Genomic DNA, 144,179 nt, shown 5'->3' on the forward strand with positions numbered 1-144,179 from the left:
ACAGTTTTTGTTTCTTTACTCCTAAATCCATAACAGTATATGAATTCTGCTCTCAAGAAATAACAAACAAACAAACAAGCCAAAAATTAGAATATTTGATCCCCCAAAGAAGTTCAAAACCTATCTCAGTGGATGGAGTTGCATCATAGACAGGGTCCTCACCAAGGCCACTCAGAAAGAGAAGTTCACCTCAGCATCCTACTCCTGGAAGGAGATGTTTGAGGAGAAGAGCAAAGGTATGTCATCCCCCTTCACTTCTGGGCAGGCAGCAGTTCCATCAGTGCAGCGCAGACATCAGAGTTGCATTGCTACTTTTTTCTCATTGGCATGTAATTCCCATCTCCAGAGGTCTGGAGGGGTTGACGAGAGGTAGTGAAACAGGCCCTTGGCCAGAGAACCTGGCTGGGCACACCTTTCCCATGGCAGTGAGGAGCTCTCACTGCACACAGCACTGCAGCCCTTATGCTGCAGGTGGCTCGGCCATTACTCAGCTCAGCTCTGCTGGCCAGAAAGAGAACAGAAACAGAAACACCTGTGATTTTTCTAGTGTAACAACTCCTCCAAAGGCCTCTAATTCTTGTTTTCCTGATAGTCATCTCCAGTTGCACTGTGCTTACAAAGCCCATTGAGTTTGGAGTAATGCTGTAATGACTCACAGGCATTAAGTTAAAAATTGGCTGTGGTTGTACACCGTACTCATCACCATAACCACATGGTGACACTATCCCAAATCACAGTCTATTCTCACACTTTGGCCAAGCATCACTATATATATATATACTATATATATATATATATAGTGACACTATATATAGCATTCAGACCTTGTTCATTGCCACTTAACACATTTCTGAAGGTATCATTCTGATGTTCCCCCAATTTCTGTAAGAACTCTTTAGGTTCAAGTAGCATTTGTATATTTAATTATGTCACACATCCTTGGTGCTTTTAGATTCAAAACTAATTAGACAACATATTTCACCAGGGTGTCTTTCCTCTAACATACAAAATTCTGCTAATAAAACGCATCAGCTTGGGAACCCAGGAATGGAAAAATTGTTCTGGATTGAGTTTCTAACTTTTTTTCACTTGAGAAATGTTAGCAAAATACCAGGTGAAGGATGGATTTGAAGCATAGAAAAACTGACACAGCGGCCATCCTAGTTTATTTACTATTTTCAGCTCTGTTATGAAGGAGTCAAAAATAACAGTGCTGCTGTGTAAATGCAAAGTGTTGCAAGCCAGGTGAAGACAGAGCATTTCTGTTTCCAAAAAGCTTAATTTTATAAGACATTTTGCTCTTCCAAGTATTCTTTGGTCACTGGCAAGAAACAAAAATGCTGCACCTCTTGCATAGCATAATAGTGAAGCCAAAAACTTTGTGTGTAGGGCAGTGTGCCCTGAAATAGTTTGAAAGGTTAGCTCTGATACCTCCTGGAGACAATTGAATCTGGGGGAGGAAAGGCAGGGCACTCTCAAGTTTACAACTTAAAAAATTGGAATTCTGGAATTTTTTTCCTGAAGTAATGCTTCAAATAAACTGCTTACATTAAATGACTGTAATACTGCAGGAGTTTTCACTGGTAGAGGAATGTGTTTGAGACACCCTGGCATACAAAATAATTCAGCTTTTATTTCAATTATTACGTGCTAAAAGAGAGAAAAAGGGGCAAGCTTCCTGCTTTTTGAGGATAAATATGTACAAGAAAGAAAAACATCACCATGGAAACCAAAGTATTGCCATAGTTTTCATACAGAAAAATGTTACAGTGGAAACTTATGTTCATTGCAAAAACAAACAGCTTTAAACTAAGTTGAAGGTACTATTACAGCATTGTCAACCTCGTCAGCTTGGGCTCCTTTGCAGTTCATTTTCTTTTATCCATCTTCTTGTGTTTCCCATCTGGATTACAATTACAGTGTCATACTTCAACCTGCTGTCTAAGGTGAAAAGTTTAATACTTTTCCAGTTCAATAAAAGAAAAACTTTAATAAAGATGAAAGGAAGATAAGTATCCAAAAATGGTTCTCTTCACCTGTGTTTAATCATAATGACAAAAACTACTTAAATCAATTTTAAATATTAAACAAACAACAAAAAAAATTAAATTAAGTCACTAATCCTACAGGCACCATTCTTCATGGGCTTAAACTTATAACTTTACTGTTGTGATTAGTGTCTTTGTAATCAGTGAGATGCTTGTGCGACTGTTTATTAACAAGATCAGGACTTTGATGAATGAAAACAGAAAATACACAGAAGCTCAGAGATGCCATTAAATCATGCAATATATCAGGAAGGAGAAAATAGGAGAAAGCGGAATATTAATCTACGGAAACTGCATCCCCAAATGCTGTCAAAGACTATAACCTTCTGTTTGCTATATTTTCCCCACTGAAGACAGTCTCTTTGGTAAACAGAGATGATCAAGCATGTGCTTATTTGGAAGCAGTGTAAATGCCTTTCAGCATGTCTCATTTGCCAAGACTATAAGTCAATTTGCCAAAACACTTTACCACAGCTGGGCAGCACAATGTTGCTAAATCTTAATTTCTTGGAGTCAAATCAAGAACCCGTTACCCACAGGCAAGTAATGCTATTCTCCCAAGGAGTCCCTTTGGTTTTAATAGGACTCATTGTGTGAATGAATAATCACAGAGGAATGTGAGCAGGAGGCTAAAAATCTGGCTGTTGAATCTCCTCTTTGCAAGCCAAGTGGACAGCCCAGGTAGGAGCAAGCTGTGGTTTTCCATGGCATTGTTCCCCGACCTGTGAACCCACAGACCACGGGGCTTTTTAAATATCTTTATGATAACTTTAGCTGACTTCCTATTAGGAACTATTCTATTTCTTCTGTACAGCATTAGATTCTTTGAATTACTATGGGCTATTATTTAAATGCATATTTAAATTCCTGTCGACAGGAAAATTTTAACCCCAATAGACTACAACTGCTCCATTAAATCAGTTTCAGAATTTCATGTCTATTTGGCTGCTGCACATACAGAACAATCTGTGAGCAGTTATGAAATATATTATTTTTAAAATTAGGTTGTGGGTGTACCTGTGTATAAATGACCAGCTGAAAAAACTGTGAGTTATCTGGCATTTTCACAGTAGCTCTTAAAAGTTCTCTGCCTTTAAAAAACTAATGACCTGCAAAATTTAATTTTTTTTGTTTGTTTCATAAACTAAAAAAGGTATCTTATATAACACCATTCCCATATCTTTCATTTATGCAACATCATAACAACTGAAACAATTTGCTTCCATTTTTTCCTTTAGATCAGCTGCATTCAAACTCTAGATCCTATAGTTTCATCCCAGAGAAAACTCCAGCTTTGGACTTTTACAATACATCTGACATTAATTCCATGAACCGAGTTGTCCTATTGCAGTTAGCCTGTCTAATGGAACAGAGAAGGTCACAGTAGTGTATTCATGCTTAACTTTACTATAAGGATAAGGCTGAGCACTCACGCACATGTATAAGGTTTTTTTCCAGTACTTGGGTCTAAGTCTTTTTTACAGGACTGGACTTCTAACGGTTTAATCGTAAAAATCTGAAACAAGGAGTTATAAATGAAAAATATGACATAAATGTACCCAGAGTGGTACAAATGGCATCATCATAGCAATCACACTAGGTATTTTCAGGGAGCAAAACAACATAACATAATTCAAATCTTTCTAGTGAGGAAAGAAAAAAGAGTTAACTGAATAAAGTACTTCAGAGGATTGTAACCCACTTATGTTTTCATTTAAATACACATTAAGATTTTTCTAAAAAGGCCAAAGACAGTTTTTGTAACACCACATATGGATGTCAGCAGCGTATGCAAAATGGGAAGAGAACAGTTCATTCTCATTATGTTTAGTGCCATATTTTCCTAGGTAAGATCAGCTGTAATAGTGGTATTTCATTGTGATTTTGAGCCATTAATTTTTCTCAATAAAAAGTGCTAGATTTTTAATAAATGGAAACCTCAGAATGCATGCATGTTCATGGTCAAGTGCCAAGCGTTATTTAAAGGAGTCTATTGTAAGTCTACTTTTATTGTTCTTCATAGACCACCAGGATCAGATAGTGTGTGGCCTACAGAGCAATTAGAGATTTACAAAGGATTGTCTGCTGGAACACCATACTCAGAAACAAAAGAAAACCTGATTTGTAAACAGCAAATACTCAAGGCAGGAATCTGTGCTAAAGTTCTGTCTCTTTATAGTCCACAAAAATAGATAAAAAATTATCATATGAAAATGAGAGTGGTTATTGAAATTTTCTTCAGGTCACATAGCACTGGAAATTGTTTTCTTGATCACAGTATTTTGTCTAGTGATGAATGCCTGGTCCTTGTGCAGCTGATCACAGCAGCAAAGTTTCATCTCATTTCCTCCCACTTCTCTCCAAGCTCTAACATCAGGCAAACCAATGTGAAGCCAAAATGCTGCTTTCCTCTGGCTGACCTGAATGGCTGTGCCGAGAAATACATGTTGCTTCTCCAAAGGCTGAGCTAGGATATATCATTGACCCTGTTATCCCTTAACGTGATCATCTTGGCTCTCCCTCTTCAGCATCTGATGCACAGCCAGAACATGCACCATGGATGTCTCCTGTCCATTTTTATCTGCACAGCTTTCCCAGTGGCTGCTCCATAGCCTGCCAGCATTGCTGCATCTCTGGGAGAACCATCCCTGCCTGAAGAGAGGGCCATATTATTCTGGCAGCAAATTAAGCCTTTAACACAGACTCTAAAGGGCCATCAGAAACTTCTGTAGACACACTTTGTCTCATGCACTGCTGTTAATTGCACACTTAGTCTTTACCACCAGCCTCCAGCATTGCTAAAGAAATAATCTCATGTCACTGGAGGTATTTCCCTATTAAGTATTCCCAGCAACAGCAACAGAAGTGTCTCCAGGTAAATCCATACACAAAAGCCTAATCAGGGAGAGTGCTTAAGGTGACATCAGAGGGCTGTACAGAGAGGAATGTGAGCAGCCCATGCTTCCTATTACTCTCAGTTAAATAAACGGATTTTAGTGTTTCTTGTAAACAAAGACCTGGGAATACAAATTAAAGTAACTGCAATTCAAATCAAATATCCAATCTATACAGCTGAGAATCTACTCCAGTGTACATATTGTTTAAAGGCTATACCCACCCACAGATTAAAGGACTGTTAGGATCAGAATATATAGGCAACAATCTGATGAATGGAATCAAGCTGAAAAATACATGTGGCTTTTAACTATTTGTTTATATTCCTCTGAATTTAAGTGAAAATAAAAACTTTACAGGCAGAATTATAGCTAAAATATACAGCTTCACTGATTTACATCAACTGGGATATTGTATTGTCAAGGAAAACACTTTGCTTGTGTGTATACTTGATTACTTATACCAAATGTATTTTTTATAATATCAAAACAAATTCCTCTCCTCTCCTCTCCTCTCCTCTCCTCTCCTCTCCTCTCCTCTCCTCTCCTCTCCTCTCCTCTCCTCTCCTCTCCTCTCCTCTCCTCTCCTCTCCTCTCCTCTCCTCTCCTCTCCTCTCCTCTCCTCTCCTCTCCTCTCCTCTCCTCTCCTCTCCTCTCCTCTCCTCTCCTCTCCTCTCCTCTCCTCTCCTCTCCTCTCCTCTCCTCTCCTCTCCTCTCCTCTCCTCTCCTCTCCTCTCCTCTCCTCTCCTCTCCTCTCCTCTCCTCTCCTCTCCTCTCCTCTGTTAAAAATTCCCAGAAACACAAAATGCAACTTGTAAATAATTTTTGTCTTGGCAAGCTCTCATGCACTAACGGTTTACATATTGTTCTGATTAAGCAAGCTAAACATGGTACTAAGTATGCAGACGTGTTTCAACTCATGATGACAGCTTGTGTATGATTTACAGCACTGGCTGCTAAAGGCAATTGTTCTGGTTCAATATTCCTATTTATTTATGCCAGCATTTTTGCTGTAAACAAAGCCATTTATGTATCAGATGGCTACTGACAAAGAGTTTTTTGAAAGCTCAGTGCCAAGAAATGTGCAGACATATATCCACAGTTTAAATAAGTATTCTGGCATTCTTTATACATTTTTGGATTGAAATGAAACTAAAGAGAGATGGTTCTATATCAATTCGGCAGTTCATTTTGTCTGATTCTCTTTTCTTCTTAAATTTATCTTTAAATATAAATCTAATATCAACCCAACAGGCTGATAATATCCCAAACATGAAAACAATACAAATGTAATGGGTAAAGAGTCTCCATAGTACAATTCATACAGGGAAATAAGCCATCTCCAAATACTTCCTTTAAGTCAGAATTAATATCATGAGAATTTTGTTTCCTTGTATTCAGTGGATCTCAGTTGCAATATTATTCTCTTACTATCTCTTCAGACCTATACACAAACTGACTGATAGTTTGTGTTAACATCCTTGTGAAGCAGAGTTATAAAGTTCAAAATCCTTCTAATCTGCTGCAAAACCCTAACTGTCTGACCAGAAGGCAATATTCTGCTTTGCAGAGACAGAATGGGTAGCTTCCACTAACAACGAATGTCAATGACAAAATCTACTTTTTTTTATGTGAAAATTTGTAATACTTTCAGCAAATGGGATGAAGGTGGACTCTGTCTCGAGCTCTCCATAGGTGTTGGATCCTGGACCTCTGGTGGTTACACATGGACTATTACCTGTAGTATTTCCCAGGCAAAGTAGTTTCTATGCACATAGAATTTTCTCTTTTCTAAGCTGGTAGTTGTAAAGCTTAACCCATACTTCAGTAAGAAAGTCACTGATGAATACCTAACCTGATCCTGCCAAACCAATGTCAAAAGAAGTCCATACAACAGTGAGTAAGCCACCGATATGGATCCGAAAGCACTGAGCTCTACTAAAGAACATTTAGCCTCTGGAACCGATTCCTCTGCAACAAAACACTAGTAAGTTTTTCCCTACCCAGTGCCATTCTCATTTGAGCTTTTTAATTGCAAATTTCTCTCTCCTTTTTTTATTTTACAAAATGCAGACATGTCTCCAGACCACACATATTCTCCACAGCGTCTGGAGAGAAGGCCTACCTTCTACTCTGGGTAAAGTGAACTTATTGTAATACGTGATGGCTTTCTTCTCAAAAGCCATCCTTGAACATTGACAGTCTTTCCCAGAAATCTCCACCAAAGTCATTGGGGGTCTAACATTCCGAGAAACACCCTCCTGAAGAAATCAAAGAATCAGGTTCATTGAAAGCTGTAGCTACTACTGATAGCAGGTGAGGGGGTCTGAAGAACAAGGACACTTCCAGAGATAATACAATCCTTTCTTATTTTCTTAATTTATAGTAATAGCCAAGGCAGAGTCCAGGAAAAGATGAACTAAAAATATTGAGGTCATGGGTCTATTTAATGCAGCAGTTAACAGCAATGGATTTATGAGACAAAATAAGGGGCACATACTCTGGGTCACAAGCTGAAGAAAACGCTGCTATGTGTGCATGGAAACTGTGTCCAGCTCCAGCTAAAGACGTGGCAGCCCTTCCTCATCATTTACAAGGCTGGGATGTTTCCCCACACAGGGAAGGATTGAGCTCTAGGCCCCTGCCGTCACTTGGCAGTCCCTGCTCCAAAGCAGTAGTGGTTCTGCTCTGCCCCAGGAGATGGGCTGGAGCTACACAGCCAATTGGGCAGACACTTGTACTTAATGTATTTCATATCCCTGATGCATGCCAAAGGCAGCCTAGCCCAGTGGACACACTGTGAATGGGGAAAACCGGGTTCTGTGTATGACCACTCTGTCTCTCTGGATTCATTTTCTCTCCCTTCAGTACAAATGAATAATGAATTTGGTCTTTCTTTCCCCTTCTGTAAGCCCTAGCAGTAATGATAGCCCTCAGGCTACAATGATCCGTGTGGAGCTACTGTAAATGATGGTGAAATTAACTGCATTGAATGTCTACCAGGATTTCAAAACAAAAATGACCTCCTCATGCAGAAGGAGAAGATGAAGAAGGTTTCTTAACACTACCTTCCTCCTACATAATGGAAAGACACTTGCAGCCACTAGGCTCAGAGAACTATGAAAACTTCCTAGTCTCACATGATTTCTGTTACTCAGGGAAGGAGGGATTTACCTCTCTGCACTGGGTCAAGAAGATGCTCAGTGCAGGAAAACTCCAAGTTCAGTGATCATGCTCTTTTACAAGCTAGTGGTTTTACTCTCAGTGTTGTCTTCTCTGATTTCAAAAATCTACTTCTTGTTTCACTTGAACACCTAAATTTAAACACACAAGTTGGCAGCTGCATAACTCAGTTCCACTCTCCAGTGATGAAACAACAGTGTCTCACCAGGTGCCAGCAGTTTCAATAACGTAGGCCAACAGCCTCACAATATGTATCAGCCTACCAGAGTGTCTGGCTCTGCAAAAGCCTTGCAGTGGGAGTATCGTGGTCCAGGTTTTGGTCTATTAAAGATTTGAACACCACAAGTATACTAAGAATTATGAGGGCATGATTTTCTACTGCTTAGCACCTGCACAGTTTTATGTGCTTAGACAAACAGAATGCCACGAGGCAAAATTGGCCTGTAGAAAGTATTCTACACTCAGTCTGGAAATTTGGGAACAGTGAGGGAGATGGAGCTGGAAATTGAAAATAAAGCCCTTTAAGAGATCTTTAGTCTTGGAGAGAAGTATTTTTTTGTCATCACTGAACAAGCAATTGAGAATCATAAAAGGAATACTGAGAACCTCTTTGCTTTTCAGAATCCTGAGTGTGATCTCAAAGGACTGTAAATAAGTAGTAACTCCAGTGAGATTTCCCGCTGCACAACAGTGAAAGCAGTATAAGTGAAATCAGAATCCAGACCTACACTAAGGTTTTAACAATTCCAATAAGATATTGTGGGGAGTATGTACTCACCCTGTAACTCCACCTATCAGTTTGTTGGTAGGAAATAGACCTCACCTTGAATTCTTTCAGCATAGCCTCAATGGTATGATTATGGCCCCATAACATTTCCTTACAGTGCTTTCCTACTCTGTTCACAGTATTTTTTGATACACTATTCTGGCTTCTTTTTGTCTCCCAGTTTTGGCCAGGTCATATCATCCTGCTACTGCTAATTCAAACCCCTTTTTATGTCCCCCCCCACCACTGCAGAGTGTCTTCTTCTCTGTTTAACAGGAATCTCCTCCCTTACTCTGACTTCCCTCAGCATGTTACTGTCAATGATTTGTTGCAGTATATTCTTCTTTACCTCCCACATTCTCCACCCTGTGCTAAGAAGATTCTCTCCACCTGTCTTCTTCTAGTTTCCTTGGAAATCGGGAAATTCTTTCTATCCCATGGATCTTTATATTCCCTTACAGCTGACATCAATTTGGTTTGCTGTGCTTTCTTTAAATACGGTTTGCGTTTTTCAGGGGGATGGGGTTGTGTTTGTATTTTGTTCAGTTTGCTTCATGCCCTTTGTTTTTATTAACATACCATTATGTGACTTGGCTAGTGTTGTGCCTTATCTGTGTAGGAAGTATTAGGAAAGCAACATCATACAAGCATTGAAAGCAGTAAGAACATGGTAAACAAAGAAGTTTGATAGGGCTTTTATTTCATAATAAGGTTGTAATAAAAAAGATGACTACCATAGTTAATATCACAATTTTTATTAAAAGAAAAAATGCAAGAGAAAGTGGAAGTAGTTATACACTAGAACTTACACTGTCAACATGCAGCGAAAAATATGCCTTTTTTTTTTTTTCCCCAAAACAAAGGAATAGAAAGAACTGTAAAAGGGTTTACATTTGCAATTATGGATCTAAGTATATACCAGGTATCCTCATGAGGGTCTTCATGTTGCCTTTCTCTCAATAGTAAGGCCCTTTTTTACCAGGGCATATTGTCTTATCCGTCCTATCAAATTTTCAACCTTTTGGAGGCCAAGGCGAAAGTCAAACTTCTCTGCTAAAGTATATCCATTGCACATTAAAATATCCGGGATGATTCATTCAGTCAACCCAACAACTACTCATCAGCAGGAGAACAAGCTAAGGAGGCACTATATCTTTCCCTAGCACGCCGCTTAAAACGAGGCATTCCGATCGAAAAGGCAGAATTGTTCCTTTGAGTAAAATAATTAACGCCGAGGAGCGGCAAAGCTGGGCCGAGAGCGACCTCTAGCGGCGGGAGCTCCCTCTGTCCCGCACCGGTCTGCATGGCTCCAACCGAACCGAACCGGTCTGCATGGCTCCAACCGAACCGAACCGGTCTGCATGGCTCCAACCGAACCGCACCGGTCTGCATGGCTCCAACCGAACCGCACCGGTCTGCATGGCTTCAACCGAACCGGTCTGCATGGCTCCAACCGAACCGCACCAGTCTGCATGGCTCCAACCGAACCGAACCGAACCGAACCGGTTTGCATGGCTCCAACCGAACCGAACCGGTTTGCATGGCTACAACCGAACCGAACCGCACCTGTCCACACGGCTCGAACTGAACCGAACCGCACCGACCTGCACCGCTCCAACCGCACCGCGTAGCACCGCACCACTTGAACCGCACCGCATCGCCGCGCACGCACCGACCGGCACCGCTCGAACCGAACCGCACGGCCCCGCACGGAAATGCACCGCTCGAACCGAACCGAACCGCACGGCCCCGCACTCCCGCACCCCACTGCTTGCTGCCCCGTGCCCGCAGCACTCCCTGGGATGGACCCCCGCCCTGCCCCGAGCCAGAACCGCCGGGCTCCGCGCAGCGCACCGCGGCCGCAGCACCCCCGCAGCTCTCCCCCGTGCGGAGCGCAGGCTGCCGGGCGAGGGGCTGCCCTCCTCTGCGGGAATGACCGACCACCGGCACCCCGAGGCTGCCACAGGCTAAAGGGACAAAAGTGCCTTTCTCTCCGTTTCAGGCTTTAATTTATCACCTTATGCAGGACATGACATTAGAAATTAAAGTTGCCATAAATCCCATGAGACTTTTTTTTTTAATATTAAATATTTCAAGTCAGAGAAAATTTGGGTTGATTTAGTGCTCCTGTTTTTGAGATCCCTGACCTACTTAAGTGAGGAATTTGGAAAAATGCAGGGCTTAATGATGCAGCTTAGGTTACCAACAAGAAAGTGCTGTCACACCTTAATAATTCCATATATTTATATCCTGTTGCTTTACTTGTTTATGGGAGGTATCTTGTTTATTTTTTCAATTTCTTTTTTTGTCTTAGCAGCCCAAATGACAACTATTTGTCTCAAGGCATTTGCACCTACAGTCACTATTGAAAGTCTCATCTCACAAAGTCTTTCTTTCTGGCTGCTGCCATAAAATAACTAAGTAAAATGAATAACTTCTTTCTTTCATGCTGCTGCCATGTCTGTAAGCACAGTGTTGTGTCCATGGGACAGCTCAACCATCATGCCCAATGCAAAGAGTTGGCACAATTAGGCCCGAAGTGTGTGAAATCTAGCAAAATGCTAATAATAATAATAAACAGAGCAATTTTTTGTTTTAATAAGCACATTCAAAATAATGCAAGGGCAGAGAGAGAGGGGACATGCACTGTGTATTAAGTGCAGGTTATCAAAAAGAAACTTGTCTCTGGATTATGTACAGTTTCACTTGACTGAAGCTTCATGGAAGATTAAGCTTCTTTTGTTCTCTGTGCTGTTTCACATAGATCAGTTGATGATGTGCAGAATAATTTTAACCACATATTAAACACTGCTTAATCTAAGATAAGGAGATGAGCAAATATGAATAGTGAATAGTGTTTTTAGTGTTAATGCTAATTAGAGAAGGAGCAAGCAGTTAATCAGAAATTTAAACTCTTTGTGCAGGGTTCTCAAAAATATAGGTATAAAGAGAAGGCCTGTTTACTATCACAGTGTTTACCAGCCAGTCTGCCCTGTGATACATGTAATTTATAAAGGAATCAATCACTCCTCTCTGATTTATGGAGAATAATAACTCTGAAAGGACTGGTTTCTGGAACTGCTGCAGACATGGAAAATACAATAGGCAGAAAGTGTTAAAATCCAGGGCACTGTGTCAAAGAGTTTTGAGCATTAAGCTATTTGGGTAGCATTTTTAAAAGGAAAAGGAGGTGGAGCTGTGGAGTTCTGCAGCATATAAAAATAACACATTGTATTCTCCTTAATTTATGGTATTTCCAAAATATTACACTTCAGATTTTTGCTGGCTTCACAGGAGACCTCTTCAGTGCCTTTTCTCTTGTAAAGATTTAATTGATCTCTTTTGAGGCTAGGAGAGATCTAACATTTTGCAGATCTATTTTTATTTTCAGCTTTTGCCTTAATCCCCTTCATACACCTTTAATTTCTTCATTTGAATTAATTAAGCTGTCCTCAGATATGTGAAGATGATGAGATTTCTCGACCCCATTCATCACACAGGTTATTCACAGTTCTTTCAAGAATTTTACCAACAGTTCTGAGCAATTTGCCTAAAAAACCCACTTGTTACTAGTGTGTAGGTATTTCAGCAAGCCCAACTGGCTCTTTGCAGTTTGCAAAGAGACCATTTATCTTTTCAATACATTCCATTTTAATAACATAAAATTTATTCATATAGCTTTGTTTTCTAGTTGACAGTAGTATGCCACTGAGGAAACAAGTATATAGTGGATTGGGTTAGCAAGGACACTAAAAAAAAGAATGAAACCTCGATTTTTTTTTTTTTTTTTTTTTTTTACATTCTGGTTTCCCTTTCCTTTTGGAAGACAAAAGACAAGTTAATGGTATGGTTCATATGCTGTATTAACTCCTCTCAGCCACCTGTTTTTGTGTTCTGATCACATTTACTCTTACATGGTATATCTTCAATTTTCATTTTTCATCCTTCAAATGTTTATTGCATGAAAACTAGTCTTATCAATCAGTTCCTTGAATATATTGCTTATGGCAGAAGAACTACGGAGTCTAGTGAATAACTTCATCATCTTTGCCTCATCATCTCTGATCAGATAGGTGTCTGGGCTACTTTTTCCCTGTAGGTGGACTCCTCTCTAAATATTATTTAGAGTATTGCTGGAGGTGGTCTAGTGCAGAAATTTATTTGGCACTGCAATCTTTGTGCATAAAATATGTGCTGATCTTTTAAACATGAAAAGATTCATTGCTAGTCCTGCAAAAATGTTTTAAAATTGAGAAAAGACACCATATTGGGGATGAGCAGGAAGAAAATGGTTAACCTAGTGTAATTTACCAACCATTGCAACAAAGAGGCACATGGTTTCAATTTACTTACTGAAATTGAATTAGTGGTTTAAAACAGGTTGGCAGAGTAAAACCATTTCATATGGAGCTCCCTCCCTTTCTTTTTAATTTCCAATTTCATGTGGTGAGTTCAGAGATTCTTTTCTGGAATTAAGGAATCTCAAACCAAAGGATTATCTCACTGTGGTATTTTTTCACACTTTTATTTTTCATTTTCTGATAATTCAAATGGATAAAAATTTGTGAACTTAAAATATCAGAGAATTGTTTCCTTACTTCATGAGTACATTTTTCTTAAACATCTATAAAGGCAAACACTCTGCTCTTAGGTCCCTCAAATGAGAGGAATAGGCAAGGGAGTATACTTTTTGGGAAATAGGTTAACCATGTACATAATCATTATTTGAATTGTCAGGAAAAACATCTAGAAAATATTCTACCAAAATGGTGAGAAATCTGCTTGCAAGGTGGCTGTTTCTGAGGCTGTTGCTTCTCACTTTCATTACAGCCTCTAAGAGCTTCACTCAAGTGAACCTGTTTTTCCTTGCATGTGAGTCCACTGTTGGATTTCTTGCTAAGAAGCCTGAGGAGTGACAACCAACATCTGAAGTGTGGCTTCATCTCAAATTCCTGTAGCTATTTTACAAACAAGTTTATGCCAACACACAGTTTCCTTTCATGATCATACACATCCCTACCAAATGCATGGTGGTCCTCAGACACTCAGAGCACTTGTCAAAATCCATGTCCTCCTCCTCTTGGCATTGTTGGTTTAGCTATGGCTTGCAATAAATTATGTGGAGAGGCAAGCTGGAAGGTCCCAGACAAGAAAAGAAAGAACGTGCGGTGAGAATGAACAAATAGTGACAGCTGAGAAAAGACCTCCCAGCTGAATCAACAGAATCACAGAACCACCAAATAAGCTGAGTTGGAATGATGATCATTGAATCCAACTTTTGGCCTGCACACAACATCCCCAAGAGTCACACCACAAGCCATAAAAAGAAAAGATAGGACAAAGTCATTATTGCACAGGCTCTATTCCCTTACCTCCCTGACTCATTGTAACAGGTGACATCACAGAGATGGTGTCTGAGCTTCAGAATACAAAATCAGACTTTTTGATGAAAATAAACAAAATAGAGCTCAGAGAAAAATAAGATCATGGCTCACAAACAATAGATTGAAAGCTGAAGAATTATTTTTCAAATTGATTTATTAATGCTATTCCTTAATATTTATGAATAAGTTTTTCTTCATAAATTACAGAGTGACTGACTAATAATTTTCACTAATTCAGTCTGGGAGCAGGAATCATTATGTCTTGGCAAACCATTGTTGGCATGAAAGAAAACTGTACAGGGGAGGTAAAACATGTGGGAGCAGACAATTGGCTCAAATATGTTTTGATAATCCATATAAAACTTTGGAATTACAAATCCCACTGTAGAAACCAGGACTGTGAACTAATTCCCAAATGTACAAAAGCTAGGAACACATTTGTGACCAATTAATCTATGTTATTTTTTCTAACATATATTATTATTTACCCAGGTAGATTTAACAATATGAAATAATGAACAAAATTACTTTCATAATAACATACATCCTTAACCTGATGGATAACATTTCTTATTTACTTCAACTAATACTTCATTAATTCAATGAATGCTTCCAAGTTCCAAAAATTAATACTTCCTAGGCTTAGAGTCTTTTAGACAAAGGACCTGAGAACAAAAGCGAGCAAGTACATTGAAACCAAGAGAGAAAATCAAAGAGAATGGTCATGAGTAGAAGCTATAATGCAGGTTGCTCTCCTACAGTTGGTTCCTTGAGCTATTGCTGTCACCCTAATGTTTTATCTGACTTGGGTTTGTCTCCTCTTAATTTTTTTTTAGTATTAGAAAGTAATTTTTGCCTCAGGTAGAAGACTGCATTTCTAGGTAATCCTGACAACAACTGTTATTTCTGAAGATTTTTTTAGACTTTGTTCAGACTTTAGTTATATAAAAATTATAGTGTATTTTAGTGAAATTCAGAAACCTTAGTTGTATATATATACTTTCAAAACCCTGAAGAGGAGATTCTCCATACAGGTGGAATGAGTATTTCTTTTTTAACAAAATGTATTTTCAGCAGCACTTTCTACATCTAAATGCACTCTGTAATCAATTTGAGCTGTGATGTGTGTAAATGTAAATAGAACTTCATCTCACAAAAAACTGTGCTTGGTTCATGAAAAGTCCTGTTCGTGAGTGAGAAGATACAGATAAATGAAATGTTGAATTGGAAGCATGAGCAATTCAAAATCTGCTTTCCAGACTGACCCACAGACACAAAGTTCTGCTCTGAGACCCTTAGAGAAATTTGCCACTTTTTATATTACAATCATGAGTATTCCTTATTTTTCAGCTTTGACTGTACATGTTGAAGATACTCATGAGCTGTTTTGGCAGATACTTATTGATGCAGCTTAAGTCTTCTGTTAGCTATAGACTTTAGTCATTTTAGTACACTGAGAACTAATCTCCAAGTCTGTCAGTCCCATTTTGCATTACAAATCATTTGTAGTTTTATAACTGTCATTTCCAAGGACATCTGGAAAAGATGGATTTATGAAAGGTTATCGTGCATTCTAAGGAGGCCAGGAATTAGCATGACTTTGTAAAGGTTCTTGTAAATTGAGCAGCAGCCATCACTGACAATAAGCTGTTTTCTGCTCCAGTCAAGTATCTTTATTTAAATATTAAGGAAGAGGTGTGACCTTTGGCCTTAAAGATGACTATGATACAGCAATAGCACAATCTATTAGCTGTCAATGAAGTATTATGGCCCTGGCTCTCTCAAGACACCTATTTGTGGACAGTGTTATAATAACCCTTCCATTAGGCATCCCCAAGGCAAATAACCTTGGCTTTAACAGAGTCAGTTTAAAATTCCTTGGAGTAACATTAAGAGAATATCTGGTTTGTGTCAGTTTAGGATCAACTACCAGCATTAGTCCCATTCTGTAAATTGTAAGTAGCTGTGGATTTATTAGAATTTTTTTATACATGCCCACAGGTAAATATTAAATACAAAGAATGTGAAAACTCATATTGCTTTCTACTTCCTACATGGAATATATATAGATTAATGGACATCTGGCAGGTTGGAGCATTTTAAAACACGATCCATTTTCTAATGTATACATTTAATTTCTATTGTTGATGAAAATTACACAGTGCCACCAGAATTAAATTGCACTGGGAAAAAAAAAAGAAATAAAACAGTAAAAGCAATAAAAAGTAGCCTAGATAATATACTTATGAATTGATATGTTCTGCTATATAAATTGTTAGGTACAATATGATTAGAGTACTATCTAAAAAGCCAAGAAATTTTCACATGCCATGTCTTGTTTGCCTCTGCTGCATTTCGATTTCAAGGTGTCAGTATATTTTAACACTCAAAGTTCAGGCCAAGACAAAGTATTTTTAAACTTACATGGGATGTTCAGAACAAGTCTTTTCTTTGTGTCTCCCTTGTTGCTTAGACAAAATAAATCTGATTTATCCCCTCCAATATCAGCTGAACACCCTTGAAAACTACAAGATTTTTCTTCCATATATAAAATCTGCTAAGGTTTTGTTTTGCACATTGTGCAAAGGAATGTCTCTAAATTTGCCTTTCTTCGGAGGTAACAATCAAGGTCAAACTCCATTTAAATATTTTGAAAAATTTACGCAAATAGTAAAAATAACCCACTAAAAATCCCATTTACATTTCAAATATTTTGACCAGTATCCTGGCTATCGTATTTCTTCTTAATTCAGCTTTAATATCTTATACAAATGGCTTTTGTTGTTGAAACACAAACAGTTGAATGTGCTTGCAGTTCTGAAATCAGAAGCTTGTCTGGTTCTGCAAGTATAGCTTCTATAAAACTTCATTTTCTGTTGATTTTTAGTGGTGGAATATAACTCCTTAGACAGGAATAAAAGCACTCATGTGGTGGGGAACCACATGAGCTGTCCCCCAGCAAGGTTCAGTGCCTTCACGTCACCTCCCTGTCCCCAGAAGAGCTTTGATGGAGCCAAGACAGTAATGGATCCCCTCCAGCCACAACCCCCAGGAGTCCTCTGCTCAAGGAAGGTTTACACATTGCAGTAGAAGAAAGCACCTGAATTAAAATAACTCAGTGCTAAATTGGCCAGTTCTCTCTGCTAGTTTTGAAGAGTCCCCTCACCACCTGCAGTTCTTGACCTCCTTAGAGGGTTTTTAGAGGAGGAAGACGAATAAAGGGAAAAAAAAAACTTGTGGAGGCAATAGCCTACCATGCTGTGATCCATCTTCTAATGGGTGCATTGGGATTTATCCCCTTGCCTAACAAAGGCAGACAAGACAACTTGTACTTGTACGTGGGTCAAGACTGGAAATACTCAAAACTGTCAGTGCAGATTCATGCTACAGTCAAGAATATTTGGCTCTTTTACAAGTGCCATCACTACTCTGGGCAACATGGCCTTCAGGATTAATATTTTCAGGCTGAGAGCTCTGCTTCCCCCTAGCAGGTCATGGCATGGTAGGCAGTCCCTGCAAGACACAGAAGATCCTGAATAAGACTGGACAATTCAAAAATGTTCACGAGGTATTTTGACCCTGACATTCTCTGAGTTATAAGCTGTGGGTCCAAAAAGTACAGCACAGTGAAAGATGCACTCACCTTTCTTGTGACTCTGACAAGCTTATCGCAAACCAGTGTTAGGGAGCTCCACATAGTTACAAAGCAAACAGTTAAGTTGAGGATTACAGCAGTTGTTTTCAAGTGTCCAGTTCTCACGTATTGCACACCATGAAGGCAATTTTCACTCTCAATAAAGGGCACTTGACTTTTGGTTCATTCTCCCTTTAGCACTCCTCTAACACTGATATTGAATACAAAACCATTTTCTTTCATAGGGCAATACATGGCAGAATCTCAGATGTAATTTAAGGGGCTCTATTGATATCATAAATTACAAGAAGTCTGCTGAAGCAGTTTATGAATGGCTGTAAAAACCTGAAACTGAACTACATCATTAGAACCATCCATTGCATACATGTATTATTATTTATAATACAGACCTAAGTATCCCTGCATTTTATAGACAAAGGAGATAATGCAGGACCTTGCACTAAATGGGAACAGGGCTTTCACAGCCTTCTTGACAGCAGATGTGCTCTAATAATGGAATAGAAATGTGATGTTTATGAAGTTACTTCATGAAGGAGGAAAGAAACAAGTCTTGGAAAGTGTGATACTGCTGCAGTGCTTTTTATAAGATCAGTTCCTCGTGCTGCTCTCTGAGTAACATCTTAGCTCCACATACCAGCAGACTGAACTTGCAGAGGACACTTAGGACCTTAATTATTTCTGTACACAAAATCTGCGTCCATATTTCTGAGTGCATACAGAAGTCCGATTTGTCTGTAAATCACGTCACTGTCTCTGTTTCTACTTTTAGCTTCTTTGGCTGCTACTGGCATCTAGCAAAAATGCTTTAAGGAAATAAAGAAAGAAAATAAAAAAGCTACCATCTCACTGAAACAGTCTATGGATAGTCCTGAACCACTTTCTCTCAGTTTGCATAAGAACTTAGATCTCCAAAACAAAGTAATTCATAGCCTGTATTCATATTTCAAACATCTGCTTCAGGAAATGGGCTTTGAAAAGTCCAAATAGGGAAATTTTTGCAAATATTTTCGTGTGAAATATACTTAATTCTCTGCATTACTTCACTATTCAAAACAGGTCATGAGGCTCATGGTTGCAGTAATAACTGTATTTTTCTTAACTATCCAAAAAATAATTTTGAAAGTGCAAGCATGAACTCTTATGTAGAAGGTAATCTTCAGTCAATATGCTCTTGATGCAAAATCTGGTCCCACCAGCAAGGTTACCAACAAACCCTGTTAACCCCGTAGCAACAATAAGAGTGCCTGAAGCCAACAACCATCCATTTTGGGACTTCAGGGGTCTGAGAGAACCAAGTATCTATTTCTTACAGGATTTCAGTACTCTGAACATCAAAATTAAATTAGCTCTTCTGAAGCAGCAGGGCTTAAAAGGTAAGCATGTTTATTTTATTTCCCTGATTGGTAACTTTTAAGATCAAGATATGTAAAAACCCATTCTGGCCTTTAAAATAATCACATAAATACTTGTTACCAGTAATGCATTGCCACTGTTCCAGAGCTACCAACCTGTTAAACCACTGGCTGGTCTGACAGGTTCACCTGGAGCTGCAGCTGGTCCTTGAGAAGAAGGAGGAGCTGATGCTCTTCATGCTTCCACCTCTTAAGGAGGAAGAGCAGTGAAGAAGGGAGGGGAGAATTTATTTTGTCTCCTTTAGAATTACGCATGGCTTGAAGAGGGAGAGAATAATGTGAGAAGTGGGCAAGAAGTGGTGCTTATAACTTACCCTACTGGAAGCTGCAAATACCCTGAAATAACCTCCCTTTTCCTCTGGGAAGGGACAGGTTCTGCCAGAGCCTAGCCTAGTACTCCTCTGCCTGCTTCTCAGACTTATATTTGCCCTTAAGCAGAGATGTTCCTTTGGGTGTACCAAATCCCATTTGTGACATTTTGGGATCAAGAATTTACCTTCTTTTGTTTTCCATGCTCCTTGACTTCAGTTGTCTCATGATTTGCTTTCACTTGCCCAAAGAATTCTCTGCCCAGTGCAAAAGAGTAAGTAAAATTTAATGTAATTTGGAGTGTAAATTTCCAAGTGGAAACACTGCCCCTTGGGTGCTTATTGCAGGAGTCAGTTCTCTGGCCCATGCTTAAAATTGACCATGCTTACTTTACTTTGCAGTAAGACTAAATTGCTTTGTGTCAGTTTGTTTTCATAGCAAGCCAGCTGTGTATATTAACTGCTCTACAGTAGAAACTATTTTCTAGAGGAAATGATGGAATGGTATTTCTGCAATTACTTTTGTTATTCCCTTTACTTTCCAAGTGGCTCTGTAGAAATACAATTTTTTTTGTTGAGATTCCCTAATGATGACAGGAGGTGCACATGTCACAAAAAAACTAATTGATGAAAAGATACTATATTAAGAAATTTTAAGGTTTCCACATTATGTTTTAAAAATAAACATTTCCTTTAACTCATACTCCTGGAAGAGTATGTAAAATACTTCAGCTAACAGATTTTTGTCAAATTCTGGGTATTAAACTTAAACAGTTTTGGATCTTTGGAAACTGAAGACAGGTCCATTACAAGTAAATACAATGTACAAACGTGGTTTTCAGTAAAACACTTAAAAATAAAAACCAACCAAAACTCCTGTTAACCACCATTAACAAAATTAATGTTCTCAGCAGGTTTGTAGGAGGGAGTGCTCTTGGTCTGAGATTTTGGCTGCCCTCTTGTTCAAATCTTCTTGGGCTCAGAAGTCTGGGAGGTCTGCAGAAGAGCTCAGGTTTGTTGCCAAATCCTGGCTTGCTTTCATGGGCCAATACCAGATTGCAGAATGTCAGATATACTTACAAATGCTTACAGATTTTGAACCTGTTGGATATCAGCAGGGTTGAAAAGTGACCCAGCTCTGCATTTGAGGCAGGATGATTAGGAGCCCTGCGACCAGCCATCTTAAGAAGAAATCCAGATGGAAAGTGAGACTGGGAAGAGGTACCCTTCCCCGAAGAGATGGGACCATGGGGCTCACCACCAGAGGCTTGGTTCATTTGAATCTCCTGGCAGTGGGACTGGCTGCAGAATGGAGCGATTGCTGTCACTGCTGCCTCAGTTTCACAGACACGTGGTCCTGAAACATCCCAGTGGTATCACTGGGTGGTGATTCAGGCCACATGAATGTCATATTCTAGAATTCCAGAAGCCTGAAAGTAAATTTCTGATCCAAGGAGTATGTTTTAAAAATTCAAAAGCACTTTGGGGAGCCACAACTTTTTGAACGGTTACTCTTTTGCAAGCACACTATCCATATAGGAATATTTTTGCATTGATTCCAGAAAATTGATAGATATCACTTGAATCAAGGCCCTTCACAGAAAACACTGTTTATTGCTTCCTTTCACACAGAGGAAAGTTTCCTACAGCAATGTATCTGCTAATCACAGCAATCTGTGGTGTGTAACTTTCTTGACAACCTAGCATCAAAAGAAAAAAAAAAAAACCTCAAAGTTTCAATAACTGAAAATTAACATCTTAAGTCCCACCTGAAAATCGAAGGGAAAAAGGTGTCAAGTCTAGGTCTAGATGCTAATGCAAGGACACATAGGCTTTTCAAGGAGGCAGGATAATTAAGATAATTTCCCAGTGAAATATTTTGAGATTCAACCCTGATGTATAGTGCTGTAAAACAGGAAAGTAAATACCAGTCAAGAAATTTTCTGAGGAAACTTAATGGCAAGTAAGGATGCCAACATCTTAAATTGCATGAATTAAATGAGTGTATTTAATACAACCTTAGCTATTTAGTACATATGCTTAGATATAGGGATTTATTTGGGCAGGAAAATGCAGTTTGGAAAGACTGAGATTGTATATCTCAGTGACATTTGAAAAAAACTCACTGGTTATTTCTATTATTTGAGGCATTTCTGCTTCTTATACAAAGTATTGTCTTGAACTCATAAGCATATGAATCTCTTTGACTATGCTACTGTTCAATCTGCCTGTTCATAACTCAGCCTCTTATTCCATTATAGTGCTTGAATGATTCACATGCAATGTTTCCAATCCACTTTTCCTATCTTGTGAAACTTTTTAACAAAATGTTAGCATTTGCAGGCACCAGATGTTTTGACATAAGGAGAAGCAATATGTAAATTTTAATCCATGGTAGGAACAATAGCCTGGAGGCATCTTCTTCTTATTACATGAATCATATACTTAACCACAATGTGGTGGATTATATCAAAATCATCACCACCCTGAATATAGAACACTTGTCTTGTGGTTTCCAGTTAATGAAACTGATATATATTTAACTTGATGGGTACCAGTGATTTAACCAATAAGCCTTAGCATACTTCACTGCTGCAGTCTCCTTTATAATTAGACTTTTGATCTGATTATTACCACAACTTCATACATTTTCCCCTAATCTCCCATTGGTTGTCACCACAAATGATGCTGACATTAAATCTGTTTGTCTGTCAGTTGAAAACCTCACTACTTTTATTCAAGAAGTGTTTCACATAGGGCTTTTATAATCTCTGAAATAACTTCTGATTCTATTTTCTGATGTTGTTTATTCAATCATTAAGTGTCTGAGTCCTAAACAGGATAAGCACTGGCTTTCTACAAAGCAAAGGGGGGATCTCAGTCCCTTCACAAAGGAGCTGAGTACCTTTTATGGTCAAATCCTAAGTACATAATAAATATGTAAAAAAGCAAAGCTTCTTTCCATAGATAATCACTGAACTTTAAATAATATTTATAATAATATTCAATTTTAATACTGATGGGGTGTCTTAATTATTTGACAAAATAAAGAGACTGAAGAAAACTTTAGTACAAATAAAATGTTTATCTGATGTACACAAACAATGAGCACTATTTTACATTAAATGATAAACTATTACAAAACTATAGTTTAAATTTATATTACTACTCAACAACTTTTACATCATTTCATGCACAGAAAGTACCAAATATCTTCTAAAGAAGGCAGCACTTTTGATATTAGGAATTCAAAATGAAATCCGAATCCTTACTTACTTCTTTAAGTGAGTATCTTTTAGTGCCAAATGCTACCTAATTATCAGCTTTAAAAAATGTTTTACATCTTAAAATACAATATTCTGTTTATCCTAGATTGTCTGGGGAACATCTAGTACATTAAAAGGTTTTTGTAGAGCTTCTTAGTGATTTAACTGATATCATCATGCCTGCTAGCAATTTTGCAACATTCTGAAACACTTTCCATAAATCAAAGCCTTAGCAGCAGGAATAAGCAGATGGCAGGAGACCATATTAAAGAATGTATCAATTATTTTTATTAATGGGATGCTACTGGATCATGATGTATCATAATGGACTAAATGTTTAGCAGTTGTGAAGTGTTTTGTCTGTTAGGTATCTCAGATGTTATTGGATGTTACTATATTGCCTTTTGGTGGCATTTTTGAGGGTCTGGACAGTGAAGTTCCACAAGGGACATATAAAAAAGATGTTTTCAGTCTTTTAATCATATTCATACAATAAACAATAAATGCCAGCAAGTATAAAATGTAATTTTAAAAAATTGCATATATAGTGTGTAATAAAGTACATTCTGTCTCCATACAACGACTTTAGAAAACAAGATACTATATGGTTAACAATGAAAAATAGCAATTATTATAAAAATATTCTACAGTCTCATAGTAGCAATGTAAATGCCTTTACTTATCTAAGAAACTTAACATAATTTTAAATTACAATAATTTTACATCCTCCATTTATATATACAGTTCTATTAAATTCAGGAAGTATTATAATATCAATGTTCTTATTAAGATTAAGCAACTGAATTATATTTAGTTATTTTATTGTATAAAGCAACTGTTCCTGTTTGTTAAAACTGTTTGCACTTATGGTAGCTATTCACACTATTCATGCTATGCACAATGAAATAATTTAGTTTTCTTGCCTTAGTATAGCATCTATGTCCATGAATTAAACAGGATGTTAATATTTCAACTCCCTTTCCTTTTGTGTAATTGCTGTTTTGTGGATTCTGGAGGAATATGTCCACCAGCTTTGAACAGCTGCTACTGAAAACAAGCTGTAACTCCTCAATTAATGCATCTTGACAAAAATAGCCAGTTCTTCTACCCCCTGCCCTGCTTGAGGTCAAGATCTGTAAGACTTCAAACTCTTTTCTAGGCTCAGAGCCACAGGCATATTATGGATCTCTTTCATAAGATTTCACTAAATAGTTCTCCGCTAGAAAAAGCTAAAAAGTGTATTTTGCTTGCACTACAACTCAACCAATAAAGCTTGCATAGACAGCAAAGAAATTCTGCCCAACAGAAAATGTCAGAATTTGTCCCTGTAGCTGTGAAATCCCTTTCCTCTGCAGAAGCTGGTAGGACTGGGCTTGCCTCTGCCCTAGAAGTCCTATCAGCTTCACAGCACCATTTCCAAGACTGTGGCGGGAGAGGGAGTGTTTATTCCAGAAAGTTTGGGACGTGACTGCCAGCACATGCATCTCCTAAATACCTTCAATAGCACCTATTAATCCCCAGAATGTCCTAGTCTGGTTTTGTAGTCTGTACCACCATTAAATTTCAAGGGTGAACCTGTAATCCGGGCCATAATTATTAACTGAAATACTAACTGTGATGACTTCCTATTATCAAAAATGCAATGTTGGTGAAATACCAGAAAGATTGATGCATTTATTGTTTTGGGAAAGGGAGTCAGAGGTTTTGTGTGAAGGAGAACAACTTGTGTATTTTTAATGATAGATACAATACAGTGCCTTGCAAAAAGAGCTTTGACTATCTTAAGTTTCTCATGCAAGAAGAGAGAAAAAATCTGGTGTTTTAGACTGAAGAAATTGTCAGAAGAATGAAAATCAACTTTAAAAAAATAATGGATGCACTATAATGCTTTTTTAGAACAGTGCTTATAAAAGTGATTAAATTCAGGATTTTATTTAAAGTCAGTATAGTTCGGAAGTATGGTCTAACTCACATGTAAAAGTTCAATGGGAAAATCATGTAATACATTCATATTTAATTTCTTTTTCTCCATTATGAGCAATCCACACTGGTGTATTTAAAACTAATGTAGTAGAAACTGCAGTACAAGGACAAATGGCATTTGATATCAACCAAATAACCCTTCCTTTCATCAGCTGAAATGGACAATATTCATACTATGCTGGACATAATATGCGCATAAAAGTTACTTTTAATTTATCATGTTTTGTATTCAATGTCAATATTAGCAACTGTCTTTGACAAAACTATGACAAAGTGTTTCCACTTTTAATTAATCCAATTAAAATGGCGGTCAGTCCTATATCCAGTTATCTTTGGTTAACACTTCTTTGCCTTATTGATATGCTACAAAATCAGAAAATCCCCAACCAACCAAAAAAAAACCCCCAAAAAACCCTAAACAAAAAAAAAAAACAAACAAACAAACAAAACCACCAAAACAAAACAAAATTACCAGAACCCTGTCTGTTGTAATTTTTTCATACATGAAGTGTGAGTGTATCAAAGCCTATTCTAATGGTCAGGCCTGTGCTACAGGTCACCTTACATCCAAGTAGTCTGCACAAACTCATAGAAAACCTTGAGATTCCTAAAATTATAAATATTCTTGTGAAATTGGACACACCATCATATTACATAGCCATCTGGGTGTGATTTATTATCCAGCTCCTAATTTTCCAATTATGAAACTGTTGTGACACTGCCAAGGCTGGTCAGGCATGTGCTATGGCCTGGTAGGAGCACAAACCTCACAATGACTGTAAGGAGGCCCCAGGTACCAATAACAAAAGAGGCAATAATAAGAAACAATTGCTCTGGTTTTGGATAGTATGTTTTTAAAAACTTAAAATGTTCATGCAAGATGTAATCCACTTTAATGTCTTCTTACTGTTTCCAAACCTGTGACACTTCTGGAGTGAGGCAGGCTCAGTGACAGAAAAATAAATATGCACTTTTGAAACACATTTTGAATCATTACAGAACTCCTATGGTAGCTTCAGCTGGGGTAGAGTTAATTTTCTTGACAGTTGCTAGTAGGAGACTGTGTTTTGGATTTGTGCTGAACACAGTGTTGATAATAGCTGTTTTTGTTGTTGCTGATCTGGGCTTTCACAGAGCCAAGGCCTTTTCTGCATTCATACTGGCACACTGGCAGTGGAGCATGGGAGGTTGGGAGGAGACACAGCCAGAACAGGTATCCCAAACTGACCAAGGGATATTCCACACCACATCAAATCATGCTCAATATATAAAGTGGAGGGAAGAAGGAGGAAGAGGGGACACTTGGAGTGATGGCATTTGACTTTCCAAGTTACCTTTACATGTGATGGGGCTCTGCTCTTTTGGACATGGCTGAACAGCTGCCTGCCCCTGGGAAGCAGTGACTTAATGCCTTGTTTTGCTTCACTTCTGTGCACAGCTTTTGCCTTCCTTATTAAACTGTCTTTATCTCAACCCAAGAGCCTTCCAGATTTTATCCTTCCAATTCTCTCCCTAATCACTCTGGCTAGGCAGCGACCAAATGGCTGAGTGAGGCTTGGTTTCTGCATGGGGTTAAACCATAACAATCCCCTAATGTGATTTTTGGTTTTGATTGAGGAAGAGTTATGAAGAACCTGTTACAGTTTATTTTCACGTGTTTTAATATTACAGTTGGAATTATTGCATTTAATGTTCTTCAGGAACGTACATCACTGTCCAGAATTTCACTGTGTATAGGAGTGAATTTTCTGAATGCCCCCTCCTAGCAAGCTGGTTATGAGAGGTAGTGCATCACATCAGTGTTTCTGAATATTCCCTTCAGTTCAACGAATCTTCCTTTCCAGCTTTTCTTCAGGGAATCCAAAGTCAAATATGAAATTAAATTCTGTTGTTTATGGTCTATGCAATGGGAATCTTGTCATTTTCTTCTGCTTCCAAATGGTTCAAAAGCACATGAATGGATAGAGTCCCTTTGGAAAAACCTCAATGTGCTGTCAAAGAACACTGAAAGTGTCACCCAACAGCCCAGTGTTGTATCTGAATTCTAATTTCTTCCACATAAAAAAGGACACAGTTTGAATATTCTTGGAATAAGTAGCTGACATAACACTGTCACAACTAGCGCTTGTTTTAAATTGTGCTAACTTTAACATGGAGTGTCTATACTGTCTTGTATATCCACACAGACTTTCTGCTGCAATGCTGTCTTTTTCTGTCTGAGTTCATTTGAATCACTATCGTTATGTTAGTTTCCATAAAAAAATGTTCTTTTTCTACAAATGAAATCAGAAAAACTAATGGAATTCCATGGAAAGCTTAATGGACTTTCTCCTTTTAAAAAGTAGACCATACAGTTTAAACTTCATGCTTACTTGTGTGAGAGCATTACCATTTGACTTTTTTAGATTTTAAAACCTGTAACAACTCCAGAGTTTCCAGCTTAAATAGTTCTCTGTTGCTTCACATTTTGTAGAATTTTTAGTTACAAAAAAAATAAAGAAATTAACAAATTACTAAAACTCATATTTGTAGCAGAGAAAAGTATAAGAAGATTGAAAAGAGTTTGAATACAGTTTTGCAAAATGGATATACCTTTTGTGGTAATGATTTTCATAGTACTATAAAAAGTCACAAAGTGATAGTAAAAATATTCCCAGTGAAGAGAGATTTATGCAAACATCAGCTGTGAACAGAGGGTGAATTTGGGGCAGAGTGATATGAGTTCATGTCCATCTTATTTTCTTGTGAAGTAAGGGCTGATTGAAACCCTTGTCATGTAGTAATTGATTTTTACAGTGTGTCTCCTTATAGGTATTTAGAATAAGAGCAAACACCATGCTTATGTTCAACTCAGTCTTTTAACATATGGTTTAGAGAAGTATGAGACCCTTTCTGCTTTTATAAATCATCTCCATCATCTGTGCTAAAGCTGCTTCTTCTGCTGCTCTCTTTTGATGCAGCTGGAGATGTGGAGGACAAGAGTGGGTCTGTTCCAAATGGTGACACTGTGTCATCCAATAAAATTTCCTCTAGTCGTTGCTCTTCTTTTAAAGCTGCACTGAAGGACAGATCTGTGAAGTGTGAAAGTGGATCAGAAAAGGCTGTGGATCCATCACAAACATCAGAATTTTGTCCATGTACCAGAGGCATTGGTTGAGAGTAGTCTACAGAGTTCTCCTCTGGGTAAGACTGTTGCTTGATGACCTGTGCAGCTAAATCGACAGCACTGAGCGAAGACATGACTGGAAGGCCATGTGCACGTGCCTGGATCTCCAGTTCCTAACATTTCAAACAAAAATAATTAGACAACAATTCTAAAAGAGAAAACAGTCTCTTCAGAACAACTGCAGAAATATTCAAATCATGTATGAAAATTTATTATACCTGTAGCCCACTTGTGAGATTAAATTTTTAAATATTAATTTTTTACCTAAGAAAATTTGTCACTCAAGTGTTTTTGTATCCCTTTCTGTCATTAAGCAGCTATTCTACAAGAACAGGAGGGGTAGGACAGCCTCTCTAAAACCACTGCATACTGAATCCAATGAAGGTAGCACAAGAATGCTGCAACTTGATAGTTCGTTATAAAGCTGCTATTCAACAAAAAAGAAGATGCTTTACTTGATAATGCTTATATTATGCAGATATATGAGTAAATCAACATATATAAGACGATCAGTTTTATGTCTACCTACCTATCTACCCATCCCATTTCCATAGGTGTATGTCAATACTAGAATCTTATTTTTCAAACAATGAAGGGTTATATTCTGCCTCTGTGTCAAAAGCAGATACAACATAAGACACTCTTACTGGGGAGTGTAATGCATTAAATAGTTTGAAAGGGAAAATTAAAATATTGAAGGGAACTTTGTGTCCAGTATTGATTTTTTGGCTGCAGGAATATACTTATTTCCTTATTATTTTTGTCTTTGTTTCTAACACATGCATCATTAAACAGTTAGTACAAACACTTTATTACTTTTCCACTAGTTACCTTATGTAAGGTATAATTATCAAAGAAATTTCCTAGAAATCTAAAGAATACCCCCTCACCAATATATACAGAAATAAATGGGCAAAGTCAATTTATTTTTAATAAAGGTCATTTGACAAAAAATTATATAGATGAACAAATTTTGATGGGGGATAAGTACTGAGAAAGCTTTGTAGTTCATGGCAACACTTATACAAACCTGAATTCGGAGTAGAAGTCTTCTGTTAGCATGCTCTAATTTCTTCTGCCTGTGTTCTAATTCTCTGGCTCTCTGTTGTTCTTTTTGTAGCCACTTGATGTACTCTACCGATGCTTTTAAAATAGTTCCTTTGTTCCAGCGCATATCACTGCAGAATGTAGAGATAACCTTTTCACAATTGTGCATGTCAGCAGAATTCATAAGAACTTACAAAATCTTTTACATTAATATGAAATAATGATTTACATGACTATTATTCACTCTTAGATATTATTGCTTCTGAATGGAAATTTTAATAGAATAGTTAAGAAGCCCTTATATAGTAAAATTAATCCCAGAATGAAAATAAGTGTCAAAAGAAAGTAATAAAGTGACTTTTTGTGGGAGAGCTAAATGCAATATCATGATTCTACCATTACAGTTTTTATATTTTTAGTGAAAATTGCTTTTATTATTAACTCTAAGATTAAAATCTATGTGCAGTATTTCTGCATTAATGAACTAGGAAATATACATTACTGAGGACTTAAGCCTAAATTTTTAAAGATCATTTTGAATATACTACTCCTTTTACCTGACTTACTAATGAGGTTGCTTTTATGCTTGTACAGAAAAAAATGATCTGTGCTGAATGCCACTCCTCATTGATGACAGACCAGAAAAATCATGCTTTTATAATCATAATGACTAGGGAATGACAAAAATCATGTTCAAAAATCTTGAAACAATATAAAAAAAACAAGTTAAAATCTACAGCTACATGCAGACCCCAACTCAAAAAAAAAAAGCTTCGCAAAGAAATGAGATTAAACCTGCCTATAATTCAGGGAATCATTGTTTGACTTCCAGTTTACAAACAGCCTTACTAGCAGCAAAACACTTGTTCAGATGCAATTGTCCGAAGACTTTCCATGTATCCATTTATCAAATTTTCATGCATTCCTTTAAGTAAGGTCTTGGAACAAGAAACAATATTACTGAAAATGTTTTATTTCTAATAAATTTCAGTATTATATGATACAGGATGGGTTCACTGTGTTAAATATACAGATATATGGGCTTTATCCAAACTATTTACTTCACTGCAAGATTGGTTAGGCTGAGTGGGTGGTTAGCCAAGCTCCTGGTCCCAAACACAACTGTGAGAAAGAAAATCTGTTAAAACAAGAATCTGATGTTGGGAGAAACAAGCATATTTTCAATACCTATTCCAAAGACATATATTTACATGCTATTATTTATGGAGTGAAAAAAAAATATAAATTATATGCCCAACTATTATCACTTTCCCTTATTCATAGAATCATAGAACATGCTGAGTTGGAAAGCACCCATCACAATTAGTGAGTCCAACTCCTGGCCTTGTACAGGACAACTCAAGGATCACACCATGTGGCTGGGAGCATTGTCCAAACAGTCCTTGAGCTCTGCTAGGCATGGTGCTATGACCACTGCTCTGGAGAACCTGTTTCCAGGGCTCAGCTACCCACTGGGTGAAAACCTTTTCCTCATATCCAGCCTAAAGCTCCCCTGACTCAGCCTCATGTCATTTCCTTGAGTCCTGTTGCTGGTCACCAGAGTGAAGAGATTGGTACTTGTCCCTCCATTTCTCCTCATTAGGCTAAGCACACTTAGAGATTTCTTTTTCTTCTGAATGTATAGTGCAAAAGCGATGCAGGTACAGGATTTAGAGATCCAGACCACCCAGATTTCCTGCTGCTGTAATAGGGATAAAATCATATGGAGCTGATAACTTTAAGACACTAAGAAGAATACACAAAATTATTTTTTATAAAGCATCACAGTGTTTAACCATACCATAGAATTTAGATAATTTGCTAGAGATTTGGGAGTAACATTTTTTTGATTCAAGAGTGTTCAAATTCAGATATCAGCTCTTGCTGGACAGCACACAAACTGTGAGGCTCCAGTATACTGGGACCTCCCTTCCTCTCAGTGCTGCAGGCCAGAAATGCACAGCTTTTGGGATTAGAAGGTAAGGAGGTCACAGAGAAATTAATTGTTATCTACAAGCCTGCTGTCTACAAAGCCAAAACATCTTTGGGTATGTATTCTGATTTAGACACTGCCTGGTTAAAAAAGCTAGAGCAGAGGTGTGACTAGGAACTAAGAGCAGAATAAATCTCCCCCACGATGGCTGAACCATCTATTGGCAGTTCCTCTGCCTTCTCCTTCCTGTACCTCTAGAGCAGGTGGGAGGACAGAATTTCTTGCCAGCATTCCATGGGCGGGCACCCTCCTAGGAGAGGACTTTGTTCTCTCAGATGGCTTACCTATGTTCAAATTGTAATGGGTAAGGAAGCTCTTAGTACAAGTATTTTCTGGACAAATCTTTGACTGCCATCACCATGCCACAATTTCATTTTTGTCACACCTCTTTGGAAAGTCAGGTAAAATACTGAGAGGTCCCTGTTTATGACTAAATTGCGGTGGAGTTTGAAAGACAGTGAAGTTTCTGTCTGCCTATGCCAGACCACTCATGAATAAAGAAGCTAAATAAATAAATAAAGTTAGCAGGACAAGAATTTTCAAACTGGGACTCTCCACTGCCATCTCAGATATGAGCTTTGTATGCTATATGGAGAAACACAGTCTACCTTGACAAGAAAGTTAGTCTCTAATAAGTACTAAAAACAAAACGAAGACAGCTTTGATCTGATGGTCTGAATCTAAAGATATAGTACTATGAAATTAAAACCAAAACCATAACTTGAAAATAGAAATAAGTGAGGAAATGTAACAGCAGCAGAAAAATTTCACTATATCATGTATTTAGAAAATATTTCATAGTGTTTTCACCAAAAAAAATCATGTCAGTTATGATGTTTTACTAATTCAAATTCATAAAAAAAAAAAAATTGGTTGATTTTTCTGATTGACATATGAATAAGTCATATATTCATGACTGTATTTGAAATATTTTTTTATTAAATTCATTCCTGTTACACTTAATTGTTACACTGAATATCACCTTGTGATATGGCTTTCTTTAAGTTCATGTTTCCTAGATACTTTTAATTTTTATTTCTATGGTAATGATTTTTTTTTCTTAGTTTTAAATAAATCTTCACTGAAAGACTAATTCCTATATTCAAACTGCTGGAGAGATGGACCTGGTCAGCTTTTGCATGAGATACATATTGATAGATATCTCTTATGGTAATATTTACAGATCTGAGGGGCAAAACTCTAATGGAAAGCTAGGACAAAAAGGCAGTGGTTACTCTTGTTTTTTAAGAGACTGCTCTTTAACCTGTGTACATGTATGTGTGTGTCTGTGCATGTGTGTGTATCCCACATATGGCTTCTACATCACTTCTCATATGTACATATACTGGTTGGTGTCTTATTAAACAAGGAATATTGAAGTTAAACCTTCCCATGCCTGAAGGCAACACAGCAAAGGAACAGCTGATGGCCTTAAAAGTCAACGTGTGTTTCACTTTGTGTCTCTCTTTCCCAGGATCTAACCAAAACACTGGGGGTGTCTGTGCTGATTCTGCATCCCCAGCACTCTCCATTCATTGTAGCCCAGAGCAGCACACAGCAGCCACAGGACAGTGCTGCAGAGAAACCCTGCTCTGTGCAGATGCACGGGGCCGGAAGAGCAACACTGGTGAGGATGAAGGCAAATTTGGGCTGGTGAAGGTGAGATTCCTGCATACCAACTGGCTGAAGTGCATCTAGCTCTACATATCAGGCAGGCAAGCAGATTAATCTATGATGGGAAGGAAAAAACAACTCGGCATTTGAAAATTGATTAACTCAAAGCACAAGAAGCACATAAGAATTCAGAAATTCTCTGATCAGTTATTTTGTTTCTGTTATTTCTCTGAAAACAATAAATTCTAGATAAAACAACCTGAAAAGTTATAAAAATATCACCAGGAAATTGTAGTTTTCACTTTTTAGAGATTTGTGGATTGTGCTTAGAAATAAAAACTGAAATGAAAAGGCCTACAATTACATTTTTAGAAACTTTAAAAACTGAGGAATCACTAGCACTTGTTCATCATTTAACTTGAAGCTTCTGTATAAAAACAGACAAAATACTTGCGCCCTTAACTGTTTTGATCCTAAAAATTTAGATATAGACCTACTGATGTTCAGATATGGCAGGAATTCTCTTCTTCATTTTGATCTTTCAATTCTATTAATTTTCTTTGTTTTTGTTTTTTTTTAATATATTTTTATTTTGCTTTTGTTTTTCTTAGTCTTTATTTTTATTAAATGCATGCATGGCCCCAGCCTGTAAATACTGAAATACATGGGAAATTCTACATCCAAGCCAAGTAATTTGAGAGTGGTAAGATGTTTGTAGGTCTGTTCATCAGAAATGGCCTCTGCAAAGGAGGATTTCTTCTTTTTTTCCTGTGAGTCCATGTGATGGATAAATTAGAAGTTTCTAGCAAGCTACAGATGTGTTAGTGAGTTTAATTAACAGAGGTTTAACAAAAATTACAAGATTTGTATGGAAAATAAAAAAAAAAAGTAAAAAACACATTAGTCTCTGAATCTTGTCTCCTCCTAACTTTAACATCTGATTCTGTCTACAAAACTCAAATGCCCAGAACAAAGCATGTAACTCTCACCAAGCAGAGCTTCCCACTTTGGAGAAACAAAAAATAGAAAAGAAACTTCAGCTCATTTCCATTAATTTAACTTTGTTGAAGTCAAAGAAGCTTCATTAGCTTACAGAAGTCGAACTCCTGTAGGAAGGATGGGAGCATCTGATCAGCTAAGGTTAGAACTAATTAATAAAAGCAGTGTTTGAAAGAATGTGATAGTTACAGAGTTTGCAAGACACAGATCAGTTACCAATAACAAATACATTTGTAAAGTTAAAACTGTGTTTGCAGAACATTTCTTTCCCTATTTCTGAGAAATTAGCTTTAAACTAAAGAAATTTGCTCAAAGAAGTACTTGGAAGGACTTTGTTTTGAGGATTTGCACCATTGCCAAGTGTATTATTCTGAAAGAGGCAGCAAGTTTTCACTCTATACCAGCATGAGTGTACACAATTTTTCCTTTGCAAGAAGTGTGTCTGTGCTGGCTGCTAGAGGGTCTGTCCACAGAGGTCAGGCACAGATAGATGCAGAGAGTAGAAAGGAGAGAGTGAGAGCAACCCACTGCTTCTGCCAAAATCCTCAGCAGTTCTCTTAACATTCCAGTTCTGTAAAACTACTAGAATTCTTGAAGGAAAGGGCTTTATCTCGCTTAGCTTTCTGGCAATTTAAGCCCAACTACCATTAAACTGTTCTTGTGTAGGCATTGCCAGACTCCATCACAATAAGAAATCCTGTTAGCCACCTAAAAGGCGGATTCTGAAAGGTTGAACACAAATGGAAAGGCGGGTATAATTAAAGGAGCAGGTTATGAGTTTTTCAGCAGAAAGGACTGAGTATTTCTGGCATTTTTAAAATTCTATTTTTGAATTATTCTGTAAAACTGATTTGCATTTCTGAATCATCTAGCACTTGGATATATAAGCATTGAAAATTAAACAAAAGAGTCATAGTTCTTTGTAACTTATCTTCATTTTCTAATGCTGATGAAGTGAACTTAAAACACCCATTCATTTATGTAATGTAATCCACACTTTTCATCATTAAATTAGAAAAAAAAAATAAAAAATGGAAAGAATAGGGGTTTAATCCAGTCAAAAGAAAGACCCTGCAGAAGCTCTGCAGGAGCCAAACAAGTTCACTATATAACCAACAAAACAAAAGTGAAATAAAAACCCCACACAGCTCTTCTAAGAAATATAAATCACAAAAGGTTTTCAAGTGGCATAAAAAATGTCCTTTTTCTTTTTCTTATTCTGAATGTAATCTTTTTGAAGCAAGCCATCTGGGACAGGCATGCTAACCACAATGGCTTAGTTATAGTAGTATTTGCTCTTCAATGCAGAGGCTGATTTTCTTCACTGTCATTAGACTAAGTATCAGGAAGCTTTCTCCTTTTACAACCAAGTTTCCACTATAAGAAGAATCTTCTAACATCAATATGAGGCAAAAATGCTATGTGTGATAAAAATGTTACAGATAAAGTATTGTAAGCCATGATAAATCTCTTTCTTTCAAAGAAGAGGGGGCAGACTGGGGGCACAGTAAGGTGTTATGAAGTAAAAAGCAGGAACTGAAAGAAAGAATAAGGATGCTGAGTTATGATTTGTCAAAACAAGACCACACCAAAAGATAATAACAATTTTGATCTCCTCAGCCAACAAAACAATACATTCAAATTATATTTTCCACCTAAAAATACAATTTTTTTTAAAAAAGTGCTTACACTTCTTTGAATTAATTTATCTTTTCACTAAGCTATACCTCAATTATGTTGCAACCTGGTTTTTCAAAAGCCCTGCATGTGTTGATGCCTTTTTTTCCTTAGCACCAACTTAAAAGCTTTTCAGTAGGCCTGCTTTCCAAAGGAGTACTGATTATCAGCCTTTTGAAGACAGCAGTCTTCAGAATGTGAGGTACTTAAGTTCACCTTGTTCTTTTGTAAACATAAACCACTCCGGGTCTGGTCACACGGCTGAACTCAGTCACGGGTTTGCAAACTAAAACAAGATAAGGCAGTGATTTCAGAATCTATACCTGAAACATTTTCATCAGGCAACACCAAAAAACTGAGGGTGAAGTCTGTCATCCACTTACTGGAGCAGAGCTGCATGTTCAGGTAAATCATTTTAAGAACAGCTTAAATGATTACTCTAGGGACTAATATTTTGATAGAGTTCACAAAGTCAATCTGAATCCAGACCAAAACATGTAAGTGAAACACCTTTATAGACAATCAAAAAGTGCAGCTGGAATTTGTACCCCATGCTCGTCTCTAATTGCAGCATAACCAGTTCCTATTTTTGCTTTATAGCTGCAAACCAACAGTGCCATCCACTGTTTTTCTGAGAAATCTTTCAATTACTTGCCCAAATGGCATGAATACTGAAAGATGCACAACAAAATTAAAACACTTCTATCAGTTTCTGCTTGCAATGGATCACATGTCTAAAACTTTATTTAGGTCCTTAAAGCACTTTTTTTTCCATATTCAGCTTTAACACCTAATTTCTTATTAATAATAAAAAACATGCCCATTTATCCAATCTCTGGCAGATGCTACAGAAGGAACTGAGTTTGTGAATTCTCTAAAATGGATGCAGTATGTTAACTTTCTGGCCTCACTTCAGGTAAAGCCAACCTTCTACTTGCGTAATTCTCACACAGCTTTTTATTGTTGCAGAAATCCTTAAAGTAATCAAAAGTTTCTTAGTCCTAAGGTTAAAAAAGCTGAAATATCAATAGATGTTTTAATTTGAAGTATCATGCACATTTGTATTGACATGCAAATGATAAAGACAGAATCTTTATAATCAATTTTATGCAAGTCACAATCATGCTGGTGCATTGTATTAAGTCTTCCCTAAGTGACAAGAGAAATCCAAGGCTAAAGTTCTGCACTAAAAATCACTCTGAATTGTTATTGTTAATCTTGCAATGGGCTTTTCTACAAGGCAGCTTTTTTCCTGTTGATGACAAATATAAGCTTTAAGGGAATGCACATATAGTTCAAGCAATATGCATTTTTTGTTTCTGTAAGTATATGCATTAGTATAAAATGATATTATTATAGCAATTATAGCAATTATTACTTTTATCCATGCATTCTAGGACTGGTGCTTTCCCTGCACTAAATTGAATACTTTTGAAAAATGCTCAGTCTACAGACTCTTAAACTGATTGTATTTTTATCTTCATCAAAGGGCAGACAGTGACAACGCAAACTTCATGTTATCCCACTAGAGGGCCATGGCAAGAGCTGAAAGCATCACTACTTCCTTCTCCAGAGACACCACACAATTGTGCTCAGAGACAGAGAGATGGACTTTCTGTTGTTTGGCTTGTCTTCTTTTTTTCTTTTTTTTTTTTTTTTTTTTTTTTTTTTTTTGTTTGTTTATTTGTTTGTTTGTTTTCCCTTGACGTGGAAGTCTCTCTTAAACATCCTGAAATTTCTTTCATATTATTATGCTTTCACATAGGATTTTCCAGCAGGCACGAAAAACCTGTCAAGAGTTTTTTACTTCACCAGCCTGATCTGAGCCAGTGACCTGGCATGGAAGTTTGTATCCCATTACTCAATCCTATAGCCAGTATACACAACTGTCTCTTTTTTCCTGTATTAATACTATAAACATTATTATTATTATTAGAAAGACAGTTGAACTCACGGATCATTAGACTTGGGGATGAGTGTGCCAAGCTCCTTGATTCGGTAATTAATATTATACCTTCTTCTTCTCTCAACTGTTAAAAAGAAACAGTTACTATTTTTATGGTGAAATATTTTTGGAGAAATTCAACATAAAACGTTTTAATTAATTAAAAGCATGTTAGTCAATATACAGAAAAAAATCTTCCTCAAATAGCAGTCCCAACACGAGCTCCTATCTGTCTCTGATTTGCTCTCAGGACAAACTCTATCATTAGTACTGTCCGTTATCTTACCTTAACTATAGGGTTTTCCTCCATTTACAATTAGATTTCTAGAGAATTAAATAGTCATATATTGTCTAAATGTGAGCTAACATTTTTTTTGTAGTGATGTTTATATATTCTTTCTCCACCGTGCTCCCACAGAACAGAGATTTCAGCTTAGTGGAGTCTTGATGGTGACTTCAACAGGGAGATAAGACAATTCATCCAACAATTGGTATTTTGGCAGAACTCCTGTTGCAGATCACAAAGTAACAGCTTCACTATCCCTTATTTACAATCACCAGCATTTAAACCCAAAGAGCAACCACAACCATATTCCCTCAGTGAAACAGAGCAAGATTATGTCCCAAATGCACTTCATCCCCCTGGATGTCTGTTTCTTTTGGTGATGGACAGCACAAAAAATATTTATGGTAATTTTTAAAACAGAGAAAATGGAAAAAACTCAGCATGGCTTAAACAATCAAATATATTTTTGGATTTAAATTTATGGTTATCCTAGGACAAGCTATGTAGGGTGTCTTGGTTCACTTTGTAGTTTAGTTAGAAGGAAAAAAGAGAAAATAAACCTCTTAAAATTAGTACCCTCTCTATGTGCTCTCAGTTCACTTTATCAGCATTGTACTGATATACAGGCTGATGTATGTCAGAAACTTCACACTTTTCTAGTGGATAGGTACAGAGGATATCTCATTTCTTTGGAGAATTACTTGTATATAATTTTGACCCAGAAAGTGTATTCAGTGAGACTGTAGTCCCATTAGGGTACTGCTGGGTGTCAGAAAACAGCAATCTCTACTGGTGTTCTTCTGGTGTGAGCTCACAATTTGTTCGCTGCCTCCACTTTAATTCAATCCAAATCTCACTGAATAAGCAGGATTCAGACTTTCTCCATCACTAAAATCACACTGAGCTCTGTCTCTTGTCCTCTGCACTTTGGAAGACCTTACCTTGGGCTCAACATGCTCATGCCACTGTACTGTTAGACCAGCCCTGGCCAGCCTAGAACATGAGCAGAATGAATGTATGTTCTGTGTTTGGAGATGTTCACTTAAAGTCTAATGGCCCAGTTTTGAATATAAATACAAAAAGCCCAGTAGAGCTAAGTTATAAGTGTCCAGCCAATCCTTGTGAGTCTTCCAAGACTGACTTCAATCTTCTCATAGTCATATGAGCATGCCACTTCCAGTCTCAGCCCCACAACCTGGATGATTTTTAGTGCTCTTCTTCCTGTACATAAAATGGTTTGCTTCCTCTCGGTGTGAGGCTCCTAGGTTTGTGCAGCAGTCAGTTATTTCCTCCCTAGCAGATTCAAGCTCCAGGAACAACCTGAGTGTTACTATTTACTCTGATAAAGTACTCTACCTTGGTGGGTTATATTACCTTGTCTTGCTCTCTATAGAAACAGGAATTTCACTTAACAGATTAAAGCATCTCAGGTTTTTTGGTGATGAGTCACATGTTCAGAAGACAGTGTTATAATCCTCCTGAGTGTACTGTTTAGTGAACCCCGACATCACATTGGAATGAATGTGCTGGATCTTGTAGGAGAGCCCAGTGTACAAAGACACGTAACAACTGAAAAATTTCAAAAATATATTTCAGTTGTGTTGGAAAAATACCAATGCAAACAAAATTGAAGAATATGCTTTAATTATAGTGCTATGGTGTAATAGCTGTTGCTCAATTAATATTTACACTGTGGAAAACTCTGTAAGATATTCATCAAAAAGTAGTCAACTGATCATTAGCTATAAAACAGTGCAAAGAAAAAATGATCCTTACAAGTTAACACTTACAGAATTCTTTTTTTTTTATATTTTTGCATTTTTTCCTGCAAAGAAATTGCCAGTGGTTATGTCAATGAGATTGGGGGGGAGATTTTTAAGCTTGGAAACATGTTGCAATAAAACTTTCCTGATGTATGCCTGTAACCTTTCCAGACATATCCTGAGTTATCAGTAATATTTCAAGCATCAAATTTTACATAAGCCAAATCAGAAAATTATTTTTCAAAATGCATGGACAGGATTATGATCAAAAAACTCCAAAGTCAAAAAACATTAAATAATGTTTTAAACTGTCTGTTGCATGAAGGGATTCCACTTCTTAAATCTAAATCCCTTTTCATGGTTTCATTCAATATACAGTCTTTCAAAAAGAACTTTTTTCCAGTGCCTATACTACTCCTTGTTATTAGAATGCACAAGAACATTCTCATGAAATGTAAACCTTAGTTCAATCTGAAAATTCAAAGTTTGTATAATTCCAATCAACTTTCAAAAACTGATTTTTCAGACCATCACTAAGAAACCTGATCCTCATAAGAGTAAATCACACTGATAAAGCCTTTATATTTGATTCATTATTATGTCCAAGCCTTTAGATAGTAGAGCTATGTCCAGAGAGCCTTTGAGCTCTGTAGCATACACCTGGAGCCAAGCCAAAACAGATGCTGCCTGTCTGCAGTGGTATCTTCACGTCCTTCAGTTTAGTTGCCAGGGGTGAGAGAAAGTTCTCAGGTATTTCTTCTGTGATCACAAAGGACAAGCCAAAGCAAGCAATGGAGGCAATAGTAAGACCAGGCATCCCTAATGCATCTATGATGAGCCTCTCTTTCCCCATGCAGCTCCAAATAACTAGTACCACCCCCTTTCTTAGTCCAGCAAAACTCCCCATTTCTGCCCTACCAAGACAGATAGCAGCTGAATTGGCATTCCAGAGATCATGTGCTAAAAACATGTCTAAAAATTTCATGGTCTGTCTGTAATCCACAAAAAAATTACAGACAGATATAAGGATGCCTTCTGGAAATTCTAAGTAGCAGAAGATTGTCCACAGTGATTGCTAGCAGACTGTGCCAGTGGATGTATACTTTCAGGTAAGTCAGTTCATGCAAGTAAAGCTATAAATACCTCTGATTATTGGAATAGCCAGACAAATAAGATAGAAGTAAGAGAATAAAGATATAAAAAGTGGCTATTAACTAATTACCAATTTAGGTTTAAATTCATAGAATCATAGAATAATATCTCAAGTTGGAAGTGATTCATAATGATCATTGAATCTAACTCCCATAGTATTTTTGCTGGAAGAACTGGAAAGGAGAACTAGAAAATTGTAACTACTTTATTCAGCACTTTCCAAAGAGTCCTGCAGGCTTTTTGTTTCAAATTATGCTTTAGAGGAAAAATTGTGTAATTTTATAGGCAATTTTCTCCCAGTAATGAAACTTATTTTTTTGTATTCTCTTCTATATAAACTAAAATGTTTTTTTATTTTTGTAATTCTAATACTTGGACACTTAACTATGAATTTCACTGTGCTCTAATACTGTTAATCCAGGACAAACATGCCTCTCATCTGTACATAGCTGCACTCTTGTCCATAAAGGGAACAATTATGGCAGGGGTTATGGGGCTTGTGTGACAGAGTCAGAACACTGGTGAGTCTCACATAGTCCTGCACTGATCTCCTTTCAATAAGGAGCATAATTTCAAAACTTTCAATAACTTTAAGAGGTTAGAAACCTCACTCAGAAGTTGTCTGATATCCTATGCAAATTTTTTTCTTCCCCTTCACCCATAAGGAGATATAGACTCTTGCTTTGGTGCTTCAGTAAATAATGTGTGAAGACTGGACTTTCACATGGTTGTTTTTCTTATAATCTGCCTCTTTTCTTGTCTGCTTTGCACTGTAATTCTTAGAGAAATCATCAAGTTGCTACCATGAAAAAATAATAGCAGGAGATTATATAGAAATAAATTAATTGCAATATGCAAAGTATTTTGAAAGACAAAAGTCAGAAATTAATTTCAAGAAGGAAAGCTTTATGGTTGTATGTTTGCAGTCTGAGTTCAATTTGATTAACCTGCTGAGATGCTGGTCTAGAAGAAGAGCAGAGATGTGGTAGCTAATGTATAATGGTTTTGCATTCTCCATACATACTATTTAATGAGATGGAAGATGAACATATACTTACTGAGATTGTGGTTATCCTTTTTTTGTCTCTCCTTTGCCATTGCTCTTGTATCTGCTTCTGACAGAAAGTAACATTTATTAAAATATTCCTTAAGATACAATTCCAGTACTTCTTTCATCTTTTGAAAATGGCCTCTTGTCACAAAGACCAGACTTCCAGTCCTTTTACTGCATTACTATTTTTATTATTAAAACAGATCATAGGCAAATCTTTATTCCACCAGTACTAAACTCTGAGCAAGTCTGGCAGGTTGTTTAACATTTTTTTTATGGCACTTTTTTAAATTTAAGAATGTAGAAATGCTGTAGAGGGGTATTTTTCTCCAATTTCCTATATTTTATATCAGGATAAAACTTACAACACACTAAGGTGAATATGGATTTTCTATATCCCATAATGCAAGAGTTAATCAGATTTGTAAGATATTGAATAAACTCACTGTTTCTTCTGAGTGACATTAATAAACTGTACATGATTTTTAGCATTCTTTGGATTAATTGAATGTAACTTTTAAAGTTCTTAATCCACTAATATAGCTTTACCTTGAATAGCCTTATTGTAAGGTTTTAAAAGAACTATTTGTTCTACCCTGGAACAAATTCAATAGATGATAATTTATTTATGTTGTTGGTCAGGAGCCGACAAGTGGAAGAATATATTGTTTTCTAAAATGTTACATTTTTTTCAGAAGCATGATGTTCATAAAAAGAGGGGGCAAATATGGTTTCTGAATTGCTAAAAAGAACAGAAAGAAAACATTTCTCCTTGATCTTTGTTCTTTTCCTTAAATTAAACCAAAAACTGAAAATTCTCAGGAATTTAATTACGTATATCTTTTTCATGGATAAGATCTATTCAACTTTTAAGACACACACCATCACTTATGCAGTTATATACTAAAATCTGAGAGTTCTTTTACCTGTGAGCTCCCTTTTTACTGGTAGATTAGCTGGGCAAGAAGCATTTGTGAGACCCATATTAGCTGGTGCCATTCCCTGGTCACTGTTATATATATCCAAAATGCTGCTAGATAGCTTGAGGGGTAGGGAAGGAAAGAAGAATAAGGGAAAAAAATATAAAATAAGTAACAGGCTTAAAAGATTAAAAAAAAAGAAAAAAAAGAAAAACCAAAAAACACCATCATGCATGCAACAAGCAAATATCTTTGGATATGAGTCTGAGTCTGGTTTTCTTTAGAAGGAGAGTATGCTCATAAACATAAGGGGAAGGTTTTCTGTTACACAATATTAACTAAAATTGAAAGAAAAGCAAAGGGTCACTGAAATGGGCCTGCTATTTTTCTACAGGTGCCATTTGTGTGGGCTTCAGATCTACAGTGATGACCAGATATGAGCCACAGTGCCTCTTTCTCAATTGCTTCTACATTATATTTTCTAAATCCAGGGTTTCCATGACTGCACTTCAAATATGCATTAGGTTGAAAGTCAACTTTACTGTGCTGATTTTGACCATACTCCCCTGTATGATTTTTTAACCACAACTCTAAACTCTGAATTGGTACCTCATATAGGGTCTGGTCCAGCAATATAGAGACTCAGGGACCTAGTTATATGTAGCAGTTAAAATTAGAGTGGATAGAACATCAGAGAACATGCTTTGAAGAACTGTACTGTTGTCATGATAGAGCAGATAATCTAATGGCTTTAACATGCATAATGTATACCAATATCCTTATTCCCTTAAAAATATAATAAAATATTATTTAAATAAGCCAAAGAATGCACTCTAAGAAAAGTAAGGCTAAAGTATGTGGATTTCAGGTAACTGCACAATTACCTTTACGTGTATAACTATACACCTATGAAAGAACTGTAAAATATGTAAAAGTTTACTGAAGAAATGTGTTGTTACAGATTTCCGCAGCACCTATGGATCCTGAATCAACCTGAATTTTCCAGGCAGGTCATCAAGACACCAACCATAGGTCTGCTGGGAACCAGCTTTTTTCGGACTCTTACAATTTCTCTCCCTCGTAGAAACTGAGAACTTCACCTCAAGTTACTTTGAATGGAAACAATTTTCCCAATTACTTGCTCAGTGTGAACTTGTTCCATGGTAGTGCTTCCTATATTTTATGTTAAAACTAAAATTTTAAATTATTTTATTTTATATTTTATTTTAAATAATAATTTTATTAAATTAACTAATAATTTTACTGTTATTAGTTAATTCTAGATGACCTAGTTAATTAGAATTAGTTAACTCAGGATGACCTGAGAATCTAGTTTCAGTGAAATTCTCCCAGTTCTATTACATCCAATGAAATGAAACAATCAGAATTCTTACTGAGCACTCATAAATAACATGCTCATTTTTAAACTAGAGCTTCATTACTTAGGAAAACTGAAAATTCTTGAATACCATTGGAAATCATAACACCAAGTCAGTTTTGAAAATCTGCTTATATATTTGATCTCTCAATGAAAATACTTTTTAAAAGAACGTTTGGAATTCAGATGAGTATTACTCAGAACAAGCTATGTTTAATATGCAGGATTTGAATGCTAAGAGCATTCTCACGTTAAGTACCTTTGTTTCATTTGAGGGGTAAACTGACAAGTATTACAGAATTTACTGCAGTTTTACCTTTGCATTTTCTTTATTCCAGTGATAGGATAACTACATTACAAGAGTGAACTCATATCAGGTCTAGTCATATTTAATTACTTCTTACATTCATGTAAATGAATTTAGTTTATTCAAATGATATGAAAACAGAATGACATAAAAAATTGAGAATCAATGTGACTCCTACTCTCCTACACGTCCAGGTTCTAGTGCACTTTGGCAAGAATATTATGTGATAGAGGCTACATTTTGTGAAGTGCTAGGAAATAGCAACCACTGAAAATAATATAAACTAATAAATAATCTATCAAATGAGTAATACATATCTGTCATTCATTACATATTTCACACTGCTGTGTATATAAGTTCAATAATTTACATGAAACTGGTGGCAATCTTTAATTTAGTAGATTGTCAATGCCATTAGTGAAAAAAACAAGCTTTACAAGCTTTTTTGGCTGTGTACACCACAATTCGACACGAACATGAGATACTTAGTTGATTACTTCTAATTCTAAACAGAAATTCAAATTTTTCCTTGAAAGAAAGTTAAATTTCTATAGTCCATTCACAAAGGTGTGAATTTAAATTACAATCTCCAAATCAAAGAGAAAGGTTTATGAATGGCCAATTCAGCAGGCAAGGAAAAAATAATACCAACACACATAAAAGTTCAAAATTATGTGATGGTTCAAAAGAGCATGAGTAAATTCAATTTGACATGCTTGGCCCTCCTGGCTGCCAGGGCACTGCTGGCTCAGATTCAGCTTGCCACTGACCAAGACCCTCAGGGCCCTTCCTGTGGCACTGCTTTTCAGCATCTCATTCCTCACTCACTATATACATGCAAGGTTGCCCCATTCCAGGTGAAGAATCCAAGCCTTGTCTTTGTTAAACTTCATTCAGTGACTGTCCAGCCCAGTAATTTGTCTAATTCTCTTCACAGAGCATCTCTGCCAAATGCCCCATATCATCTTTGTTTCATGCAGATGCTCTCCAGCATTCTGCCGCTAGTCATTTCACCATTTTTATCAGCCATTGGGAAAATAGAATCACCACTCCATATGTAGATGATGAAAATGAAGCCCAAACCTAAGTCATCCAGCTACTGATGACTAGAATCCTATCAACTCACTCTCAAATAGGGGGTACATAAGTGTTACTCCCAAAGGGATGGGCAGGGAAGAAGAGACAGTGGGGCAGCTCTGCATTTTTGGGAGTGTTTCGATCATCTAGAGCTTAATGATGAGATGATAAGGTTGAATGTTTATGGGTAAGAATCAGAGGGAAGGCCAGCAAGGCAGTTTTCCTAGTTGGACTTTGTTATAGACCACCCAACCAGGATGAAGAGGCAAATGAAGTACTCTATAAGCAGCTGAGAGAAGTCTTGCATTGCTGGCCCTTGTTCCTGAGGGGAACTTCAACTTACCAGATGTCTGGAAGTACAACAGCCTAGAGGAAACAGTGCAGAAGATCCCTGGGTGTGTGACAGCTAACTTCCTGACAGCTGGTGAGAAAACCAACTAGGGAAGGTGACCGATGGATCTGCTGTTTGTGAACAGACAAGCAGTGCAGAGACGTGACCGTTGGTGGCCACCTTGGGCACTGCTATCATGAATAATTAAAGTTTTTGATTCTTGGGGATGTGAGGAGAGGGGTCATCAAGACTTGGATTTTCAGAGGGCAGATTTTGGCCTGTTTAGGAGGCTATTGAAAGACTCCCTTGGGAGGCAGTTCTGAAGGGGAAAGGAGTCCAGGAAGTCTGAACCATGAAGATGCAGGAGCAAAAAATGTTCATGTGCGAAAAGATGAGCCAGTGAGGAAGACTAGCCTGGCTGAACAGAGAGCTTTGGCTGGAACTGAGGGGGAAAAAAGCATAGTGGAGGTAAATGCAGGCAACGCAGGAAGACAGCAACAATGTTGGGAGGTTATGCAGGGAGAAAATTAGAAGGTCCAAAACCTAATTAGAACTTAATCTGGCCACTGCTCTAAAAGACAAGTATAAATATTTCTATAAACAAATCAGCAACAAAAAGAGGGGTAAGGAGAATCTCCATGTTTGTATTGGATGCTGAAGAAAACACAGTGACAAAGGATGAGGAAAAGGCTAAAGTACTCAATGCCTTCTTTGCTTCAGTCTTTAATACTACTGGTTCCTTGGGTACCCAGCCATCTGACCTGGGAGACAGAGCAGAATGAAGACATCACAATCCAAGGGAAATGGTCAGTGACCTGCTATACCACTTAGACACACACAGGTTCATGAGGCCAGACAGAATACACCTGAGTGCCCTGGGGGAGCTGGCACAAGAGCTCAGAGAGCCATCTTTAGTCATTTACCAGAAGTCCTGACTAACTGAGGAGGCTGCAGCTACTGGAGCAAATGCGATGCCCATCTACAAGGTGGAACAAGAGGAGGATGGAAGAACTACAGGCCTGTCATCTTAACCAAGATGACAGGAAATGTTATGGAAAGTTAGTGCCAATTGCACTATCAACTGTGAATTTAGTAGAAATTCTTCTGTGAATTTAGAAGAAATCTCAATTCTATTGTAATGGCCACTATGACAGATAAGCGGCTTTGTGGATACGGTCACTGGTGTCCTTTGGCACACTGTCTTCATTCACAGTTAGCACAAAATATCTACTATGAATTAGGGTGCAAAGAAGAATTCTCAGTGTCAGGATTCAGGATCAGGAGAAGAAATGGAGAGTGATTAATGTGATTTGTTTTGGACACTTGAATGTGTCCAAATGAACTGAATGATCTCTGTCTCTTATTCTTGACTCTGAAGGAAGTTTGGGGTGAATGTTGCAGGCCTCCCATGTGTACCTTCTGAGGAAACCTCACTGGGCTCCTAACGTGAACATTTCCAAAAAAACTCTTATTTTAAAAATCACATTAGAACGATTTCCTTTAAAATTAATCATTTTTCTGATTGCCAGAGACTTTTATAAAATAGTCAAATAATGTGTCAAAGTATTTTGTTGAAACTCTCTATCTGAATTTGCTCTGCATTGATATCAAGCACAGAAAATGCCAAGGAATTTATTTGCAAATGATACTGAGAGCAATCTTATAGTAGAAATTGGCTGATTTTGATACAACATGAGGAAACATACTTTTTGTCTGACAAAACAGGAAGTTCTTTTAGAAATGCAGACATCTGTAAACAACTAATTTTCAAATTATAAAATCAAAATATATAGCACAATATATTATAGAAATAGTGAGTCAAAATACATCTGGCTGTTTGGATGTGTACCAAAATTTCATACATCGTAACAGAATTTATTGCTTATCATGTCATTTAAGCAGGGAAAGTTTTTGCAGTACTGAGGGTTCAAATAGCTTCCAGGCCTACATCAAAAGATACATATATATATATATATATATATATATATATGTACAAACCATTTAAAATAGCACAATTATACAATATGTGTACAATGATGATCTTAAAATTCTGTAGCACTGTGAAACCTGATGAATCCCAAAATGCTTTAAAAATCCAGCTGATTCCACCATATTAAAAGCATGTTCTAGTTTTCAGTTTAGATGTGGAAACACAGACATTTGGGTATGAAAATTCCTCAGTACCAGCAAATCATTTATCTTGCAGGTGTCATATTGGTTCGCACCTTTGTTGTTCTGGGAAATCCTTGTAAGTCACATAATTTCCAAACCTTGCATTCATGATACTTATATTTATGTATATGTATCTAGGAATTTAGATGCAAGTGTCTCATAAGGAATGAGAACATAAATATTAAAAATAGCAGAATATAATACACTATCTTTCCCAGTTCTGAAATACAGCCAGCTTTGGACAAAAGATCAACAACCTTGAGCACAACAAATGGTTAACTGTGAACAACCAGTGACAATGTAGTACAGGAAGAGAATAATACAATTTCTAATTAAAACTGCAAGGAGCATTAAAGAAAGAAGACTGTAATTAACGAAGTTAGCATTTGGCAAGGACATTAGGGTTAACATTCTTCCTTTTGTATAAAGTGTCATGGGATCTTCAATGCCTGTGTGCAAAGACTGGAACATGAGAATTTCCATTCATGGGGCTCAGTCCTAAAAGATACTCAACTTTGAAGCTTAGACCAATTATAAAAGCCATCTTCAGCTGGACTACCTGAGTGAATACACCTCACAGGCGCCTGTGACCTTGTGCTTGCTGACAGTGTCCAAGGGAAGTGCTGTGGAGGTCTCATCAAGAGAAGACTGTTATGTTCAATAACTTGGGTCTGAACTGCTGTGCAGACAGGATTGTGTAGCAAATACTAAGGGTTTATTAACAGCATGGATGACTAGCAATGGACAACTGTGATCACAATTTGCACTCTCTAATACCAAGTTTGAGGAGTTTTATAAAGGAAAACATTACATGAAAGGCATTGCCTTATTAAAGGAAATTATGTGGTATTCCAAATCTTATAGCATGACAGCTGTTGGCAAATATCATGTAATTCTAAGGAAGACTTAAACCAAAAACATTTCCATATCTTCCAAGAGAAGGATTCTGAATGCAGACATAAAAATGTATGAATATAGGTTGTCTGTGTTTATTCACTTGTAGTCCTGAAACAGGTCTATATCACAATAGTATTCACTTGCATGATCACATATTATTTAAGTATTTTTTTCCATTTTGGCAAATCTCTGCATGATGCGTTTGCCTTATAGTAACATTCAAGTCTGTAAGGATCACAGTTGTATCACAATCAGTGTTGCACAGCTAGAAAATATCGGCCCAGCCATTTTCCAAATTCAGCTAGAATTTTCTTAATTTAAGAATTCTGCTGACAATGGTAAGGCCCAGTCTGGACTAGAAAACATTTCCTGAACATTGAGGTCACTTAACATATTACATAATCTAGTTCATGAGCCAATAATACTCTGTTAAAAATCATTAGGTTTCATATTCCAAATATTTTTATTTAGAGTATGTAAAAAATGCTGAATGATTGCAAATTGTTGTCAAAAAGCTTATATTATATTTTCATTTGTAGATAAATTTTATTTTGCTTTGTGTCTCTTTAATGCATATGTCATTGTTTAAGATCCCTGGTGACTATTGGGAGTGAACATGACTCCCTTAAGACTGTGCTTTGCTAAATTGGACAGGCCATGATTCTTTAGATAGACTTCCCATGTAGTGATACGTTCTAACAAGAGCCTCTCTTTCCTGCTTTGAATTAGTTTTTCTGAAGGGAGGACACCCTTTTTTTGCCTATAGCATTCAAGGAGTTTTGTGCCCAGTGAATCCCACACTGGATATTTCCTCATGTCTCTTGGAAAACAGTCTCATGATGGATACTAAGATCATATTTGTCTCCTTTATGCAGTCCCATCATTTTGATGGCTTATAGTTATCCACTGAACAACTAATGTAACCAGATCTTTTTCTGTCATCTCCAGTTAATGAGCTCTCAGCTTACTGAAGACATTCCTGTTATTAGTATTTAAATGAATGACCTTCCACTCAGTACTATTACATTCCTTCCATTTAGACCATTCTGTCATCACAGTCATATAATTCTTCCTCCATGCTATCCTCATCCTTCTTTGTATTGGCAGTACTTTTTACTTTTGCTACCTCCATAAATTCCATCAGCATAAATGTATTTTCTGTACCAAGATCACTAATGAAAATATAAGTAAACTGAGATCAGGGATTGGTTATTGGTACACTACATTAATATCTTCTTATTTTAAATAAAAACCTTTATTGTCTCTATAGCTTGCTCCTTAGCCTGAAAGGAATTCTGTCAGTTACTTTCTAAAGAACATGTACTGCATTTTATTAAAATGTGTTCATACACAGTTCTCACCAGCAAACCTTGGATATGCAGGACTAGCTAAAAAAAATTAATTCCAGTAGGAAACAGATCTCCATACACCCAAAGGATGCCACTAACAAGGATGATAAAGGGTGTGTCTATCTCTAAAGAGCAGGCACCTGACATATTCTAGTTGTCTAAAATGGCTAAACCCAAGAATATCAAGAGCTCCTCATCAAAGGTATCCGGAGTGTCCTGACAGGTCAGAACAGTTCATCAGCGAGCCTGCTTTCCCTTGGGGAACCTGTAAACAGACAACAGGATAGACTGTCCTGTTATCCAGCTGACATTTCTCCAAGGGGCTTTCTTCCTTACAGGCACACTCACAAGCCCAAGTGCGATTAGAAAGGGCAAGATGTCCACAGAGAAGACAGAGGTCAGCATCACGCAAATTCATTCTTCCTGGACAGAAGTGCTCATGAAAAGAGGCAAGTGGGAAGCAAGTTGAAGGAATAGTCCTGCTAGCAGAAACTTCCTTTGCTACCCTTTTTTCCAGGGTTAATAACTGCAGACAAACAACCCACCAAGTGTGCCTGTTTCCTGCAGTAACGATGTATGGCATGTTTCCACAGCAGCTGCTGTGCCCTACAGACCACTCTGAGCATTGCTGACCCTATTACACAAGGTCAGATCGCCTGTACCGCACCTGCAGACTCGGCAAACTTAACAGGGAGCCACAACACATGCGGCTTGACTTGTCACAAGAAGAGAGAGACTATGCAGCTGCCTAACCTGAAAGGCTGAGTACTGTGTCTGCAAGAGAAAATTTGTTTTGGTTCCTGGTAAAAACTGGTACTTGCTCAGACTGCATCTAAAACAAAAGATTAGTGCAGTATTTTATCATTTCCCACTCCTAAATATTAAACATAAATCACATTTTCACAAGCTTAATTTATAACAACACTTCAAAGAACAGTTTTGTAAAATGAGGCTACTTCTCCTTCTTAGCCACAAAAAATTTAAGCACCCATCTATTTCAAAGTGTTTCTTGCTTATTCATTTTAATTAAAGAAAAAAAGAGAAAAAAATAAAAATGGGAACTTTGCAAAATGTTTACATTATTATCCCATATATGCATCCCAAATAAAAAAACCTCAATATGGATTTGTGTCTACAGTTCATTTTACATATCTTGTAAAAGACTGTGTTTGTGTTACTGGGGTTCCAAACATCAAAACACAGTCAATTGGTTGTCATGCATTTACAATTTATTCATGACAGGTAAACAAAACTTTTTTTCAGTCTTTCAAGTTCACAGATTGACATCAAATTCGGCCAAATAATAAGTTGATTAATAAATGCATATTAACACATATTAACAAATCCATTTTTTAAATAACACCTGGTGTAATGGGTTTTGACAAGGGGAAAACTGGGGCAGCTCTTGTATCTTAAATGTGTGTTTTAATAAACTGTGACTTTTCATCTTTTCAAATTTATTGCAGACAGGATGCTTAATCTTTTCAATACAAGTGTTGTGTTTGAAAGACTAGGGTTCAGCTTTCTTTTTCAATTGCTGTGCTGCTGGAAGAAAGTTGAACATAAGTTGCATTATTCTTTTTATTTGTAAGGATGTGTTTGCACTATTGATTGCCAAAGAAGTTGGAGTATACTGTTTTTAGAATCTAGAAGATCCCATTTACAGCTAAATTTTTTTGGTCCTTTTGTAATTGCAATACAAAATACTTATATTTGAGTACATATGGTCTTAGCAATAATGATTGAAAAATGTTTCGGTTTATCTTTTTATTATGTAAATACACTAGCAGAAAATACTATCCTTCTCAGATTTGTTTTCATCTGAACAAATTGTATTTCCTTCTATATTTATCTTTAACATGTTTCATAATTACACAATCCTCAACCAGGGACCTAATGTTCAGATATATTATATCAGATATTATATATTATGCATGAAAACTGGTTCATTTTTTATCTTCCAATAATGATCATCAAGATGGTTCATTATTCATCAGAGAAAAATGAACTCTCTTCATATTCCAGTCATAGTACATTTCTGCCCTGATCATATACATAGAAGTCCATTGTCTAGATAAATGTCTAATCAAATATGACCAAGCAAAGGAATTTTCTGGAGAATCAGCCCTTTGCAAGACATATATGCTCTTTCCAATTTCCACCTTTTAATTGTATGGTTTTAGCTTTTTTTGTCTTTTCTGGTCACAAAATTAATAGACACAGCCCAGAAGTGAAATGATGCACTGATAACGTCATCATCCAATTTGCAGATGGAAATCAAGTCATGAGAGTACTGCCCACTAAACCCCAGGTTCTGAAAACCAAAGATGACAATTAAATGACAGATCTTTTAGCTGTTTTACTGTTGTTTCACAAGTAACACCAGCCAATGTACTAATTCCTGCTTCCACCTTACTTTAATTTTGTTGGATATGGCCTGTAAATACATATAACAAATCATTCAAATTCTCCCTCTAAAAGCAATGACCAAATGTCAGTACAAAAAAAAAGTGAAGAAACTGAGGCTGGGGGAGAAGTGAAAAACATATTTATTTATATCACATACTCTATGTATTATATGCTTTATATTATGTCCTTTGAGATGTCATCTAACACCTAAGTCTCTGATCATATTGCAGTAAGGTTTCTGTGTTCTAGTGTGTTCATATGGGTGTACCATGCAGAACTTCTTTTTGGCTGAAAACCTTTCTGCAGTGTTTGATTTCAGATAAATACACAAATGCATATTTCTAGTGTAAATATAAATATGTATAAGTATAAATTTAAATAAAGTGTAAATAGTCAGCTACTTCATAAACTACTTTACATATATATTAAAGATCATTGAAAGCCTAGGCTGATGTAAAATTAAGTGCTAAGACAATCAGTTCTACTTTCAGTTTATTTATCAAAATGGACTTCGAGAAATCTTTGTTTTCCACAAGCTTGTTTTGTCTTGCAGTGAAAAACTTGACTGCGCCTAGAGAACAAAGTGGCCACTGTTGCTGCCTCTGAGCTCAAAAGTTCTTTATTCAATGTATGTAAATGCCGCTGTCAGAAATTTGTAAAGTTTCTCTCCAGAAGGCATCATAACCATGCTGCAGACAGCAGTGAGCTTACTATAATCTTCTTTATGGCCTGTCACATTCTGAGTGTCTTGCATTGCTGTATACAGACAACAACACAACATGCAGCAGAGGCTTTGGGATAAAACAGAATCTTCTTGTTGGCCCCAAACAGCAGGAATTTGCTGGCAGATCCTGCTGCACAAGAGCTTAGAATTAATAATAAATGAATATTGGGAAAATTAGAAACTTGTTTTAACTTGTTTTAACATTTATTGTTAAATAAATGTTAAGGTTTGAGATAAAGACCATGTTTGTAAAAGGTATTTGCATACAAACAACTGTATATTTCTGAATAATACTTTAATTTCTGTCTATTTACCTTTTAGAAAGAGAAAACCAGAAAGGAAAAAATAAATTTTCTATTCGTTTCAGAGTTATGGAAACTTTACTACAGTTGCATGAAGGTTGAGTCTTTTGTCTCCCTTTAGCCAGAGAGTTCTATCCCCAAAATAGAAAAGGATTAGTAGACATTGGTCTGTTAGCATAATAGAGACAGAGCTGAACTTTTTGGTCATTTTGCACAGCTTTTGAATGCTGCAGCTATGTAAAAGTAGACCACAGTTCTTCTCCTGACCCAAAGTAATGCATGCTCTGTTCTAGGAAGACCTTTTCTACAGCATGAGGTTAATTGTGCAGGCAAGAGGGCTGTATGTACACTGCCCATTTCCACCTGAAACCACTAAATTGTGAGAAATACCAAAAGCAAACCTTCATCTGACATTCGTATGACATTCAAAACAGCAGTGGCAGTGATAACAAAAGATACTTCCAGCTGCAGGAAACAGGCCTGAGGAGTTCTGAATTTGTGCTTTTCAGAGTTAGTTTTTTTTGCAACTGAAACAACTGAGAGTCACAATTTCCTACCTAACACTTTTATAGTATTGAAGGAAGGAATTGAAAGAAAATATTTGCTCACCAGTTTTATTTTTGAGGCGTCTATTATTTCATCAATAGCTACTGACTGTTCCTTCTCCTTCATTTTTCTTTTTTGTGAAACTTGTAAATGATACCAGAGAGTGCTAGACAGAAGTTTATATACTTAAGTGAACTTTGATTCTTCCTTGGACTTTAAGACTAATCTAGTGTAGAATGTGATTGACAAAGCATTTTCATTGATGTTATGCAGCCTTTTCAAGTTAGCCAACCTAAGCAAATGAGGTTGTTAATGTTTACTCTGGCCCTTTCTCTAAAATGGTTTTGAACTTTAGCAGATTTTATCAACTTACAAGGGTTGCCAAATTACATCAGTATTCACTAAATAAAAAATACTCATGTTTATGCAGCAGGGGGCTGCCTAGATCAGCAGTGCTACATGCACCTCTAAGAGAAAGCTGGGTTTACTTCATGTCTGAATAATTGCAGCTCTTATTGAACTAAATACTTTGGAGCATACCTATTTGAATTTCTTCCTTCTGTATGATTTCTGAGAATGGGACAGACAGCAGCTTTTGCAATCCATCCAGATGGTCACCATCAATATTTAACAAATAATTAATACAAATACAAATTATTAATGTCATGATGAGAAACTGTGCCCTCAAAGACCTTGTAATAGCAATGAGATTTTGCAGACAGAGTGAGTCATGCTTTTACTAATAAATAGTGTCTCCCTAAAAATCAGATGCAGAGTTAACAGATTTAATCAGAACTTTATAGCAGCTGTAGTTAATAGAATCATAAAAATTAAGGAAGAAAACATCTTTCTGTCCTGTCCCAATCTAATTTCTACTCCATACCTGTACAAAACAAGATTTTTTCCAAATGCCAAAGGAGCAAAACAAATACAAGCAAGCCATGCAGCAACTAAAGATTTTCCCCACAAGCTCTTTTCCTGCAAGAGTGGCAGAAGTGAAACAATCCCACTGACTTGACTCCCAAGCAGATTGGAAATACACAGTAGCTCCCAACTTTGGTAAATAGTGAACTATGAGTATTTGAAATGAAGTCAAGAAAGTGAAGCAGTGAAGCCTCAGAAGATCCCTGAAGAGGTGACCCATTGCAAGGCACCCCCTTTACAGAGTATTGCCACCTTTTCCCTGCCCAGCCGTTTCCCCAACTCACAGCTGGCACAACCTCTGACTTCTAGCACGCCCAGGTGCTTTGGCCTCCCTTCTCTGGTAGTGATTTAATTATTATTTTCTCAACATTTCATTCAAGGGGATAGTTAAAGAAAACATTTCTTAAATATTACAAATAAATCACAGTATCATAGAATGTTAATGGGTTGGTATGGACCTTAAAGACCATCTAGTCCCAACCCTCCCTGCCGCGGGCAGAGACACCTCCCACCAAACCAGGTTGCTCAAGGCCTTAATCAGCCTGGCCTTAAACACTGCCGGGGTTGGGGCATTCACAACTTCCCAGGACAACCTATTCCAGTGTCTCACCACACTCACAGTAAAGAATTTCTTCCTACATCAGCTTGGAAATATTTTTTTCTTGCCTTTATTTAGTACTGGACATGGAAAAAAAATTCATGGAAAGGTTTCCTATGAAAAAGCTTTCAATTTTCTTCCAAGCAACCTGAAAGGAACTGCTCCATTTAGTTAAGTCATTCAGTATTGACTACTCCAGCAACATGGAGCTGAACTGATTGCACATACCAGCAGCTGGGCCTCTCCTGGTGACTTTTTGAAATCCAATTTCATGGTACTGCTCCGCCTGCAGCATTGCTCTGCAGCTACTTCTTAGTTCTCATTTCCAGCCATCTAACTGCTAAAGAGCCTCTCTCCCCAGGCTTCTTCAAAAACAGTACTGAAAGCTCAGTTTTCTTGTGCACCAGAAAAAAAGACAACTTAGAATCCTTGAAAATGTTCCCAGGATTATATTATTTTTCCTACCCAGGTCTGTGCAAGAGAGGCTCGTGTCATTGCAGAACATTAACTTCCTCTCACTTCATTCTCATTCTAAGCCAGTCAATCTCCTAATGCTTTGGACATAAGTTTTAGTGGACTGCATGTCAAGTAGAGAGCATTATCCCAGTTGTACAGTGATTATTTGGACTGCAACAGTTATTTCTGAATGAAAGTACTGGTAAATTGCCAACAGCTTTCATACAGATCTCCATTGTAATTGCTAGATTACTGGGTTTACTGGTGAGTCCTAGGGGTGTATATGTATATTATCAAAACAACATTTGGTACAAATAAGTGATTCATAAGATCACACGCTGTTAAATCACACCATGAAAAGAATGGAGATCCTGTTATTTCCTGTTTTTATTCTTTCTTCACTGTGATTAATGCTCTTCACATCTGCTTTAATATGTTTCTTAAATTTCTCTCTTTGCTGATATTAAAAGCAATGTAGAGCAGAGCTTTTTACTACCTGCCCTAAAATATTAATGGTGGTGTAATATACACTTTGTATTAACAGACCTAAACATCTACACTTCCTGTGTTCTGAACATTTGGAAGTATTGATATACTTTAAATTCACTACAGAATGTTAAATAGACTGTGAAGATTTTGAATGAGAATGAACTTATGATAAAAATGAAAAGTATTTACTTTTCAAATGTTTGTCACCATATCTGACTTACATGACAGTAGTTAACTTCTAAAACTCATATAATATTTGTTTAATTTTTTCAATGATTCCTATATGGTCAGGCACAAACCCGTTGCTCCTAATATGATACTTAGAGAAAAAATATTTTCTTATAATAAATAAATACTCTGCTGTCTTTTAATACAAATTTCATAAAACTAAATTATTACAAGGAAAAATTACTTTAAATTGTTGCCATCTTCAAAGGTCCTTTTTTTATTAAATCTTACCTTCTCCATAATGAACAAACAGTTGTCATTAAATGATAGTTATTATTTTATATCAGTTATGCTATATGAACAAAGATATAATTTGATTTACAAATTTCTTCAGGAGAATCAAGACCTCTTTTACGTAGGGAGGACCTTGTCATACATTTTAACTGAACTACTAAAAAAACTGCTATAAAAGGTAAGTTTCTGCCATTAGGGTACTCTGAAGAGCAACAGAAACACAGCCAGAAAATTCCCTAGTTTGAACAATTCATAAGTGACCATTCAAAACCAGAAAGTTTCATGAAATTATAAATTTGGATCCAAACACAATAAAAGCCAGATAATCCACTCCTCAAAAGCTGTAATTATTTTGATGAGAGATGGAGGGATGTTCTTATTTTCACTTCTCTGATTCTACTAATACATAACTGTAATTCATTAATTCAGGGTCAGACAATGAGCCTTTGAGCAATTATTCACATGACTGGTCTCACAGAATTCAATGTCTTCATTTAATGTGCCATTAAAATGGTACATGGGTGCATTTAACTAAAGCAAACATTAGCTCACTGCAACACACAACAGGTTGCACTGTAAAAAGTGGAAATTACTCAGCCACTATCCACTGAGAACACTGAGACAGGAATATGGCATCATGAATTTGACTTTTTTGCTGAAAAAACACCTGAGCCTCTTGCCACATTCTGAAAATGAAGTTGGTCCATTTCAGAATTTCAGACACTACTCTGCACAGTTTGCAAAATCAAGATAATCTCAAGTAAGGAAAGCCTAAGAAGAAATTCCAGAAATTCTTAGGCATTATGCTGGAGAATTTGAAAAGAAAACCAACGCAATATCAGCCAGATACAGAGGCAACTCAGTCTCACCTGTAATCTCACTTGCTCTATGTTTGTGTCAGCCACCACAGCAAGGCACCTTGTGCAGGTGTCAGAGCTACTATGGGTCCTTGCTGAAGTACAGCACAGACTCAGCACATCTTCTCTAATTAGATGTTCGCTCATTCTTGATCGTGCCTCCTAGTCCAATACTCTTGTAATACATATATGTTTGGCTCAGATAAGGAAATTTCATTATGTTTAATGTGATAATGGAAAACTCGATAGAAAAATTATTTTCTACCTGTGCCTCTATCTTTCTCTATTACACAGCTTATGACCAAAACTTTGCTGGGAGATTTAGGATGTTGCCTGAAAGATGGCATAAAACCAAGTGGTATGAGCTAAATGCCTGAGATCATCATCTCCATATACCTAATTCTTCTGTATATTTTTAAAGTACACAATGCTAAAAGAGAAGACAGAAGAAGCAGAGACAATCTCCAATCAATTTCCTCACACAGATGCAGTTTGCATGCCTTGCTGAAGGCAGCCTTTATTTTGCCACAGTACTGAACGGAGAGATTTGGAAATGCGTGCTACCGCCTGGCTTACCTAGCAGCCTGCTGATTTCCTCAGCACAAATGAAAATCCAAATATTATTGCTTGTCCCAGAGGCACTCCAAGAGTCCCAAATCTTTGCAAGTAAAGTGCCATCAAGGTCTAAAAGACTTTGCATATTTCCTTCCTCATCAACAGTAGGGCATTCAAAAAAATTTAGAGACAAATGTCCTTCAAGGCTGAAGATAGAGGCTAATGAACCTGGAATTAGCATAGATTAACATCATCCAGTTTTAAAAGGTTTTGAGGGAGTATAGCTTCAACCCAAAACCCAGAATTCATGCCTCTCATCACCATGCCACACTATCATACCTGAAATTATCCTCCCCTGCCTCACATTAATTTGAGCTAAAATATTAATTCACTCTGTAGGGACCATTCCTTTGCTGTGTTCTGTACTGAGTGAGATATGTGTAATTCAGTCCAGCTGCATTAATTCTGTAGTTGGCATGTAAATGTCAACTACAAGTGTATCAGGTGTTAATTGAAATGATAATTGGCATTAATGATGGACTCTATAGTAGGCAGCATAGAAGAATAAAGAACTTGTCTCCTAAGGTATTTTTGGAGCCAGTGAAGTTCTGTAAATCAGAAAAAGATGTTCCTCCAGGCGGCGATAAAGAGCAAGCACCTGACTGTTCTGAAGTGAGCTTGGTAGAGTGTCAAAGCCTGCGGAAATCCTTCTGCCTTCATCAGGGTGAAGTTCCCCTCTATCGGCGTACAGTTTAAATCCCTGAGGACAAACAGTTCTGGACATAAATTAGGGTAGAGAGGACAACATACACCCTTCTGCAAAGTGCATTACAGTTATTGATATGTATTACTTTCATAAATTACACTTTATGTGTTGTAGTGTCCAGAAGAGCTCCATCCTTCCTCTTCAAAATGTAATATATATGGAAATGTAAATAGTCTTTGTTAGTCCTCTCACATTTATTCACAAACAGACATCACAAAATCGAAGTTTATTACAGTAATCCTTGTGAAGAAGTCACATTCCTCTTATTTGTCCTTGAAATTATTCAACTAAACTCAACTTGTCTGTATGAAAACCCAGAACTAGAGCCTTGCTTCAGGATAAGACAGTGGAGAACTATTACATGGGTAAGTTTTGATTTTTCTTTTTAGTTGAGGTAGATGGATCTTTAAGCAAGGTTTTAAAAGGTTTTCTAGGGTCCAGACACTTTTTATCCTTATTATTTTTAGCACTGCACAGAAATCTGTAATTCCAATGGGTTATGCACCAGATATTTTGCTGGGCTAGAACCCCAAATGCTATTCAGACCACATAAAACACCAGTGTGGTCTCACCACACTGGGGTCCTTTTCTGTAATATTATTGACAAAAAGGCAATCAACTGAAGAGAAAGGAGAACAGTCCACTGATACTATTCCTTAGTCTCTGAACTGTGATGTCCTTGAATCATTCAAAGAAGTTTTCTAGTATAAAAAGCAAGATAAAATTCAACAAAATACTTACAGTTCTTTGCATTAGTAAAGGAGTTTCAGAACAACCTATCACTTCATCATTAAAATTTGATTCCATATTGATTATGTCTTCAATAACTTCTTCCATCTGATAAAATAATATTTTAAGACAAATCACTACAAATAATAATGGAAAAAAAAGTTATTTTTAAAATACAGAGGAATTAATATTGAATATCTTTAACAGCAATGAAACTGAATTTCAGAAGCTTATATCTTAAAATTCAAACAATTCCAACACTTCTATACAATATTCACGGTTTTTTACCTCTTGTGAAAACAGTTGTGGTTTAGATAAGAGAAAGATACATCTTTCTCTAAAACTCCAGCCCATGGTCCTATTTTAACCCCTTATTGCAGCACCACAATCAGGTGTCAGGAGTGCATTGTTAAGCTGTAACTGTGACCTGTCATCTTGATCAAATGTGTCATATCCATAGTGCATTGCTGCATTGCTGCAGGAAGACTGGAAGGAACCTGTGGCTCTGCAATTGTATGAGACACTAGAGGTTTGGTGCTACATGCTTCCCTCTTCTGCAGGTAGAGGTTTTTTTGTTTAACAGTACATGGGATAATTTTCGAGACAGCCTTCTGGTCTCACTTCTGATCTAATCTGAGCCAAAAAATATCAAGGCAGAGGGAATAGGTCAATAATTACTTGGGATGAAAGAATGAATACTTTGAAGGCCTATAGATATATATAGATTTGGACAAAGTACAACATGAGTTTTCAATGATAGTTATGGTCTGGTTCCATTCACAATATAATTTTGGGAGAGATCCCCATGACAAGCATGTCACTTTTAATTCTACTATCTGCAGCTCTTGGGAGCTGAAGGAATTGTAGGTGGTTCTGTGCAATGAAAGTATCACACAGACGTGGGACCTTTCAACACAGACTTTTAGGCCACAAGGCCCAACACAGCTCATGCCTTCCTCTCCCCCTCTAAAACCAAAGTACTGTGCCAGGAAATGTGTTCAGACTTATCTAGGGAAATGCCATCAGGGCCAAAATGATACCAAGAAATGCTGGCAGTTAAACAACATGAAGAAGTACAGTTTACTGCACCAGCCTGGGTGTTGGCCCTATGTTATTTACTAATATAACTATAGCCTACTCTCAACCGCAGGGCACACTCACATTAAGAAATTACACTGTGACAGTCATCCCCCTGAGTCTGAGATGAGATTATCCAAATTATTGCAAAGTTGCCAGGATCTTGCCACTGCCCGCTATCACCCTCCCAGTCTTCACCAGGTGCCCTCTTGCTCACCAGGACAGAGGGTGACACAAGGGCAGATCAGACCCAAAATGCCTGAGAACACTTCCAGAACACTGCACTTTGCCAGCATGGAAGTGGTCACACAGGTGTCCACAAAGGCCATTTAAAATAGCATTTTAAAGTAGCTCCAGTGATCCATAAACCTGATTTTAAATGTCAGTTGTCAATGCCGAAGGAATGGAGAGGCACTGGATGAACTCTCCAAGAAGCTTTATGGGCTCCCTCATGCTTAGCTACATAACACCCAAATGCTCAAATGAGTCATGGTGTATTTGTAAGATTCTTCTGTTCTATTAAAGTCAAAGACATGAACAGCATCTCCATTTCTCATTTCTGTGGCAACTCCCCTTTTACCTAATAAACAGTCCCTTTTGAAATCCATTGAAGTATTAAAAGCCATAATGACCTACATCTCACACTGGCTAAGAATCTGATATTATATTATAGCTGCACCTCTATTAAAATCCATGGTGGCACTAAAGTTGGCTATCTTTGCCAATTTACTCGAGATAACCTATACAAAAATATAACAGTTAACTGAAAAATGAGTGATTGATTTTCTTTCAGTAATATATTTAAGGTAATCAGTGTTTAACTTTTTTATGCAGCTAGATTAATATCTTTAGACAGAAACAACTCCCATCTGAGAAAAGAATGTTTTTCCTTTGCAAACTGCATATTCAGAAAATGTACAGCAACATATGATGCATGTATAAAAAGATGCAATGTTACATTTTATCTGGCAAGAGTCTAAAAGCTTGATCCTGCAGTAAGCTATTCACAGACACACAAGGGAATAACCCACATAATTCAAATGGATACAGAAAGCAAGTGCCATAACCAAAGGCCCCTTGAAAGTTTAAAAAGTCATCTCTTGCCCACTTGTAGTGCAAGGTGGGTCATGTAACATTTTTGTAGAAGTAGACAAAGCCCAGCTCCCCTTTCCTCAACCCAGCTCTGCCCTACCGCATTTTGGTGTTCTCCTCCAAGGGCCAGCAGCTTGGTGACAGGGCTTTCTGGAGCGCCAGTGCTGCTCACTGGAGGCATGTGTGCGTTCCGGAGAATGGAGCTCACTCCCACCGGCTGGATTGTGTGAGAGTGGGACAGGGAGAGTGTCTGGCTGGACAGTTTGGTATCAAGGGTCAGGTACTGCTTCACCTGGTGCCTCTGGCTCTGCTGTATGTGGTATCTAGACTGATTTTCCAAGTGTGTTTGTACCTGGGAAGGAATGGAAATAATTGCTGAAGATTCAAGTTGCTTGTATCAGTATTTATACATGTGCTTACTTAAAAATACTTCAAAACAATAGATTCAACTTTAGTAAGTCTTGGATAGAATTATGATTTTTTTTTTTCAGTTTCACACACACATTTTATATTTGTTTGCCATTTTCCCCTTACACAGCTGAACAAACAGTCTGAATAATTTTAAAGAAAAACAGAATTAGAAAAGATAACCATGATCCTGAGAAAAGACCAGAAATGTGCTACATATTTTTCTCAATTAAAAGTGATCTCTCTTGAGATCCCTGCAATCAAATCTACATGCATATATGTACTGTAAAATTAATATTGACTCTTTTGTACATGAATGAGTAAATAAATGCACAAAGATTTATATCACCAACCAATTTTAAATAATATCAACAGCAGCATTCATTCGCACCTCAATCCACATTTGTCTCACCTTGTAATAAGTACAGTCACTAAAATGAGGCATTGCTGTACTTTTGCAATAGAGTCCAAGCTATAGCTCTGAATTACTGCACACTATCCACAAACTGTGCAGACCTCTTGAAGCACCTCTTGAGGACAGATCACTTTTTTAGTGGATTTGGCTTTATAAACTGAGTGGTTGTGCCAAAATGGCTGATTTAGACTTTGGGCCATCCTTTGATTACGGAGATTGACAGTTGCTACTTCAAACAGCTCCCAGTTCAGATCAATGTCACATCCCTACAATATAACTACCAGAGGAGCACTGCATACACAAACCTTTCTGTCATTTCAGCCCTGTGGCTCTCTCCTCTTCCTATGGCATGACTGGTCACAAGTGTCTTGTTATAAATTTTTCTCAAGTGGCCTCTGTGTAAGCATGATTAATATTTGTTAAATAATAGCCACACTTGCTTTGAAGACTTTTTCTAAAAGAAATGTAGTCATTTAAGCAAATTAAACAATTTATGCAAACTTCTTTTTGATTCCCCTAAAATATATAAGCAGAGATAGATAGCCATAAAAGCAGTTTTCATTTGAAGTAGTTATATTTTTGTACAATGTTGCAGTACCTAGTTTATTTTTAATCATTATAGTATAATTTTAATTATGTTTCTTTAAACTAATTTTCCATTCATATAAAAAAGACTAAGCCATGCAGTAATGAATATGAGATTAATTATTTTGATGTAAGGCCTAAAGTTATTAAATAATATTCCATTAAAATAATGATAAAATCTTAAATGCACTGTTTGAATTTTCCCCAGGTTTATATTAGGAAGGTATGCATAATATATGAGATTGCAAAAATTACATGTATATTTGGAATTTACTTGCATCATTATTTGTCTTAACTTAGATTTTTGTGTTAGTTTTAGAAAGTGCATAATGCGCTGTTAGTTTAAGCTCTGATTTATCATGTGTAAGGATACATGTAAAATCATAACAAATAATTCCGATACTTATGCATCTATTTAGTCCTTCATACTTAAGCTCATACTGAAAATTAGATACTCAATATTTTCTTAAATGATAATCCAATTAAATCTATTGCATGTCAGTTTAACCATAGTACTATTTCTGGGCAAAATCAAATCTACTAAGGGAACTGGATGGCTGGAACAGGGATTCTCTGTGTACCCTCATTTCTGCTGCTCTCCCAGTAGCATCCATGGACAAGTCATGATTGGACTCTCACTGACTGAACCCACACAAAGTCACCACTACCCAGAGCCTTCTGGTAGCTAAACTGATGAAGATCTCTTTGCAGTAGTGCAGAACTCTGCACTCAACAGCTTTAAAAAGCACAGATTCTTTATGCGGCATAAATGGGACCAGCAGATAGGCAACAATTGAAATGATTGCATTTCACCCCTACTAATTTTTTATATTAAATGAAGCTGATGAACCCTTTTTAACGTGCAATGAATTTCTGCCTTAGAATTTCTACAGGCCTACCTGAAGCTTAAAATCAAGATTATCTTACAACTTCAAATTAAATGGGAAACATAAGAAAATTTCAGTGCCCAAAATCTATACTATCTTGTTTTAATTTGTTTTTAATAAGGAATTTTTATAGGTCTGCTACAAGAAAACTGCTGAAAAATCAATGGCTTGCTTTTTTTTTTTTCCTCTGGTTCCCAGATTGCTAGTGGCAGACCAAAATCTCAGTACATCCTGTTTTCTAAGTGAACCACCACAGGGCCATCCCACTGGACAAAGGGAAGATCTTTGAAAGTCATTCAGCTAACTGCTGATGAGGCAAAAAGTAGTTCATCACAAGTGCTTATTTAGTATGATAATTTTTCAGTGATTAGATCCTGTCCTGAATTTACACAGGCAGAAAAAGAATCACAGCTTTGCTGATGTGATCTATGTTGCTGTGGTTTTGGAAACCTTTCCACCCCTTTTCTGTGCCAGCCACAGTCATTACAAAGCAGAATCTTTGAGGTTAAAAATGGATCTATGCCCTGATTTTCATCTTTATACATTCTAAATAAACCTCAGTACTTTAAAAAGTAAAGCGCTTTTTAAAATCAGACCACAATGTAAAGACAAAGCAGAATGTGAAACCTATTTTGTAATCATATTGTTAATGTACAATAAAAGTGAGGTGGGGGGAGGGGAAATTCATACTATGAGAAAGAAATACTGAGATTGCAAGTCAAGCTCTCTAAACACAGAACATATTTTTAAAACTGTGCATATAATATGTGTGAACTGGTAGCAAAAACTCAAATCCTTGTAATTTTATAAAACCAGATAGCATGGTGTCTCATTACAAGTATGACTGATTTATTCTCCATTAGGATGTTGCATGACTTCTGTTATCAGTGGTATGAAGGTATGTTTCAACTTAGATTTTCTGAATATTGCAGATGACTTTAATTCTTTTAAGTAAGTATTGCCAAAATTCCAAATGTTAAACTTTGACTTGATTTTGAGCTTCATTTTGATGGTGCACAAGGAGCAGTTAAGCACTGGCACATGTTGCCCTGGGAGGCTATGGAATCTCCAGCCTTGGAGATTCACAACACTTTTCTGGACAAGGCCCTGAGAACCTGAAGAAGCAAAAGAAATCTAAAAACAGTCAAGGAAATTTGAGTTGATAGTTTACATATAGAAACTGAATAACCATTATCAAGTCTGGTAGAAAAAGGATGGTGTCAGGTTAGGAAGTTCAGTGAAATAAATGCAAAAAGCAGAAGACCTGAAATATCAGTTCCACAAAAAGTAATATCACAAATAAAATAAAATAAAATAAAATAAGATCAATACAGACTTAGCTGCTTAGAGACCTTAATCATGTGCATGTTTTAGATCTGCAAAACACAATCTTCTCAAAAAGTACAGGGGGGAAAAAAAAGATTTTCCAGAGTAGAAGAATTTTTATTTTTCCCAATAATCCTAGTGTGGTATCCTCCAGCAGTACTGGGAGACCGATTTTTCAATTCAGAATCTTTTGAGCAATTCCCATAACCTGTGATAATATTTTACTAGAGCCTATGTGGAATTTTATGATTCAGATGTTGATGCTGATATACCTTTTACTGCCATAACAGTCTGAATATAGGGTCGCCTTCCTTTTTTTATCTCTGTGGGACAATGAATATTTAATCCTTTGTTTTAAACTGAAAAGAATGAAGGATTTTCAGGATAGTGCATCCAATAATCTGGCACATCTGTGGAACCTGGATTCTCACCTCTGACAGAAATTAAGCAGTGTAATTTGATAAAGCATATCTCCTAGCTCTCAGCAAACCATTTTCTATTAAATGCCTCTCTGCCATCCAATTGTTTTGTGAGATGGATGACCTTGTTGGCATACCTGATTTCTAGGAATCCCTAGGTTAAAAAATTGGCACTCAGTGACCGCCTTATGATCCAAACCCTGACTCAGACAAGCCTCAAACACAGCCCAGGACTCAGTGTTGTTCTACTGGTACATCTGCTCTAGCCCATGGTACAGTCTCTTACCTGGCCCTTCCTGCCACGCGCTCCTGGCACCACATGTACAAAGTGTAACAAGGTGATGGATTTGTGCAGATGAAGTGCTGGTTCTCCTCCCAGACATTCTCTTGCAGCAGCCATCTACTTTAAATGCTATTTATCCCAGATTATTTGAGGAATGAAAGGAAATTAACTCCCTTAATAGGCACTGCATTTGTTTAATACCTTGCTTTCCTAAACATAGTGAATTTAAAGTATACACAGAACCAGAAGCTTCAAGCATGAAGGGAGTCAAAAGCTCCCAACACAAATGCAAATATTATAACTCCACCAGTTCCAAAAAGTTGAAACAGAAATGAAAACTTTGAGATGGATTTTGTAATCTAGAAAAAGATCTCAATGCACAGGAAACTGATTGTACCTATTTCTATTTTATATCTCACTGCCAAGCCAGTTCTGGGAACAAGAACATAACAGCCTTTCGGAATTACAGATGCATATTCAGACTTCTTCAATTGCTCCTTCTAATTTGAGCACACATCATCCTGTTGTAACACTGCAGTACAGTTGTGCAACATCTTTTCCCATATTCGCACTAAGTTTGCTTTCATTTTTAATACATTGCACAGTGGCATAGCGAGACTTTCTGTAGTTTATTTACATAAAATGTTTTGCTTCACAATTTGCTGATGGAATTTTTCTTCTGCTAGTAAAACAATATATAGCATGTCAAAATTAGCAAAAAATACCTATTTAGGGGACCTAAAGAAGGAATGAAAAATGCCATTGATATTCCATTAAGCAGCAGTGCTACATCTTTCTTGGTGTTCCACTAAGAGCAAGCAGGTGACATCTGTATTCCCAGGCTGCTCAGCCCAACATCATTCCCGAGAGAAATAATAGGAAAACTGAAAAGAGATTCAATTAATAAATTATTAAAAGATAGGAATATAATTAATGCTAGTCAACATAGCTCTGTGCAAAATAAGCCTTGTCAAACAAATCTACTTCTGCTCTTTGATGAGATTTTAAGTTAGGTTGCCAAAGGTAACGATGTAGGTATAATACACTTCAACTTTTGTGTGCCTTTTGACTTAGTATCATTCAATATTCTAATTAAAAACATAGCACTGCACAGTATCAATAAAGCGTGTTTTAACTGGATTAAGCATTGGCTAACGAACATGCATAAGAGAGTGATCAGCAAAGGCTTGGCATCAGAAAGAGGGGCTGTTCAGTCTTGTATTACTGAATTTACTCTATTTTACCATCAGTGATTTGGAACTAATGAAAAATAAACTAAAAAGCATCAATATTTTTAGTTCCCAGTCAGAGTAATACAAATCTGTGTATACTGGAGGTAGAAATACAGGATGCAACAATGATGTGAATACCTTGAGCAATGAGTCTGTAAAATATTTGGGGTCATAACAAGCCAGCAACTCAGCAGGAGTGTCCCACTCATGTTATAGAAGGAAAGAAAAAATTGCATTAAAAATAGTGAATAGGAGTCTGGCTTTACTTTGCTTTTATTTATAGATCAGGAAAGATCAATAATGGTAGCCTAAAAATATTTCTACCCTAAATATTTTTGAAACATTGTTGAAAAATAGAAAGTGTGTAGAAAAGAGCTATGGAAACAATTGAAAACTGAGAAAAGGGTATTTCAATGAAAGCTTAAAGCTCAGTTATGTTCTTGTTGTCAGTTTGTGAAAAAAAATTGTGAAATTCATGGGACATGCTGAATGTGAAAGCTAGCACAAAGAGCATGTTAAGAGCCACTAGCCACAAGCTGAAGTGAGACACGGAAGAAATTGTGTGCATAAACACTGAAGTACTCAAAAGGAAGTGCTCTAACTACTGTTTTCTTCAAACAAAGGATCAATAAGTTTCTGGGAGAGACAGATTATCCAAATCCAAGGTGTGCTTTTATCAAACATATTCCTGGACTCAAAGCTGAGTACTAAGGTAATAACTGGATGCAATACAAAAGGCCATGACTTTATAGGAATTAAAATGAGGGGTCTAATAACTCTTGCTGTGTTTAAGTTTTATGGGGTTTTGGACCTGAGAGCTGGTTATTTTAATGGCAACCTTTGATGTAAATTCACTCTGAATTTAATAAATGCTTAAATGTCTGCTACAAAACAATAAGCTTAAAGATGACCATAGAATACTCCACAGAACTCAGCAGACTTCACTGAAGTTTGCCATTTATGCTGGATATTACTTTGTTTCAGTGTTTTTAATAGCTTTTGAAGAAATTTTTTTACCCTGATAGGATTGCATCATTTATCATCAGTCCTGAACACAACGCCTCTCTGCAAATGAGTGATGGGACTTCATGTTCTTTTCAGCCACTGTACTAGAAAATAAGCAATTAATTATCCACTCTTAATTATTAAAATGTTCTGTAAGTACCCAGAAATTTTAATTCCATTTTAAGATAAGAAACACAGTCAAAACACAGACTATTTTTACTCTGTATCTGAGGACTTTCAAATGTATTTTAAGGGTTAGGAAAAAAAAGCATTTTTAGTTATGAAATAATCCTTTTTAACATCTATTACAAATAAATATCAGTTGTTTGTTTCTCCTGCTCTCTTTATTAATTGCTTCTGAGGAAAGACTATTTGCAAAATTATTCCATAATAAAATGAAAATTCAATTTAACTTGGGAATTATACACTTCTGTTCTATCCTAAAGACTATCACCAAATACTGTAGTTGCTCACTTTAATGTTTCATTTATAAAAGCATGTGTGATTATGCCAATTAATTACTTAAGCTAAACACAGTAATTAATTTTTAAATGTGAATATTTTTCCTATAGGAACTTTGATCTGACTAGATGAGACCTTCCCATTAATATGCATGAAGAAAGAATACAAAAGACATCTAGTCTGGAAACTTACATATACCCAACTGTATTTAGTTGATGTCTTACAGTAGCTTTCAGGTTAAGAAAAAATTCTCATATGACTATAATGCACTATTTCTCATCTTATTTAACCTTTCACATCATATCCATCAGGAACTTGTGAATATTCTTTCAAGGGTGGAGGGACTGAAGAAGAAACATTTAAAAGTTCGTTGACAAAGACCATGTCTTCAATGATGACTACTTCTTGTATATTTTGGTATCTCAATGTCTAAAAATAGCTGATAAATGTAGGGTAGAGTGGGAGTAATTGGAAATTCTCCATCACACTTTCAAGTATTATGAAAAGCAAGAGGAATGTGGGAGCAAAACAACTGCAAAACAGATTTTCAGAAATCAGTGCTGGGTGAGAAAACTTTCTTTGCACAGAATAGGGAGCAAAACAGCATTTCTCTGAGGAGGAGAAAGGCAGCAGAGCTCTCAGGGATGTGGCTAATAGAAGCTAGATCTTACAGCTAACCATTTCCTGACAAATCCCTGTGCAGGCACTGGGATTTTGATAACATTTCCCCATTGTGGTATTCTCTAGCACTCACTGAACATTGATGGAGCTCAGTCCTTTCAGGTATTCCTCTGTGCTAACCTCCTTGTGCAATCAGAAATGACTTGGGGGAAGCCAACTACCTGCACTGAGCAACTACAGAGACATTATCAAAGAGAGCACTTCCATTTGCACCCGTGTACCTGAGACACTCTTGGCTTCTTAATTGAACTCCTGCAGTTAAGATACACACAGCTCTGATGGCTCCTTATCCATCACCAGCTTGACTTCTGAAGAAAGGATCCCTAAGGTCTTAAGGCCAGCTTGTCATGTTTTAAAATAACAATGAGTCTCGATGACTTTATGGTCTTCACTGGTAGAAAAGAATCAAGTTTTTAACATTGCACTATAAAAACATCTTATAAAGTTAAGCAAAGCAAACTACAGGAAGTATTTTTACAAAACCATCCCTTTGATTTAACTTGGAATTTAAGTTGAAAATCTAAACTGTGAATAAAACCAACCACTACAAGTAATAGGCCACACAAGCATAACAATGGTTCACAATCAAATTAAGAAGCCCCAGCTAATATCCTTACTTCTACTCTGCACAGTGACCCTGTCCATGCTCTCACTGATTCATGAAATCTGTGAATATAATAAATCTTTACTGTTCCTGTTCCTCTTTATTGTTGGTGTTATTACAGGACAGTGAATATGACTGTTGCATTTCAAGAATGTAAAGAAACTTTTTGTATGGCTAGCTATAATTTAAAGAGCTGGGTCTTGATACCTTTGTTTGACTACTTGTCTCTGCCTCCAGAAGTTATTCAGATTAGGTCAGCTACTAAGTTGCTATTAAATGGAGAAGAGCACACCACAAACAGGCTCAAAAACAATAAGTTTTGAATATAGAAAGCACAATCATCTCCTTTTGAATTAAAAATGTTAGTGTCAGTGAATTTCCATCAGTGTGGGTTGTTCAGTCCTTGCAGGAGAAACTAAATAGCAACATTAAAAGTTCTGTATTTGTCAACTCCAATGACTAGCACACACCCGCAGAAATTAGTTATAGCAGCATGGGAAATCTGTCACCATCAGAATGATGTATTTTATTCAGCAGTTCCAGATTTTCTGGTAAGTGTCATACATCTAAAAGAAATCTGCTCCAAAATATAGGACTCATATAACACAGGCTAATAGAAAACAAGGAAAATTATTGTGGACATAAAAGCTTATATTTTAATTTCAGCATTTTTAACCATTTGACTTCCAATGAAAGAACTCAGACAAGACAACTGTGTTTGTCTGTACACCTGTACAACTGACTGTATTATAAATACACATATAGTCTATTTTGTTATTCATCTCTAAAGTTTATAATATGAGTCTAACATTGGAGAAATGCAGCTGGTATGTGTACTACACTTATGTGTAATAATTTCAAAATACTTAGGTTTGTTCTTTGATTTCTAATTTTTTTCATGTGGCAACTATATTTTTTTTCAATTTTGTCTCACTTTAAAGGTTAAGAGAACTCAGAAATGAGTCAGCCTTAAAAAGTATGAAGACGCATCATGAAGTAACAATTTTGTCATTGTTTGCTGTAGACTTTCTCTGGCTCCCCAGAGGAGTATACACTGTGTCATTTGAGATTAAGTGATGGCAGTAATATCCCTCTTGTTCAGTTACATCCCACAAAACAGATCTAAAGCCTTGAAGCTAAACCTGAAAGGTGTATTTTCCTGGTATGCAAAGATACACATCAACTATAACGTGGCAGGAAAGTACTGATGGTAAAACTGTAAGAGTGGCAAACAGCACTTTCACATTTAAATATATATCTGAGGGAGAGGTGTCTTTTTGTCCTTACTTCCTCTTTCCTTTGGACTCTGTTGTTTTGGCAGTGAGAGCTGAAGAAAATTTCAAAGCCTGAACATAGTAAACCTAACTCTGGTGTGCTATTCTTCCACAAAAATAAAGTTTGAAAAGTTTAGTGTTTTGTATCACCGGCTTTGCCTGTTTCTAATATGAAAGCTTCATGAATGTATGCCAAGGGACTACGCCAACATCCTCAATAAAAAAAAAAAAGAAGCTTATTGGTTGGAAAGCATGGTCAGTTTGTTAAAAGTGGTAACAATTTCACCACCAGATGACAGCACTGCTTGTTAGTGCCCCTTTTTTGTGTGTTTCAATCCTCCCTCATTTTGAAAACAAACTAAAGAAATATGCAACCCCCAGCCCATGCACTGCAAGAACAGAGGAAAAACTTGTGCCATAAGGTGGTTTGGTGAGACAGTCACATCAGGGAGGCTAATCTGTGGGACAAGATATTTTAAGACTGTGAAGGGTTATATCTTCTGTAAAGGCACAGACAAAACTAGCTTCAGTCTGAGAAATGTGCTATTTCTATTTCTTCAGTCTCAGAATGATAGAGAGGGCAAGGGGGGAAGCTTTCAAAGTAGGCATCTTAGGTTCAGGTTCACAACATGGTTTTTGTGAAGTCAAGGCAGTAGCATCATTTTAAGCCAGCTTAGGATCTGGCCACAGAGTGTGCTTTCATACAAAGGGAGCAGATTGGGTTAGCTGACAGCAGTAGGTGATGCCTCTGTCAAAAACAGGAATGGCACTTCAAGGGTAGCTATATGAGAAAAAAGTAAAAAAAAAAAAAAATAATTTCATATCAGCTGGCAAAAGCATTTTTTAAAAACCTACCTGGCCTATTTTTGTACCCAAATACGTTTTCTGTCTGTAAGTGGCAATGAGTCTGAGTGTGTTCATGGCCCAAGGATGCTGCTGACATGCTGTTCATGGGGCTGGCAAATATTACCTTCATTACCTGAACATCAGCCAGAAATCTGTGTACTCTGGCAATCTGTGTACTTCGGCAATAAACATCCACTTATGGACTGAGAGTAGTAGCAGTTTATTTAAAATGCATTAAGCACATGGCCCTTGAAATATTTTAATAACTTCAAAGAATTTGTGTGTCACTATTCTTAAAAATAAGAGTTAAATAAAGAGCCTAGCTGTAAGTGAAAAAATACATAATATTACCAGAAATTATCATGAATATAAAAGCTAGCCTAAAAATTTGTAATTGATTTTGAGGAATATTTTCTGAACTATAATTTTGTGTATCTGAGTCAGAAAACATCCATTTCAGACTAACACTGATGAGCATCTGCTGAAGACAAGGCAAGCAAAAAATTTATTCAGGGAGCACTTACAACATACAAAGCTCCAAACACTTAAGTTTTGCTGCACTCTGCAGCTGATGGGAAAGCTCACAAAAATAGCATAATTGGTACTTTCAGTACTGAACTAAGAAAGCAGTCTCGCCTTTTGATGTGTACTAAAACTAATCTTAGTTCACAATATGTTCCACAGTACTAACTCAGTTAGTAAAGAAAAGTTAATACCATTTCTGATATGCAAAGATCAAAATTCAGCCTTAACATTCTGAAATCAGCCTTTAAAAAAAACTTAGAACCAGAACTGCTGAAAAACCACCATAAATAGAATCAAAAGTCAGCCTAGCAGAAACAAGCACATGTTCTTCAGTATTAGAGTTGTACTCTGCAGAATTTCCGTCTCAATTTAGGTACAACAAACCTTTTTGCACTCACTAGACACTATAGAATTGGAGTTGTAGGAGTGATATTAGGCTAAGCTCAAACTACTTAACAGTTTCCACCTAATAGCCACTAAATAAAAACATTAATTAACAAAAGATGATTGATTTTACTGGGATTAATCAAGAGAAACTCCCACTTAGTTTAAATGAGAGTTCTGTGTGAATATGGAATTAAAGCTTTCTACTGGTAAGCCATTATTAAGAGCATTATTTATAAGCTGTATTGTACAGAACAAGTCTTTCAAATTAAACGATCCTAATGTGGAAAGGAATGTGCAACTTAAAAAGAAGTTGTTAGGGTTGCCTAGAAAAATTATTGTGATATCTATGTATCTGTGTGAAGTACTTTTGATTGAAAGAAAGAATTTTTAATAACAATAGGTATTTTAAAGAATCCTCTAGTATTTTTCCACAGAACTTTCAGCAGGAAAACGTCACAGTCTTTGGTTTGCGCTGCAACAAAATGGTGTACTGTGAATGTTAACGCTATGATTCAGTAAGGGTGTTTATCAGTATTAACAAATTTATTTAATTATCGAGTGAGTTAATTAGCATTTTGCTGCATAATGACTAGGCCATGTTACAGAGAGAAGGCAAATGCTAGTCTCTGTGGTCTAGCTTAAGAAGCTGGCAGATAAAACAGTGATTCCATCACATGTGCAGAATAAAGTATGAATCAGTTAGCCTTATTTCCATCAGAAAGCTAAAAGCACAGAATTATTGATTGGTCAGCATCATCACCTACCTGCAGTGCCTGGACTTCTATCAGTTTTATCACCTCTACACAACAGCACTGCCCCAGAGCCTGGGTACCCAAACACAGAAGGGCAAACAAGAAAAGACTAGTACAAATCTGGCCATGAATAATGCATGTCTATCTATATCCAGTCGGTTGGAGGGGAAGAGAGAAGAAACTATTCATAAGGGCATTTCCTTAACTATGGCTGGAATTTCAGCTAAAGAATAAGTTATATGGAACATTTAAGGAAATAAACTTCTTATCTGTGTCTTAAATGCGTTATTAACTGAACAGTATGTGCCATAAGAAATCAATAGCGTAACAGTATGGCTGTGTTAGTAGTTTCCTTCAATCTTTTTTTGTCATTCTGTCATCACTGTTGCCATTCAAAAGACCACAATGCCTAAATGGTTTGTGACACAGAACTCTTCCTATTGTAGTTTTTTGTTATTATTGTTGTCTGGAATGAGATAATTATCTTCAACATAAAACACTAGGGTTATTCTCAACCCAGTTCACAATCACAGTTTATTCAGCACTGTCTCAAAGTAGTTTAACAACACAGTTCACTGAGATTTACTCAGGCTCATCAGACTTCTGTTAGCTGGATGCAGAGCATATACCTAAGACAATTAAATTTTGGTAATGCTCTTATTTTTCTCACTCAAGTCCAGATTTATCCTTACATTAGTGGCCCTCAGGACTCTCCCACTGAATTAACAGATGGATAAGTGCTTGTCAATGGGAGGAAGGCTTTCTTACAGAAAATTAACACAAAGTACAGCATAGGTAAACATGGTTTCAGACTATAGCTGTGCTGATCTCTGAGATTTTCTTTCCTTTTTCCTCCTTCTTTGACCACACATGCATGAGTGCACAGCCTACAGTTAGTCAGGATGATCTCTTCATTAGGCAGGAGTATCCTCCTCTAAAGATTACAAAATCCCACTACTTGAAGTGCAAAATTGATGCTGTCCTGCTTCGTGGCTGGATTTTCAGCCGAAGAATTTAGCTTGTCACATTAATCTCTGAGTCTCCAGCCAAGCTAATTTAACCTACATTTTCAATTCTTGAAGCAAGATTTTCGTGGAGAGTACTGAACATTCATATTCACTTCTGAAAATTTTAAATTATTGTAGATTTTCTCTCTTCAAAAATATTTAGAGTGCAGTTCAGTGGAAATTTACATTTAACAAGGTAAATGAAAACGTTTTTTTCATTTATGTCAGCAAGCCCCTTTTCCCTGGTAAAGTCACTGTAAACCTTGAATGAGAAACTAACCACAGTATCAACAAAGAATACTCAAGTCACCTCAGATTTGCAGATGGCATTATCCTTCTATTTACTGGAAAGCTTTGAGGCAAAGTTCAGAGTAGCTGGAAGAAGAGGATATGCTGACACAGGATGAGTAGCCACAAAACAAGAACTGGGTTTAGTACAATTTCAAAAGAGGAAAACACTATGACAAATTAAAAATAGAAAATGTAGATGATCTAGATTAAGCTGATAAAGTAAGCATTAAAAAATGGGCCTTGAAAAGAAAGCTATCAGAATACAAAGCAATAGGAAAAACATTAAGATCACTTCCTACTTAGAGGGCATTTTGGGTCTCCCTCTATTCATAACTGTAACACTTGAGGGGAAAGAAAAGCCCTTGAAAAGAAAACAAGTAGAATAAAACTAAAGTCCTGGCTGAGATAATTTTCTTCTCAGTAGCTGGTACAGTGCTGTGTGTTGGGTTAAGTATGAGGATAATGTTGATAATACACAGATATTGTTCCTAAGTTGTAGCTACTGTAAGTCAGGGACTTTTCAGTGACTCGTGCTCTGCAAGTGAGGAGTTGCCCAAGAAGCTGGGAGGGAGTATGGCCAGGACAGCTGACATTAAATGGCCAAAAGAATATTCCTCACCACAAAACAACATGCCCAGTATTGCTCTTCCCATCTCTAACCAACAACTCCTTAATGTAATATAAATAAGGGAAGATTTACCTGCAGGGGAGAGCCAGTTGTGGCTCAGAGACAACATCATTGAGCAGGTGATGAGAAACTGTATTGTGCATCACTTGTTTATCTCCCTCTCTCCCTCTCCTTTCTACGACAATTATTAGAAGTAGTATCAGAACTGTTGTCCTTGTTATGGTTATTATCTTTTATTTGCTTCAATTATTAAATTTCTTTATGTCAACCCATGAGTTGTATTTTTTTTTCTTTTCTTCCTGATTTTTCTCCCCTTCACATCACTGGGTGGAGAGGAAGGGGAAGGAGAAGTGAGCAAGCAGCTGTGTGGTATTTAGTTGCCTGCTGGGGTTAAACCACAGCAACTGTAAAGGAAAAGACAGATTAGTCTGTCATCATAATGAAAACTTAAACAAGCCTTAACAGAATTAAAGGAAAACTGGAGCAGAGAAGACTTCTGTGTATTTTTACAGAACAAAGTGTCATGATGTTAGATATGAAGCTCAAGACACCACAGGAGTATATCAGCCAGAAAGTTCTTTGCCAGCATGAGCTGGGAATCATACAAAAGACTAGCAGCAAAATAAGAAACAGTCATACTCCCAGCAGGAGTTTTGATCATCTTATGGATCCAAACAATATGTAGGTTTTTTGTTGCTAAGCTTTTCTTCAAGGTGGTAAATTTTGGACAGACAGAGGATAGGCAGGTAAATAATTTAAAGCTTTTATTGCTTCATTAAAGTAAATTTCAGCCTATTTCACAAACAAGAAGACAGTACCAGCAGCATGGTTTCACTGTTAAGAGGATGCACACAGAAACTTTCTTGAAACAGTTTTTATGTTAAAGTGTGAAAGGTGTGTGTCCACTGTGTAAAAACTACTGTGGGTTGGACGGGAATAGTGTCTCATGGAAGAGAAGTCCTGGGCAGAAATTAATTTTTTTACTAACTATACTTCAAATACTGAGCAGTAAGGGACCTGCAAATTTTTATATTTTTTTTGGCTGAGGAGTCATTAAGAGTCACAGAAAATTCCAGTTAACATTTTTAATCTTGATTCCTCTTTACAGATCTCAGTTTCAGTATATGGGGTGTCCTGTAGTCCTAGGATTTAGAATACAGTGAAGAGTGTTTAGAAGATTGATGAACATGGATATTAATTTCCTAAACCTACTTTTCAAGTCCACCATTTGGGGGGTCTGATATAAGGCACTCTGGGGTTCCCTTGATGTGACAGGTAGAGAAAAAAGTCTGCACAGAAGCAAGACAAGTTAAAAGGATTCATGGTGCTCATGGCTGCTGTAGAGTAAAATTCTAAGTCATTTCACTGTAGGCTTCAGATCTGGACATTGTCTCTGAAGATAAGCAAAAGAGAAAGGCTGGTAAGCAGGTGTCCTACACAGCCACCGGAAATAGAAATCTACATATAATCCTTGACATATAGAGATTGCTTACAGCCTGATAAATGAAACATATTACAGATTCTGTTTTAGAGCTGAACAGTAAAATCAATCAGTATTAAAATAGCATATATAGAATATTGCAGATGAAAAATGGGGTGTGGGTTTAGTGGTTCTCTACTAGTGACCAACAGATGTTGACCTCCTCGGGCCACATCTCCTTCCTCCTATGTCTGAACTTTTGCTTTAGCAACACAGAGAACACAGAAGGTGGACACAAAAGCAGTAAATTATTTGTAGAAGGGTAAGAAGTAAATGTATTTAATAAATATTAATTCTCAATTTTTCCTTCCATTTTTCTGCTCCTCTAGAACTTTTTATAATTGAATAGTTTTTGATTCCACAGATAAACAGAAGGGGGGTTTTACCTACTTATTTCCAATTCCCAGATTTCCCTGTTAAGTAGCAAGGAAATTATTTCCCTTTATTTTATTTATTTTATTTCCATCCATCTCATTGGAGGTGTGATGGTGAAAGTGTTTGTTTTAGTTTTATCATTGCTTATAAGTTCAAGATGTCCTTATCCTTGCTAATACCTTTCTTGCCCTGATGCTGCAACTATCTATAGTTTTCCATTGTATCCTGAGAAGGGCTTTCACTGATTTCAGGGAAAATAGTCATATGGACAATTGCTTGTAGGACTGGAGCTTTAATCAGTAATTGTCCACAGCATCCTGCATTAGTGAGCTATGAAAAAAGTATTTAAGAAGTATGCCATGCTTCATTTGTGTGAAAAAGAAGGAATATACTATCCCTATTTGCATGAAATTCTATCCCTATTGAACATGAAACTTGGAATAGCCAAACGATATGTATGTCTTGGAAGACATAAGACAACTAACTGGCTTTTTTGGCTTAAGTTAACATTTTTTAATCACCAGACCATGATGTGGCTCCACTACACTAGGTTCTTCTTGAATGCAACAAAACAATCATGCCATTCACAGGAAAATCACTCTTTCCACAATACTTGCCAGTAATTTAAATTACAGTGGATTGGCACTCAAGAATGCTGTGTTCCCTGCCCTTGCTATATCTTCCCTGTACAGCCTTGAGCAAGACTTTGAATCTATTTTCCTTGATAAGTTTGAACAACAGTGTCTATTTATCACTATTAGTATATCTTTTTCATCTTGGAAAATTCTGAGGGCAACAATTATTCCAGTCCCCTTGGGACAATGTCACCACCTCTTCACTGGGATCTTGAATTGATACATTTCTTCTTCTACTACTATTAGTACCACCACCAATAATAATAATAATGCCTTACTTATTTGCAGTAGAAAAAACCAAACAGATTAAGCAACTTTATTTTTAACAATACAATGTAAGACTTTGAGGCTAAATATAAAAATTCCGTCTTTTCTCTTGGATAATAAACTATAAATCCCTGTTAAGAAATTGTTAGTTTATTGACAAGAACAGACAGTAAAATACTTTCTTGCCATTGTAAGATTTATTTTTCCAGTTTATTAGAAAATTAATTGTTACTTCACAAGAAAATTTATGGCAGCCAAGATTAGTTTTTCTTCTTTAACTAATGAAATATTATATTTTCTCTAATATATTTAGAAATTTTCATCTATAAGGGCTTCAAAAGAGTATATAAAACTCTAGATATAGCTTCTCATTTTATCTTTTTATTGATAGAACTTGATGTTTCTATCCTTAACTAGAAATGTCTTGTCTGTTCATGTTTATGCAAAACAGATTTTTTTGGAAGAGAAGAAAAAAAAGGTACTGTAACATCAGAAGGAAACATCAAAGGACTAGTGGCAACATCTTAAGGCTTTTATCAAAGTAGTGAGAGAATGCATTAAAGCAACAATATACGTAGCGTACAAATGATAGGTCTATCAAATTCAGCAGTATGTCTGATGAATATAGAGGACACATTTTTACATGCATTCTTTGTTTTAAAAGAAAGAGTTTATCAGTGGGTTTCTTTTCAAAACTATGAGAGAAAAAAAAATATTTATACATGGGTCTTTAGGTTGTGTCATTTAATGCAGCTGCAGTGGAACCACAGGCAGCCAAGCCCACTTACACCTGATGACAAGTTACACTTCTTATATTTTTCAAAGCCAGCATCTTCAACACACACAAAAAACGTATTTTGGGCTTTTCATTTCCCTTTCATTTTTGTACCTCTACGAGAGCTGTGAAACAAGATACTGGGACTTGGCCTAATGAAAAAGAAGTGTAGCTCTTGTTCTCTGTAGTTCTAGTAGCTCAAAACAAGTCTGTCATGAAATGGTGCAGCATGTCCATAAAAAACCTTTCTGTTAATTGTTTCCCAAAAATGTTTCAAGAGTCTCTAAGTTGGCTTCACTTACTAGGGAAATGTTGTTCTTTTTTTCCTGCTTTACTCTACAACTTAAATTTAAAAGCTTTGTTTACACAAGTAGCACCACCACATGATAAATTCCACAAATAAATTATAGCCTCACCTTGACCCCTAACCTCTGTGTGGAGAACAGCTGCCTGTTTTGTTCTAATTCATATGTTTTTCAGCCTACTGTAGGAAAAAATGTATGCTATGAATCTACCCCAGGAAGATATGACTCCACTTACAATCCTTGCGGTAGTAGTCAGCTTCAAGTCCCAGATAAGTCCAGCACCCAACACCGCAGCTTTTGGTCCCAGCAGGCCCATCAAATGCTCCTAATATTTCAATAATGCTGCCATTACTATGCAAAAATGCTTAGTGCATTGATAGATAGCAAACATTCACAAGTTTTGCAACTAAAATAACTAAGAGTTCCTGCACAGCTAGTTCAGACACTAAGATTAAACCCTAGTTCTATGCGTGTGTGTGTGTGTGCACACTATTACATACATAGATATATATGCAACTGTGTATGAATGTATGTATTTTAAAAGCCTAATCTGACTCACAGTATCAAGAATTTAGGATTAAGCCTTCCCTTCATAGCAGCAACAGCAGCAAGACAATATACAGGGAGACAGGAGAACAAATAATTTCCTCAATAAGAGGAGTTTCCTTGTCCATTTAGTTTATGTCCATGTAAAAAATGTTCTAGGTCTAGTTCTGGCAAATTACTCCTGCTGGATCATCATTACCACAGTTATGTTTTCTAAGGATCCTTGAACCCCCGGTCAAAAACCAGGAATAGCTAACAAATGATCAGCATCCCTAAACTCCCTCTGCATGTCTGCTTGACCCCCCCAGTGATGTGCCATGAGTGAGTTGCTCTGGATAGGGCGCTAAGCAGCTATTTCTATTGATTTGCAGCTCTTGCAACTCATTCTATGGATCTGTAGGCTGAAAGTTCACAGACAGATGCTAGTCTACATGGAGGTGAAAAGCAGTGGATTAAAATTATCGTAGGGACTTGGAAAGCACAAACCTCAACTGCTGGAGTTTTACTGAAAATTATATAATTAAAAAAACAATCTGATGATTCATCTTCACTGTGTTATTTTTATTTTCTTTTAATAAGGACAGTCTCTTTTTCATTATAGGATGTGACAGAGTTAGGGTGTATTTGAGGCTGGCAGCAGTGCCTGTATAGCCAGATACCAGAAGGTTTTTCTGGGGTAAGAGGCTAAAATTCAGGAATTAGTTATTATTCTTGAAAGCATAACTGAAGTTCATGGGAAAATCAGAATATTTGCTTATATGCATTAGATATCCAGACTGACGAATGCTCACAACAGCAGGGATTTATGGACCTCCCTTTCTCATACTTTTGTGAGTGCAATACAGGATGATTTTTGCACTTCAACACTCATCATAAGTTCTCTACCCATTTATAATACTTCAAAATATCAGCAGGCAAAATCTGTCCATTGCAGTTTATTATTATTTATGTATTGCCTTATAGAAGCACAAAGCAGTAGTGGAGCACATGAAAGGAATGGAATGTGGTTCCAACCCATCATATACTTACTTTCAGGCATCCAGTATCTGTCACCTCCTTGATCCATACAGCTGCACCCTTCAGTAGCCCTATTATTCTTAAAATCCCATGGTACATCAGAAACCCTTCACACTATATATTTTGCAAGCTTGGAAGAGAATTTCAGGCTCTGTGCCATGTCACAAGTTTCCCAGGAGGAATAATCAGCCAATAGTTATAAACACCTTGCGGTTGTACTACAACGTGTCAGATTTCCTGATTTTTTAAATATACTGGAATATTAGGGGCTCCTATAGTGAAATTCTAATTTTGGAATACATTCTGAAACTTGTTTCTGTAATACTGGTAAAAATCCTTTTATATAAAAACCTCTTTGTTAAAACTGAGGAACTCAAAAGGGATGAGAAATTTAACAAACACCCATTTCTGTCTTTTGGAGTGCTTGATTGGGTCCTTACACATTTATGAAAGATGTAAAAATCAATACAACTCTGAACTAACAAGAGAACAGAAATAGTCTGGGAATACACGTTCCATGCCTATTAATTGCCTTGCTATATGGTCCTCCATGCTTGTGGGAAGTCATGTTTTAGAAACATTCATGGAGATATCCAGCAGAGAACATGATACTCTTTTCAGTAGGCTTACTTGTAGACCAGCAACAGCTAATGAAATAATGTCAACCTTTTAAGAATATTCAGAGCTCTTTTTTTAATGAAAAAAAGGAGGCACTATAATAGCCAGACATTATGTAGGCTGGCACCAACTGCTTAACTTTTCTAACAGAAAAAATAATATTGTGCAAAATTGTTGTGCTCATGAAAGTGAGACAGATGTGGGAGGAGGTCAGACAGACACTACAACATCTGCATCCCACCTCAGGCTCCACCTGGAACACCAGTTATTCAATTAGCAGAGCTGACCTCTACAGTCCCCACAACCTTATGCAGCTTTGCACAGTAGGGTTTCCTGGATAATGGTTAACATAGGTAGACAATTTTCAAAACTACAGCACAGGTTTGTACACCTGCATCTTTCAATGCAGGAATGTTGAAAAAATAGTACTCAATAAGGCTGAGACTAAATAAAAACTAATATTTCCCATTTATGGGCTAGTTTAGATTCAAAATTTTATGTGAAGTTTTGCACTCCCAGAACAAGTATATCAACAAGTTTTTGGTTTCTAAATGTATCTAAGAGGCATGGTAAACATACAAAGAACACAAGGATTCCTACTTAAGTGTGGCTTCCCCTCTTCTAGAAAGAGGAGTGGATAAGTTGCTGATGTGCAAAAAAGCTGTCTCTGTCTACTTTCCCTGCAAAAAGTGATTTTCATTTTTAGATGAGGGAATTCTTAATTTGCATACATAAATGGATGTAGTTGTCTTACAGCTGATCAGGCAGTGCCTAACTTGAAGATATCTGCTACTCCTTTTCCTCACCTTCCTGTTTTCCAAAGGAGAGCTCTGTCCCTGAGCACAGAGCAAACACGATAGACATTTAGAGCATTCAAATATTTAATTTAATTTTTTATTCTAACCAAAAGTTAGTAGTGGTAAAATAGGAGGTTCTAAATAAGAGTTCTCTGAACTCATTTTACTTTAACATTTCATAACATTCAGTTATGAATATCCCTCACTTGCACAAATTCTGCACATCTATATGCATATTAAGTGAAGCTCAAAAAACTTGAATAACAATATTTATATGATATTTTTTATTTCCTTGATGCTTCTCCTTGTACTATGTGACAAAAATGAGCAAAACAACAATGGTGCACCCAGACTTTCAGTAGCTGCTAAATATGTATATATTTGAAGCTATCTTATTGAATTTCATTTAATAAATTTGTTGACATTTTACAGATATTAAATCATTCCTGTCCTCGCTGACATGCATGTTTTTTGGCAGGTTCTGGCACAGTTTGCTAACATAAAAAATGTAACATAGCTCAAAATAAAATCAAATTGAAATAGTATGAATTCAGAAATAACAATGTGGAGAAAAATAATGAACCACTGGAATTAACTCAAAAGATCTTTAAACATAAAGTCCTTTGAAAAAAACTGATAGAAAAATGTTTGTGCATAAAAAATAGTCAGCTTAAGCAATATTCAAACAAACAGAAAATAAATTGTTTCAATTATTTTCTGACATAAGTAATTATGGTAATTCCAAAAATTGAATTTACAAGAATAAAGTTTTATCATTATGTATGAAGAAGTTACATTATTAAATATAACAGGAAATCTACAATTTGACTTTAACCCTGTGGAAAGGCTTTTTATCATTTAAATATGATTTGAAGGAGGGGGAGGTTATCCTGCATGTTTCTGTGTTCTATTTCATCTTTAATTTAACCCTTTGAGCATTTTGCAGAAACAACAGGATTCATGTGCATCAAAGAAAAAGATAGCTTTGATTAATTAAGTTTGGTTTAAAAAGTAGGAGTATTTTAACATGTTATTATGTTAGCAACTATAAAGATAAGATAAATTCTTGTTGGTGCTTATAACTGGTTGGACATCTGTTTTCGAAGACTTCACTATACGGTAAGAGAAGCTGCAGACCTCATCAAACATCTGTAGGCACTAAGGTAACACATGCACTTCCTTTACCTGTGGGAGCACAGGCTCTCTCAAAATTCTTTATTCCTAGGAGGAGAAAGACAATATTTTGGTTCTGTCTGTTCTCAGGGCTCATTTTCAGAAAAATCAATTTTTTTCCAGCTGTTGAACAGCTCATGGGTGCCCTGAACAGCAACCAGATCATCCACTGTGAGGGGGAGCAGAAAGCACCCCAGAGACATTAGACAGGCATGTGCAGAGTCAATATCAGTTGTCTGTAGTTCCCTAAAGAGAACAGGAAACTCTCACTGTGTGTCAGCTTCACCCACCTCAAGACATTACTACTTGAGGGGGTCTTGAGTGGCCAGATATCAGCAGAAGGAATTATGTTACCCCAAAGGTCCTAAAACATTTCTGGGAAAAGAACTTGAAAATTTCCCACACTGCAGTGGAAAGGTTTTGTTTTGTCATCATTACATATATTAATGCTGTTGAGCTACAAATTGTATGGTTCTGGAATTATCTCATATGAGTAAGGTAAATGACCACTCTTTTTTTGTATGCTGGTCACATTGGCTGAGATCATGACATATTATAACTCATTTCATTAAATAGTGAGATATAGCAGCTGAGTATCTGCACCTCTTTAATTAAAGTTTCTATGGCATCATAATTTATACAACAAAAATTGGGGCTGTCTTTACCGAAGTTCTGCCAGAACGATAGCTTAGTATTAGAAACTAAAACTGAACAGAGTCCGTCCTTAGTTTGAGATAACAGTGGACTCTAAGAAAAGGTAGTCTGAGTCATGCTGTTATTGCTCAAAGTCATTATACTTCACTTTCCTATTTTTAGTCCTTTTTTTAAAATAGATGTCAAGCCCAGGGACTGAAAATTTAGGAACATTGAAATTAAAAAGAAGATTGACTTCTTTTATTAGAAGATTCAGTTTAGAACAGGGAGGTAACATGTATTTGATTCACAGGTTAAATTTTGTGTAAGTAAACATCTGGACTACAGATGTTTATAAATTTTACTAACATCTTTGTTTTTTATTTCATTCACCACATCAGTCCTAGCTCTCATCTTTTAAGTCTGCCATCTCATTCATATTTTTGTCAGGTGATGAACTTCCTGGTTTTCAATCTATTCTCATATTATTTCTGCACTCCCTCCTTTTTCCCCCCAGTGTGAAACACATTTCATGTTGAATACTGTCAGTATAGTCCACTGACAGCTTGTATTTACATTTACATATTGTTCATAATGCTGCTAAAGCTATTGCATTTCTGAAAAAAACAGCAGAAATTATAAAATAATATTTCATGGTTCTCAGACATATTGATTACATTTATGGAATTTGTGAAGAGAAAGGGTTGTTATGTTGTTAACAGAATGGAAGATGTGAAAAGTGTGAAGTGATATCAAAGATATTTCCACATTTTCAATCCACAAATTATGTGGTAGAGATTCTGAATTTACACTTACAGTGCTGTCATGATCAGTTCATATAATAATCAGAAAAAATCCAAATTTTCCTGTTTATTTGGGCATTTTCATATCAGTACAACTGAAAGCATATGTGGTAAAATCTATTGCTGAACTGGTTCACAGTGGAATTGTGTTTAGCTCCCTACTTCCCTTAAACAGTGTCTGAAATTGGTTGTAAAACAAACCGAAAGTTTGTTTTGGTTGTTTTGGGCGTTTTTTTTAAGGCCTGATTATCTTGCAAAATGTCCTGCTCTTCCTTTTCCAGAAAAGCCCTTCCCCATCCCAAACCTTCAGCTGTTGCTTAAGACTGACTCAAGAAGGAAGTTCAGAGGAGTATGACAAAATCAGTAACACACACTTAATTAAAATTGATCCAAGATATATGATGAAGAATTTTATCTTAGGACAGTGAGGGTGTATTCCCATGCAATGACTGAGGGACTGGATCCTTTTGGAAGATGAAGTGCCTCTAACACAGCTTGTGTAGCCATTTAGACTTAATAAATCTCTAAGTAAAGTTTTATTTGAGTTTGGTTGGACTTACATTAATTGAACAGAATTACTCTTCATTTCAATGTCACAAGTCATTAAACACCCAAAAAAGGGGAAAATTATTTTGCACTACAATATTTCACTTCATCCCCTAAAGATAATCCAGCCATTGCAGGGAGTTGAAGAGGGGGATCCCACTTATGGAAAGGCAAACCACTCGATTGAACACTCTCTGAAGAAGTGAGGCTTTGAAACATCATGTGAAACTGGGGAAAACAATTAGTACCTCCTACAAGATGTCTAGCCTGACACTTGAGAAGCAGCTTCCCCTATCCTAGCTTAACTTTTCCTGAAATAAACATCAAACCAACAGGTTTTGAACACACCTATATAGTCTCTGCCAAGATGAAAAGTTAATAGATCCCAACGGGTACGGCTGTTTGATCAGTAAGGTTATTTTGTGCTTCACTCCACTGGGCTTTGCAAGTGCTCCTTTACTGAACCATGGTATAATTATTGCTTGCAGAAAAGAGTTTGTTCAGTTCCCAGCCTTGTGCTGACAACAGCCTGTAGGCCTGTGCTTTCACAGCTCAGCAGAATCTGTCCCATTGGAACAAGGCCAGTGACAGGCAGATGTAACCACAATATTGACCAGCCCTGCTTACATATCATCTAGATGGGCAACGTACTGGTACAGTACTGGTACAGTACTGGTACAGTACTGGTACAGTTCCAAGAAGCTTCCCAAAGTAAAAGAATGACTGTGAGACAAATCCTGTATCCCTGCTCACTTGCTCCTCGCTTACTGCTCCAAGGTAGCTTCGCAGCACAACCCTACTACACCTTTTTGCCAAAGGATCCTCGCGGTGCTCCTGTAGATTTTGGTGCAGGGAAAACAACTGTTTGGGAACATTCACTGTCTCATGTACTGGCAGGACAACTCTATCAAAGTGAAGCAGCTTAGAGTGGTGGATTAAAACAAAACACACCAGGAAAACACACAGCTCAAGGGAAACTTTGCCTTTTACCAACCTGATTTACACCTTTGTTTCCTTAAACACATTACATTTACAATTATGTATACCCTCACCCCAGCATTCACCCAACAGTTACCCTGGAGAGTATGGAAGTGTGTTTCTAGTAAGCAAGTGTTATTCCTCACAGCTCCTGGTCACATTTGTCACCTCCCCCTCAGCAGAGGTGTTGGGTGTTCCTGACCTTGGGGAACAGGTAGCGTGTCAACATGAAGAGAAACAATGGATTCAAATATAGCATTGTTACTTTTTACTTTTCTTTTACTTTTTTTTTTTTTTGCTATGTTTCTTTCTTACAAATTCATGCAAGTTTTGGATTTTAAAATAAATTAGGAGTTGTGTCCTGATTATGTCTAAAATAGACAGGTGAATTGGTCTGTGTTACATCTTGCTTGTCCACAACAACTGGCTCAGCTCATATGTCAATCCTTTAAAATGATACAGATAAGATGAGCTAACTAGAAGCAGCTTTATTATATTATTTGAGATAAATAACTGTGGAATATTTAAGTTAACCTTGATTTAAAATTAGGCATCTAAATTAGTACTTAATCCTGTAAATTGCCACGGTAGTGCCAGAATATCTTTATGTATAGCTCTCCAAAAATCAGTTGCACTGCTCAGCATTTCAGGGAGCATACTGACTTTGATATGAAAGTATATATTCAGGATATTCTTGTGAGAACCACAAAAGTGACTAAAGAATGTCAGTCTCCACTGATCTTATCAAGAACCATGCTCTTAAATCACTCTCAGGCTTTGAAAATTCATTTACATATTGGACATCCAAATTTGAGAGATTTGTCCATGGCCATGGAGGCAAAAAGACCAAGTATCATTAAATTCTTTAGATACCAAATTGTAATTATAGGTTAGGAGGACAGAGGGCCATTATTAGGGTTTTTTTAGATCACTGGGTTTTATTTTCCTTTCCCTTGAGGACAAATCACCTGTACTTAACATCGAGTTTTTATGGTGGAGAGTTTAGTTGTGAATGAATATAGCTTTCTATACATCCATAAACATGGACTTAACATCTGTACATGCCATCATTAAAGTCACTATAGTTCTAAAAATTATTTAATAATCAAATATAAAATGGATCAGTGAAAGCAGTAAACTGAACAGTGAAAAAATGTGCTGTCATGCGAATATTGTTTGAATAGAGTCTTGCTCTGAATTAATCGGCAAAACTTCCACTGAACTCCACAGAAGATCTGTGTAAATAAGCAGTAAAAATCATTTACTCTTTTCTGTAGTACAAGTTTAATTTTATAGAACAGTGAAATCAAATCTTCTTTTCTCCTCAGAAAGCAGTTTATTAAGTTAATGGTCTAACATAAACCCCATTAGCTGTGGAGCAACACTATGGCTATAGAAGTACAATATTTTAATTGTAATGTGGTCTGAATAGAGAAAGCATTGAAATAGCTTTTTAACCAACCAGTTCCTTCCACAAAAATATACTGCAGCTTCAATGGCAATTAAAATACAAGCATTAAAATTGATTGTTAATGACTACACAGTTGAGCCCTGTTGTGCAGTTGCTGCTCTCACACGCACTCGCTCAACAGCCTGGTGCTGCCTGCCAGGCTTGAAGAGATTCTCGGGCCCTCCTCAGAGCTGCCACCACCACTGCAAGGTCCTGCATCCTCTCCTGCAGTCCCTGAATCCAGGTTACTTCCTGCTAGCTGGTTTTCCCCAACACTAAGAAGTAGAATAATCCCTAGAAGCAAATAGTTGTCTCTCCCAGTACTCACCCGAGCTCCTCAGCCATAGCACGGGTGGCAGACATGACCACACAGCTGGAGGTCAGTAATGCCAAGAGAAGCAAGCACGGGGGTTTCACAGCCCCCACTTCCCTTCCCATGAAGGGTGGGGACAAAGTTTGCTTCTTAAGGAACCACTAGAAATTTGCTTCTCTATTTGATTTTCAAAGGCTGTTATAGACAGGACAAAGCTTGCATAAAACCACTCTCTTCTCACAAACACATTTTTTTGAAGAGAGGTGGAGGGTTTGAGTATTACTTTAACAGTTTAAAATTCTCAAAAATATATGAGGAAACCTTCCCCAGAAGCTATAGCATAATAATATTCATAATATATACATATCTAGACAAAATTAATACAAGATGAGATAACGCTTTCATCACAGCAAGGAGACTCAAGAGAAGAGCTTGAATATGGATCAAGGCTTTCTTTATTTAATAGGGGAACTCAGGTCTATGTTGTGATGAAGACGTGATTACCTCAGATTGAGATTAAAAAATTCTGTGGTCAGGATAGCCTCATATAATGCAATTAATTCCTCCAAATTAGGAATCACTAGAAATCACGCTAAGACCCCTAAGATTTTTTTTTAAATTATTATCCTTACAGTAGTAGCTATATATTACAGCCTTAAAGGAGGTATGTTCACCTCTTTAAAGCCTAGTTTTAACACTGCTGTAAGTGCTATGGACATATTTGAATCTTCATATTCAAATACTTTCAAAGGTGGGAGCTTCATCCACAAATTTTGTTTGGGGAACATGCATTTTTTCTCACACTGTATTATTCTCAGCGTAATATTAAAGGATTCATCTAACCCTTCATGAGAGGCAAGTATTGGAGGACACCAGTAATGACAAATGAGCTACAATTAACATGGCATTTTCCTGGTTTAATTGTTCTTTACTTACTTGAAAGCTACAAAAATACTTTGAAATTTCTCACAAACAAGTTTTTATTGCATTGCACAAAACCAAATGCAAGGAGGCAGGGGTTCAAACAGCAGTTTACAATTTTTAGCAACAATACTGGGAAAAGTTAATAGTGCTTCTGATATCAGGCAAGCAAGGAAGAGATCCAATATACCAAAAGTTTTTCAGGGACAAAAACTTCAGACAGATAAAACACTTGGGCATTGAAACAGAGATGCCTTCTTAAGTGCTGAAGATGTCACTGCTATCCTCACAGCATTGCAAAACTTAAAAAGAGATAGTAGGACATGCACTTGCCTTCCCCTGAGCTCTACTCCTGACAGGGACAGCCTAGCTCCCCACAGAGCACTTGAAAATCTTAGATGGATTCAAAGGTCTACAAACAAGACAACATTCACAGAAGTTTATTTTTTTTTCATGAGAAAACTCGTTTGAACTTCCAGCCAGAAAAATTCTGGCAAGTGATATAAAAGCCATCATGGCAGAGACCAGGAGGCAAAGGGCACAAAAAATTGAAGGCCTGGCCCTAGGGGAGAGGGGAGAGATGGGTTAGTCACACTCTTCTTGGCTGGGCAAGACATGTTAGCTTAGATATAATATCTAAAACATTCAGCTCAGCTCTTCCCTGTTTCTGTCCTCCACCTCAATAATTTCCACGAGAAGTGGCTGGTCAGGATTCTTTTTTCATCTTCCTTGTGCCCTTTCACATCCTGCCATTCTTTTCCCTAACATCTAGACATGATTTCTTATTCTTTTGTATAAATAACACACTTTGCAAGGGGGTACAAACATTATTGATCACAGAAGTCAGCTCCCTCCCAAAACTATGAACATTTCCTTTAATCACTTTTAGAGAAATAATTAAATTTAAATACCATTATCATATTATTTTCCTACTATATAAACCTTTCACCTATTAAACTCAGAGGGCTTTGTCATGGTGAATATTGTTATCTTTGGAAGACTTGGTAATAAATTTGGTATATGAAAGTTTAGGAATAAAGCTTAGAAACACAGATTCTCCCTGAGTCTAGTTACTGACATCCTATGTTTTTCCCTTTATGATACCTAAAAATTTGAGAAAAAAAAAATTATTTTCTCTCCTAGACCATTTCAGCCCATATTTTGCTGATAGTTCCTGTAAGGCATTGTGCAGTAGATATCAGGCCAAATGAAACCATACCAAGTTAAGATAAAAAAATTACAGCAAAGACTAATTCGGATTTTGCAAAGTTTACAGCCTTTGAGATTTTCAAGCACATAATATCAGCCAAATGAAGACCCTGCTTCAGAAAGTATCTGGATCTTAGTCAAAGACACCTAAGGTTGCACTGAAATGCTTTTTCTTTCAGGGAACAGTGATTTGAACGGAAGCTCAGCTCTTCCCTGACCGCAGGCCAGCATGAATCCAGCCCCTGGGTCCCTTCCTATGGGAACACTAGGCAGAGAGACCCTTTTCAAAGGAGGTCAGCCTTTGAAACACGAGCTGACCTTCTGCAACCAAGACTCCCTTCTCTTTTGCAGGCTTTGTGCACTCTCTATTAGAAAGCAATGCAATGAGTTATATTTTAATTCTCAACCGCTAAACGTCCTTAAAAGTCTCAAGTTGTTCCTGTTCTCACTTAAAGACAGGAACTGAGCATGTTTGAGAGATACAACTGTCCCTCGGCCCCTCTTCCTCCTCATTTCCCATTTACAGTTAGTTCTGCTACCAGACAAAATCCATTTTTAGTGCATAAAAGTAATTTTGATAATCACGAGAAGATCCCTGAGTGTTTCAGGGAAATTTTCTTTGGTCCAAAAGGATCCAGTCTGCTGCACAATCACATGCAGCTTTCTACCATTCCTCTGGAGTGCCATTACTTGCAGGAGAGAGAGAGTGGGGAATAGGCTTCTACTGTTGTCAAACTACTACTTCCATCAGAGAGTAGAAAAGCAGAGGGTACCTGATGGAAAGAATGCCCTCAAAGGGGTAGAGGTCCCACAGTCTGGCCTAGGATCCAGACTTATCCAGCTGCTACAGTGAAAACTCCAACCCTAAATAAAGATAGTCTGTCTTTCCTAGTCACATAAAGGGGAGCTGTTTAGTTAAGCCCCACATCATAAACGTGTTGTGATATCTGAACCGAGAATAACACTTTTCCCTGCAAGAGCACCTCCTTTTTTTATGGAGGCTGGTAGGTGAGAAAATGGAGAAGTTTTACATTTCACTTAAAATTGAGTGGCAGAGCTTTCTAAATCAATATTGGTGCTCTCAAATCTCAGACAAAAAAATCTGTCAAAGGAAGAGAATGACTGTATTCATCATTCTAACCATCAAAGTTATTTTGATCAAGTCTGTGTGTATTTTTAATAACGATTTTCCTTCTCTCCCAAAGTCTTGTTATTCACTTGAAGGCAAAATTATACAAAAAGAGGAGCAACTTTCTGAAAAAGTGTAAGAACCTCTGAGACAAGATCAATCAGTATTTTGTCAACTCAGGATCTTGAAATATATATGTGACAGATGGCACTTGGAGCATGGCTCTTCACAATACAAGTGGTTTTTAAATATTTATTTTAACAACATATAACGGTGGCAAGACTAAAAATCACAGTTTACTCTTTATTTGCCATCCTGAAGTTATTATTGTGAATATATATATATTCATGGCATTCATGTCCTGGTGTGAACAAATGGAAAAGACTTCCTCAGTGCTATGAAAAGCCTCAGAAAGAACTACATTTTGAACTTAACAATTCTGAAATACTCTCAAAGTGTTTCATATATCATCTAAGTCATGCTGAGATTTTCACAAGAAACCTCTGCCGAAACCACTTGGAATCACAAAGAGCAGAGAGCAAACGTTCTGACTAACAGCCTTGTCACACCAGGCTTGGAGCACTGCTCCCAGTGTTAAGCAGTGTTTTAAAACAAACATTTAAAATCTTAAAATTCTAAGAAATGTTGCTTAGAATTTATCAGAAGATAGCTGTTCAGTTTAGAATACACACAAATAAAGCCTTTCCAAAACTGCAGTACTTTTGCCTACAGCACAAGTAAAGCTATTGATAAGGCACGTGTTCTGATGGAGGAACCGCCGCAATAGAAGACAACAAAAACAGCTACACACAGATCAGTGACATCATTATTTCAATTTCATTATTTCAGTATGACTGCACTTATAGGGTTGAGGCTGTTGGTCATGCATCGCATAATTGTATTTATAGCTGCATTTATACACTGGTAATTCATATATGCATTTGAATATTTAATACATAGTTGCTATTCTCTGAAATATGACTAAAATAAAAATTAAATACAACAGGTTGTATCAGAAACTTTTTATCTAGTTTTATAATTACTCAATATTCTATTGTATGATTTCACAATCATAAAATGTAGTTGTCTTGAAATGAAATTCTGCATAAAGTTCACTCAAGCTCTTTCAGATCAACAGTGGTATAATGGAGATCAGAATCTGATCTGTAAGACTTAGACAGAAAATAGTTGCACCAGCAGCTACCTCCTCACAGACTGTCAAAGGAAATGGGAAGTTTTTATATTGCTATATATTATATGAGAATAAGGAGCACAGTTTGCTATTTAAAACACTTACACCACTTTGTGTGTTTGCTAGGAACCTAAATTTAGAATAACACCATTAACCAAGAAGAAAAATAATTTTACACCCATTTGTGCTTATAAACAAGCTCATAAATTTAAACCACTTCTCACATTTCTCAAATACTACATCAAATGGGCAATTTTTAGCTATAGTCATACACATAGCCATACAGATTTTAACCATAAATGCAACTGTATTTACTACAATAGTTAGAAAATAACAATATTTACTAGCGAAAAATGACAATGGCAAAATGACAGCAGAGAAAAAAATACACATCATTCACGCTTTGAAGATGACTGCTCTAATATCCTGCTTCTTCTTCTTCTGTTCTTTATCAAAAGCCATTCTAATTAATTATCTCCTCAACAGTTATATGAATGTTTTACAACAACATTTACACTAGAAACAAACAGAAGAGTGGATATTCCATTTCTGATTTCAGAGAGAAAAAAAGCCAAAAAACAAAACAAAACCCTCAAGTAAAATTTTGCAGATCAGAAATATATTTTTATGTATTCAAAAGAATAAATTTTCCCTTTACTGCAATGCCACCAAAATAGAGAGAGAAAAGTCTCTAAACTGTCTCCACTAGTATGCAAATAATGTCAAGTACATGTGACACATGATGTCAGGAATTCTATTTCATTTCTTACGGCTGAAGGAACAGAATATAGATGCTGCCACTACAATAGCGTTTGAAGTGGAGTTATACATACCTGCCCATACCAACTGTATTCCAGCATTGTAACCTCAGTGGACACCAAGTCTTAGAAAACTCGGAGCAAATTCGTGAATACCAACAGTTTCATGTAAGACAAAGCCGGTGACTATGCTGCTACTTTCCCTTTCAAGGGAGTGTGCTACACTCTACAACTTTTGCTTAGCCACCAGCACTGCTACAATCATAGCTTTGTTGAAGTGTTGTGCTCTTGCAGCTAAAACCTGTTGATAATGAACCTGAACCCATTATTTTGAGTCAACGAATTGAAAGAAATAGGGCAAAGAATGAAAGCCACAGGGCCAATTACCAGCATTCTTTGATGTATTACTTGCTAGCACCCACCAAATCACTTTGTGTCTTTGTCTTGATCCCCTCTGTTATTCATTAATTATTCTGGAAGGGTTAGAGTTCAGATAGCTAATTGCACAGACAGTCTTACTTGGTGGGGATTCTCCCTACACTGACACTTTCCCCAGCTGTGCCCAGCCACCTTGCATTATGCCAATTAATCCAATTCTTGGCATTTTTGTACAGTCCTCCAGGTTCTTTTAAAGCTTTGCCTAAAATGTTTTTCTTAAGCTTGTAAACAGAGACTGAAGAAGGTTTGTGAACTGGACAGATAATGTTTACAACTGACTTGTTCATTCTTTGTGGAGGTCACTGGCCCTAGTGACCCTCTTTTCCTCCCCCCGTCCCTGTGGCTTTATTTACAAGCATGGTGTCTAGTACTCTTTTTGCATTTGTAGAAATAAGAATTATTTTACAATATTGAATTTTCATTTTCAGTTTTTTCCCTGTCCTTACTCATTCTTTACTTTTTTCAGAAGTGGTCTTTGTTAAATTGAGAGGTAGATATAACTTTACATATTAAGAGACAATTTCTGGGAGAATAGTCTTCTAGTTAACAAAAGGAAAATACCTGATTTCTTTGTTGGTCTTAGTGCGAGGAATATTTCCATACAAAATTTTGTAACAAAGAAGGAATGAATTTTAATAAAGAGAATACAAAAAAGGGAACTAAAAGCTTCTATTCTTTGAGGTCAAAGCACAGGTTCCTGTTCACAAATTCAGAACTGTTGATGGGCTTCAAATTCCAGAGAAATGCAACTTAGGACTCTTCATTTTCACCCAATGGGGGAAAGATTATGTCTATTTCCTTGGTTTGGCCACTCATTATATATTTGTTATTCTCCTGCACATATACCCATTTTCCTTCTCCTACAGCCCTAGAAAATTTTTAAGTTGGGAGCACAAATCAGAAGGGACAGAGTTATGAGACCAAGCCTATTCACAATTAGATATACCCTATTTTTTACGTAGTTACACTGCAGGCAATTTTAGGTCCTCATAGACACTTCCATGTGTCTGGGAGCTGTGTAATCAATGGCTTTACCTGAAAAGTTGAATTGTAAAGAAAAGAGGTAAAACTAGGTCCTCAGAGAGTACTATGAGATGAAGTATGCACAGACAAGAAGTCCTTTAAGAAAGCAGTCACTGAAATAATAAGGAAACAGCAGCAACAGAGAACACCCTCTAATTATTTTAAATTATTATTAGCAGTACCCAAGTAATTATCTAATTATGTAATTACTCTTTTTCAGAGATGCCAGTTAGCTAATAAAATTGTACTGGTGACCTTAAAGAGCATACTAAAAATTTATCCCAGGAATGTCATCCTCAAATTACCCTGAACAGATAATACAATGAGTTAAATGTGAATGCTGAAGTCCAAGGCAGGGAGAAAAACTAAGGTTTTGTAATAAATCTGTTTTAAAAAAAATTAGCAGTGTTTTAGCACTTTGGGTGATCTGAATGCTAATCTCCATTTGCAGATAAGAGAAATCCAATATCCTTCAAGCAACCAGGTCAAAAGAACAGTTCAATAATTACAGCAGCCTTACATTAGAATCTGTAAAACACCCAGGAGCATAGGTTAGTTGAGGAAGATTAAAGAAAGAAAGTTTGTTTATAGATTTAATTTTTCTGCCACAAGAATCTAAATAAGCTTAAAATGGTGCCTCTTCCCCTGTACAAGGTCCAAAAAGAAAGTTGTTAATCACAGTTCTGTGTGACAACTTATACTTCGCATATATATTCAGAACCACTCAAGCTCCATCTTCAGGTGAAAAATGTGCAAAATATTTCTGTTAGTCTAAACAAAATACAGCCTCCGACCACACTCCATAGACTGACCTGTTGACTGGACTAATACAAAACTCATCATCCATTAATTCAGACTTAGTAAGTGTTCCATTTAAACTTGGTTTTCTTAGCTCTTTTAGCATCAAAACTAAAAACCAGAGAGGTCTGTGAAGGAATTTATTTTTTATAGTTGTGTCCATGCAGAAAATATGGAACTTTCACACTCCATGACTTGACTTTTTCCACATTAAATATAGCCTGAGCATAAGGTTTTGTCTCATTAATATGTAATTCAGGTACAGCAGATATGAATTCATTTCTCTTCGAAGAACTGTAATTTTTAACATATGAAAATTAAGATAGTTCATACAAATAGGAGAATGCTATCTTACTCTAAATCAGAAAAGATGGTGCAGAGTTGGGCTTGTGATACTATAGTCAAAATTTCAACAGACTAAAACATTCCCAAATAATCATTCCTTGAAAGAGAGATTTATGCTAAATCCATAAACCACCAGAATTTGTTTTGTAAAATCCAGCCTCCAAATTCTGAATCCTTTGATAATGCTGAATATATCACATAAATGGGGGAGCCACTATACATGGTGTTGCCAAGAGCTGTGCTGAGGAGCATTTCCACCAGGAAGAGGAGGATAGGAAGACTTTGTTCCTCTGGCCTCTTACCTCAGAATGCTGCTCACAGAAGACCAGACACATTCCAGCACGTGGCTGCTGTCTCCCAGTAGTTTCTTCTCTCTCACTTGAAAAATGTATCTGGTACAATTACTCACAATTCTGTTAAACTGGGGCAATATTTGCAGGGGCATCTGACCACACACCTCACTCAGCTGGAACCCATCACAGCATTTAAAGCTGAGATGAAATAACCTGTTCTGAGCAAGACAGTGGAGAATTTGCAGTTCCAGTGCACAAGATAGTTTCTATGTGTCAATTTTCTATACTTAAAAGTATAGAAATGCTTTTCTACACTAAAGAAGCCAATTAAATTTACTTTGTACAGAGTCCAAATTTTTCAGGTAGATTACATTTTTACAGGAACATTTCAGAACTTTCCAGAACCTCCAACCCCACTCATTTAAGTGATCCCCAGAGCCAAGAACAGCCATTTATTTCAAAGAACTGACAATTTTTGTCTCAGTTCCAACTATTTTTTAATGCAGAAAAGTAAAATATCAGCAACAGTATTTAAACCAGCATACTACTTCAGTATCTGCATTAAATGATTACTGCTATCCTTTCCACCTTTTTTCTCTACTGCTGGATTTGACACTGAAACTTTTAAAGTTTAAGATGTGCTTTCTGTCCATAAGTCTTTTAAAGCTGTAAGGCCCTTAAGTGGTTCACTATGTCTGTATAATGTTTTGCACACTGGGGCACTGATCTGGTGGAAAAAAACAGAACTATCCAATAACTTCTGACTACAACCTGTTTCAGTCACAGTAGAGGCTTCTGAAAATGCTCTGTTACTGAGGTCAATATCAATTCCCTACAACTTCCACAGGAGCAGCCCAGTGCAAAGGTCTGTCAGAAGCCCTGTATCATGCGTGGTAGCTTAGTCTGAAAGTCTTCTAGATTCCTTCCTCCATGTCCAAACTTATATGAAATGTAAATTATTTTCTCCCTGAGTAATCAGGAGGAACAGGAATTCATACTATCACAATTTACAGATTAACATTCAACTTCTACATCAGAACGCTAATAAAAGGCCACCAAGAACCAAGACCTAAGATGAACTGCACTAGATATGGAATACAGCAGGGAACAGAAATAGGAGTTTATTGCCTACAAGAACAATTGATTTGAGCTTGAAATAGAGTGCAAACAGCAAAAAAAAACTGCTTAGAGAAAAAGTAGTTATTCTTAACTAGATTCTTAACTGTATGTAAAATATGTTGTCCAGGCAGACTTAAACCTGAGTGTCTGAACCCTATAAGAACCTTATCATTAAGCCGAAAACCACCTGTTTTTCAAAAATGGAAACAAGTTAGATCTCTTGTCAGTAATGTGATAAAATACATAAAGGGTCCTACCAAACTACTTCTTAATTTCATTTAAAATGCTCCACTCCAAGGCCAGCTGTGTGTTAAATACAGCAAGACTGATTCTGAAATTAGTCACATTAATTCATCTTTTTACTTCCAGTAACACAATTCAGAAATTGAGCTTTTTCCCTGGAAATTGCATCTTCTTTTAGATCCTCTCTCTTTTCTACTAAGCAAGATATCTTTTTTAAACAGTAAAAAAGCCCATTGTTCTCATTTTAAATTACTGGTATTGATTAGGAGCTGTGCCTAAATAATAAGTACAGAAATCATCACCATCATCATCATCATCATCATCATCATCAATTTTATACATTTTCCATGACATTTTCTGCACTGAACATGACTTCACTGAAGTAGATAAGGGACCTCAAGTGTTCAGATGAAAGGGGTATCTATTTTCAGATGTGGAACATTGTAAGATTAGCAAAAGAAAAATACAAAGCCTGGTTCAATATTCAACACACCAGTCAAAAGCATTGATTTGTTACACTACCTTAAAAACCTGTGGAGAAGAAATAGAAACAGAGGCACAGCCCCAAAATGAGTGTGAGCTGAAGAAGTATGATAAATAAAATATTGCAGTAGTGTCTCTTATCATGAGAATTTTACATATACACAGTATAATCTGAATGTTTCAGATGAACAAGCTCTTCCATAAATAGTGAAACTGATAAACTGCTGTTTCCTGTAGATTTCTGTTATATTTCCCTTAAAGCTTTCTCTCCCAAGACTCCAAGTTACCCAGTTTTAGATTATTTTTCATGATCACTGCACTGCGCCTTCCAAGAGGTGATCACATCTCCTGCCAGTGGAGGAACCTTTCAGCACACAGGCTCCTGAGCCCGAATAAACCTGAGTGTCCCCACTCATCTGCTGCCCTTGCTCGTTACTCTGTGGGCTCATTAAGAGTTATCTTTTCCCACTGCACAGTTTATGCTTTTTACCTCAGGTGCCCATGGATTTCCGTGACACCTCAAGGCAGTTCTATTGAACCTGGACTGCAGGATCAAAGTCATTGAGATGGAATGAAGGGAGGGTTTATGAGGAGCAAACAGAAAGCAACTGCCATCAAAACATGCCACATTTCTTTAAGAAGCTGTCCTAGAAACGATCAAATATTGCTGCCTTGGGAAAGTGATGGATGTCACTTTGAAACTGAACTTCCTGGAACACTGCTTCACTCTGAAGCATATCCAAAAGGTTTTTATTTATTGAATACAGAACAACCCAAGGAAGCACTGACCCTTTAAGAGATAACAAAAAAATCTGGAATTCTACAGTATACCTCCTTATTAAAACAAAAATCAAATATAGTTATTGAATCTGAGTTTGCAGGAATTTTAGGAGGTTTTACCCAAAATCCAAAACTCTCAACTGATTTCAGAGAAGTTACAAAGTCACAATGGTATCCTTTGAATCCTAGAAAAACTACATGTTGCATCTACAATGGTATAAAGACAAGACAATACAGAAGGAACAATGCTCTTGCTCTTTCAGTAAATATTATTTTTTTAAAATATTGTATTTTCTCATAATGTGAAGACCTCTTGTGAAATAACTCTCCAATTTTAATATTGACTGAAAGGTAAAAAACAGATATTATAGGGAATATAACTTCATTTGGTTTAATATATAGTAAATAGCACATATCAGAGATAGAAAAGGATTTAGGCAAGGGCCCGTACATGAGAAAAAATCTGATGCAGTAAAACTAATATTAAAAATACTGGAGGGGAAAAAAAGAAATATAAAAACCTCTTGAAAATCAGACCTGAATCAGTCTACGCTAAAGTGGATTTCAAGCAGGTGAGCAGAAGCTCCAATCTTTCTTTTAAGTTTCTGAAGTCTTATGATTTTCTCGAATTATACCATCCTGTATGATCTAGTTTCTGACTAATATCTAATAATTGAAATTGCAGTGACTTGCATACTGAAAGACATTGAATTAAAAATGTATATTGTATTGATTGAAGTCTTGAAGAGCACCATTTAATATTTCACCTGGGCACATTCCCTTTTCAGTGAGTATTTCAGAAATACTTTCTCAAAGAACTAACACACATTATGAACTTAAGAGCCACAAAGTAATCCACTGAACTGAAGCACTGCAGACTGCCAACATTGGCAGCAAGGAAGCTGCATAAAAGAATATGATTATATTTAGAGGAACACCATGCAGCTATAAAGAAAATCCACATTTATCTTCCAACTGTGAAAAAAGCAATTGTAGAAAAAATAATTGGGAGTGTACTTCAGGTTAAGTAGATTAATATTATTGACATTTTGGAGAGTTTTGGTATTACTGATGAAAAGAAGAAATTATATATTCACCTGTTTTCTATATAATTTGGCACTCACTAATTAACTGCAATCATGGAGGCTGCATTTCCCAGTCGTAAAGGCATTTTTGGGAATATCAGCCTAATGTGCCTCATCTAAGCTCCTGATCTAGCACAAATGTAATAAATAGTGTATCACAACTACCTCAACAGCAATCATAGGCTGCTTGTCTCTTTGATTACCAGGTGCTTATTTCTGCAATGAAACTGTTGATCCATTATGAATAGCAAGAAATTAGACTCTTAGGGAGCAAGCATTTGGGAGCACAGTGCTCATATGCATATTTATGGTGTTATATTCAGTGGAGTGACAATGGACCACTCCTCACAGCTTTTGACCGTTGTATACACTTCCACACATACATATAGAATATCTTTTAAGCAGGTATATCTATACTTACAGGGAGTCATAGGTATATTTATATATTAAGTATACCAAATTATCAAGGGGAAAAGGGATTGAAAAGAACATACTCCTAATAGTAGATTCTCTTATTATTTTTAAGAATAAAGTCCACTTATGCCTCATTTACCCCAAGTCTCTGTTCAACAGATAAGGTTTTTAGTATGTTTGGTTTTTTTTTTAATCAATGGACATTATGCAGAAGATGTTTCTATCTGCAGCAGATTATCACATTTTTAGAAGCAATACCGTTACTATCACAAGAGTGGCCCATTAACTGGAGCACAGCAGTGAGGGAATCACTTCTGAAATGTCATCAGCAGTTCTTTTGGTAGAAACTGTGCTTAAAATAGCCCTGTACACGCTGAGGCCTGACTTGATATAAAGATTTCAAATAAGAGCACAGAAAAGGTTCATGGATTTGTTTGGGGGTTTTTTGCTTTACATGTGTTCAATTTTATTCAAAAAGACACAGGGCTTTAAAGAGCTGAATTCTCCTTAAGTTTTATTGCCTATGATCTAAAATAATACCTTCCATAGCATGTTTTTTTAGTAACATTTTAAGCACAAATCAGTGGAGTGTCTGGTCAGACGAAGTCTCTTGGAAGTATCACTGCCTGGAATGTTTTCAAAGTGTTTACACAACTATTTTTCTGTCTGAACACAAAATGATTCTTCATGTAACCCTAAAAATTCTGCTTTTGTAAACTGAAAGTAAAGCTCAATAAAGTAAAAAGCCATCAGTGGGTTTTGAAATTGGTCCTAGGTCTTTTGGCTTGCAGGTAGCAATCCTTAGCCAGCCTGCAGGAAAGTGATATTTGTTTTACAGCAGAACTGCTGTAGAAAATTTTTACATTATGGTTATTCCAGATAGTTAACACACATCTAATATGAAATATTTTGTGTTAGATATCAGAAGACATCAAATTACCAATTCATCTTGTCCTACTTCTACCACTGGTCAATGTAAGATGAGCACAATGTCAGGCAGGTCATAAAAGTTGTCTGTATCACTATCCTGAAAGATGCTTTGGCTTCTCACAGTCATTTGTAGAGCAGTATTTGTTGTAATCCTGCTGTGAAAGAATGAAATGCACATTACTGACTTGAAGGGGAGAAAAGACTTCAAGCTTCACTTGTCTACAAGTGGATTCAGTCTCTAGAGGGAGATCATCTGGGTTGCAAGGAGAATAGCTCAGTGGTTACCTGTTACACAAAGACATTAAAGACTCAGGTGCAATTTTCTACCTGAACTTGAGTCCCTGGATAATTTTGAGCATTCATCACAACTGAAATTCATCTCTAAGAGGTGGTTTTCTAGTCTACATTATGAAAAAGTCCATCTTTTGGACAATAGCAAAAGAAAGTATCTCCAAAAAGTGAATTACTTTCTGATACCCTGGGAGACTTCATATAAAAGCAGGAATTTTTTTCTTCTTTTTTTTTTTTTTTCTCCTCTTACCTCTGGACATGCTCCATTCTTTTGGTTCATGACAGGAGACTTGGGCAACTAACTTTAATTAGATGCCTATTATTTACATGACTTAAAAGCTGGAACCATTTAGGATAGGTAGGCATTTATGGAAGGTAAACCTTATACTATGAGGAAATGAATTTGTGTCCCTGCATCTTAAATTTTTTACCTGCAACATGTGACACCATCCTCACAATTGGACTGTGGGGGGTGAAATATTACAATTTATATGATATTGTCAAAATGTCAGTGGAGACCAGAAAATTGCTTAACATAAATATATAGAAAAGGAGCCTGGAGTCAATGACCCCCAGCCTTCAAAAGGTATGAACTGAATGCTTGTATTCAAATCTTGTTGGCATTTTTACTAACTGAAGAAAAAAATCTAGAGAGAGAAGTAATCTTGGAGTTTGAATGAACTCGATGATTCTTCAAGAACTATGTATTAAATATATTTTAACTATCAATATTATCACTTAAGACACGAAATTCACATTTTCAATAGTGCAAAGTGGATGACATTGCTTATTTGTATTCAGTTCCATTGAATTTTTCAAGGCGAAATCCTCACTAAGGCAGTTGGAGGTTGTAGTAGCAACATTTTTTTTTCATTCTCTGTGTGTTAGATACCATAGCTTATCTCAAGACCTAATGCAATCTATTTTTTAATTATTCACACCCTTTATTCTGTAACTATAGTCTGCCTCTTTCAATATGAAAAAGGCAGGATACGGTTCAATTATTAATGACCCAGAGATGAACAAAAAGTGGAGTTTGTTCTTTAGAAATATATTTATTATTTGGAGCAGCACTAATGAAAGTTGTAAGCTTATATTTATCATGTAGTCCAACCCAGTATTAGTTTCATGATCTTTTTCCAGGAAAAAAATATAACAAAATAGCAAAACGTTTTGTTTGCTTTAGAAAGCAGTTGGGTTTTCTTCTTCATAAGGAAGTGACTGCAACTACAGTTGTGTCAACGCACCTCAAAAAGTTACCAGCCCTTCATGGAGCCACTTTCAGTCTGAACTTGCAAGGTCTATGAATGTAACAAACTCTGAAGTCAATATAAAATATTAATGGAAAAATTTTCAAGTAAATAAACAAAGCTTTGTCTGTGCATTTGTCTGAAATCACAGCGCAAGTGTTTAGACTCAAACACCTCACTTTGGAACCAGATTTGCTACCATTGCTAGTTAGACATTTTGGTCAAATGACTGGTTTAGACTATCTTCAATGTTCATATGATGGAAAATATTTCAATATAAAAAAAATAATTTATTGTTATCAAAATTTTTCCTCTCTAATGTAAAGTGAGTGGTGGAAAAGCAGTATTTCAAGCTGTTTCCACTTTGCTTTGCTATTTTCAGTGTTGCTTTCCCTAATTTTTCATCCCTTCTTTGCTTTTTTTCCCAAGTTTTGATCCCTTTTCTTGTTTACTCTGACTTCCAGAATTACCTCTGATCATTTTTTCTCCTCTCAAGCACCCTTTTTTTCCCCTGTTATTTTTGTGATATTTCAACAAGATAAAGTTCTAAAATGATTCCTGCATTCTGGTTTCCATCCAGTTTGATCTCAAATGATTGATTATAGCAGTCCCATAGTGAACATGCCCTATAGGTATGGTCAAAGGAAAAGCCTGTAATTCCCAATGCATAAAACACAGAAAAATAGACAAAATAAAACATGGAGAAATTCTTCATTAACTGCTAACAAGTCAGTGGCCATTTTTCTTTTCATTTCTTTGACCTTTGAAAAAATTCACTATTTGTGTGTTTGAATGGATGTACAAATAAATGTACTTGATCAGGGATCTTATATCAAAGGGATCATCTTTGTCCTGGGTGGTCTTTGTCTTTATTTTCCATCATAAGCAATTAATCCACCATTGTGTGCATATCTTATGAGATGTTTTGCTTTAAAAGCACAGTCATTTAAAAAGTACTCAAATTCAAAACATCATCTAAAACTACAGTTATCTGCAAAAGGCTAAATGGAAGATTTGGAGCTAAATAGCTCCTGGGTTAGAATCTTGTATGCTGTATTAGCCTTGAGCAAAATTTAACAGTGCAGGTACTTAACCTACAAGGAAAAATTCGTAATGGGAATACTCAGAAACCTGTGGCTATAACCAGTACTACTGGGCCCCAGTATAATATTTCATTTACATTTCTTACAAAGCAATTTTTGTCAATCTTGCTGCATGAATGAAAAATCTCATCCCATAGTCTCCAATTCACTACCCTCATGAACTCATAAAAAGGTCTTTTAACCACTGCTGTGATTTTCAAGTGGAAATAATAAAATGGCAAGAGTTAAATATTAATATTCAGTTCTTGCACTGTGTCTTTCTTTGATACCAATTACAACTTGAACTTCACCTAACTCAAAAAGACTGCAGACTTCTCTCAATTAGCAGTAATAGGATTAATACATAGCTTTGGAATTGAAGATTTAAATAGCAAAAAAAAAAAATCTTGGCAAACGTACACTACATGTACCAAATTAATCTCAAAATAAATATGCAGCCTTGGGTGAAATAAGTGGAATGTGGAATGTTAGAGATGTGGGGGTTATTGTGTTTTTTCTGCTCTCTTGACAACCCCTGGAGGTAGCATTGCTTTGAAAACAATCATGGCTGTAGAATAACAGTACCTTTTCTTCCTTATGTTTATGGACACTAGAAAGTTGCTGCCATTAGCAACAGGTTTTCTCCTTTGTAGAGCACCAAAGCTACTTCTGTTTATTACACTTTTCTCCATTACCAATTTCTATGGTTTGCAGCTTTGTGAGTTTTAAGCAACCTCACAGATTCAAATTATTGCATTCAAATAGCTGTCTCCTGAGAAAGGATAAAATATCAGGTGAAAAATTCTAGGTGGACAAAAGTGGTTCCATGCTACAGAAGTGAACAGGCAACTGAATTTGTGGAAGATAATTCTTGTGGTTCTTTATTCATGTTGAGTTGTTTGTGGTTTATTTTGTATTTGCATTTGATGGGCAATGATTGTCTTCATTTTCCTTGCATTTTGAATAACTACCTCTACATCATACATGATACAATGGCCCAAACTGATGACTCTGGTTTTAGGTGTACATTTGACTTCTGAAAAAAAAATTGTAACATCCTAAAATTCCCTGTCAAATCAAAAAATGCTGATGTCAGTTATAAAGAGCTGTTTATATTGTTTTCTCAGAGGAAAATATGAGATATTGAATCATGTTTTACTGATCAAAGCTCATACGGCAGAACACTTGAAGTGTAACTAAACCAATAGAGAACCAGCTGTGAGTCAGGACAGATGGAAGTGACAAGTTTCGTTTTTTATTTTCTTCCAACTAGTGGAGAAATCAAGACCAAGGTTAACCACAGGTTTCTGTTGACAGTAACCATGTTCTTCATTTCTGGAAAATGCACTTCAGGAAATACCAGAGAATGACTAAAAGCTCCTTTTCAAAATAGTACAGGGAGATGCTACAGAGATTTTACATGAGGATCAGTTGCTGCATTTTTCAAAAATGTGGCCCTAGAATAATGGCTGATCACAAAAAAAGAAGAGTAATACCTTCCTGGGTAAAGTTGATCAAGAGGATTGCTCTATATTTAAGTTCACTAAGAAAAAAATTTCCTGGGAGTGAATATAGCAGCAATCATTATGAGGAAAGAGTGTAGTCAAGATCACAACAGAGATCAACAAGTGTTTAGAAGAAGGATGGCAATAAAAAGAGCAGAAACACCATGATGGGAAAAGTGTGAGATCTCTTAAATCCTATTGGTGTCAGCCTCTCTTGTTTTGCTGGACTTGCAGGTAATCACAGACAAATCACAACATCTTGACACTATTGCAATCATATTTCAGTTTGATTTCAACTACCTGTAAAGGCTATCTGGAGCTTCCATGCATTTCAATATGTTTGCCTCTCACTCCAACGAAAGAAATTAACCCAAAATCAATTGTTCTATACATTTTAAGGATTCAATCTTCTATTTGTAGCTCAAACTTTTAATGTTCTTCCTCTGAAAAAAAATATTACTTTCCCAAGTTTTGAAGCACTGGTCTCCACAAGTTCTAGACCTTTTCTCAGAAAGAAATAATGTATGGAAGCCAATTCAGTTATAGTATAATACAGCTATTATCTAACCTCATCTTATTTGGTGCTGCTCAGAAAAGAGACAGGATCATTGCCTCATGGTAAATACATAGTGAACTTTGAGAGATGGTTGGAAATAATCTTGAGAGAATGTATGAGATGCATTGCCATTGTTGCAGAGCTAGTAAATGGAAGCTGAGATAAGCAAAATTCTCCCTTTACACAGATGGATCACAACATAGCCCAGAGGTCTCCAGCATAGCCAAAATAAAAATCTCACTAAATTATTCCTAGAGTTTGATTTAAAATTTGCCTAATTTCCCCTTTATAAAGCAGAGAATCAGCTATTAACATATCTGTCCAGATACAGCAATGGCCAAAACATTAAAAATATGGACTGTAGAAGTTGATCTGGACAGAATTGAAACAAATAAATTGCACTTTGATGAGGATCAGAGAAGGATGGGATGAGTGTACAGGCTCTAGCCATTTAGAGATGGTTGTCATTCTTTATGAAGATTAAGGACTTGTAGCTTTGCATTCCTATATTAATCCAAAGGCCAGCCATTGTACAAGCTGCCAGAGTATAGACTTCCAGACACTGCACTTTTGATCAGAGCCTTGAGCAAAATAAACTCCCATTCTACACTGCATTTTTCTGGCTTTACTCTGTTAATATTACATGGCAGGTATACAAAACTGACTTCGAATTTCTCTAGAAAACATTTGAGAACCAAAAGTACAATAATGAGCACAGATGAAGAGGACTCTTTTGTGTGGCCAGTAGTCAGTTTACTTGTATATTGAAAGAAAATAATTATAAGAATCACTTTAAAACTAAGAAAACTCTAATAGTAAAAGGCAGGAGTCATGCACATATGATTTGCTTAAGATCTACACAGGTTTAAAAGCAAATGAAGACTCACAGAATAGTGCATGAGGGATTTTTTTATATGTTGAATAAAAAAAAAATAATGCTGATTTTTCTAGGGAGGTAAAGGAACCATAAACCTTACAGGGAATTTTAGCTTAGTATCCAGTGATTTACGTATTTTTTTATAAAATTCAGTGTTGGTTTGAAGTCAAAAGTAGATCAACCATTGTTAAAATTATAACTTTTTCCCTGTTATGTCCAGGTCTGATCCATGTCATCAGATTCTCACTTCTATGACTAATATAAAATTCAGACACAATTTCCAGTTAAAAAGGAAACTATTTCTGCCATGTCTTCTTCCCTTATTTTTTAACTCAGTGACAATTCTGATATCCAAAGTGGCAACTAATTGCCTTGACAATTAAATGGTATTGCCACAGCACAGCCTTTATGCATTTGTCCTAATAAATGTCAGAAGAAGCTCAACTGCTCACTTCAGCAGATGCTAATTTAAACTGAATACTACCAGCTATTCAGAGAGAGAATTTTTGCTTTAAATAAGATTAATCTCAGAAATTAAGCATGGGATTCCCTCTTATAAAAAAGGCCATTGGTTATTCATTAAATCTGAATTACTGGTTTAACAAACACTTGTATAAGAATCATTATTAATATCTGTTATGTAATTACTAATGCAGTGTATAATACTTAATATCTCAACAGTCAGGTCTCTTCAAGATTCAATTACTATAGCCCTTGTCATCGAAACTAGCACTGCTCCCTCAAAGCTCCTTTTTTCCCTAGTGACCCTTCAGCTTGACTACTTCTTCCTCGGCTGCCATTTGTCAGTTCAGGAACAGTATGACTGTCAAGTCAAGTGTAGATTTATATTGGAATCATAATTCCAATATTGGTCCTCACCTTTCCACTGAAGTCAGTAGGAAGTGGGAATCCTGTTATGCTTTTAATCCTGGGCCAGCACTTCAAAAAATGCTGATCTTCTTTGCAAGATTGTGGAGCTTTTCTTTGCTGCAGGTGACAAGAAACTGAGTCTCCTTTCATTAACACTGGAAAAGCCTGAACAGCCTCAAGGTAGCAACAGCAGCATTTGCAGTATTATTCTTTACTTTACAATTGTAAAATCTTTGTTAATTCTGTTCATACTCTTCATGAAAAAAAAAAAAAAGCTTAACTCTTGCAAATGGGTTCCTCCCCTATTTGCACCACCCATTTTGAAATACACATTAAGCAGCACATGGTTGTCAAAGGAAAAGTTTTACAGGGCCCTCTCAAGTTATAATTTTATTCATAAAATTGATACACGTAGGAATGGTGGTGGACACTGAGCCCAGAAGTCATGGAAGAGTTCATGTTTTTTTCATTGGAGCCATTGACAACCAGAAGAATTCAGCTGTTTGCAAAATGCTGATTATGAACTGTCCCAGGACCCTGTAACTTTCAAGCCTCACTGAGGAGCAGCATTCATAGGCATAGGCTAAAACTGTGCCGGGGACTGTCCTAACAGTAGGACTGCCTGGACGTGTCCTAGGCATAGTTAAATGTACAAGAGTGGATAGACAGCTCACTACTGTTCAGGGTTCTGAGCTGAGAATAAATACATGGGAAGAAATCAGGACATCCTGTGATTAAGCCATGACTGGCTCCCTTCTTACATCTGTCTTCCACACTTTGCCTCCCTCATATCAAGAATCACATCAGACTTTAAAAAGAACCACACGTACAGTAGACTGTTTCAAGCCTTTAAAAGATTGTTACCTGTAATTCTAATTTTGAAACAACAATCAAATTTTGATTCAGCTCTAATGCTCTCTTCTGCTACTGAAGGCAATGGACCTGCTGAACTTACTCTTTGAGTCGCAGTGACATCAGTGATTTCCATACCACAGGAATCATCAAACAAAAGTGGGTTAATAGCTGTGCTCAGATGTGCAGAGGTGTGTGCAAGAATAGACATAGCAAAAATAAAAATGTCTGAAAAACTGAAAAAAATGATGAGGTATATGGGAGAAAGAATAGAGACTGTGGACTTTAGACACTGTAAGGTTAAAAAGATGAAGTCTGTGAAGTTTGAAAAAGAGAAAAAAAGAAGATATATTATGAAAGTCTACAAAATAATGAGTGAGCCTGAGGATCTTACACAGATCTCTGTATTTATTTCCCACTTACTCATCTCTTTTGGTCTCCATTCTGCTCCTCCTCTTTCTAGATCTTCCAAAATGTATTTTGCTCTTTCTCCCAATTCCCTTTTCCCTCTTATTTATGAACCCCTTCAAGTAATTTTCAACCCTTCCTCTTTTCTATATACTTGTTCTCATGATAGAAACAGTGATACAAAATCTAAGTATTTTCTTAATATTCATAAATGTAAGTATTATTTTTAAAAATAAAATGTTTATCATGCATAAAACTAAAAAGTAACATATTTTAAGTGACTGCCATGAAACAATCTGCAGACACAGACAGCCTTGCTGCTACGAACTGCTTCAGCAGAAAGTCTAGGAAGACTTAAAACATAACAACCTCAATTACTTTGGTTGTGGTAATTTAACATAAAATTAAATTTTAACCCTCAAGCATCATCTCATAAGCTAATTCGAAGTGGAATCAAGAAGTTTTGAGAATTCAAATAACATAGAGGTGGAATTTATTTGACTGTGTTTATGACAAAATGTAGATGCTTACATACAAGCTAATTATTTAGACTTATTTTTCAGTCAGCAGGGAGAAAAATATCACTTAGAGGGTGCAATCCATCTTACTTCAAAGTACATACTTAAAATAAGCCAGATAAATTGGATCTTAAATGGATCCACTTGCCCCACTGGCTACAAAAATTGCTAAAGAATCTAGTTCAGATGCAGACACTTGTTTCATAGATAGGCAAAAGCCCAGTGAAGGTATTCTGAAACAGATTATTAAGCTTTATGGACAGCTGATCTATTCTAGCTGAAGTATTCTTGTGCTTCTGTGGGCTGCTACTACGTCATTTACACAGCAGTTGTGGCCTGGAGCAAAGCCCTATAATGGTATTAGAGATGCTATGGAGGCAGATGGGATATGTACGCAAATCTGAAATGGTTCTCCTTGGGCACAGAGTGCATTTTTGGGCTTTTAAATGATATATTTTTTGCAGGAGTAGTAAGACACCGCTGTTCTCCCTTTCACAGTGTCTCCTAATCCTTCAAATTATGTGCCTATCCACCAAGAAAACTGTATCAGTTTAAGAAAGGGTTTGCATTATTGTATGAAGTGTGGGAGTTGATGCAATCAAGTTGCTGCAATCAAGAGCGCACACCTTAAAAAGAAGCTGGAAAGATGCCAGTGTAGCAGACACTGGACAAATTAAACTCCCTACATGGGAGATATAAGCACAGGACATTAAAGGTATTTGTGACTTTCAGAGTACTTTTAAAAAGCCATGACTTCTCTCCTAGCAATGTCTGGACTGGACCTGTTCTGTCTTTAAATACAAAATTTTCCTGCAGAAAAGTTTCAAAAGAGAAAGTATGAAAATTAAGCCCCAGCAGCCTAAAACAATTATTTCCAAAAAAAATACAGCCATTTACAGGCAGAAATGTTTGTGAGAAGCTTATCTTCAAGCTTCCTGAGTGCCCCAGGTCACTGCAACAATATTATTTTTCCCAACCACTCATTGAGAAAATAGTAGTAGAGTGGGGACTTCAAAGTGGCTAACTGGCAGACTCTTACACAGAGCTTTTCCCAGTATATGCAGTAAATCATTGCTCTTAAGTAATTACTCATTACTCAGGTGCCTGAGATTAGCTTCCAATCACTGTCCAAGGTATACCTTTGCTGTGTATATTGGAGAGTGTGTTCTCAGTGTTTTGGTATCTCTTAGCTGTTGAGAGGTGTTTCTGCAGGTTGCCTTTAAATTCTGTTTTGCACTAGTTAAACAGATAATGTTCCCAAAATCTTTCATGGTAATTTATATCTTTTTTATAATTTAATGATTTACTGGTCTCTGGCTAGTCCTCACCTTCCTACCAGTTTCCTACTGGATCTGTGGTAGTATTAATTTACACAGCATCCAGCAATGGTCAGCCCCAAATGCACAGCTAAATCAGTATCCCTAGTCCTACTCAATGATTATTTATTTATTTATATGCATTTTTAATGTGGGGAATTTGTTTGGTTTTTTTTTGCTGCAATGTTGCTCATTTCCAATTGATCAAGGTCTCTGACTCATGTCTTTGACAAAGTTACAGGTTTCAAGCATAAAGAACTCCAAGAAGAAAAGAATAAATGGCCTCAAGTTGCTCCAGGGAAGATTTAGGTTTGGTATTAGGACAAATTTCTTTGCAGAAAGTGCTGTCATGCACTGGAAAACACTGCCTAGGGAAGTGGCAAAGTCACCGTTCCTGGAGGTATCTAGAAAAGGTGTAAATGTGGTACTTAGGCACAAGGTTTTGTGGTGGACTTGGCAGTGTTAGGTTAACAGTAGACTTGATGTTCTCTGAGGTCCTTTCCATCCTAAACTGTTCTGTTCTATTCTATTCTATTCTATTCTATTCTATTCTATTCTATTCTATTCTATTCTATTCTATTCTATTCTATTCTATTCTATTCTATTCTATTCTATTCTATTCTATTCTATTCTATTCTATTCTATTCTATTCTATTCTATTCTATTCTATTCTATTCTATTCTATTCTATTCCATTCTATTCCATTCCATTCCATTCCATTCCATTCCATTCCATTCCATTTTATTCTATCTTGTTAGTTTGTTTTAAGTGATTGCTTGAAAAAAAAAAAAAGATACTAAAATTTCCACCAAAACTAATATTTGACAAAAACTGATCCTAGAGAAAACAAATTTTCCTTCAAAGGGTGTTCCTAGTCAGTATTTAAGGTGAACTTTCACTAATATAGTGGAACACTCCTGAGGAAAGGGCAGCAAGGTATAAACTTTAACCCAGTGACTGATGGATGGTATTCCTCATAACATACTGACTTTCACCTTATCAGGCAACAGAGTTCAAGAGCACAAACCACTTTTTGAGTTAAAAATGGCATCCTACTTTCATCTGGGTTTTCTTTCAAAACCTCCAATCAGGATGTTTGCTAAAGCCAAAGCTTCTTACTTTATAGAGCTTACAAATACTGCAGAGGAAAATCTGGTGGCTCTTTTACTGCCTTGGGTATTTCTATAGGTTAACCTGCCTTCCTGGAGAGCACTTCCCTCGATCAACACAGAAATTAATCTGAATCAAGATTTTATGTTACAAAGAGAGGTCTCATTCTTCAAACTCTTTCTTGGGACTTTGCTACTCTTTTTTCTAAAGTACCAAACTAACTCTTTCTTGCTACTTCACAGATTCTTGATCTCAAAGATGCGCTCTCAATGGCATTCTATGGTAAATTTCACTCAAGATGGATTCCCCAATAGTGCTCGTTCTGGGCAACGAAAAACTGCTTTAAGATATTTTGATCACTTGACTGCCATGCAAACATGCTACATCTGTGAACACAAGAACTTCTGGGCAAAGAAAATTTAAGACATGACAAAAGGTACAAGTCTCCCTCCTTACTTATGCTGTTAACCCCAAGATCTCACTTTGCTTGTTACTTCCCCTCAGAAATTTGTATTTCCTCCATTCTTCTCAACAAATCCCTTTTCTCCTTCCAAACAGCCAACAAAGACTTTACTGAGAAACCTCCAGTAGAAAATTTTCTCAGTAGTAAGTCTTGCTATAAGGCAATGACAGAGTCCTTAAGGGCATACTGGCACCCCATAAAGGTGAAAAGGAATCATGTCTAGAAGTCAAGCTATCTATATGTATATAACTTAAAACACTACTACTTAATTATGGATTGGACACAATTTCTTGTTTAAATCCTGAAACCTGCCCTGAAAAATACTTCCAGTCTCCTGATCATCTCTGAGTTCTTCTGGAGGTTCTGCTTCCTGTCTCCCTGATTTGGGTACAGGAATATTTTTGGCTTTCTCTTTTTTTTTCCTTTGAGTCTTTCTCTCTAGTAATATGTGACTTTCCACATTTTTTTTTTATTTTTACTTCTTTATCTTTTTTTCTCCTCTTATTTGTTTACTCAACATTTTTTTCTCAGCCCTTCCAGTTTCCTCATCTCCTATTTCTTTCACCATTTCTCTCTCCTATTCCCCCTTGCTTTAAGTTTCCTCAGTCCCCTCTTCTCCATCTTTTCCCATGTCTATTTGCATCATGATTTCCGACCTGCAAAGAAATGCTATCCCCACAGGCTCTGCAGCACCCTTTGATCACCCTCTAGCCTTTGCAAGGAATCTCCTCCAGCAGCTGCACCTGCTCCAGCTAACCCAGAGACTCCAACGAGGTTGAGAGGGACTTGAGGAGGGAACCAGAGGAGGGTTAGCGCTGCCCTGACAGGTGAAGCAGAGAGGGTCAGTTTGCCAAAGCAGAGATATTGGCAAAAAGGCATGGTGCCAGCCACACGCTGCCTCATTCGTGCTCCCCCAATTAAAGCAGCCTGTAGGGAAAGTAGCGTGCCACTGTAGTGCACTGGTGTACTGACCCCTCCGAGTGCTTGTTAGTGCTCACCATACTCAGCATTTCCTCTCCCTGATTGATAGGACGATATGTGTGTGTATGGCAGAGAGCAGATTCATTACAGCACATTAGCCAGACAGGCAGACAAATGCCCACAGGGGCAGAAAAGCTGTAAGGAATAAATAAAAACTTTATTATTTTTCTAAAACTTCTTTTCCCCAGGCTACAGTGAGGAATACTGGAGGAACAGGAGAGTGGAGAGAGCCCAGAAGAGAAAGGGAGTGGTGAAAACTGGAAGAAAATTTTATTAGCAGTCAAAGAAAGGTTTAAAATATTCATTGTTGGATTCGGAGTTTGAATCTCTATTTATATTTTTATTTTCGGTCCCACTGTCAGCTAAGAAAGGTTCAGTGCACTAGATACCAAGTCATCAGAACATTCCTGATGTAACATGTCTGAAATGTCTGAAACCTGGCTGCTCCACTTACTGAAAGTTATAATTCCTCAGTTTTAAAAATGAAAAACAAACTAGTACCAGCCTTTATCAGCAGCTGCCACCATGTGGTATTTGAAATACCACAGTTACTTCCAAATATAAAGAAATATGGTGGCATCATCTGATGTGTTCAGTGACGGGTTTTTAGCTTCCACTCTGTAACTCACAGCTCATAAGAGGTGATGTGGCTGTGGGGCAGCTCTGCACCCCTTCCAAGGAGCAGATAGACTGTGCAAAATTGTCCTGGACACCACAGCCACTGTACCAAACCACTTGTCCATCACACATTCTTGGAGATGGGGGACTAGATTATGGTCCAGAACTGCCCCAGGCTGTCAACAACAGTGCACGAAAAAAGTGTATTCCAAAATGGCTGGTGCTAAAGCCTTTACCAGGGTGCAGCATCCTCCCTCCCTCTGTCATGAGATGCTGCCTGCTCTGACACGGGGCAAGAAAGCAAACATGGAGCTGCTCGATTTTGTTCTCACTGCCCTCTGGCTGGATCTTAGCTTGTCTGCTGCCTGGAAGTACATTGTGGTGTTGAAAGGAAACTCCAGGGACATTCCACTATCCAAAAGGAAGATAGAGTGCAAATTGTCAGCCCTGGACCATTAGAGAGTTGATCCAAAGTTAATGATTTAAAGAACATGTTTTGAGGCAGCACAGGGACAAGACCTACTTAAATACCTTGGTATTTGCTTGCTTGAGCCCTATTTATTTTTTAGAACATGTTAATTCCAGCAGCTTCATCCTCACCTCTCTCTCCTGCTTCCATTTAGGTGCACTCCGAAATGAGATAATGTGTTACAATTAAGAATAGCTTTCAGCAGTTAACACAGCATTCTGAAATCTGCTTTGTAAATATCTACTGGTAATACAGGTACCTCTGAGATTGCTGGAGCTTTGTCTGATGAAAAGTGTGTTCCCATTGGAAAAAATCCATTGAACGCAGTATACTGTGAAACTGGCATATGACACTGTGAATAATGTGCATGGGCTTCTTCTCGAGGGTGCTTGTCTGGCCACTTTTGATCCTGTAGCTTTCCTCTGAGCTGAAACTGTAGTCCAGTAAGTGCCTGCAGCATTGCTTTATTTCTTCCTTCCCACTATTCGCAGAGCTGAAAAAAATCACTATAAAATACACACACAAAATAGAAGCAGCAATTTAATTTCTTGAACAATGTACATCTACTATTAAGAAAAAAAAGAAGAAAGAAAAAAAAACAGTTTCAGTATAAACTCAAATTAATATTATGGTTATAGGGCACCCATAAGAACACAATTCCTAACAGAGTACTGGAAAAAAAAAAAAAAAAGAAAAAAAAAAAAAAAGATGAGAAGAAACAGTTGGCATTCAGTTAACAATCATGTTTGGAGGTTTGTGACTGACTTTGTTATTCCAAGGGAAGCCAGGTACCAGGCTCTTGGGATTAGGTACAAAGGCAAGAAAAAAGTGGACACGTATGAATCTCAAAGGTGACTGCTGGGTTAATAAAACAGTCTGTTTTCTGTTCACCCACTTTTCCTCTCAGTGTGCAAGTACATTAAAATATGTCAAAAGGAAAGCCATTTGCTGGGGAAAAATAATTCAGCTAAAAGTCAAAATTTCCAGCTGGTGTGTTGCCTTGGTGTGTGCAAGTGCGCTAACAAAGTGATCCACACATCTCACTGGATGAAAGTTGGTATCCTCATTAAAGTAGAAACAAACACTTGAAAACAGGAACAACTGCCAGTTAGAAAAAGGACCACAATTGAAATGAGAAGCCTTCATTTTTCCCCATTCTGTTTCCTACTTGCTATATAGTACTATCTATCTATCTATCTATCTATCTATCTATCTATCTATCTATCTATCTATCTATCTATCTATCTATTTATCTATCTACATATATATTTAAGTAACTGCTTGAAAAGTAATGAAAGAAAAACTGATTTTGTATGCAGTAACCATTCCCATTTGCTGGAGGAATTGCATTGCTAACAACCATCCACATTATCATTATATGTTTAGAAGAAGAAATATTTTCACAGTCCAGTTTCTAAACTGCCACATACAACACAACAATTGGTTCCTGCAAAGAGTCACCCTTTCAAAAGTGAGTAGCTCTGGGGAAGAAAACCTTGTATCAGAATTTCTCACATTAGAAAGTGATTGTAGGATCAACCTCCAGCCCTTTAAAATAAAAGCACGTTTCTAGTGGCATATACTGCCTTTGCCCCAGGAAACACAATGAGACTTGAACACAATCACTAATTCACTGCAGTGTGAACATTTTTTGTAATATGAACAGCACGAGACATTAGATCTTCCTTGGCCCAGGCCCTGACAAAAAGCTCTATTAGATAAACAGAAAGCAAAATGAGGGAAGTGGTACACCACAGTGTGAGCAGCCTTTTGTTTATTGATGATATGATTTTCCCTGGGGGTGAAAAGAAAAAGAAAAAAAAGGAGTAAAGAAGTATTCCAAAATCTCTGATGACCTCAGCAGAGTTTATTATGATGAACCACAGAATCCCCTCATGGGTGAGGTTGGAAAGACCTCTGGGGATCTTCTAGTCAAACTGCTCTGCTCAAAGCAGGATCAGCCACAGTATGTCGCTCAGGGCCATGATGAATTTTAAGTATTGTCAAGGACAGAGATTACACAGCCTCCCCAAGCAAACTATTCCAGTGTTTGATCATGTATACACTAAAAAAAATAATTTTCTTATGAGGAATTGAAATTTCACCCTTTTCAGTTTGTGCCTATTGTCTCTTGGCCTATCACTGGGCACCACCAAGGCCCTAGTTTCACCTTTTTTCCTCCCTATCCAGTGGGTGCTTACACTCATGAAGGTCATCCTGAGCCTTCTGTTCACCAGGCTGAACAATGGTAGCTCTCACCCTCTCACAGCTTACAAGTTCCAAGCCCTTCAGCATCTTTGTGGCCCCTTGCTGACTCCAGTACATCCGTGTCCCTTTTGTATTAGGCAGTTCAGAACTGGACCCAGCACTCCAGCTGTAACTTCTCCAGCTGAGAGGAAAAGAATCACCCTTAATGCAGTCATGCAGTGTGGTTTCTGATGCACCCAAGGAGAGGCTGTTGGACTTTCTTGTTGAAAAATAGCCCACCAGTCTCCAGGGCCTTCTCTGCAAAGCTGCTTCCCAGATGGCCACAGATAGAACAAGGGTCTGACTTTTTTCTTTCAGTGTACCTTCAGGCTCTGATGTGACATACACCACAAAAACTACAGCACCTCTTCTCACTGCAGCTTCTTCTAATAGATACAAGTATGAGGGAAAGCTGAGGAACAGTCTAGCTAACAGATCTGTGCTGATTCAAAAGTAAATGAAATGAAGTACTATACCTCCTAACTGCTGATGTCATTCCTTAGCCACAGAGAACTCTTTCGTACACAGACTTTGATCCATTGTGCCTGCATTATTTACCAGCCCTACAGATACATTCATAGTCAGCTCCAGACTAAAGCTCAGCAAAAACTGAAGACTTTCTATGTGCCCAGAAAGTCACCTTGCTCTTGTGCCAGCGCATCAGGCTGCCTTAACCATGGGGTTAGCTGGTGTTGCTTCCCAGCTGTTCTGCAGTGTGAACAATTTCTCCTCCTTACCTCCCTTGCCTCTCTCCTATTTTGGAGAGACTACTTCAATGTGAATACCTGTAAAGTTCTGAAATATGAAAAATGAGAAGGTGACTCTGCCTGCCCCTTCCTGGTCACCACAGTCTTATCATGCCTGTTTGGTGGTCACACTTGCATAATAAAAACCTAATCTTGCAGTCTTTTTGCAAACTATACTCCCCATTGACTGATACGTCTTTGTATTAAAAAATTTACTGGATATGCAGAGCAGCAGTTCTGAACAAAGGAATTTAGTCATTTTTCTTTTAGTTTTCCCTTCCAAAAATGCCCTAAGGCAGTCATTTCAGTCATCTATTTCAGTCAATGGAAGGCTGAAAATGTTCAATCAAAAAAAAATCTATTTTTGCACAACAGAAATATAAAAGACATCTAAAAGACACAAACATTATTTTTGTACACATTGAGAACCAGATGTCTTCACATTTCATTGACCTTTTTGTTAACTCTTTACTTGCCAATTTTTTGCCTGGAGCTACTTTTGACAGTGAAGGAATATGTATTTATTAAGGAATACATACTTATTATATTTTAGTTATATTATTGGGGAAAGAGAAGGACAGTTACATATACAAACATTAAGTATAAAAGACATACAGAAACTTAAAACATGCTTCCATTTTTAAAATATTAATTTATTTAAGCAATTTTACAATTTAAAAAATATTTTTATATTGTTAAAATAATATTTTGAAGCTGAAATCCAAATTAAATTATATGGTTTGCACAATATCTTACAAGTAAGCAAAGTAAATAGTAAATACTATTAATTTCTACAGTAATTTTAAATACAATTTGCTTTATTCAGAAGAGGTCAAGCAGTACCAGAAAATTATTTAAAAATCATGCAATAGCTTTTTCTTTTATCCTTTACAGTTTTGGCCTTTCAAAATTTTCTAGTCAAACCATCAAGTCAAAGAATTCCAACAGAAACAAATAATTGAAAGCTCTGTTAAAATTAAAACTATGTATGAATTATTTCAAAGTAAAAAATATCATAAAAAATTTGCATGAAAGTTAGCTTCAAGTGAAAAGTAAACATATACTGGTTTGGAAATATTCAAATAAAATCCATTATAGCCTTAACTCTGATCTGTAGCAATGGCATGCAATAAACGTGTATTTATGTTGGTAGCAGTTTAGTCCTTGCCACTCCAGTAAAAATAAATTGACGTCTAAAAATTCAATACACTTTATGTTACGCAAAGTCTGGCTGCTGTTGTTTTTGTTTTGTACTTTTTTAATTTCCAGTTTGAGTAAAATATAAGATGCAGAAATTCTGAAAAAAAAAAAAAGAAGTTTTACACTCTACAAAGGGCGAAATAAATAGGATGGGTTCAAATACTAAGTGATGAAGATAATGAGCAAGTTGGTTTTCTTGAGAACTGGAAAGACAATTAACGAAAACAGAATTTCAGCAGTGTGGAAAAGGTATCCTGGTGCAATAAAAGAGAGGAATGAGAACTGGCCAGCTGCATTAAGTTAAAAGGGAGGATGCTGAGGAGATTTGGAAATACACATCCAGATGAATCACAACGTGACTCAGAAAAAGCCCTGCTGTGGAACACTAACACCTGAGAATCACACCTAGAATAATCTAATGAGCAATATATGCCTTTTTGAGCAGCCTGTACCAGAAAGATTAATAAAAGAAAGGAAATTAAATGAAAGTAAAGAGCAAGTATTAATTGTATTAATTAAGTATTAATTAAGGGACTTAAGATCTGAGCTATGAAGAAAGCTGAGAAGGATTACATGACAAATAATTCTAACATATATGCTAACATATATAATTCTAACATATATATGTGCTTCTAACATAAATATTATATCTATAATAAAATATATATAATTATTATGTGTGTTAAAATATATATTAAAAACATGCATGCCAAGAAAGAAACAAACATTACAAGAAGAAAATATGCAATTCTTGCAATTATGGTGATATTAAAAGTATTAAGTAGAATATTGAAACAATTCTTCATAGAAAATATGGAAAAACAGAGATATATTGCTCCCAAGAAAAAAAAAAAAAAGTGATATAATCCCCACCACTTGATTTGTTTAAATTGAGACTTGGCAAAACATTAGTGAAGTTTTTGTACAGTAGGTCATGATCCTGTATTGGCAGGGGATGGACAAAATGACCTAGCAGGTCTTTTCCCTCTCAATCTTCTTTGATTCTAAAAGGCTCTAAGTCAGATGCTTCCATCATTTGTCTACAAGATCAGCAGAGCTAGGGCTACCACAGGGAGACCAGTAAGGGTGAGGGTGAATGTAGACTGGCTAATAAAATATCAGAAGCCCATAAAAGTCAAGAAATTCTTTCTCTTTTATTGTTATAAATATATATGTATCTTCTTTTCAGGGTTCAGTGTGAATGACTGCACAGAAAACTAAACGTTAAGACACTGAAAAGCAAAATGCAGAGGGATCAGGCTGGACTAGCAGCAAAGAAAATGTGCAGACCCCTGCCATCAACTTTTTTGAAAATTCAAGTCTCAAAGTTAAGGCAGTAGCATGATTTCATGCACAAACTTTTTTTTCTGATTACCATTCTCATAGAGATCAGTTTTTGAAGAAAAGCTCCTACCAATGGTTTCATTGATGCCTGTCTATGCTACTTCCAGCTCATCTTTAGCAATCAAAAGTATTAGAAAAAAATGTTTGAGAAATAACCTAGAACCAAAGAAATCTATTCTATGTGAGGATGTTCAGGAAAAACCTGATAACCCTGGTGGCAATTAGGGTTCCTTGTAATGAAAGCAGGAGGTGGCGACACTCAATTGCAGCCCCTGGTTATTAAGATCTGTTGTGGCCTGGGTCTGTGGTGAACACAGAGTCTGAGCACCAGCCCTGGAGTTCCTTGAGGGCTTCCAACTTCACTCTAGGTCAGAAGTGTGTTCAGCTGTGTTGGGTGTCAGGCTTACAACGTGTGAACGGGACAGCTAAATATTATATGGGACTGCTACATATAAATATGGGGCTGCTTACATCCCCACTAAGGTTGTGTATCACCTCTGCAGGAGTGTCCAGCCTAATGTACAAGTGTAAAAAGACATAGAGAAAAGGCAGCATCAGTAAGTCTCCAGCTAATGATGCTCCGAAGCGGGGCTGTCTGTGCATGTAGCCACCCTTTTCTGCCTCCTTCTGAAGTGGAACCAAAGCCCTGTAATTTGCTGTTAGCTTCATCTGAGGTCACTTAAAACATTCATATGAGGAAACAAAGAGCATGTCTGGGGAGACAATATGGAAAGGAGTACATAGGATAAAGTAACGAAGTCTTCTGTAAGGTAACACCTATTTTTTTCTCTTTTCCAATGTATAACAACTAGATATTGTAACCTTTGTAGCATTATCTTAATGAGAAATAATCTACACCCTCTGGTATTCTATGATATTGTTGGTTTTAACTTTCTGCTGTGTTTTTTGAATGTGTACATACACACTCATGTAAACACAAGTATATTTTCTACCCAGACTAAAATGCACCAGAGCCACCATCAATTTATGATCTAAATTTATTAGCTGATATATTCTTGTGGTGTAATTCTAATGAGTGTTTATGTAACACAAGTCCCGTGGCCTATTGGAAGGGCATGTGCTCTTCATAGCAAGGGGGTCTGAAAATTCCTCTTCAGTGCAACTTCCTGCCTTCAGCATCAGAGGTAGATTCAGGAATGCAGGATATAAAATCCCAATAATTCATTAAATGAATATTTCATCACAATAACAGACATCAGAGACTATAATACAATTAACAGAGAACCTTGGATCACCAGCTCTAGATGACCTCAGCTGTCACAGCACTTTCCAGTCTGGAAGGTGCTCCTTGCAGTATTTGTCCCGGGGTCCTTAATATTAATCCATTCACCAGACTACCAAAAAAGGGGAATATTTTCTGTTTTTTGAATCAAAGACCATTCAGCCTCTTATACTGAAAAGCAAACTGAATTGTCAATATTTCTTTTTTTAAAAAAATACTATTTTATCTAATTTTTTTAATAGTATTTCTGCATATATGGTAATTTTGCAATAATTTGGTTAATTACTCCCTGGTATCTTACAGATACAGATACAGATACAGATTAACAACAATCCACAGTTCATGGCTGCAATACATTGCCTTACAGCACTCAAAGTGGAAATCAGAACTGCACATGGCCAAGTAGTGTATTCAAATGCTGATTAGTACTGTTAATTTTGTTAATGAGAACATTACAGACTATGAATACTATGTATAGGCATCTCTTTAAAAATAGTACATTTGCCAAATGATCAGTCTGGATATTGACATAGAATGTGTAGTTTGATTTGGAAAGCTCCTTTTCAGCTTGGGACAACTCTGTTTATATGCTGAGATTTAGGTTTCCAGCTCACAGAGCCAAAACCAGATGTGGTAATTACCAGCACAGTGGCAACTCTTCTGTGTGAGGGCTTCTGAGAGCAGATGATCCCACTGTGCTGGGCAGTTCAGCCCTGGGGAAGGGGCTCCTAATGGATCCAGGAGGGAAACAAACTTCACCATCAATCTGGAGTCAAGATGAACAATGTAACTTTGTAATTTAGGTGGGGTTATTTTGTTCCATTTAGATGACCCACTAATCAATACAACTAATGGTGTCCGAAAAGATAAAATCATGAACTTTTATAATGCATTATATTATGTTATAAAACATAATACATTAATAATACAGCCTATAAGGATACATGCTTGAAGCACTGTGTAACTCCATAAAAGAAATTAATACTTTTCACCACCAACAATAAAGAAATAAACACAAAATCCTTTGATTGGTTTATTTTATATTGTCCAGACACAAGAATCCTGTCCACCCCAAACAGATGGAAGAAGTAACCTCTCTTTGTCACACCGCATTTGTGCCACCACATCATGAAGTTCATGTCTCAGTGAAGCAGCAGGATTAGTTTACATTAAATGCCTGGGATTGTATATGGACTAGAGATGCCCAGGAAGGCTCCATACAGCCCTCTCCATTCCCAGAGCTTCCCTCACAAGGTACACCACTTTGCTGACAGTCCACAGACATCCTGATCAAAACCAGGTGCACTGTGAGCACAGTGACACAGGCACAGGGCCATCTCACCAGTCAAAAGGCACAACTGTGGTACACTCCTTTCCACTTCCACCCAAAAACTTCAGCACCCACCTCAGGCTGCTTCCTCACTGGGCCTTCTGCAGAGTCGTTCAGTGTCCCTTCAGTAAGAGCCTTAGTACCCCCTAGGCAATGCAGTGCAATGTTCTCCATGACCTTTGATAGAATATTTGTCTTTCAGATGAATGAAGAACAAATTCAATTTCCATGGACCCTCTAATGAAAATACATTCTATCCTGTATGGAATGCAAATTCAGATCAGATAAGTTTGACATTCTCTCCTTATGCAAAGTATATCTAAAGCAGTGTTATGAACCCATTGAGTTCAATCAATGTACAAAAAGCATGCTATTTCATGAAATTAATTTTTTAAAAACATTGTTTTGGTTTAAGCTTCTTAACTATTCAGGTTTTTTTCAGTATCAGAAGAGCCAAAAGCTTTTATTTTTGAAAGGTAGAATGTATGAGACATTATTGTATTCACAAAATTTGAGGGAGTATGACATTAAGGAAAAAAGCACATACTAACAAAATATCTTCATTGTATATACAATCACAATACTTGTTACAGGCTGCATATCAGAAGAATACATCTGGTTGTATTTTTACTCCAAGTATTAAACTTTTTAAGCTGACAAAATAATATATTGGATAAATGGGTATTTCAGATTTATATCTGAAAAAAGCTGCCAATGACATTAATACGCATGTCATGATGTTCCAAGGAGGCTTTCACTCTAATACATGAAGTGTGACCTTTCTATTGGAAAAAAATACCAGGTCCTCATGCTCTAGACTTTGGGCTAGCAGCCACCCACAGAAATTGAGAGCAAGGCATAATCCTGTCAGTCTTACATTTTCCCTGAGAAGTCTATAACAATGTGTGCAGCAGCCCTGTTACCAGAAGCACAGTTACTACATATTAAATCAGATGAAGAGCACAGAAATTCCTCCACAGACAGCCTGAACACACAAGTATTCACAGAGAATGTGAATACCTGCTGGCCAGTTTCAAGTTCCTGATATTTCTCAACTTTTTAATAGGAGACTTTCCTGCTTTTGTGTTCTTCTCCATCTCCCTGTCCCTGTACCAAGGGGAGTCCTGGAAATGAAGACGAGGTATCTCTTTGATCTTCATGTTGTGACCTTCAGCAGGCAAAAGAGCAGCTGCACAAAATTTTTTTCTCAATCTCTGCAAATATATGCTGCAGCAATGCTCAAGAGATTTGTTGCTATAGTTTAATTAATCCCAAGAAATTATACGCAATCTACAACTATTGAATCTAATAATATGATATGATGATGATGTCTATCATCATCATCATCATCGTCATTATGTTTTACATACATAAGATTTTTCTGATCCGCAGTAGCCTGCAGAGCAAAGGTAAAGTATCATTTTTACCTCATGGTAGCACAATTGTTTTTCCACCAGAAAACTGTAAGTAGTTTTAATGTTGGCCTAGCGTATTTTGTCCATTACCTTGCTCTCAGAGGTGCTTTCTGTTCAGAAACATGCACACAAAAATTTGCTGGGGCTGTGTCCAGGAATGAGAATGTTTCAACTAAAACAGCCAATAGCTCAGAAAAAATTATATGGTTAACAAGTTTAGAGAGTCTAAATAATAGATGCTTCTGTCAGGTTTACCAGAATACACAGATATTTTCAAAAATCTTTTCAAGCAGCCCAAGTGTTCCCTCCTGTAGGTTTCAGGATAATTTTCATTCTAATAACTTCAGTCTTTAAGCATCACTCTTTAAGTGTGTCCCGTGCTGAAAAATATATTTACTTGTTACGCCTTGCTTGCTTGCTCCTCATAGTAGGTGCTGGTATGGTGAGGAACAGATGGATAATCTCAGTGCTAAGTTATGTTATCAAGTAAGTGCTGATATATACATCCTACTTTCAGACCTCGCTTCTCAGGACAATTGATCTCACATAATTCTCTTTCAATCTATGATGTTGTAAAAATTATATATGCAATTGTGCAGCTTCCTCAGTTAGAAGATCTGCAAAAACTGTCAAATTTTAACCTAGGCAAGATTATAAATTACCATTTTGTAACTACAGAAGCAGCCTTAGAGGGAGAAAAACCTGAAAGTTTTGCATGCGAAACACACATGCTTCATTTTTGCCTTCTCAGTTCTAGAAGACTCATGGAATATGAATAGAAATGCCTATCTCCATGGAGCTGAAAGGACTTCGGGATTGTGGACTCCAGACTTATTTTTTTATCACTCATATTCAAAACAAGGGTTTACATGCAAGGAAGTTTTAAAACTAGAATATGTGTCTGCAAGTCTGAGAGAAAGAGAAACAGAAAAGTGTCTGAAACCCTTTTTCTTGTATAAGTAGGAAAAATATATTGCAGAAGATTGGAAAGAAATATGAGCAAATGTCACCTGACTTCTCATGTTGGGTGCTTGATATGATATGTGCATGGTACCAGGTAGAACTTCTCTCAACTCATCAACAATCATGAAGTGAAACCCAAAGTGCTAGAGAAAGGGATCAAAGTCTCTGCCTGCCCATAGTTATAATATTTAAATTAGTCCTGAGTCCTAAGATTAGGATTTTAAATCTCCTTGATTAAGCTTTGATAAATACCACCGGTGCATTGATACTACATTTAAGCTACAAATTTGGGTATAAAATTTGCAGCATCAAGCTAATAATACCAGTTATGAGTATCTTGTGCATTTTTTTTCTCTCTCTGTTTGCCTTCCCTCTAGGTCTTTCTCTTCTCACTTATTCTCCCTGAGTAATATTTTTCTCTGCTGGACTTGCAGGGATAACAGGCCAATACTTTTTACTCAGGCAGTTCCTTTCCTGTTCCTCTTCTGGGATACAGTTTCTTTTCTCATGACTGCCACAAAATGGAAGTTTGGCCTCCTAAATTACTGGATCTTAATGATAAGGCCATTTACCTTCACATATCAGGGCTCCTTCAAGCAATGTGCTGCCCTTGCCTCACTATACTGTGACTGTCTATTAGGTTGCTTCTGTGAAATTTCTGAAAGATTTTCTCCTCTTCTCTTTCACCTTTCAGTCTTTGAGCATGAACCTGCAGGGCTGCATGGAAGGAATGCACAGAGGGCCCTGAGGACAAGAAGAATTACTCTCAAGGGAAGACTAAATGCCATCCCAACCATTCTCTGCTGACAGAACCAGAGATCAGTGCTCCTGTCTTGGCACGCTTGAAACCTTGGACCTAATTAAGTTATTGATTACATACGCACTGTTGATATACATATATATATGTGCGTGTGTGTGTGTGTGTGTGTGTGTGTGTGTGTGTGTGTATAATACTGCTGAAAGAAATATCAGTTATAGAGTTCTTGAGAATTATTCTTTTTTAATTACAGCTGCTACCTTTTCCAGAATCTTATGATTTAGGATCCTCCCTGTTTACCAGCCTCAAGGTACTCATTAGTAATGTGTTTTTCGTGTAAACACATTTATAAATGGCCTCTCCCATTTAAGTACAAAGAATTTCCTTCTAAGAAGGTGTCATGGTTTAACATGTTTTAGTTTGGTTTTAGTTTGTTTTTTAGTTAAGGAAAAACCCACGAGCTATAGAAGTGATTCCCTGTAAGGACCTTGGCAGCTGCAGCTTCCTTCGGACCTGACAGAACAACCACGACAGAAGGCTGTAACCCATGACACACGACAGCTTTTTAAAAGATAGAAGCAGAACCATATAATAGTATATGATGTGAGAAACTCCATGGATGTGTTGAACCTAACAAATTCATCTGGAAATCAGTTAGGGTATATTTCAGCATTCCTCATCCTGCTAAAAGTACCTTGGAATGTGTGGTGATTGCAATGAAACCCAGTGTTAGGGGTTTTTTCGTTCAAACAACAACTCAGCAATGTAAAATATCTCACAGCTCCCTATGGCAACAGTGCTACTTTATTACAGTCAGCTAATCATTTTATTCAAATATTTCCATAGTGGTGTACAGTACCTAGACTGTCCCTCTGTATGTCTCACACTCATTAAATAACTTTCTAAGGTCCTGACAAGATCACAAAGCATGCAGAACATAATAATATGGTATACAATGATAGATAGATCTTGGCATCTTCTTGCCAAGGACCCATAAGATATAGCTCATTAGAATGTTCTGTTTGCACTGAATTAACGTTTTAGTGATAAAATACAGAAAGATGTACTGTATTTAATTCTGCAATATTAAAACGTGGGTGTAGCTACATTGCTACCAACAGACATTTCCTGTAGTACCAGTAGATATTTAGAATAGCTTCTTAATAGAAAATTCTGTGTTAAAACACCATGTTCTACAATAGAAAAGGCCTGAGAAACCTTTTCTGTTTTATAGTGACTGACCTCTCTTGTTTTCAAGATCTGCTATAATACTTTGCCCAAAATAGCACATAAGTCCACTTCAAAAATATTGCAGACTTTTGTTGACTAAAAAAAAGCTCACACTGAGAGCCAAATCTATATGAAATAGTTGCAAAATTAATTTTGATACAGAAATCAATTCCTTTTCTGTAGAATTGATGTTTGATAAATATTCAGAAGAGTTATATAAATGTATGAATTTTACAAAAATATTACTAAAACTTTTAAACAATATGTTTATGTAAGCAAATCAAATATGTTTGAAGATGCTCAAATCAAACTACAGTTCATACATTGTGATTAAAAAGATAAAATATATGCATGAAAACCACTAAAAGAACTACAAGTAAATACTCAACTAATGTCACATAATGTTATTCACATATAGTATGATGCTTCCATAATCTTAAAGATATTTTAGTTTATGGATCATTCCATTTTGAAGATATATATTTGCCATTTAATGAATAACATCACTGTATGTAAACAAAAAAAAAAAACTTAAAAACTTGTTTTGTATGTTGCTATGTGTTTTGTTTGTTGTTGTGTATTTTGCTTATTTTCTTTACCGAGAAACCATTTTAATAGAAGACTGGTAGTTCAAGCTCTGATTACAGAAAAAAAAAATATATATACAGATATGTAACAGATATAATTTTTTTCTGGATTATACCCTTTATTTTATACCTCTCTCTAAATGTGGAGGGCTTTTGCAAAACTTACATCTTTATGTTGCAAGAAGAACTCAGATATCTGTTGCAGTCAATGAAGTTAATGGCATTAAGTTTAGGCACAATCAGTAGTCTTGTTTTGTGACAGTTACATGAAAGTTTCCAAGAGCTGCCCACATTTGTTATGAAAGAACCCTAAAATACTTTTGCTTTAGTCAGAGAATCATTGATATTCTAATTATAAAAGCATGCTTACTAGTCAAACTGCTGCAGGATTTCTACATCACAGCTTATTCACTGAATCAAAGAGTCTTTTCTCCTATCATGTTGATTTGTAAAATTTACACTTGTCATTACTGCTCTAGATGTAGTTTGGGATAATTGAAAGCAAAATTCAGAAATTCAGAATCTCCTTTTCCTCCCCTCTCTTTTAAAACATTTATTTTTCAATGCTTTGCTTACAGTCCTGTAACAAATACTGCTACCATGCTGGTTAAAATCTCTATGCATAACAGCTAATTGGCTATCTAAGACATCTTCTTTCAATGAGCAATGGTCATTGAATAGAATACAGTGGTATTCTTGGAAAGGGAAAAAAAAATAAAAGCATAATGGGCGCTAGAATGACCATACAAAAAGAGGAGAAATCTCAGATTAGCCCAAACTCCCAGGCCCTAATCACTGACAGGAGAATCTGGTAAATCAAGGAAAAAGACATCAATCCATTCAAACAGGATTAAAGGTTTAGACTGAAAACCAACAAACTCGTTAGCTGTTAGTCTCTGTGGGAAAAATTTGCATCAGGATTTTTTAGATATGAAACAGACAACTAAAATATTTCCAACTGCCTATTTATACATAAAAGACAAGAAAACAGTACCACGGAATATAAAATCAATGCCTAAGTAAACTGATTCATGTGAGAATTTTGCTGAGTGCAATGAGCAGGCAATAATTAATATCTGAAGCTGTAAGATTATTGGCATAAAAGTAATTATTTATTAGTAAAATATATATTTTTTAATGAGAGCACACCTTTGTTAACAATTAGATATATGGGGTTTTCTTAGACTTCAGGTTAGAATTACGTATTTCATGTGGTGGACATTTACTAGTGGTCTGGAAAAAACTGAGAGAAACTGCTACGATAGAAATTTTCTTTCTGACTACAGAAGGTAGCTACCAAATTTGTTTTACACCTTTAGTGAAAAAATAAAAGACAGGTGTTGTTCATTATGGTTTATGTTCTCCTTAACTCTCTTGCCAGAGTGACTATAATTTAAAAGGGCATGCAACAAAAGGATGGAAATAAAATTTCTGTTACCATCTATACTAGCTTTATATCATTGTTGCTGATGCTTTTCCAAATGAAATCTTATTTCAATCATTCTAAAAATAGGAAGGCCTGTAATACAAATTTTTCTGTTTTAATGAATAGATAAGTCAATTTAGCCAAATTTTTAACTATAGTATCTGCTTCATGATTATTTTACATATATTTGTATTCTTTCTCACTGTTAGAAACCTTTGAAAAGGAGGGTTAGAAATCATTATTTTAATATCTATTTCTTTCACAGGAGCAATTGTTTATCAGGACTAAAAACTCCTGTCAGTTGCTATTTATTTCCTTTTTTCAATAATTATTGGCAACCCTGATGCCATTCCAGTTGTGAGATACCCATAACTTAGAATAATTATTTGATTTATCAGTATCTTCTCTTTGCTAATAGTCTAAATATCTTTAAGGAAGCCTCTTTTACAATAAATGCATGGTAGTACACATGTTATTTATTAAATTTTCAGAGGACTTCTTCAATCCCAGTCATCATATACAATATGCCAGAAATTTAAATAATGATGTTCTATGTGAAACTTGTTATTGTCCTGGGAATATTTGGCCTGGAATGCCATTAACTTATCTTATACATTTTAAAACCATGTTTAAAATGCTGCAAAACTAAGATTGTAGTGAATTTAATTTCAAAGTCATTTTGGATGTCCTTTCAAACTGTATGTGGTAATCCTTGATTTTTGCACTGATGCTAAATGTTAATGAACAGAGCCACAGTGTACCATTTCACCTAGAGCAATGAAAACATTAAAATCTCTTTAGAAGACTGAATAAAACTTTATTTTATAAATATAATCCTTGTTGAAGCTCTATCATTTCACTGTACTTTTGAAATAAGAGCACATGGAAAATATGGAAGAGTTCCTTTGAGATAGCTAACTAAAGCTACAAAATGAGCACGGTACAGTATTTCCAAGGAACACGGTTCAAAAGTTGTACGATTACTACTAAGGTTGTTTTATTCTTTACCACATTTGGAACAGGAAGTCTGTGTTGTTCTTGAAGAATTCTGAAAAGCAATGTCACAGTCTGATGACCTCTTCTCCTCATTAAAACGTTCCCAAAGACAGCTCTCTGCATGATGTTTTGTAGCTTCAGCAGCCATGAACTAATTTGTACCTCTTATTTTGATCATGCACTGGTGAAAGAACCAAACAATATTTTTCTTTAAACACAGAGAGGTCTTTCAACAGCTCAGCATGCACTTCTACCCTCTTTTTAATCTTGGAGCACCTATTTATTTGCTCTTTTCACCACTAAATCTTCTTTGCTCCTTTCTGCCCCCCTGCAAAGCTGCTAGTTAAAATCTTCAGTGTTTTTTCTTCATAGGCTTAAACCATTAGAAGGGTATTACCATAAAAAGGGAGACAAGGACTCAGAGACATGGTGCACCAGAATTTGCATTTCTAATTTTTAATCCAATTAAACTAAAAAAATATTTATTTAGCTACAACCTTTCTATAATGGGTATAAATCCACTAAAGCTAATGGAAAATTTTCTTCCTGGAGGAAATTAGTTATAGGTGTTCGCTGTGATAACTGATTGGTTCTGCATACTGAGTGTCTCCAGATTTTGCATATATGTAATTAGTATTCAGCTAGTTGATGTGTTTATTTTGCACACCTTCCTTTTTCTGCATGTGCAATTCATTATGCAAGTCATTTTTTTGCTCCACATAGTGGATTCTGTACATGCAAATTGTTAGAGTGTCTAAGGGCAAGAGTTTTTAATACATACCTGGAAAGAAAGGCTGCATGTGTCGGCGTATTTGCATTACAACCAAGTGTTGTTTCTTCAGACAGCTATTGAATAAAAGCTTATGGCATTATTACTTGTATTTCCTTTCCAATCAGTACATTTTAATCAGCAATGTATACTTGGTGTACAAAGTATGCCTTTTTGTAAATCCAAACCATCCAAACTCACAGAGAACTTCATTCTACTCCCATTGATTTTGGCTCAAGTAATGAAGACAGGTTTATAGCTTCTCACGTTTTTAAGTAAGGAGAGAGGACAGGAAGCACTTGGAGAGAAAGTACTAAATCTTACCTTTTAAGGGGAGAAAAACTCAGTGCTCTGACTCATGAGGCCCAGTATTGCTGCAAAATGGGAAATGCCTTTCCCCTGCACTCCAGTCGCTAGGCACATGTCCACAAGGACCCACCCCATGTGCCCAGGGACTGCCAGCATGCTGCCCCTGGAGACTGCACACTGGCATCGGGAAAGATATCCCCTCCTCTTGTCTGACATAAATCACCACTCCTGCACAGGTGCATGAGACTTAGTAGCACTAAGTATCATTTTTGAGGCCTCTCTTGATTATATTTCCTAGAAGAAAGAAAATGTCAACCTCAAAGATGGGCAAGAGAATGATACAGGGGTAAAACTTACACACAGGCTTACTGAGGTAGAAAGAAAGAAGACCATCAAGATGATGAGACAAGTGAAGAGGCTGAAAGGGCTGGGACTAGTCAGCCTAGAGAAGTCTAAATCCCTGATGGCAGCGAGTAAAACAAGAGCCAGACTTCTTGTAGTAGTGCACAAGGACAGGCCCAAGAGACGTTGGGCAGAAATTTAAATACAAGAAATTACAGTTAAATGCAAGAAAAAGACATTATTTTACTGTTCAAACACAGAAGCAGGTTGCCTGAGAAGGTTGTGAAGTTACCATCCTTGGAGATATTCAAAAGTAAACTGCACACATCTATGGGCAGTGTATAATAGCTCACTTTGTTCTGAGCAGGGAAGGTGGACTAGGTGATTGCCAGAGGTCCTTCAAATTAACCATTCAGTGATTCTGTGTTTTTTCAGGGCAAGTGAATCAAAGACACCATGAATAACTTCTGACACAATTCTGTGAATTTGTCTCTATAATTATGCAATAATCCCAGGGAAGCTCTGTAGCTGTCATCCCCTGTTGTTTGAATTTAAACTATTTACAAGACAGGGAGAGCTTGTATTTTCCATCATGGAATTATTAAAAGCCCTTGAAGTGTTGGGAAAGATGATGTCAGGAATGGTGTGGCTTCTTCATAGCAATCCAAATAACCCCTACTAGGTTAGAGAGAGGCACCAATTTTATGAAGATATCTGTAGCTTTGGGAATAAATTTGCTCACAGCTAAAAAGAGCCTACTGCAGCAGGAATAGGCTGGAATTTTTAAAGGAAAAATCAATCCCACTCTGCTGGAAAATTCCCATGCCTTCCTCACCTAAAATCTGGTGTTTATAATACAATCCCTGTTTCTTATAAGATCTTCTGACCAGATCCAGACCAGTAAGGTCTAGATTTAAGGATGGAATATTCACCACAATTGTGTATGGTGTAAATAATTAAAGTGTTTTTTTGCTCCATAAACTAATTTTCCAACAAGACTCAAGTTTGTTGAAGCCTTTTCTTCTGATGGAAAAACAGGCGTAAGTGTATGACAAAACTAAGGAACTTTGTAAAATCTTCTTTTCCCTAGAACTACTGGAGATACTGAGGTAGCTATTGAACATGACACAGAAACAGTCCCAGTTGGACTAAGCAGCTGCCTGTGATTTCACTGCTGTGTAATGCTTATGTTTCCATGCTGTTTCCTCTAGTGCTGGGATAAAGGAGTAGACCTTGTCGAGAAAGACAGGCTCTAAGGAAAAAGAAGTAGATGCCACGCTGTACATCAAAAGTGTAGATCCTTGCTCAGCTGCCAGAAGAGGTGAAGAGGTGCATTGATTATCTCAAGGAGAAAGGTTAAAGTGAATAAATAAATAAATAAATAAATAAAGGAAATGTCATAATATGGATATGATAGAAATAACCTAATCAGGAGGACATAGAAGAGTGGGGCTCAGCACATTTTGGGGTAGGCTATTATTTTTTTCTATGCAAACATCCAAAGGGCGTCCTCTTACTTATGGGAGACTTGAACAATACACAGAAAAGTGCTGCAAAATAATGTCAGGATGAAGAAAATCTAGTAGGCTTTCAGAAAATATTGAGGACAACTTTCTTTTAGGAAAATGGGAGAAGGTACTAAGAATTTTTCAGCTGTTTTGCGACTCATTCTGACTAATAGGGAGGATCTGGGTGAGAAGTTTGAGGTAGAAAGTGATCCTGGTTAAAGCGATTGGAAAACTATGAAGTTCACAAATCTAAAAAAGGGAGGAATCAGAGCAGCTGAGTAAGAACAGTGGAGTCCAAAAAAAGCATAATTCATCAGATTGATGAAACTGGAAGGTACAGTCTCTAGGGAAGTTACTTTAAGAGGGGGAAAAAAAGACTGCAAAAGAATACACAGCTACTGAAAGGGAATACACTAAAGGTACAATGGTAGACACTCATGATGTAAAAGGAACATGGAGCACAGGAAGAGAGCAAGATGGCTCCGTTAGAAGCTCTTTAAGAAACAATAAAAGAAAAAGGAAAGAAGAAAAATATAAAAAAAATTAAAATACAATGAGAAATACACAGGCAGGAGCAAGGACCTACAAGCATAGCTGTAAGACTATAAAAGAATAACATGCAGTATAGATCAAAATGAATATGAATTTCATCTAACAAGAAACGTAAAATGCAACAAGAAAACCAGTTTAGGAATAGGAGGACGTAAAGAAAAATGTCTATTACTTAACAGGGAAAGAAAGAGAGCAGCAGGTAGTAAAGGCTGAAAAGTTGGTATAATCTTTGCTTCAGCACTCACAAAGGGTGAGATTTGATCAGGTATTTGTAAACAGTATATTTAGTAATGCTATTGTCAGTGTTTTAAATATCATTCTTGCTCACAAAATACAGAAATACAGAGTACAAATTGGTGAACTTTGGTAAATAGATGAGTTACTACCTAGGAAAAAGCACTCACAAGGTAGCTGTTGAAAGTTATCTGCCCAGTTGTGAGAAGAAAACAGGCGACAGGCTGCAGACATCCACTACATGCTGCGTTCAGTAATTTCCTCAGTGTCTGGGATGACTGACTAGAGAACGTATTTGTCACATTTGAAGAGCTGTTCAAAGTAGAACAGGTTACAAATGTTCAGCAGAACTTGGTTTAAATGTTTTTGGTAATGTTAATAAACAAAAGGCACATCTTGACATCAACATGGTAAAATTCAGTATAGGCTCAGTTGAGTGCTAAGTAAGGATTATTCAATTGATAAATACAATAGGGAAATAGTTGACTATTTAGCCATACTGAAAAAAGGCCTTGGGCTTTCAGCGGATCAGACATTTGATTTAAACCAAGAATGTGATACCACTGTAAAAAGGCATTCAAGGACATACTTTGAGGAGCATCACATACAAGACATAATAATTGTTTAGGGTAGGAGACATCACCTAGAGTGTAGTGTTCATTTTTGGGTACTCTAATGTAATACAGAGATTACTTCTCCTTTGGGAAACAGCCCAGTAGTTAACAATATAAGAGACAGAAGATATTACCTCCAAGGCCTGTTAAAAGAAATATTCCATTTTATTACAAACAAACAAAAAAAAGGAAATGGGAATATTCTTTCAATATATGAAAGGGCTTTACAGATAGTATGAAACACACTGTCCTTCATGCCTTCTGCAGATTTGATAAAAGCTAAAAGGATTAAGATTTGCTATCAATAGGGACATTTTAAATTTTAAGATGGTAAGTATTTGAACAGGCTGCTTGTAAACATTCCATTAGAGGTGTTAGTTTTGATAAAGAGAATGGCAGAGCTGAAAAATCCCCAGTACACTATCTCAATGATTTTCCCAGTATTGTCCTATGCTATTTACTCTATCTTGATTTATTTAAGCAAGATTTCGCTAGAGTGCTGTTTCATTTATTCTTGTAAAATCTATGCAGCATCTCCAAGAGCACTCTATGACATGAGGAACATGAAGAAATTTGCAGTAACGATGGTCAGATTTTTCAAATCAAGTAGCTAGAATACTAGAAGTGAGTGTTTCAAACAGAACAGGGTAAAAAAAATAGTAACTAGACAAAAATATTGTCAGGTTTTCCACATTTTAAGAATTAAAAAATGCAGAGCCCTCTTTTTCAACAGTTGCAAGTAACTTCCTTGTCAAGCAAGACTTTTCTTATTTTTCCAAGTACACGATTGATTATCTCCTTTGCCTCACAGCACTCTGCCACAGCTGAGTACTTTAATAAATCTGTGACTGAGAAATGTCTGGATGTTTAGTCAAAATCTGAATTTAGATGACATGGACTTTTATGCTGTGCTACTCATATTGTCATTTTAAAACTTTTCACATTAATGAGTTCGGAAAATGTTAGGTTTTTTATTGCCTAAGGCAGCCATTTTTAAAAAGGGCACAGATCTCCCATACAGTTCCAGTGTTTTAAAAGGGGACAGGCTCACCCCTGGGATAAGCACCTCACCTCAGTAAATCCCACCTATCCTACACGTGGCTTTATATCATTGTGTGCCACTTTGGTAAACCAGTCCTAAAAAACTCACTTTATATTTTTCAGTTTTTCTGCAATCAGCACCTGATCTTGAATGTGATCCAAGCCACCCTTACCCCGGGGAATATATTTTTCTTTTGCTCGATAGAAATAAGATGCTGTTGATGTATCATTGGACAAATACCTTCATTCTCTGCAATGAGCTGGTTCACATAATGCTGAAACTGAGTCTAGAAGGCTATAGCACTTAATTAACTTTCTTCCATAAAGAAGAATGCACTGTGCAGCTTGTCTAGAATCTCATCAGTCTGAGAGTGAGAATTTAAGCATTTCTGTTTTCACAAAGACCCATTAGTCTTGAGTCCTTGTAACACTAGCAGGGGAGTGAACAGCTTGTTTAGCCTCTACCTTCACAATGTCTCCAATTTCATGGGCAGTTTCCCCAGTAACTCAGACAAGAGTTAGAAAGTCTGACCTTGGACATCACCCAGAGACAACCACCTGCTTACAGGACTGACTTCTGTTCGCTTTGATTTACTGGAAGGACAGACTCTTCTATTAAAGAGGTCAACTGATCCAAGAGGGACTCTGCTTACAGCCAGGAAAAAATCTCTGGTGCGGTTTTGTCTAACAGAGGATGAATTTTTTCTTTTCTAATCCATTCACACACATGCCCACACTATTTTCAGTTCAAATGTAGTTTCATCAGAGCTACAAATTAAACTCTCTCTGATGTGAAACATCTGAAAAAGGTCCCCAAAAGTATTTGTACCCATAGTACCCAATACCCATAGTATTTGGCTTGTTAGTGATGCCAGGGGACTGTTTCTCACCGGAGTAAGAGTTGGACTTCAGGATTGTATGACTAACAATATGATGCAGAATCTTGGAAAATCTTACATTTCTCTTAGGCTTAAAATCTAATTCAAATAACTGTTCATTACTGATTCTTCCTCCAAAGATGCTTTTACTATTTACCCAGGGCCTATTAAAAGAAGGATGCAAAAGGGAAGAGTTCAAAGGACAATTCCTGTAAATCAATAGCAGATAAAGGAACAGTTCATCACAAACCCATAGATTCCAATACACAAAAAGTTGAGTCTCTTCTTTTGCTGATCTTACAATAGAACTCCATAGGAGCAGTGTCTGACCACACATAGTTGTCACTAGTCTCTGGAAAACAGTAGTCAGGATTTTTCAGAACCTGGTTAGCATAATCCAGTTTGTGGGAGAAAGAAGTATCATGAGATTTATCTGGAGAGAGGAAGGACACTCTTCTACAGTTTTAAGGCAGTAAATTTTACTCCTGCTTATGGATAGCCTGCATGCTCCTGCTTATGGACTCGTCAATCTACTTGCTTTCTTGAAGACTGCTTTTTACAATAACTCCCAATGGGTAAGGCTCAGGGTTCATGTACATTTATTTGACTTTTTCCCTTCAGAATTTTGCCATTCTGACGAATGACCTCAAAAACGCAATGCTAAACTAAAAATCTGTAGTACCTTTCCCTTCATCAAAAGATCTTTTGATGCACTGAGAATAATATAGCATAGACTGAGCAGAATAGCTTGAATATAACCTCTGAGAAGCTACTGTTTCCTGATTCTCTCAGATTTCAGACTCAGAGTAGCCCAGTTCTTCCTTAAAGTGGTTGTCACACAAGCTGTGTTTCCCTGCTTCTTTACAGAGGCATTACTATGTGTCCCTGTCTGAAACCACTGCTGCTATTGGCCAAAAATACAACACTCTTGCACCAACAAAAATGTAAATCAACACATATTGGTGGTGTACTACTTCCCTACAGCTCAGTTTAGCTGCATCCCATATTATGGTTTTCTACATGGCAGGGCAATTGTAATCAGCAGATCATTAAAGGTCCCTTGCAACCCAAACCTTTCCAGAATTCTAAGATTATAACACAACACCTGGTCTTCCATGTTTTCCACTCTGAAACTTTGCTTGGAACTAGGTGGTTTCCTTGGCTTTGGCTCCTGAAATCACTCTCAGACTGCTTTCATAAGAAGTGATTTAGTATATTAGAAGCCCAACTCTACATACTTGTGTTGGTTTCTTTCTAAGTGAATTGAGTATATAAGTGCAGTAAGATAGATAGGAGGGTGGTTATTGTGTTTATTAAATATTATTTGGCCTGTCTACAATCATAATGGCTTGTCAGTAATTGTCGTGATGCTACTCCCAGGTTGGCTCTAAAACCTGCAGGCTCCTTTGATTGGCCAGTCTCAAGGAACACCTCTCTCACTGGTGTCCTTGTAAGACAACATCCCACTTCCCAAAGATTTAAAATTGCCCTGAGAAGGACTCAGGATTCTGAATCTATGTTTGAGGTAGTCAAAGTAAGCATTTTTCTTGCTAGTATGACAGTACAGTTCCAAAACCAAGTTGAGTTGTAAGGTCATACATAAAATGTCAAAGATGAAATGTAATGACATTGGTAGTATTAGTCATACAAATCCACTTAATTGACTGCTTTAATTCTGAAAAGTCTGAATTCTATGATTCTGTTTCAAGAAAGGAATGTTTGAGCTAGCTGTACTTAACTGCTTATAGCATCTTCCATCCAAACATCCCAAAATTAATAAAATAGTTGGCAACAATTATTTGGCAAACATTATCTTTGTTTTATGCTAGGCAAGGAATCTGAAATAAATTTAATTTATTTTCCCAACAAATTAAAAAATAGAAAAAAAAAAACCAAACAAAAAAAAAACAGAAAATAAACTCCCACATCCATAATGAAATTAAATTAATTATAATGTATTATTTAAGACAACTATGAAGATACAATTTAATCTTCTACAAATAGGAAACTATTTTATTTTGTCCAGAAACATTTAATTTAGGGTTTAAAGAAAGCTAGTTTCTGCTCACTCGTGCAAATCCTGATTTTGATTTTAGGGCAACAGCATTTTAGTTCCTGGAATATTTAGTATTTTACTTTTTCTCCACTAGATGTCCCCAGCCAGTCACAGTACAGTTGGCTTTCGCTGATGGGATATTCGTTATCTAAAAGGGAAGACATTTCCTTTGAAGTGCATGTTATTAAGATATCATGATTAATGATTTCATTCTAGAGTTCATTTTATCTGGAAGATTAGCAAGACACTGATGCTGAAGAAGAGCACAACGATTTAATTCTCTGCTTAAGAAATAGCAGTTTCCCAGTTTAGGGAGAAATTAAGAATCATGTATGCTTTCTTCTCTGAAAATATTTAAGTAATCAATGTCTTAAAACAAATGAAAAACCTTGTTGTACAAATCCTTCTATATCAAAAGGGAAGCCTTAGCAGGTTTTCTTTTCCTGTTACTCAGTTACTTTCAAAGGATGGGTAACAGCTTCAGAGAGCCCTTCACAGCTGACTGAGCTAACAGCAGGAGTCTTGCTTAATTTGAGTTTTAATGGATTTTTAAAGCAAAACGAGACCAAAGTCTGGAATGACCATAAATATCATTTTAAGCCTTTCCCACCTCCCCAAAATGTAGGAGGTTGGAAACAAAACTTTCATATTAGACTTTGGAGACAGGTAAACTGAGCTACAACTAATTTTGCCTTTTCTGACACACAGCGAGCTCTATGAGGCTTTTGGGCTTTGCAAACCCCAGCTGCAAGCACAGATACAGCAGAGCAGTGCCCTGGACTGCTGTGCCTCTTATTTTGAGGGATGCAATAAGGATTTGTAAAAGGCAACAGGGGGCCTTCACTAGAACCATTTAGCAGCCTGTTTCTGACTCTCAGGGGATTAGCTAAAATGTTAGTGCTGTCTAGATGAGCAGCTTCTGTACCAGAGAGGAAAAAATAACCCAAAGCAAGTACTCTGCAACTCACTCATTCCCTGTAATGATGATAAACACCGACTAGGGCCCACGACCTTCCAGTGATTTCATCAGCAGAGCCACCAGCATCCACAGTGACAATAAAAGGCATAATTTTGCCAATACAAACAATGACAAGATGTGAGAAGCAGTGAAACAAAGCCCAGTGCTCTTGTTTCCATCCATCTGTTACAGTTAGTTAGATAACTTTGTTACTTCCAGAACTGAAGTCAGATACTCTTTGCTACCAGGGGACTTTCTCTGGGGTTTTTCTTTTGTGTAAAAGATTTGAAAGAACCTTACAGTGGAAAAAAATGGGAGTCTTAAAGGTGAATTGGCTGAGAAGGCTGCTGAGAGGCTTTTTTACTTTTTTATGACAGGAATCTTGCAAGTTTGTGTAGGGTTTGATTTTGGAAAGAAAATTTTCAGGTGATTCCTCTCAAAGATTTTTTTCTCTGTAGCCCTGATGATCAGTACTTTCTCAAAAAAAGAGATGGTGAAACAACAGTGTTGCAGGACCCAGGGAAGCAAACAGGGAAGCAGTAAAAATAGTTTAAAAGAGAATAGAGAGAAATATTTTCAAAACTTTCTGTTGTTTTCTTTCTCTTCATGGAGAAAAGCAACAAAAGAATTCCCCTATGCCAGGGGAATGACCCCATTGCAGAAGCTTTCCTGTCCCCTTCTGAGCGTCTGGCCCACAAGGAGTTCCCGACTGCTGTCACCTGCAGCAGCTTGTGCCCAGAGTTTGCTACCAAAGCCTCGGGAGTCAGCCTGAATTTTCACAGCTGGGAACCTTTCCCACACCTCCCACCTACACACTTCTGTGGCTTGTGGCTCTGGGCCGTGCAGGGCCCTGGCAGGGCTGGGGGCTGGCATGTTTTCAGTGTGTGAGGACAGATCAGAACTGCCCTGGCTGGGCTGCCAGGCCATGGGAAATGTCTGGGGCGGCTGGAACCCTCCAGCTGCCCTCGCTCCCACACAGCAACACAAATACACCGCGAGCAGAGCTGCTCCTGCTCTGCTTGCCCTGCCTCACCAAATGGTTTCTCCCTCCCGCAGCAACACGAAGCCTCAGTTGCTTCTTGCTTGGGCAGAGAAATCAGAGGAACATGGGTGTCGTAAATATCTTAGAAAAGGTAGCCACCCTGGCTAAACATAGGCCAGATGAGATTTCCTGTTCTTTTTCTTTCAATCTTTTGTGACTTTAACAACTGGAGCATCCTCTTCTACATACGACTAGCTGCAGTCAGCACTTTGTGAAACTACGTCAATTTGATGCTTCTTCACTTGGGCCTCAAGCAAATTAAGCCAAACAAATTGCAATAAATGGCTTGGGCATTAGTCCAAAAGTCAGCAACACAGTTTTACTGCTGGCTTCCTGTGTTACCTTCAGGTCCCCGAAGAGCTGCCTCTCTGAGCATCCCTGACTGCAAAGTAGACATAATATGCAACCATCCTAATTCTGTGTTAGTCTGTGAGAGAGTATCAGCTTCTAGGAACTAATCTTTTTTATACAGCCTGCATGCTCACTGCATCTTCTATTGACTAACAAACAGAATGAAGTAAGTTACCACAGAGTTAAGGCTTCCCTGAATAATGTGCAAGGGTTGACTTTTACCTTCTCTGTACTCTAAAATTCATAGAAGCATCCCAAAACTTCCAAAACTGAGAGCTGAGGTCTTTGATTGTCTGGAATTTTTCCAAAACTAGGGCAGAGTATCTGAATTAACACAGTGCAAAATTTCTGTGACTTTTTTTTTGTGGTAGAAATAGTGTTCAGAGTGTTCAAAATGTAACTTGCACACAAGGGATGTTTGACAATGTAAAAGGAGAACATTTCCTCCCTGAAGTTCACGTGGTAGGCTGACTAAAGCTCTCTGGGGGTTCCCCTTCTGCAGACATCAAGCGGGGAAATATTGCCAAATATATCAGATCGTCTCTTTTCTTCTACCCTTTCCTGTCTGCAGACAGAACTCCCCTTTGATACCCCATAGAGTTTATCTGGTGGACAAGGTAAAAACCTCAGCTTTTCTTTTTGTCATATGCTACACTCATACATTTTTCCCTCCACATTCCCAACTTCTCTGCTTTGTCTACTTCCTATTAGAAAACCATATGCTTTCTCAGTGGTTCAAGTGTCCTGATACCATAAAGAAGGGAATGTTCATTGACTACATAAGCCCACTTATTATCCTCTTCTACAGAGTTGAGCTCTGCTTTATTTATCCTTCTCATCTTTTTCCAGACTACATTCATCTTGCTGAAAGTTCATGTGTGGTCTAAGCTCGCCATCTAGGCTTCTTAATAGAGACATAGAAAGTGATTCATTTCATGTCTGTTTCAAAACTTTGGAGGATAAAATTACTCACCTCGGGAGGAGTTCTTCTATTTCTTATCCCCCATCCTCTCAAGAGGAAGTCTAGACAAAAGTTTAGACTGAATGTGCTTTGATGAAAATTAGATAGGATGACTTTAAGTCCCACTCACCAAAACCTTCCCCTTAAGTAGTTGCTCTGCTCCTCCATTCACTAGTAGATTGGAAATTGCAGAGGCATCTCAAGGAGCCTCAAAAGGAAGGAGGCATGTCATGATTTATAAAACTTGCAAAGTAGAGGATCTGCTGAGCCAAAAACAGACTGGAAATACTATACAAATATTGGAAAAGGTTAGTGTTGCCTGTCATGCCTGTGCCTCCGCAAGATGTGATGTCTGGAGAAGGGGGATACATTACTTCCAAGAACCTCCACCATCTCACCACTTCACTGCTCAAAAATTACATATTGCATATCTTGGTTAGAAGCCAAGAAAACACAAAGCTAAATTGCACCCTAGAAAAAGACATTCAGATTGCCAGAACCCATGACTCCATTCCCAGGCCAATTAACTAACACTGTATTGAGTTTAAAGTCATCCACAGATTGACGTACATATACAGCTCCAGGATCCTGGATGAGGAACTTCCAAAGTGAGCTCTATTTTGTATAAATATGTGACACACAGTTGCATATAGACCTAAGGCCTTTCCTGCAGGAAACTCATAGAATGGTTTACTTGATCCAGAGCTCATGAAACAGGAGAAGGTGCTCTTTCCTAACAATTGCTGAATAGGAAGAATTTTTGTACTTATATACAGGCAGTTGGGAATATCACTTACCATTTGTGATTTTTAATTTCCCATCTTGAAACAGCAGAAACAGATGAAATAAACATCTTAAATTTATCTATATATAATATAATGTAAAAATACATGAAAATGTAAAGAAGGTGATAAATACTTTATATCTTTTTTGTAATAAGTGGAATTTTGTGGATATGTTCAGTATAAATACTTGTAGAGAGGGTGTTTTAAAAATTCCCAACTATACTAATATGTTGTATTTTTTAATAAAGCTTCCTAATGACACTCTTGTGGTTAAAACAGTATTATTTCATGATATTATGAGGCATTAAAGTGTATTATGGCATGGAGTTCAGATGGAATTGAGTGGGTTTCCCTTGAGACTTCACAGTTCTATTTTATCTTTTTATACTCTATAACTCATATGTTCTTTTAAGATGAAACTCAAAAAAAAACTGGCATAGGATTTTCATGAAGTTTTCAGAAAAAAAGTATTTTTATTAACACAACCTGATAGATGGTCTGAACCAACACTCTTTCTGCTGTCAGATGTAATACTCTTCCAGAACAGACCATGTCTTGGTCATGGATGTAATAAGCCCAGATTCAGGAACATTCTTCATGAGTTGTACAGAAGTTTGTAAAGTTTTTGTGTCACTTGCACTGTCACTCATAGGTATATGTTTAAGTGCTGGGGAAACTGAAGGATTTGGAATTTTTTTTTCTGGAAAACATATTATTTTAAATTAGCTTAGGCTTAAAAGAATCATATTGCCCTTGAAAGTTTAATTTTAACAGCTGTTAGTTACCTTGCTAGGAGTTCCTTCCAAATGTAATTCTCTTTTCTAAGATAAAATCTGCCAGACCATCAGATGTTCTGCTAGACCTCAGGCAGGCCTCAGACCCTGCATTACATCATTACAATCTAGGAACACCTTAAAAAGATGTCCATTTCACTCTTTTTTTTTGATAGAGATTAAAATATTCTCAAGAATTAAGAGCAGTGAAGAAGAAATGACAGTAACCATTGGGAGCTCCTAAAAAACATCCTCAAAGACAAAACAAATGCTCTTTTTTGAAAGGCATAGCACAGAGAAAATCCTTATGATGCTTAGAAATATAATTGCACATTTTAAGGAATGCAACACAAAAAATCCCCCAGGAATATTGCTAAAATCTGCAAAGTGCAACAGATCAGAATAATAATAATTTTAACAACTGAAATAATAATAAAAATAATAAAATAAAAATAAAAT

General features: G+C 36.8%; 1 protein-coding gene across 3 annotated transcripts; it reads right to left on the bottom strand.

Moving 5' to 3' along the window:
- Nucleotides 1–26,795: 26,795 nt before the first annotated feature.
- Nucleotides 26,796–115,523, bottom strand: LOC131572710 (transcription factor EC). Of its 3 annotated transcripts, XM_058826005.1 has the most exons (8): nucleotides 115,323–115,523; nucleotides 62,110–62,361; nucleotides 59,853–59,948; nucleotides 42,519–42,633; nucleotides 41,600–41,656; nucleotides 37,350–37,425; nucleotides 29,096–29,243; nucleotides 26,796–28,178 (listed from the first exon to the last, which is right to left on the bottom strand). In XM_058826005.1, exons 1-8 carry the CDS (start codon nucleotides 115,521–115,523, stop codon nucleotides 27,798–27,800), a joined length of 1,326 nt encoding a protein of 441 aa, XP_058681988.1. In that variant the 3' UTR covers nucleotides 26,796–27,797. The 3 variants fall into 3 exon arrangements, with proteins under 3 accessions (XP_058681988.1, XP_058681990.1, XP_058681989.1); XM_058826007.1 differs by lacking the exon at nucleotides 115,323–115,523 and having other exon boundaries at nucleotides 41,600–41,653; nucleotides 62,110–62,218; XM_058826006.1 differs by lacking the exons at nucleotides 59,853–59,948; nucleotides 62,110–62,361; nucleotides 115,323–115,523 and adding an exon at nucleotides 54,068–54,166.
- Nucleotides 115,524–144,179: the final 28,656 nt, after the last annotated feature.

Source organism: Poecile atricapillus, chromosome Z (assembly GCF_030490865.1).
Source record: "Poecile atricapillus isolate bPoeAtr1 chromosome Z, bPoeAtr1.hap1, whole genome shotgun sequence".
Classification (NCBI taxonomy): domain Eukaryota; kingdom Metazoa; phylum Chordata; class Aves; order Passeriformes; family Paridae; genus Poecile; species Poecile atricapillus.

What these genes read in the sequence shown, in the direction of transcription:
- LOC131572710 (XM_058826005.1), bottom strand. Translation starts at nt 115,523, where the DNA reads ATGCTGCAGGCACTTACTGGACTACAGTTTCAGCTCAGAGGAAAGCTA. An exon ending in AGTAAAAAGGGAGCTCACAG is followed by an intron (nt 41,657 to 42,518) that starts GTAAAAGAACTC and finishes ACTTTCTGTCAG; the next exon opens with AAGCAGATACAAGAGCAATG. An exon ending in AAAGGATAACCACAATCTCA is followed by an intron (nt 37,426 to 41,599) that starts GTAAGTATATGT and finishes TCTTTTTAACAG; the next exon opens with TTGAGAGAAGAAGAAGGTAT.